The following is a 102,434-nucleotide window of genomic DNA, read 5'->3' on the forward strand; positions in this document are numbered from 1 at the left end:
AATTTCAACAACTGTCAGCACATGGTCTTTCTCATTTCCTATCTTCTTTCCTCCTACTCCACACTGGATTGTTTAAAACAAATCCTAGACATCATATAATTTTATCTGTAAATTTTTTAGTGTAATACCTATAAAAGACAAGGACACTTTGTACAACATAGCCACAATACCATCATCATAACTAAAAATAAAATTAACAGTAATTCCTTAATATCATTAAATCATTCAGCGTTCACATTTTCCAATTGTCTAGAAAAAATTTTTAATTAGTTTGCTGGAATCAGGATCTAAATATGATTACATTTGGTTGGTCTCTCTCCTATGTCTCTTTTAATATGTAACTTTTCCTTCTTCTTCTTACTATTGATCTATTAAAAAGAAATGTGGTCATTTATCGTGTAGAGTTCCCCACATCCTGGATTTTGCTGATGACATACATGTGGTATCATTTAATGCGTTCCTTTCTCACTTGTATTTCCTCTATACTGGTAGTTTGGTCTACAGCCTTGATCCAATTCAATTTCCATTATTTTGGTAAGAATGCGTCGTATGTGAGACTGCGTATTTCCTATTGCATTGCATTGGGGGCCACATAATATCTGGTTGAATCTCATTTATGACGTTATGATTGATAAGTGAGATCAGATGTTGTCAGCCAGACTGTCTATTCTGAGTTCTCCATCAGCCCTTCACTTACTAGTTTAGCAACCATTGGTGATAATGGCCTAGAATCACTGTTTTAGTACAGGTTGCACGATAGTAATAGTCTAATTCTATCATTCCTTCTACATTTGTTAGTGAAATTCTTCAATAAAGAAGAACACACCTCATTAACCATTTTGTTAACTTGAGGTACAATTTTAAAGGAAAGGCAAGATATATGCTTTATTTTTTTTCCCTCATTTACCAGCTTTCAGAATACGGTAATGAACTGATTCCCTAGATCCTCAGAAATGACCAAAGAGTTCTTTTTTTTGGTCTCATTGTGAACCCATGTGTTTCAGCATATGTGTGTTCTGATCTCCTTTGTCTTTTTGGTGTTCAACTCCCATAATGGAAGCCTTGTACACTGTTGGTGGGAATGTAAATTGATACATCCACTATGGAATAGTATGGAAGTACCTCAAGAAATTAAATAGAACTACCATATGACCCAGCAATTCCACTTCTGGGCGTATATCCAAGGGAAACAAAATCATTACCTTGAAGAGATATCTGTACTCTCCTGTCTATTGTAGCATTATTCACAATAGCCAAGGTATGGAAGCAACATAAGTGTCTGTTGATGGATGAATGGATCAAGAAAATGTGATATAGATATACAATGAAGTATTATTTGGCCTTAAAAAATAGGGAAATCCTGCCATTTGCAACAACATGGATGAAGCTGGAGGGCATTATGCTCAGTGAAATAAGCCAGGAAGAGAAAGACAAATACTGCATGAAATCATTTATATGTGAAATCTAAAAAAAAAAATCAAATATATAGAAACAAAGTAGAATGGTGGTTGCCAGGGGCTGGAGTGTAGGGGAAATAGGGAGAGGTTGGTAATAGGGTACGAACTTTCGATGAATAAGGTCTGAGGATCTAATGTAAAACATGATGACTATAGTTGATAACGTTGTATTATATAATTGAAATTTGCTCAGATAGTAGAACTTATGTGATCTTCCGCTCCCCCCCAAAAAAGAGAAAGTTATTATGTGAGGTGATGGATGTATTAATTAACTTGATGGTAGAAATCTTTTCACGATGTATATGTAGATCAAATCATCATGTTGTACACTTTACATGTCTAACAATTTTGTCAATTACTTCCATAAAGCTGAAAACAAAGCTCATAAAGAATTATCCCAGGTTGTACCAACAAGCATCTCTTCGAGGTGGCTTCTGTGCCCTTTGACATTACCTCAGCACTTCACTAGCTTCATTGCTTTCTGGTGAGTGTGCATATTTTTATGACTACATTAACTTTGTTCACTACAGAACCAAGTAGTATGCTATAATTATATTTCCTTTCTTCTAGTTAACATTTGCCTCATTATTTTAATTATTTAGTTTTAGATTTGCAAATCATCTCAAAGAATAGTAAAATCACTCTTCATATGGTAATATTTCAGTTTGATTTCCAATTTCCCTTCTCTCTGCCTAGTCCCACTGAGGTCTTTCTCCTACAGCCTCTGTCCTCCTACTCCTTTCTGGACTGGTTTCTTTCTGGGATTGCTGCAAGCTGTTCCCTCCTTTCACTGTCATCCTGAGAAATACTCTCACCACTCTTCTGTTTTGAATGTCTTGTTTTAGCTTCCTTGATTTACACTCTTATTTCGATGGAACATATCTTGCAGTAGCTGTCTGAGAATGGGGACATGAAAGACTGAGATGTTTATTTTTGAAAATATCTTTATTTTAATCTCATACTTGGTTAAAAATGTATCTAGATATATAGTTGTAAACTAATAATTTTTTTTCATAATTATAAAGACATTACTTCATTGCATTCTAACCACTAGTGCAGCAGTAAAGAAAAACAATTTCTGATGCATTGTGTATGACTTTTAAAAATCTCTCTTTGGAGCCCTTGGGATCTTTTCTTTATTCCTGATGTATGAGATTTCATGCTGATGTGTTTTGATGTGAGTTTTTTTCATTTGTTGAGCTGGAAACAATATGCCTTTTAATACATAAACTTGTGTCCTTTAGTTCAGGAAATGTTTGTGCATTACTTCTTGATAATTTTCTCCCCTCCATTTTCTCTGCTTTCCTTTGCAAAAGGCCTTTGAGAATTAGATTAATCTTATATTTATTTTTATCCTCACTGGTTTTCCATGTCTTTAAGTTTTTTTTCTTGGAAATATCTTAAACTTAATCTATTAACTCTTCCATTAAAAAATTAACTTTGACAATCAGGTATTTTTAACTTTTAAGATCTCTGCTTTCTGATTGTCCTCTTTGTAGCATCCTGGTTTTGCCTCATGGATGCAATATCTGTCCTTATCTGAGAGAATACTATAAAGCTTTCTCTTTCTTTTTAAAATTCTCTCTCCTTTGTTGTCTCTATTCCTTCAGGTTCATTTTTGTTTGTTTTGGCCTTTGTATTTCTTGTTGGAGCTTTCTTTAAGTATCTGATGATCCTTAGCAATCCATTTATTTATTTTTACATTGTGGTTGTGTTACAATTTTATTAAGGTACTATTGAAATTAAATAAACTGCACATATTTAAAGTAGACAATCTGATTGTTTTTCACATATGTATACAGCCCTGAAACCATCAGCACAACCAAGGTAATAGAAATGTCCATCTTCCAAAAAGTTTCATTTTGCATTGTTGTAATTTCTCCCTTGCTACTCCCCATCTCCCGCTCCCTTACCCCCTCCTCGGGCAACCACCGAAGTGCTTTTTGTTGCTGTAGGTTTGTTTGCATTTTCTAGAATTTTATATAAATGGAATCATATAGAATGCACTCTTTGGTGTTTTTTCATTCAGGATAATGATTTTGTGATTTACCTGCGTTCTAGATCAATAGTTCTTTCCTTTTTATTGCTGGGGAGTAGTTCGTTGTGTGACTATACCAAAATGTGTTTAGCCATTCACCTATTAATGGACTTTTGGGTAGTTTCCACTTTGAGGCTATTACAATTAAACCTGCTACAAATATTATACACAAGTCTTTGGGTTGACAAATGTTGTTCTTCCTTCTTGCTTAAATATGTAGGAGAGCGCTAGGAAGTCCAGTAATTTCTATCAGTGAGATGCTACAAAGCTGACTGGAGGCTCCATGTGTGGACACGGCTTGCCAACTGGTGGGTTTCACTGTAAGGTTAGGGGGTAGGACCTAGGTCATTGACTTGAGAGACTCTCAATTTGTGGTCTTTTTTCTCTTGTGGCTTCAGTCTTTCCAAAGAAAAATTCTCTGATATTTTCCTCAAGGAGTGAACATTCATGGTTGACAGTAAGTCGAGTTTAGAATCAAGAAGGATTAGAATGTAACCAGTTTTTCCTGTTTTTAGTTTGGTGTTTCAGTTCTTCCCTTTGTGGCAATTGGTTTCCACAGATCCAGGATCTATCTGGTTTCACTTGTCCAGATATTAAATTGCTGTTGGAGTAAGGGAAGATGGTTACCCGGATGCTTGGAGGGAAGTACAGGCAGGTTTCTCTTAAAGTTTATATAGGACTATACATGTATAAAAATCCTAAGCTCTAAGTCTTATCAGCCCTTGCTTCTGAATTATCTGGGGTCTAAAACTCCCTAGACTTTTACAGGCACTGTGGAGCAATTCGGCTTCCTTCTTGTTAATGTGCTCTTAGCGTTGTGGAGACTGAAAAGTAAGTCATTACCTCTCCTCAGTCTTTTTTTCTGTCTTCCAAATATGCATGGCTATCTTCAGCCTGTAATTGTTTTTTTTCTCATTCTCTTTGTCCCTCTCTATTCACACACTTTTTATTTCTTTACTGCCATTTTAATATTGCCATGGTTAAGTGAAGTGTAATGTTACATGTTAATTCCTTCGGGAAGTATCCTGTCGCTTTGGTAGGTATTTGGGATTCTGTTCCAACAAGATTTGCTTTTTACTTTCTTTTAAAATTTTTCAATATTGTTCATTTCCTATTCATAGACTTCATACTTTAGAGTTAATTTTTGATTATAAAATTTTAGAAATAAATCAAAAGTTGGAAAATGTGAACTAGTGATAAAGAAAATACAAGATATAAAATTGTCCACATACAAAATATTTGCATATAAAATAGAACACATAGAAATAGTAATAGCTTTTGTGTTGGAGTACTAGGTTGTGGCTGACTTTTCTGTAAGCATTTTTTATGTTGCTACATAGTTTTAAAAATATCTTGTTAATGGATTGCCACACATAGCATGGTTCTAATATTTTCAGAGGGGAAAATTGTGTTTTTACATCTGTGCGACATGGTATCAAATAATAGTTTTTCTATTCTACTCCACCATGAAGAGTTAAGTAGGATTATTTTCTATGCAAAAAGCTACAAATTAGCAACCTGGGTGACTTCTCCAACACACAGTTTCACGTCTTTGTATCACAGAATCACTTTGCAGGAAAACCGTCTAGAACTGCCATTGTTTTCACCACAAATAGTCATTCTTCCCTATCATCCTTTAAAACGTAGCACCAGAATGTTTAAGTCCCTAAAGTGAAAAATGCCTTTCCAACACCCTCTTTACAACTACTCTTGACAGATTCAAAACCTGTGAGTAATATTTTGAAGAGAAAGGAGCCGACCCCCCACCCCGCCCACTGAAGTCCAGGGGAGTGTCAGCAATTCCTTCCCTCTTAGAACTTCATTCTACTTTTATGCTTTTGTGGGGAGTTCAGCATTTAATGGTTTGCATCTTCATATTTTAAGAGTTTCTCAAGAAACAATCCTAACAAAGAACATGTGTTCTTTCTATATTGTTTTAATATTTTGAAAAATGATGCATTTTTAAGGACTTCTAAGATCCCGTTACCTAAAACATGTGGATTAGGTGCTTTTGAAAGGCCTAAGTCCCCCCAATCAAACAAAAAAAGCACACACAAAAATGAATGATAATCTCTGACTTAGAAGAGACTGTAAGGAAAATTTAATTTACTCTCCTTTAATGTTTGAATTATTCTTTGAATATATGTGGAGCATCCACTGGGTACTAAACCCCTAAGTATACTCTAGTTGGGGATTTGGGCAACTAAACAGAAAATTACAACGATGTTTTGATCGTGTTGGAAAAAACTACCACAAACTGACTGATTTAAACAACAGAAATTCATTGACTCCCTGTTCTAGAGTCTGAAAGTCTGAGACAAGATGTCGGCAGGATTGGTTCATTCTGAGGGCTGTTCCATGCCTCTCCCCAGCTTTTGGTGGTTTGCTGGCAATCTTTGGTGTTCCTTGGCTTATAGAAGCATCTGTTCAGTTCTCCAAGAAAAAATCGTCGACCAAGAATCCTGAACCTAGCAAACTATCTAAAATATAAGGGTAAAAGAAAATGTTTCAGACTCCTATCACGGTCCTCATTTCCACGTGGCGTTCTCTCTGTGTGCGTGTCCCTTTGTCCAAATTTCCCCTTTTTATTAAGACACCATATCGTATTAGGGTCCCAAACTCCCTCAGTACTACTTCATCTTAACTAATTAGATCTTCAATGATGCTGTTTGCAAACATGGTTACATTGTGAGGTACTGTTAGAAGTTCAACATATGAATTTTGGGGGATACAATTCAACCCATAACAGTTATTTTTTAGAAATTCTATGATTTTTGTTTGTTTTAAATTCCCTCCTATAACTCAATAGGTTTGTTTTAAAACCTTTCTCAGGGTAGGAGTTTCTTTCATTGTTTTGTGGTTAAACAATGTTTTCTTTATTATTTCCACTTTGACTTTATTAAATTTTTCCTGACCTAATACATGATCAATTTTAGTAAGCGTTCTATAAGCACTTGAAAAAAAGCCATATTTTCTAATTCGGGTACAAAAATTCAATATACATATGTCCATGTCATTAACGTTATTGGAAATGTTATTTAAGCCTTCAAATCTGTTTTTTTTTCCCTTTTCTTCTTGCTATGTTTGGACTGAGAGGAGAATGAAAATCCTATTACTTGAGTGTTTCTACCTATTTACCTTTGCATCTCCTGCATTTTCTGCTTTATGAAATTGCCTCACTCACTGGGTGCATGGAAACGTGTAACACTTATATCTTCACTGTGAATTGTTCCCTTTAGTACCTCTAAAGTACCTTTCTATCTTCTCCAATGCTTTTTGCTCTGAATTCTACCTCGTCGGATATTATGATCATAACTCCTGCTTTTTCTTTCTTTCTCTTTTCTTTTTCGTATCGACTGTGCATGTAATTGCCTATTCTTTTATTTTATTCTTTCTGAATAACTTTGTACTTCGTGTGTCTCTTACACACAGCATAAAGTTGGGATTTGTTTTGTAAGTTATCTGAAAAACTCTTCCTTTTAGTAGGTAAATTAAGCCCATGTATTTCTTGATATAATAGATATGTTTGGGCTTAGTTTTGTCATATTAATAGTAACATTCATTCTATAATGCTTAATATTATGATACTTTGCCCCAAGCATTTTATGTATATTATCTCATTTAATCCTTATACAAATCCTCATTTTTTAATAATGATGGAACCGAGGTACAGAGAGGATAGTAACACACCCAAGGTCACAGAGGGAGTAGTGGTAGAGCTGAGATCCAAATTTAGTCTGGTTCCTGAATGCTTTCTCTTATCTACTACGTTACACAGCCTCTCAATTTTGTGCCTTCCATACTACTTCTGAGTAATTTCCCCAAATCTCTTTTCCAGTTTACTAATTATCTCTTTTACCTGTATCTGATATGCTGTTACCTATTCAATGAGTTTTTAATATCAAAGATTAAGTTGTTTTAGTTCTCAATACTTCTTGGTCAATTTAAAAATAATCCATGTTTTACGTCTTTAATCATCTTGTACGTGGTCAGTTAATACTGTGTATCTGATAATTTCAGCATATGAATTTCCTTGGAAATTTAATTGCTATTTTTGTTTCTGACAACTCTCGGTTGTGATGGCTTGATTTGTGTTCATAAGATCATATGTTCTTGAACTCAGTCTGTGGGAATCCTAACAACCCATATTGGGGATATTCCCTTAGAGAGGACATGGTTGTGTCTGTCACTATCCAGAATTTACCAACATCTGAGATCACTTTCTATGGAGGGTCCAGGGTATTAGAGGAGACCCACATTAGCTCCCCGATCTTGAGACAGATACAAAGCTTAGGACTTCAAGATCTCAGGACTTCTATCAGTATTTGTTCTATTTGTTCCCAGGGCAACTCTCTTTCATGTACTGCTTCCTCATGGCTCACTGCTCAGATTTCAGTTCATTGCCTTCCCCCTCACATTTTGAGGTTTCCTTTCCTTCTTGTGAGCTTAGCCATGCCTTAATAAATATGTTCATCTTAATTTATCCAGGGTCTAGCTGTCTTTTAGTGGGAGTACAACTTCATTCTACAGCAGCAGAACTGTGTGTTCATATTCTAAAGACTTCTGAGCTATAGAGCCAAATTCCCCTCTAGAAAGGTTGTGCTAATCTGCACTCCTTTTGAAGTGTATTAGTCTATCTGTTTATCCTTAAATTTGCCAACATAGAATATTATTTAGAAATAAATACCCTTGAGTCATATGATAAAGGAAAGTAGCATCTTTCTGTTAACTTGAATTTTTTTTGATTACTAGTGAAGTTTAAAATTTTAAAGTGTGTTTTTAAGCAATTTATTTTTTAGTTATCTGGAAATATGGATTTGGATATCAGGATTGGTCTGACCTAGAGATGTGGATAATTTTAGACATGGGTTATATAATCCAAAAAGAGCATGGACAACAAGAATAAAGACAAACTATATCTTGGGAGACATCAAAATTTACGAGTCATATGCAGGAATAGGAGCCAGCCAAAAAGATGAAAGTGCTCAAACATGACTTACCGTGAGACAAAAGTAATGTCAGAAGTTGAGTTCAGGGAAAGTTCCAAGAAGGAAAGCTTGGTATGAATGTCACATGATACAGATAAATCACACAGGATGAAGACTAAAAAATTGAAATTGGAAGTCAGCAAGTAAAAGTTTACTGATGACTATAGGTGGGATGCTTTCAGTACGTGGTAAGGACAGCAGTAAATATAATGGGATAGTGTAACAGTTCTGAAATGTTACTGATAGAGATCAACGGATTTTATATTGAGAATCAAGGATACTTTTAAGACTATGATGGGAAAAATGGGCATTTTTTTTCTTGAAAATGTGCACTTGAACATACATTCTAAATTTTTAGCACAATATCGAGACATTCATGTTTCCTTTGACAACCTTCTTTTTTATGGATTCACCTACTGTAGCCTCATTGAAGAGGTTTGATCATACAGGGAAGGAGAAAGACAGACCAATAGCTTCAGGAGAGGTTAGGGTTAGGTTAAGATAATGGGAAAAATACCTGGCACTTACTAACATGTTCTATAAACGTTGATTTTCCAGCAGAAGAGGAGAGTTTGGTGAGACAGGAGAGAGAAAAGATTGTTGTTGGCATAATGTCCCCAAAGAACTGGGAGGCAATGCGATCCTGAGTGTAGTGGAGAGGTCAGTTTTCTAGGAAGGAGGTAAGTGGAGATTAGAAATGTATGTTTATTCAGAATCTGCTTTGTGTCAGGCATTGTGTTAGAAAATTTTTGTACAATATCTCACTCAATCTTCAAACAACCTTGTGAAGTAGGAAATGTTGACTTTTACAGATGAGCATTTGAATGTTTCAAGAGTATATAACTTTTCAAATTCATGTTAGAAAGTGACAAGGAGAAGAGTCTAACCTCCATATGTCACACACCAAAGCTGCCACATGACTGGAACAGCTATGCAGAAGTTAAGGAATTAATTCTTTTAACTAAGGTTAGAGTTTGAGGGGAGGTAAATTTGGGACATCTGAGTCTCTATTTTCATTGTCAAATGGCAGAAAATGATCAATGGAGCATGGCCTTCTCCTCTCTACTGACTTGTCAGTAATGTCCCTTCGTTACCTGAAGAGGCAGCACACAGATTTGCAGCCACACACTTGGCCCCGTGCCCTGCCCTCCTCTAGGTCTGACAGCATGGGAAGCTGAGATTGGACCAATCCTCTGGGAAGAGCCAAATTGTCCACAGGAGATTTTCAAATATGAGCTAAGTGAAAAGAGAGAACAAAAAGAACATAATCAAGTCCATCAGAGCAATCACATCTTATCTCCTACCAAAGCAAGCAAGCTTTGATTTTACTGTTGGTTTTTTCTCCTGAGCACCATCCAGAAAGTACTGAAAGAGCCCGTGAACTTTCCGTGTTGTAAAAGCCTTAGGACTAACCCTTTTTCCCTCGACACAATATTTCTCTTCATCTTGGTTCAGAAGATCTTTAGCTCTTTGAAATATTATTTATATTTTTTTGTTTTGTTTTATATTTAGGAACCCTTTAGAATAATATTACTTCCTGTTGTTTATATATGAGTTTTATTGCAGTTTGATCTAATGATAAGTAACTTCCAACCTAAGTAGATACGTGATAAAATTAACTGGCTCCAAATAGTTATTTCTTATAGTTATGAGTACTGTGATTGGATCTAATTAGATAGATGAATTTGAAGTGATAATGTGTATAGTCAAAAGGACTCTGATTAGGATCTGATTATTTAAACAGATCTTATAACGATTTAAGAGGAATACCCTGTGATTATGTTGTAGCCCCGCTCAGAGAAGTTACATGTAATTAAAGTTGAAATCTAGCTATTTTACATCCATCCTTAAAAAGTTTAATAGCTTATGCCAAAAATTCCTTTAAAGATTAGTGGTTTTACTTTAAGTGTAAATTGATTGGTTGACAAAATTGCCAAGCTCACTGAGATATTTTTGCCTACATCCCCCCATACTCCTCCACCCCGACGGAAAAGGTTAACCAACCAAAGAACCAACCAAACATGTTAGAGCAACAGGGAAAGAGTACTTTTATTTTAATACATTTTAGCATAAATGGATTGAAAATATTTATTGCATTATGCTTTTGGCTGTGGGTAGAAGAGTCAACGCTTACGTATTCTGAACAAATATTCTGAGTTTCAGAGGCCCATAGCAACAAAATTCTCTCTATAAATAACAGATGACAGGCAAAAAGGAGTGTTTATATGTGGCAGCCTTGAAGGACTCATTGATGATGACTTGTGTTTTTGGACACACCCACACTCACCCATAGTAGCATCCTTAATAGGAAGATCCTATTGTTCAATCCTAAATGTTCAATTTAGAGATTCTCTCAGTCCGATGACCTTATTGAAATCAGGCGAAGGCAGAGAAATAGAGTAATGATCCAGTTACTGGGAAAATAGAACAGGATTAATTGGATTTTACTAACTATGGAGTTGGAGTCAATAGACTAAAGCCCCTTAGGGCTTTTAATTGCTTGAATCTGTTAAAATTTTCTCTACTTGCTACCATCCGCCCCTCCTGGTCTTTCTTCTCTTTGCATTTCCAAAGGTAAGTTCAGTTCGAAAGATGTAGGTCTTGACTGAGGTACTTGGTGAGGTGAAATTCTAACCTGTTAATTTGTGAAATGAAACAGCAGACCTTCCTCTTTTAAGGTTATCTTTAAATGCAAAGGGAGGAAAGAGCAGGCGGTGGATGGTAGTAATTAGACAAATTCTAAGAGGCTTCAGCCATTAAAAGCCCCAAGGGATTTTAGTCTTCTAGCTCCATATGTGACAACGTGGATGAACCTGGGGGCCATCACGCTATGTGAAATAAGCCAGTCACAGAATGACAAATACCACATGATTTCACTTATGCAAGGTACAAAAATAGTTAAACTTATAGAAACAGGATAGAATGGTGGTTGCCAGGGACTGGGAGGAGGGAGAAATGAAGAGCTGCTGATCCACGGGTATAAAGTTCCAGTTATACAAGATGAGTAAGTCCCAGAGATCTGCTGCACAACATTGTGCTTATTATAGTTAACAATACTGCATTGTGTACTTAGAAATTTAAGAGGGTAGATCTCATGTTAAGTGTTCTTACGAAAAAAAAAAAAAGAGAAGAAATAAAAGTAAAATGTGCAGTGCTAAAAGCAAGACAAAACAAAACAAAACACCCCAGCAGACCTTTCAAAGTAGTGAGAGTTAAGAGGCTGACGCAATGGGAGGTCTAACATTTTCCATAAGAATAGGGGTATCGGGAGGCATCTTGAATCCTCTCAATCTGTCCTTCAGAGTTTGTCCCAAGATTTTGTTTAGATCGCTAACTGTCAAGCCTTCTTTGAAACCCAGGAGAAAACCTTCTAAGGCCAGTTTCAAATCAGTACAAACGAAGACCCCAAGGCCCAGGGGATGTTGATGGGTTTACATGGCGTGCGTCTGACCTCAGGTATTTGGGGGCATGGTAAAGCTTTGTGTTGGTGCACTTCGTAGACTCCCGTGATCACTCGTTCCTTCCCAAGCTTTTACAATTTTGCTAGTAATGTTTATAAGTATTGTAACATATTTTCAAAAAAATGCTAGATACCACATGTGTGATGCTCATGGAGATCATTTGAACTCTCCTGAGTGGGATTTTTCTTTAGCAGGTTTGACGTTGGCCCAGGAATATGTTGCAGGTGGTCCACAGACCACACTTTGAGAAATTGAACTAATCAAACAAGACAACTTGCTCTTTGTTCCCGATACACCTTGAACTTTGTGACCTCCAGGTTTGTGCCTCTCATGTTATGGAACACATTTGCCATGTCATGCAGTTGTTGATGTGTCTTATCTGTTGGCATCTAAACTGCTTGAAAGTGAGGGCTACTACTTGCCAACTTCTCATTTACCCAATGCCTCTTAGCAGAGTGCCTCATACACATTTAGGCACCTTGTTCTTACAGTGTGATGGTTAAGAGCTATGGCTTCGGAGGCTGACAAATTTGGGTTGGAATCCAGCTTGTGTGACCTTGGGCAAATTAATCTCTCAAAATCTCTTTTATAACACTGGATAACAACAGTTATCTTGTACAATTATGCAATAATTAAATGACAACGCGTATAAAACATCTTACACAGTGTCTGGAACATCATAAGGTAGCAATTTTATGAGGAAAAATTTTCAATTACCCTGTATATGCTCATTAAAGAAACATAGAAAATATAGGTAAGCAAAAATATTGAAATAAAAACCAAGCTAATCTCATCCCCTAGAGAAAATAAAACATAACATTTTGATGAATATCCTCCCAACATTGATTTTTAATCTACATATATGTCTGCATATAGATTTAAAGTGACATCATACAATTCAGACCATTTTTGTAACATGCCTTTTGTTGTTTAAGAACATGCTATGAATACTTTTTCATGCCAATAATAACCTTGTAATTTTAAACACCACATTTTATCCTATTTCATATGTATAAAATAAACAATCCCCTATTGTTGCACATTCTGCTTTTCTCTGTAGTGTTTTTTTTTTTTTTGTATTTTACTGAAACAAAGCTGTGGTGAATATTCCTTTGTACATTATTCTGTATATAATTAATTTTTGCTTAAGTCAATCTTTTTAGAAGTGAAGTTGTCAGGTCAAGGACTTTACATTTTTGAAGATTTGATACCTACTGCTAAATTGTCATTGTAATGTTGTATCATTTATGCTTTCATCATCAATGAATGAAAGATCTTTGCCAATGTTGAGTGTTATAATAGAGAAACCTGTGATGACTTGAAATAGTAACTCATTTGCGTTTTAAAATTCACTCTCAATTCAGCAAAGACTAATGGGCGTCTTTTCTGTTCCAGGCACTGAATTGGGTCATGGTGGGAAGGGGAAGATGACTCAGAAGTGAGCAAGACAGATTGGGTTCCTGCTTTGATGGAGCTTGAAGTCTAGCAGGCTTAAGGTGTGAATGATATGACGTCACTTTAGATCGACATTAAACACATGGCAATTAAAGGTGTGATAACATAGGACATATCTAAAGCAGTTTTAATTTAGGCCAGGGTGTTAGATCAGATCTGAAGTGACACTTACAAATGAGCAGCAGTTAGCGGAGCTAGGAAGGGAAGGCGGTGTAGGACAGCATGGAAGTAAGAGCTTTCCAGACTGGCCAATGCTTGAGGAACTGAAAAAATATACCATGGCTGTGCATGGACTACAGCGGGATGATTGAAGACGATATGTGAGAGTTAGCTGGGGGACAGATCACATAAGGCCTTGGAAGGCATGTTAAGATTGAGGACTTTATTTTAAAGATAGGATTTTTCCTGTTGTAAGAGATAATTCTAATCGTACTTTGGGAATGGATTACCAGAAAACAAGGCGTCACATGGGGAGACAGGGTGGAAAGCAGCAGTGTGGAACAGGGTGGCTTGAGGAAGGTGTTATTCAGAACTCTTTGGTCACAAGTAACCAAACCAGCTTTATGCAAAAGGGAGAATTTGTTGACTCGTAACCAAAAGATTAAAAGTAAAAGTTTTATCCGGGCCTTAGGGACAACGGAAACCCAAAACTTCTTCCATGTGGCTAAAAACAAGGCCAGAGGTAGCTCTTATAATGTAAATCTTACTATTTCAGCATCCAGAAAGGGGCAGACTCATATTTTTAATGAGTTAAAAAAACTAATAGAGGAGCTGGCCCAGTGGTATAGTGGTTAAGTTCGCACACTGGGCTTTGGTGGCCCAGGCTTCACTGGTTCAGATCCCTGGCGGGGACATACACAGTGCTCATCAAACCATTCGGTGGCAGTATCCTATATACAAAATAGAGGAAGGTCGGCACAGATGTTAGCTCAGGGACAATCTTCCTCACACACGCACACAAATAAATAAAATTTATTAATTAAAAAATACTAAGTGGGCTCTTAATAACAGAAAGAAGTGGAAAGGGTGCCAGAAATTCAAAACAATGAATGTCCATTACAGAGTAGGGACAAGTGAATGGATTCAGCAGAAATGGAGTCAAATCAATAGGACTCAGCAATTCATTGCGTATGGGAAATGAGAGGGAGAATGGAATCTAGGATGACTCCAAAATTGCTGGTTCAGATAGTTTTGTACAGATGTTTGAAATGTTTACAAAATATCCAAGTCGACACATTCAGAGGACAACCGGATAAAAGAGTCTGATGTTTGGGTCTTTATAGATGATGATGGGGACAATAGGAATAGGTAAGACTCTACAGGGATAGCATGGAGAAGGGAAGAGCAATAACAGAGCCTTGAAAATTGCCAGCATTTAGGGAGTGGGCAGAAGAAGAGCATCTGAAGAGACGAAGGAGGAGCAGATAAAGAGGAAGGAAATCCATGGAAGATAGTATGATTATTAATATAAATGGACAAATTGAATTGATATTAAACTCAAGTGATAAAAATGTCTTCTGGCTTTGGTCTCTTGTGGTTGATAAATGACTCAAAGTACAGTAAGGGTAGGAGTGAGGGATGATACAGAATGTCGTGTCACGAAGCCAAGGGGAGAGAATATTTTTTTTAAAAAAGGAATGGGGAGTGCTCCTCAGTGTCCAATATTGTTAAGAGGTGAAGAAAAAGAAGACTAAAAGGTAGACATCGAAGGAGGCCAGCTCAGTGGCTTAGCGGTTAAGTTCGTGCCCTCCTCTTTGGTGGCCCAGGGTTTGCTGGTTTGGATCCTGGGCATGGACCTATGCACCACTTATCAAGCCATGCTGTGGCAGGCGTCCTACATATAAAACATAGGAAGATGGGCACAGTTGTTAGCTCAGGGCCAATCTTCCTCAGGAAAAGAGGAGGATTGGCAATGGATGTTAGCTCAGGGCTAATCTTCGTCACTGAAAGAAAAAAAAAGTAGACATTAAATCTAGCAACACTGAGTTCACTGGAGACCCTGATGAAGGATTTTAGTGCAGTAGTTTGGCTGGAAGCCAAAGTGGTTGAGAAATGAAATGAACAAATAAAGATAGTGATTACAGAAGATTTGTTGAAAAACTTCTTAGAAGTTTACCTTTTGAAAAATACAGTAATTAACTTCTATTTATTCTTTTGTGAATGTCTTTCTATTTTTTGTCTGTGTTTCTATTGATGGCATATCTTTCTTATTGATAGGAAAGTGCTATTTATATAAGGCTATGCATAGATGGTTCAGGTGTTCACAGATTCTTATTTGCTATTAATAACCTTAATTTTTTTCTTTATTGCTGTTCTAAATTTTAACTTCTCAATGTAGGTATTTTGCATCTAGTTTTATGTTTAGAAAGCCCTTTTCCTTCATCATAGCATATAAATAGTCACAAAAATTTTCTTCTAGAACTTTTTTTGAATTTTGTTTGGGTTATGGAATAAAGTGGGAATTTACTTTTTTTCTTATGGTAATCAACTATCTCAAAGGAAAGTAATAATAATAAATAATTTAGTTGAAGTGATAATAAAAATAAAGGGACAAAAGACTCATGTGGCTTGATCATTCGTGGCTTGACACAAAACTCAATGAGCATTGGGCCTGAGGATGGGGGACAATACACGTAAATACCTGTTTATTCTGACAGTCTGAAGACATGCTACAGTAAAGTGAGACCAGTCATTCATTTAGTCATATTTGATTTGGTTGAGATCTCTTGTATCCACATTATTGTACTACCTAATGGTATGTATGCCATACACATTTGAAACTCAACACCAAGTAGGAATCGCGAGTGTAAAAATAAGGTAAAACCATAGTCCTGGGCCACAGGGAAACTTAAATATTGTTGAGACATATGCACGTGAAGCAATAAATGTGCCTGATCAGCTAAGATACATGCTAATTGTGAAGTACAGACAATTGTTTGCAAGTGGAGTTAGAAAAGCTGATGAAATGGTCTGAGTCTACCCCTTCATTCCAATGCCCAGGGCACTCTTTGTGCCCTGTAAGTACCAAAAGAAATTGTGTTTGGCCAGGTAGATCAACTTAGGCTAATTTACGTACCATTGACAATGAAGTTTTAAGCAAGTTTTCTTTAAAGTTGTTTCACTTTCAACAATCAGTTTCTTTGCAATTCAAGTTTCCGAAAGAATGACAACTCCTCTGTATCTTGACACTCTTCATCTTTCAAAATGATAGTCTTGACAGATGTGCTATAAAAGTCGCTTTCTTCCTGTGGTTTGAAATAAGTCTGAACTTAGGATCATTCATGTTACTAAGAGCTTCCCACAAGGAAGGAAAGGAAACGTTGTAGTTTATGTAGGTGGATTTACATCGGCAATTACTGCAAAATACAATGAACCTACTATTAATGACACAATGGCGTGTGTATGGCTTGCTAGCTCATTTGGTTTCCAGATAAAGTGCGTTGGAAAACATGGAGGGTTCTTTCATAGTGCAGGAGAGCAGATAGCCTTGGTAATATCTTTGCAAATTCAGGATATACAGTATTTGATGATGTTGGAGTTTGGGTCTCACAACTGGCCAAATTCCAGTCAAAGGGAGGTTGCTTCGGAATCTATAACTAGGTATTTATCACAGCTGGGAAGGTGGCTATGCCTTATGGCTTTTGCTGAAGCAAGGATAGAAGAGAGCCATTGTTCCACATATGTTTTCTTTTGGGGATCGTATCTTCTTAATATAAAATTACAGAATTACAGAGTTGGCAGTTATGGCTTGATTTGACTGTATATGCTACCTGTGCAAATTCTTTTCAACACGACAATCCATCCTCAGTCTACATCCTGTGCTCAGCAAAAATGTATCTGTATTTGACTGCTTTTCAATACCTACAACTCTCTCATCACAATTCTATGGAAGGAGGTGAATTCTTCAAAGATCAAGGCACTGAAAGCCATTTGTGGAATAGCCTATTTCTAAATTTCCTAGTTTACCAAAAATATTGTTTTAAGTATTAATCTGCATTAATCTATTAAATGGTTCCGTATATGGTTTCCCATAACCATAGTTTCTTAGCTATATTAAGGGAATATGAATATTTTCTTCTTGACTACTTTTAAGAACCTGCTGAAGAACACTGTGTGAATATATTCTTCATAAATGAATTCTTCCTAATTGTATTTTTCATGAATATATTTTTCACAAATAAGAATATATTCAATGAATTTATTCATCTTTATTATGCTTATAATATTCCCTTATTAGAATTTGTTCTTAATATATTTATATTCTAGAATATATTAAAACGAGTTTATTAGAAAATAGTCGTAAAAAGGCCAAATAAGCCTAGGACTCAGCTTTGACAAGTTGAATCTTCCTTAAAATGTATTTAATGAGAATATATGTATATTTAAAAACAATATTCCTTATAAAACAGTTCAATAAATTTGGAAATTTGGTAAATTTGGCAAGTCTGTTGTTTGGTAAATTGACATCACAGGAGACCTCAGGTTTACTTCTATTAGTTCATTTACTTAAAAAAGCATCATTTGTGATTGTCTTTCAAGACTTGGAATGGAGACATATATTTTAGTTCTATACCTTTCATCCAGTCTTGTGTGGTTGGCTCTATAATGATACAGCAAAAGCTAACTTAAAATTAATTACAATTCTTAACATGATGCTTATTAATCCATTCTCACAAATGATAATGATTCTGAACTTTTCGGGAACAGCTATTTACCTAAAATGAATGAGCAGAGTTGTTATTGTCCATGCCCAAAGGAAAAAAAATGCTGTGGTCCTGCCTGCAGATAAAACTATAACTTGTTTTTGGTTCTAAAACTTTAGAATAGTCTAGACTATTCTCAGTCTCTAGGCTGCTACGTCTACATCATACGCATTGATCTACAGACCTACAAGCCTTAGTTTTCCTATTGCAAGGAGAAAGTGGATTCCATCTGAATATGCCACCTTCAAACACAGTTGGCCTTGATTTTCTGAGATTTAGGTGAAGAAGGAACTGAATTTGGACCATGAAAAGTCAGTCTTAGGAAATCCTGCCACTGTACTTAACAAAACCAAACACAGAACAAAAGCGGATTCAAACCAAAACAAAGCTTCAAATAATGGAAGACTGAAAATTAACCTGCTTCTTTGAATGTGTTGCCACGGCTTTTAGGTTTTTTGTGATAATGAGAAGTGCCACTTACCCACTGTCTCCTATGGAATGATTACTTTGTGTTTATATGAATATGGATTAGGAAAATTGTTCTGCACATGTGAACTAGGGATTTTGAAGAAAGAAATTCTATTTTCACTACTGATTTTACCAAGAAAAAACAGAAGCAGTATCTCAGTGAGTTATTAAAGAAATAAGAGCTAGTGTTTACATACATCCGAATTCGGTGTATAGAAAGACTCACTCTAAATCTAAAATCTCGAACCGCTGCTTTTCCTTTAAAAAAGAAAATCTTATTTGTATATAACTTGATGAGTCAAATGTATTATTAATTTTTCATAGGGTAGGACTTTAATTAATATGTTCATTTCCTCTTATCTTCCTCTTACGCATATAATTTTCTGCTACATTCATTCAGATAAGTTAAAGCCTAATATAAAGGGTCTTAAAAAGTCTTCCAAACCAAATATATTTGCTTCTTTGGCTTCTTGTGTGCTAAAATTCCTGACATGTGAGCCAGTGCTTTTAACTAAAAAGCTCTAACAAAGGACCCTATTAAAATATGTATTTCTGCCTGGGAGGAGCACATTAAATTCAAAATTAAAAGGCAGTAATATATTAGTACGAATTTGTTAACTAGATTAGCTTCGTTGAAACTAGAAAATAATGGAACCAGGGCATGGAACACTGTAGAAAGTGAGTTAGGTGGAGCATGATAATTTAGGCCTCTGGGTGGCCAAGTATGGGCTACACTGAGAGTTTGTGGCATGGTGGATAAGGAGAAGGGGTATTCTTTGGATTATGTCTTCTCTCAGGCTTCTTATAATGCCAAATGTTATGGCTCTCATTCTAGAGGTTCTGAAAGGTAGCACATATAACTGTTTAACCTCTAATATCAATGCTACATGCAAATGGTCACTCAATAAATGAGATTTATCTAATTTTTGAAGATACACAAATTCACTTATGAAGGTGCCAGATTTCACTGCTCAGCATTAATTTTTATCAGATTTAAAGGACATTATCCAGCAGATGAAAGGAAAGAAGTTTGACCCAGATTCTTCTTTTGAGTTTTCTTCAGCCAATACTCACACCTTATATGTAAGAACTGGTATGTATGTAGACAGAGTAAGTGGCCACTTAATGGATGTGATCTGAAAGGTACTGCAAAATTTTGTGCGATTCTGTCCTATGTCCCTGCCACTGAAAATATCGCTGTCAAATCTTCTCTCTTGCATGAGATAACGAAGCTGAAGCCTTCCTCCTGTGTTTTACAAACATGTGCATTTTTTCTGGGAAGGAGGGACAGGATAAGTTATCCCTGAATCAGAATGATGTCTTAGGTTAGCTGGTGTTACATTGGAAATTAGCAAAACGAGGCCTTCGAGGGGCATGTCTGAAGAGTTAGGAGAAAGGGAGAAGAGAAAAGGGGGCTGAAAATATATTTTCATAGAAGTTTGTCTTTGATTTAGCCTTATAGATTAAGGAGAGAAAAATAAACGACAAGGACAATTTCACTCAAGATGACAGTGTCTATCATGCAGGTGTGGATGCACCTGTGTGCTAATCAGTGTATGTAGGTGTGTTAGCCTAATTGGTGGCGAGTGGGGCAACTTTATAGGCTATCAGCTATGTCTATTGACCAAGTATTTCACTATGCATAAGGCAATCTGATAGTGGCTGATAGAATATTAGGCAATCTACACATGTTTATGGAGGCTCTTTGACATATGAGAATACATTTTAACAGGAACTCTTCAATATCTTATTATGAAGGAGTGTAGGAAATTTTAACCTTTTGAGAGTAATATTTTGGAATTAATTTACTTAAAATCCCATTGGACAGGTAGCCAATGGGAGGGCCTATGTTGGTAGGGCCATTGATATTGTAAACAAAAAGTTCGTCAGTAAGTTACATCTAATAGCTATTCTGCTAACCAAGAAACTTTTGCCATTGTATGATGAATTTGAAAACAGACATATTTCCACAAGTTCAGAATTATGACCTGGTAAGTAATGAAAGTAAAATGTTATCTAGTTGCATAAGCCAGTGATTGATGAATCATAATTAATGACCTTTTGCAAAAAACTTAAGAAAAATGAAGTCTTTGAGCTACAGTCAACGTCCATCACATTTCTTTCTTTAAGTTGTATTAATCAAAGCCCTTTGTGTAACATAACTAATTTGCGAGCAACTCAGATGATTGGATAAACTCAAAAGGATCGCAATTTATATTTTAAGACATGTACCTATCTTAAATGATAATATCATTAAGCTTTAACTAATTTGACATAATACTTTGCCTACTCAGGATATTGATGTCAATTCTGTGCAGTCCCAGGTAAATGTAAAATTGGCAATTATCTATTAACTTAAGATGCAGAGGTCTAGTTTGAATATTTCAGAAGTATTTTTTAATTTTAATTTTTATTCGGCTTTCTCTGTAGTTAAACAGTAGTTTATCTGTGTGTGTATATTTAAATTTCTTTTTTTTTAAATTGAGGTAACATTGGTTTATAACAGTGTATGAATTTCAAGTATACATCATTATATTTCGATCTTCCTCCCTCCATTGTAACCACCATAGATTGTAGTAACCATAGATTGTAACCACCAATCTAATCTCTGTATCTATGTGTTTGTCATTGTTTTTATCTTCTATTTATGAATGAGATCATATGGTACTTGACTTTCTCCCTCTGACTTATTTCGCTGAGCATAATACCGTCAAGTTCCATCCATGTTGTCACAAATGGCAAGATTTTATCTTTGCTTAATGCTGAGTAGTATTCCATTGTGTATATATACCACATCTTCTTTCTCCATTCATCCCTTGATGAATACAGGTTGTTTCCAAGTTTTGGCTATCGTGAATAATGGTGCAATGAACATAGGGGTGCATATATCTTCATGCGTTTGTGTTTTCCTGTTTTTTGGATAAATATCCAGCAGTGGAATAGCTGGATCATATGGTATTTCTATTCTTAACTTTTTGAGGAATCTCCATACTGTTTTCCATAGCAGCTGCACCAGTTTACATTCCCACCAGCAGTGTATGAGAGTTCCCTTTTCTCCACAACCTCTCTAATACTTGTTATTTCTTGTCTTCTTAATTGTAGTCATTCTGATGGGTGTGAGGTGATATCTCATTGTAGTTTTGATTTGCATTTCCCTAATAATTAGTGATGGTGAATATCTTTTCATGTGCCTGTTGGCCATCTGTATATCTTCTTTTGAGAAATGTCTTTTCAGATCTTTTGCCCACTTTTAACTGGGTTGTTTGTTTCTTTATCATTGAGCTGTACGAGTTCTTTATATATTTTGGATATTAACCCCTTATCTGATATATGGTTTGCAAATATCTTTTCCTAATTGTTGTGTTGTCTTTTCGTTTTGCTGATGCTTTTCTTTGCTGTGCAGAAGCTTTTTAGTTTGATGTAGTCCCATTTGTTTATTTTCTCTTCTGTTTCCCTTTCCTGGTGAGACAGTATTCGAAAAGATTCTGCTCAGACCAATGTTGAAGAGCATAGTGCCAATATTTTCTTCTAGAAGTTTTATAGTTTCAGGTCTTACATTTATGTATTTAATCCATTTTGAGTTAATTTTTACGTATGATGTAAGATAATGGTCTACTTTCATTCTTTTGCATGTGGCTGTCCAGTTTTCCTAACACCATTTATTGAAGAGACTTTCCTTTCTCCATTGTGTATTCTTGGCTCTTTTGTTGGAAATTAGCTGTCCATAGATGTGTGGGTTTATTTCTAGGCTCTCAGTTCTGTTCCATTGATGTATTTATCTGTTTTTTTTGTTAGTACCATGCTGTTTTAATTACTATAGCTTTGTAGTATATATTGTAGTATATTTTGAAATCAGGGAGTGTGATACCTCCAGCTTTGTTCTTTTTTCTCAGGATTCCTTTGGCTGTTCAGAGTCTTTTAATGTTCTATGTAAATTTAAGAATTCTTTATTCTATTTCTGTGAAAAATAGTGTTGGAACTTTGATAGAGATTGCATTGAATCTGTAGGTTGCTTTAGGAAGTATGGACATTTTAGCTATTTTAATTCTTCCATTCCAAGAGAATGGAATATTTTTCTATTTGAATCTTCTTCAATTTCTTTCAACAATGTTTTATAGTTTTCAGGGTACAGGTCTTTTACCTTTTTGGCTAAATTTATTCTTAGGTATTTTATTCTTTTTGTTGTGATTATAAATGGGATTGTATTCTTAATTTTTCTTTCTGCTACTTCATTGTTAGTGTATAGAAACACAACTAATTTTGTATGTTGATTTTGTTTCCTGCAACTTTACTGTGTTCATTTATTCTTTCTTTTTTTTTTTTTTAAAGATTGGCACCTGAGCTAACAACTGTTACCAATCTTTTTTTTTTCTGCTTTATTTCCCCAAACCCCCCCAAACTTGGTTGTATATCTTAGTTGCAGGTCTTTCTAGTTGTGGGATGTGGGACGCTGCCTCAACGTGACCTGACGAGCAGAGCCATGTCCAGAACCCTGGGCCGCTGCAGTGGAGCCCGTGAACTTAACCACTCGGCCACAGAGCTGGCCCCTCATTTATTATTTTTAATATTTTTTTGTGGATTCTTTAGGGTTTTCTATATATAAAATCATGTCATCTGCAAATAGTGACCATTTTACTTCTTCCTTTCAAATTTGGATCCCTTTTATTTCTTTTTCTTGCCTAATTGCTTGGTTAGGACTTCCAATACCGTGTTAAATAAGAGCGGCAAAAGTGAGCATCCTTCTCTGGTTCCTATCCTTAAAGGGGTAGCTTTCAAGTTTTCATCATTGAATATGATATTGGCTATGGGTTTGTTATACATGGACTTTATTATGTTGAAGTACTTTCCTTCTATACCCATTTTATCCAGAGGTTTTTTTTTTTTATCATAAATGGATGCTGTATCTTTTTGAATGCTTTCTCCACATCTATTGAGATGATCATGTGATTTTTATTCTTCATTTTGTTAATGTGGTGTATCACACTGATTGATTTGTAGATGTTAAACCATCCCTGCATTGCTGGAATAAATCCCACTTGATCATGGTGTATGATCTTTCTAATGTACTGTTGTATTTGATATGCTAGTATTTGTTGAGGATTTGTGCATCTATGTTCATCAGTGATATTGGCCTGTTATTTTCTTTTATTATGTTATCTTTGTCTGGTTTTGGTATCAGGGTAATGTTGGCCTCACAGAGTGAGTTAGGAAGTTTCCCTTCCTCTTTGGTTTTTTGGAAGAGTTTGAGAAGGATAGGTAGTAAGTCTTCCTTGAATGTTTGGTAGAATTCATCAGAGAAGCTGTCTGGTTCTGGACTTTTGTTTCTGGTCCTGGATTTTTTGTTTTTGATTACTGTTTTAATTTCCTTACTGGTGATTGATCAATTCAAATTCTCTGCTTCTTCTTGATTCAGTTCTGGAAGGTTGCATGATTCTAAGAATTTATCTATTTCTTCTAGATTATCCAATTTGTTGGTGTATAGACTTTTGTAGTATTGTCTTATAATCCTTTGTATTTCTGAAGTGTCCATTGTAATTTCTCCTCTTTCGTTTCTGATTTTATATATTTGAGCCTTCTTTCTTTTTTTCTTGGTGAGTTCAGCTAAAAGTTTGTCAATTTTATTTATCTTTTAAAAGAACCAACTCTTAGTTTCATTGACGTTTTTCTATTTTTTTTAGTCTCTATTTTATTTATTTTTGTTCTGATTTTTTAATTTCCTTCCTTCAATTGATTTTTGGCTTGTTGGTTCTTTTTCTGGTTCCTTTAGGTGCACTGTTAGATTGTTTATTTGAGATTTTTCATGTTCCTTTTGGTAGGCCTGCTTAGTATCGTTTTTGCTATATCCCATAAACTTTGGCATGTCATAGTTTCATTTACATTTGTCTCCAGGTATTTTTTTATTTCTTTGCAGAACCAATACTTGGTCAGTAGTATTTTGTTTAATCTCCACATATTTATGGCTTTTCCATTTTTCTTCTTGCAGTCAAGTTTTAGTTTCATACTGCTGTGGTCAGATAAGATGCTTGGTATTATTTCAATCTTCTTAAATTTATTGAGACTTGTTTTGTGGCCTAATATGTGATCTATCCTGGAGAATGTTCCATATGCATTCGAAAAGAATGTGTATTCTAAGGTTTTTGGATGGAATGTTAACCTCTTATGATGGTTATCCATTACCCTCTTGCCATGGAAATAGATAATTTTAGTACTTTTGTCTTTTGACCTTCATATTAGCTTCATAGGTAGTTGATCTGCTACCTGTACTGTTTATTTGCATTTACCAGTGATTTTTTTCCCTTGATAATTTTCTTATTCCTATTTGTGGTCTTTTCTTTTCCATTTAAATAAGTCCCTTTAACATTTCTTGTATGGCCAGTTTATTGGTGATATACTCCTTTAGTTTTTGCTTGTCTGGAAAACTCTTTATCTCACTTTCCATTCTGAATGATAACCTTGCCAGGTAGAGTATTCTTGAGGGTAGGTTTTTTTCCTTTCAAGACTTTGAATATATTGTGCCGCTCCTTTCTAGCCTGTAAGATTTCTGCTGAGAAGTCAGCTTATAGCCTTATGGGGTTTCCCTTGTATGTAACCTGTTGCCTTTCTCTTACAGCTTTTAGGATTCTCTCTGGATATTTAATTCTTGACATTTTTAATATGACGTTTCTTGGTGTGAGCCTCTTTGGGTTCATCTTGTTTGGTGCTCTCTGTGCTTTTTGTACCTGTGTGTCTGTTTCCTTCCTTAGGTTAGGAAAATTTTCAGGTTATTTCTTCAAATAGATTTTCTGCCCCTTTGTCTCTCTTCTCCTTCTGGGACACCTACAATATGGATGTTAGCATACTTGACATTGTCCCAGAGGTCCCTTAGACTGTCCTTGTTCTTTTAAAATCCTTTTTCTTCTTTCTGGTCAGCTTGGGTGATTTTCAGTGAGCATCCTTATGATTATTAGTTTGTACTTTTTATCAAGTAGATTGTTTATCTTTTTTTCATTTAGTTCTTTTTCTGAGGATTTGTCCTGTTCCCTTATTTGGGACAGAGTCCATTATTGTCTCTTTTTGCCTATTTCTCTCTGCTTAAATCTATGTATTAGGTAGATCAGCTACATCTCCTGATCTTGGTGATGTGGCTTATGTAAGCAATGCACTTCCTTCTTATCACTAGTTCCAAATATTCCAGGAGTGTCACCTGTGTGGGCTACATGTGCCTTTCTGTTTTGGTGGGGTTGCTCTTGCTGCAGGTTCAGAGGTAGGCTAGGCTATCCCCCTTGTCAGCTGGATGTAACACTCAGCTGCATGCAGCTGCTATGGTCACTTTAGTCACTTTGTTGGGCAGGAGGAGTCCTAGCACAATTGGCTGCAAGGTCTAATAGCACACACCTGCTGCTGTTTTGCTGCTAAGTGAGTTAGGCTCCCAGCATGGCTGGTTGTTAGGCTCAGAGGCTCACAATTGCTGTAGGCCTTAGTCCTGCAAGGCTATTGTCAGCTCTCTCAGGAGTGCAGCTGGGTAGGGCTGGCTCCCAGTGTGGCAGCACATAATCGTTTCAGGTTTTGGAAGGTGAGGCAGATCCCCTATGTAGCCGTTTGAGAAGGCCAGTGGCACAAATCAGCTGCAGCCAACAAGCCCCGCCACCCACAGACTACACACCTGGTCAATGCAGTCCTGCCCTGTGTGCACGCCCCTCTTCACTGAAGCTGCAGACATCCCACACATCCCACCTACATTGTCCTACAAGTTCCCTGTGGGCTTCCTGGTGGGTGGAGCCAGTCCCTAGGGCAGGCTGCCTGCCCCAGCTGAGCTGGATTGAATCAGTGCTCTAGTGGGTGGGGCAAACCTCTCTGCTGGCCAGGGGAAGACCTCCAATGGTGTCTGCCAGCGTCGGTGTTAGCACACCTGTACTAGGTCACCATAATGGCTGCCACCAGCTTCTCAGTCCCTGGGGAGGTGGGCCCAGTCACCTCCCGCCTCTCTGAGATGTGCTCAGAGCTTATCAAGTGAATCTCCTTTGCCAAAGAATGATGCACATTTCTTTCTGGTTATTTGTGTTGGTTTCCAGAATGGGTGAATTTGTGTATGGGTCCGTTAAGAGCAGGCTTTTCTTTCTCTTATGTTCAATAGCCTTTCTGGAGATAGTCCACATTGGTTTTAATAGCCAGCAAAGCCAGGTATTAGGACATTCCCCATTGGTTTCAGTTTCCCCATCTGGAAAATAATGTAATCATCCAACTCATCCCTGTATTTTTGCACACAAAGGAAACATCAGGTTAGAAACATCAGGAGAGGAGAGGGTGAGAAAAAGACCAAAAGGAGAAGGAATTGTTAATCATTTAGTCTCACTCATTACCAATTGCCCACCTTAAGGTTCTGACCCCGTCTCTTGTGCCCACGTGAAAATTCAGACCTTCTTAAAGGACCCCTGCTTATTTCATGCTAGACCTTTGCTCTTTTACTCTCTTCTCCTCTCACTCTGCCTAAACTCTACTTTTCAAGTTCAGCTTGAGTGCTGTCTAATTCACAAAACCTTCTCTGATTTCCCTAAGTTGGAAGTAAACTTTTTCTCCCTTAATAATAGTAATCAATATTTATTGGGTACTTTCTATGCTCCAGGCATGATGTTGACATCTTTGCACATATTAACTAATTTGATTCTCACAGCAAACCCCTGAGGTAGGTACTCTTATTGAGTAAAACTTTTTAATAAGGAAACTGGGGTTGGATAATATTCCCAAGGCCACATAGCTAGAAAGTTGTACCCCAGAATTGGAATCAAGGCAATCTGGCTTCAGAACCTACAGTCTTATCCCTTAGTCCATGCAGTGGTATGACATTAGCTCTGAATTACAGCTACTGCTGTAGATGTTTGTTAGGCCCCAGTCCTCACATAGACAGAAACTATGTCATCTAAATGTACCTATCCTCCAAGCATCTAGAAGACTGCTCAGTATATATTAGGTATATAATACATATTTATCGAGCAAATACACATAGAAGAAGGGTGGGAAGAAGTATGCAATCAAATAAAAGAGAAAGAACTGTTTCCCTTACCAAATAAAGATGATAACATTGAGATGACATGAGACAAATGACAAATTGGACTAGCATGGTGGCAAAGGAGATGAGAAAAACTGAATTGATTCAAGGATTACTTAGGAGAAAGAGCAGACAGGATTAAACAAACAAGACTACTCATTAAAGCTTTTTAACAATGTCTCCTCTCCTTGGTGGTAGATCTCTAAGCTAAGGAATGTGCTTGATATTTTTATCCACCTTATTTGCGTTGGAATGAGTGTCGCAAAGACAAAATAAGATGAGGAGAAAGCTCCCTAGTACCAGATATAGGAGATGATTCATAGTTTATTCTTTACCTTTCATTATATTTTCTGATTTCTGGCTTTGTTGAAGGAAGAATCAGATCACCGAAGATTCAGATGCAGATAAAATAAAACATAGAAATTAGTTCGTTTCATAACTCGACTTGACGTGTTTTCATCAGCCCCAAGGAAACATGATTTTCTCCTGACCAGAAGAAACGTGTTGGACAATTTTTCTTAGACAAATTTCTGTTTATTACCGTCTGACATATTCATATTGGTTGGACTTTGGTATGCTCAAGAAAGAAAAGAGTTAGCTAACAGTGCTTTTTTACATGTTATTCAAGCAGGTTGTTTTTATATAATTTCCACAATCAATTTTCCTATGTATTAATGTCATAATTAAGGCATTCTACGGCAGCTTATTTAATTTCTGCATCCCAAACTCCAAGAAAATGTGTCATTAACAGTGACCTGTAGGGATATTTTGAACTTAGAATATTTGCTTAGCAATGCATGATTTTAAAGTGATAATTACTTGATTAATTAATTAATTAATAGAAAGGATATTATTGTTCATTCATGTATTCAAAGAGCATTTATTATTTATTAATAGGACAATACTTTTCAAGGTGCTTTAGAGCTTTTCCTATAGCACACATAGAAAAATAGCTATTTGTGTCTCATACCAGGGTAAAGAAAAGTGGTTGCTCTCACCTGGAGGTGACCGATCTAGGGTCTTTGGCTGCTCCAGGCCCAGACTGGTTGTCTTTCGGTTGGGCTAATAGTATCTCACTGCACCTATAACTCTTTCACTAAATAAGTGACACATAATTTGGGAAGCTCTGTTGTAGAGAAGAGCAGTGAGTAAAATATTATATCTTCCCTCAAAGTGATTATAATCTGGTTGGAGATACAGATGTCAATGTATTTATAAGGCAGAGACTGCACCTCCTGAAGCTCTGCTAATGGGAGGATTGTCTGCCATCTCTGTCTTTCAGGCCACCCCTGAGTGGGGCTATAGTGCAGCAGCAATTCATTTTTAGCTTGCGTCCACATATTGAGCTCACTCCTCTGTAAACCAAGCTCATTCTTCTTCTAACTTCCCTGTCAGCTGACAGTAAGGAGCTTTGTTGGCGCTGTAGATATGATCTGAAAAAGAGATGCAGATGCAACACTGGTGGATGATGTGGAGTCTGGTCTACCTGCTCATGCAGCTTACTTGTGCCCTCTGAAACTGCTTGTGTCTGATCCTGAATATATCACTTATATCTTATGACGGATTTCTCAGCACCTACTTCATCTCTGACTTGGTGAGTCTGACAGAACTCTGCTTATCGCGGGGAGCTCTGGCCACATGGTCCCTTGTTGTGCCCTACACAGTCATTCCATCATTTCCAGGGCATGATAGCTACACATAGCATGGCTTTGCTTTAGAAACCTAGGCGGTCTCTATGTGATTCTCATACCGAGGCTTGCCATAACCTTCACACATTGTCTTTTCCCATCACAGCTATCTCGGTTAATGTTTACTGTTTTTCCTCCCATATAAATATGAACAACTCTGATTCTTCTTTTGATAAAGATAGAAAAGAATACATTTTACAGATCAAAGGTTACATAGCATACATGCATAACATGCACCTGAGACCATGTTAATCTTCCCTAGAAAAGATACCACATGTTGCACAGCAATTGCAAATTGCTACTGGTTACTGGTGGTTACTGCTAGAATAATCTACTGTCATCCTCTAGGATTTGTCTATTTATTGCAGGGGCCAGAGTGGTGTGTTAAATGGGTGATAGGAAAGGAATCCTGCATTTTTTGGCCTTTTATGGCAGCATTAATCTCTACCGTTCTCAGTAGATCACTATGATGGTTCCTGCCCCACAAGCTAAGAAAAAAGCATGGGATTTCTACCATCTATCAAGAATGTCCATTTTAGTTATTGAGGACCATAAAAAAAGATAATGAGTATGTCTGTGGGCCAGTGGACCCACTGTAAGCTAGGCTTCGAGTAGGATTCCATTTATTATCTGTCCATATATGGCCCTACACGAATAACAGGAAGTTTGCAATGCTATTGTGGTCTCTAGGTATCAATGTCAACTCAGACCTTGTGTACACAAGTCCTTGAAAGGTTTGGGTATATACCCTTTCCTCAGTGTATGATTACCCTAGTAAATGGTCAGACAGCTCTTTGAGGAAGGACTGGGGGAAACCATATATACTTGTCAAGATGTCCTGTGCCCTTCCTCTTGGGGACCTGGACTCTCCTCCAGTCAATGGTTTCCAACCTAAAAAATGGCTCAGATTGGGAAACTGAACAAGATATTGCAACATTTTATTAGGGATGGCTGCTCTCAGCCTCCCCATAATCCATCCTTGATTTCTTTTGATTGTGTAGGTTGGTGACCCTTCTATCTTTGACCTAGGGCTGTCATGGTCTATTAACCATCCTCATACCTTTCTGCAGTTCAGATCCCACCCTGATGCTCGTTACAGTAATTGTACCCACTTTGCTTATGATATTTAAATGCTACCAGCTGGCCTCTATTTTTTTGTGATCTTATCATCCCCTTGCCTCTCAGAGAGCCCTGTTCTACTATAACATCTCTTAGTGTTATCCCCGGCCTACAGAGGGCAGCCATCCCTGAGTTTCTCAACAATGCCTACCAATGAATTCATGTTGCTTTGGCAAATGGCATTTCCTCTGGACTCTCCTCTGAAACACAGACTACTGGTGGGGTTTTTGGCCTTATGTGATATATCTATTCTATCGTGCTCACTTCTTTGATCTTTCTGATCCCTTCTCCTACCATCTCCCATGGAAGTTCTGGAATTTCTTTTTCACTTAGTGTGAGCCATCACTTTTCTAAGCTTCCAAGAGACATTCTAGAAGCATGCTGTCTTAACCCTTGCCAAATGTTAAACCTTCAATAAACTTTATATGTTAGGGGTGTGTCAGGAAAGGGGAGGGGAAAACAGATATAAATTGTGTTAAAATTTGGCCATAGGAATTTTTAAAAAATGGCAGAAGAACCCACAATCTTACCAAATACTATTATAGAATGTCTCAGAAATTTTTAAGGACAATACATTTGAAACCTTTTTTGCTTAGCCTGGGTAAATTTCATATCCTGTGCATCAACTATTCCAACCTTGACATTGCCTTTCTGAGTACTCTTCCATTTCAGTTACTCTCACTTCCACTCTCAAATCAACAACCCACATATCTGATTGTTCTGTGGCCTTGTCACCTCAAAAGAATTACTCCTCATATGTTGTCTTCCACCAGAAAATGCATCTGAATATTTTTTTTCCTCTAACAATAATGTTTTATTTGGCTCTCTCCATAACCTTTTCAATTAATCAGCTTTTCATCTGTATCAGATTACTCATAACATGACCCTCCCTATGGTTTTAGTCTGTCAGTTTCTTCATTCTTCCTTTCCTTCTGTATTCAAACTTGCCTTCATGGTCCATAATTTGAATTCTCTACTTACTGGCCTCATAGATTCCTTTACTCCATTCACCCATTGCTAAATCTAAATTGCTAATTCCTAATTCTAGGAAAACATATACATCTATATATCGTCCTCCTTTTCTCTTTCTGTTGAATGTTTCTGGCATAAATCACACGATATTGATGATCTTCTTTACAAATTCATGTGATCTAAGCTGCGTCAATTTAGCAATCAATGCTATTCACCAATCCTTTACTCACTTCCATTTAAGTTCTTATTTTGAGCTCCGTGGTGACTATTTTTAACTTCTTTCCTTCTACTGGGGTCTTCCAGCATGTCCCTGACCAATTTGCTTTCTGCTGACAAACTTGCCCTTCTTAATGAGAATGTGGTAGTCATTGCACACATATTCTCTTAACTTCCTCTTACCTCAACATTTCTTCACATTTTGATTAACTTTGCTCTTTTTAATGGAGCCCACATATCCTTCCTCATACAAAGAATATTAACATGAACATGTAAAGACTTGTACAAATGTGTGTAGCCAACCTCACTAATAAGTGAGAAAGAGTTAAGCTGCAGAACCATCAATTGCTGTCTCTGGGGAGAGTGTTTAATAGTGGTAGGGAGAATTATAACAGAGTCTCTGTTTCTGCTGAATGGAGGGAGAGTTTGTCTTGGACCCAATCTAGAAGCTAACCTAGAAAAGCAAATAGGAAAATATAAAAAATTACAAAACAAAACAAATACAAAAAAGAAAAAAAGGAAACAAAACAACAACAACAAGTACAATAAAGACTGTGTCAATGCTTCAGCTTAGTAGAGAACACAGAGGCAATTGACCGGAGGACAAAGAGTGCCCAGAACAAATAGCCTTGAGCAAGTCACAAGGCAACTGAAAATAGAGACGCTGCCATCCCTGGATAATAATTAAAAAGGTGACAAGCTCTTTTAGAAGTTTACTTTAAATCATTGAATTAAGAAAAGTCATGAATTTATTGACAAATTCATCCAAAGATAATAAGACAATGTATTTAAGTTTGGGAGTCAAAAATATTGTGGAAACATAAAATCCCCTTCATATAAGAACTCCAGATAAAAAGTTATCTGAAGTTGATAACAGAGAGGAAAAATTGTTTTTCAACAGAAAAAAAGGATTATTTCAATACAGATCAGTGTCAGTCATAGTGGAAGATCGTGTTGGATTGGAGTTGGAGGTGTGAGTACAAATCTGTTTTTAATATCTAGACATTTACCTGTATCTGTATTTTCTATTTATATTTGTTGATACACACATGTGTTTCCTGGGTGTACATATTTATATATCTCTATCTCTATTTCTATCTCTATCTTAGTTTCTAAATATAATTTTCCACTAAAGGAACCAGGGTTTCTTGGAGAAGGGGTTAATTTGAGAGCTGTGCCAGGAAAAGTGAAAAATGAGCATGTGATATCTTCAAGAGCCAGAAAGTAAGGAAGTGCCCAAGCAATGGTGGGGACATATCAAAAGGTAATAGGAACCAGTTTGAAAGGGTTTCTGCTGGGCATGGGGGCATATCAGAAAGATGTAGGAACCAGCTTGAAGGGGCTTCTATTGGAAAATTTAAACATGAATACAAGTAATGAAGGCAATAGATTATAAGCCATTGAATAAAATAAAAATCCATGTGTCCATACTGACATAAATGAATACATAAATATATAGAGATAAATGGAAGCTCGCTCTTTATTTCTTTCTTTCTTTTTATTGAGGGAGATTAGCCCTGAGCTAACTGCTGCCAATCCTCCTCTTTTTGCTGAGGAAGACTGACCCTGAGCTAACATCCATGCCCATCTTCCTCTGCTTTATATGTGGGACGCCTACCACAGCATGGCTTGCCAAGTAGTATCATGTCCTCACCCAGGATCCAAACCAGCGAACCTGGGCCACCGAAGTGGAACATGCGCACTTAACTGCTGCACCACTGGGCCGGCTTCTGGAAGCTCTTTCTTATAGTAGAAAGCCAACTAATAAATACAACACAAATAATGGGGTTAGAAAATCATCAATGGATGCTAAAACTAAAGAATTAAAATCTGATGAGAACCAGGATATTTATATAGTCTCACAGTATCTCCACAAAAATTATTTATTAATTACAAAGTGAAAATAACTATATTGAAAAAACTGGCAGATATACTTTAACCATGTAACACTACCAATATTGGAACAAACGGACATCACGTGTCTCAAGAGATCACGCAGTGAGGAGAACATAACATCATTTCAGTGGTATTCCTGCACAAAATGTGTAACCAAAACCTAACCATGAAGAAACACCAGGTAAACTCATATTGAGGGATATTTTACAAAACTACTTACACTCTTAAAAAATTTCCAGGCCAAGAAATGCAAGACCAAAAAAAAAAAAAAAAGCTGAGTAACCTAAAAAAAAATAAAGAGAAATGAAAACTAAATGTAATGTATGGTGCTGAACTGCGTCCTGAACCATTAAAAAAAATAAAAGATACAAAAGACATTATTAGGACAATTGACACAATTTGAAGATAGACCATGATTTAGATAATAATATTGAATCAATGTTGAATTGTCAGACTTTGATGATTGTATTTTGATTATATAATTTGCTTTTAGGAAATAGACACAGAAATGTTTAGCAATTAAGGACCACAGTATATCAAACTTATTCAAGCAATTCTGAGGGGAAAAGAGTACATATATACAAAGAAAATGAGAGAGAGAGAATGAGAAAGCAAATGATGCAAAATGTAACCAATTGGTGAATCTGAATAAAGACCATATGGAAATTCCATATAATTCTCGCAACTTTTCTCTATGCTTGAACTTATACCGCAATAGAAGTTACTAGAACAATACGGATGCCTAAAGGAGCAGATCAAATAAATGAATGCTTTATGAAAGCTCTCCTTTAACAAGATTCATTTCTGGTTGGGAATGTTATATAAAATGAATAGGTAGAAAGATAGATAAGCAAGAAGGAGACAACTGAGGTATGCTCTGGCCGAGAATCATGGACTTCAGTGAGTACTTTGGTTTTTAGTCAAAATGATGTGTGTAAGTGCTTTACAACGTGTTTCGTGTGCATATGGACTGTTTGCCATTTCCGTGTTTGCCAAATGAGAACTTGACTGGACCAGTGTTTGCCAATCTCTTTTGACTTACAATTCTCTTTCACAGTAATGCATAATCTTTTGAAAATGTTTATAAATTAAAAAAAGTTTATTTCAAAATAGATGATGTTACCTAAAATGTTTTATTTTAGATCAATGTGTTTGTAGACAGTTATAAACTTTATTTAATTATGATATTTGGTAATATTAAGTATGAAGGCAAATCTTTAGTCATGTATATCACTCTATTTAACATGTGATGTGCACTCCTTATTTTAAATTAATGTTGTGAGAAAAAGCATGACATGTCAAGAAAGAAATTCAAAGGTGGCATTTCATTGTATGTGGCTCTGGGGAGTCATCTATTAAAACGTAGTCTGGTGTTTAACTACTGTACTTGTTAAGGCATTAAGAAAAAGAAGATATCACAAAGTTTGGAATTTTCACACAAAAATTTTTATAAGTTTTAAAAAATTACTAAACTTAGTTTTGTAATGTTTGAGTTTTCTTTGAAATTGAGGAAATAAGAGAATGGATTTTCTCTCATTACTTGCAGATGTTTCTCTGAGTATGAAAAAGCCCATCTAGATACAATTCTTCACTCTATTATTCCTTTTCAAAAATTAGTTTTGGAACATGTAACCACAAAATGAAGTACTAGGTAAAAATTTTGAATAGATGCATAAAACTTACTGATCAGATGAAGGCAATCTTGAGGAAAATTTGTAACATTTTTTTTTTATGCTCCCCTTAGGTTATATTCTAACATCAGTGCTCTTCATGCTTCCTGTCTTTAACCAATGGTCCATTAGAGGTATAAATAAAACAGCATATGACCACGAATAAAGATAATTTAAAATTGTCTGAGTGAAACTACCATGCTGACTAACGGTACTCAGTTGAGTGGTAAACTGAAGGCCATGCACTCACTCCTCTGATAAACCCTAGTCCCTGAGCATCTCACCTGATATTTATTCAGAGCTCTGAACTCTTCCCTTCATATAACTTAAACAATTGTTTTATTTCTTAATCCCACAGTGGACATTGGAATTGATACCATTATGCAGCCAGTTGGGGAGCTCTAAGCAGTGACTCTGGAGGCCTTCCACCTCTAACATTCAGTGGCTCTGATCAGGAAGTTATGGATGCCTCAGGCCAATTTGTTAATTAAAACCTGAATAATCAAAGAGAAGGGAGAGGAAGAGGAGACTGTCAAAGATTCCTAATGAGAGTAAAATAATTAGCAAAACAAACAACAAAAAAACAGAAGTAGTTAAGAACACATTGTTAACATGGATTAGAAGCGTGCTACATTCTTGTTATATTTTTAAAGAATCAATTCCAATGATGTTTTTGTTCTTTTTCCCCCCTTTTTTAATTGGAAAAAAATATAATGATCCCTGTGGAAAACAGCATAGAAATTTCCAGAGGAAAAACAAAACAAAATCAACCATAATCCCATCCAGAGATAATCACTTCTAAGATTCTGATTTAGGTACTTCAGTATTTTATCTAGGTGAGCACAATAGTGAATAGACTCACACACACACACACACACACACATCCCACACTAGTGGAGAGGCAGCTTAGGGTGGCAGTGAATAGTCTGTAGGGCCACTCTGCCTGTGTCTGAATCCTGGCTCTACCACTTACAAGCTGTGTGGCCTTGCAAAGTTACTTGACCTCTCTGTGCTTTCATTCCCACATCATTATAAGTTGGGATAACCTTATTTATGCTGTGGGTTTTATGAGAATTTAATTGACATCTATAAAGCTCCTAGAATAGTTCCTGGAATACAGAAAGTAGTATATAATATTTATATTTTTTACAACTATCTTCAATTGTATATGGTTTTACAAAAAAATGGCATCACATTGTATACATTATATTAGAGCTTGTGTTTTCCGATCTGGTGATTGCCCTTTAGGTTCTTCTTCATACTTTTCTTGTATGTTGGGGTCTTTGAGAGTGTTCAATAAATAGATGTCAATAAATACCAGCTTCCCCCTTCCCCATCCTAACTGTGAATCAATTGAAAAATAAGACAGAGAGGTATGACGTCCAGAGCCCAAAATATCACCTTTAGCACTAAACAGGCTGATATGAGGGAGTGTGACTTATTTCCTTTGGTGAGCAGACTTTTAGTCAACCTCCAAATAGACAGACTTCCCCATGTGGTCACTGGATCATGTCAGCCTTCGCCACATGGAGTGAGTGAGGGTATGGAGAGGGGAAAAACATGCTATGCTAATGGAATTCCATCTACATAGAAGGAAATAAGAATGAGAAATAATAATAATATTATTCTTTTCCCTATTTCTCCTTCACCATGGAAAGGTTTTACTTTTGACTTTAATGTACTGTTTTTAACATGGTTGTTGAAGTATTCTAACAAGGACTTAGTGGTAATTAAAACTGTATCTCGGATCTCTTTAGACATTTTCTCCATGTGTAACTTGAATAAGAAAAATGGAGACACCTGGCTGTGTAAAGATTTGGTGACTATGGCTGTGTTCACATCATGCAAAAGTAGTTGCTTAATGAATTTGAGTCAGTTAAAATCCATCGAGTTGATGATGAAATCACATATCTTATTTGGCATCACGTAGAAATTGCAGTGTCTACGTATGTAATGTCTGGAGCTTGGGAATTATGCAACTAGTTAAATCTCCTGAATCTTCTATTACTGAGAATAGAAAGAGCCCTAACCACTGAAAGCGTATTATCCAATAATATAAATAGCTATCCTTTAGCGAATGTTGATTGTGTGCTGGCATCATATTACACACTTACCTTGTTTAATTCTACTGCAATGATTATCATTCATTTTTCTGGCCTCATATCCATTCCCTCCCATCCTCTGATCCTCACAGTATCCCAAGGGACTGACTTCCAAAAATTAAATTTCCCAGGATCCCTGGCATCTGATTTCCTGTTAGATTGTGTCAATGGGAAGTAGTGCTGTGAGTCTGGGGTTGAGGGAGGGGAAAAGGGAGGGCATTTCTCCCCTCCCCACTTTAAGCGGTGCCTCTGGCAGTGCCTGTGTGTCCTTAGGGCTCAAGCTTCTGCAGCTCAGCCCATTTCCCTTTCTGATACAGCCTTAGAAGTGAGAGTGACTTCCCACTGGTATAAACCTCTGAGTTGCCCACCATCCCCACTTTGACTTTTGAACTCTTCTGATACCTTTGTAACTAGTTTCCCATATTAAATTCCTGTATTGAACTACCTGTCCTGGGCTCTCTTTTCCTGTCTGGACCTTGCCTGATACAAAGATAGAGACTGTCTTCATTGTATAGGTAGATTAACTGACTTGTACAAAATCACACAGCTAGTTTAAAAACACGCTTTCAAACTAATTGTGCCTCATTTCAAAGCCCAAGTACTTAAACTACTATGCTGTACCCAAATGATGCTCCGAATGAATAGCCACACAAATAGTTTTCATTAATTGCCTCTTCCTGTTATTTAGCTCAAATTGTCTGCATTATGGCACTAACTAGCTATTGTTAACATTTAATTGTCTATCTCTCCCAATAGCTTCTGAGACTTCTCGAGAGTAAGCACATATGTTACTCATCTTTGTATCCCCAGCTCCAACTACTGTGCTTGGAATGTAGTAGAGTCTTAATAAATATTTGTGGAATGATTGAATAATAATTACTGCCATTGACAGAATAACTGTTTTATTCCAGCAACCATGCTTGGGGTCTAACGTAAATTTTATAACTCAGTCTTCATAACGATCTTGCAAGGTAGGCATAAATATTCCAACATCATAGATTAAAAAAGGCTCAAAGAGTTCAAACAACTCACAATTAAACAACTAAACTAGGATTGGGTCCAGGCTAACTGGGCTTCAAGGTCTGACGTTTTGACTATATCTAACTGCCTCCCTACATCCATTAATGTGAATGAACAAATCCATAAATAAGTGGGTTGGGGAAAAATCCAAACATTTTATTGGATTTTCAGTTATTTCGGAAGCTTTATAAACAGATAAAGTTTTATCTTTATGAGAAAAAGGAGCAGCTCAGTATTTAGTTGCCATAATTAACTAAAGGAACATGTTTTTGTATCCAAAACTATGTCTGAGCAAGCAAAAGGAAGAGAAGAATTGGGATAATAATCTGAAGAAATGAAACAGTTTATGTTGCAAGTGTGGAAAACGTTGGCTACTCCCCTAACTATCTAATCATTCTCTAGAACGACTCGGTATGGGACGTCACACCAATGATATTCACAACCAGTTCTCCTACAGACTTAAAAGTCAGGTTTCAGCTTTACTTTTCCATGTCTTGGTCTACATCCAGAGTTAATCAGTACGTTATCCAGAGTAACAAGTAGGTATTTTTATTGCTAGATTGCTGATGAAGGTTTTTGCTGCCATTTCTGTGCATTCCTTTCTTTGGTTTGCATGGTGAAATCATATGCATGGGTAATAGTCCATGGCCCAGTCAAGTTTCTTCCCCGGTTTTGCCTAGAGTGATGCATTCCTCGTACCTCCTCTGAATGTAAGAAGCAAATAATACCTATATTTGTAAGGCTGATTTGCAGAATCCCTGATCTTATTTTTTGCTTTCTGATGACAATGAACTAATAGAAGTAAAATAATTTGGGAGGCGTCAGACAAAAAGTCGTTGTTAATTCTACATGTTCTTCATCAGTCCTTGCTTGGTTTGGTATTGGTTGAAATTATTTCAGCTGGATATGGCTCAAGTGGCTGTTCTCTTCTTGCAGAGCTAGGGGCCGTTTGAAGATTCTAGAAATAAACAGTTTTCATAAAATTTTTGCTGGCGTGACTCCCTCTTTTTTTCCCAGGGAAAAGATATCCTTCTAAGTCTTCTTCACGTATGTACTACTAGTTTTGTCACGATAAAGCAAAGCCTTTATTTCATTAATTCAGGAGTATAGTATATTGTAAAATTAAATGGATGCATTTTCCAAAATGATTTATAGTAATAAAAAATCTATGTCTGTGTACATAACACTGGGGAAAGAGCGCAAACCAGACTACTTATTTGTTTTGTAATAAATTGTATTGTCTTGTGACTGAGATATGTCATTAAAGACTGGCAACCAAGGGGTGTCAAAAACCCCAGGGCGTGACTGTCCAATGGATATAGAGTTTCGGTTGTGCAAGATGAAAAACTTGTAGAGATCCGCTAACTGAAAATGTTTACATAGTTAACAATTCTGTAATGTACTTTTACCACAATTTTAAAAAACAAAACCAAAAACCAGAGTTATGACCAGCAAACGTGGAAGAAACACAGTTATATTTGTGTGACAAAGCATACTGAAGAATTACCTGTTCCCATTTGAACGCCGAGAAGAAAGAGTTAGGGAAATAAGGTGATTCTCCACTCAGTAATACTTCAGCAAGTCCTTTTCATTAGCAGTGATGACCGAAGGGGATTTGTCAGTGACGCCGTGGTCCCAGGAGCAGAAGTCACGGTGTAAACAACAACGTGCTAACAAAAGGCTACTGTTCACATGACTGGCACTTGCCCCGTTCTAGGATCTGAATAAACAACGCATGAATTCCCTGATTTGGGGTCAAAGTGCTCAGCAGTGATTGTGATATTAACTATTGGATTTCATGAATTTTGTTAAATAAACAGAATAGGTTTTATTCACTCATTTATTTATTTTCCTCCATCGAAAATTTTAAAGTGTGTCTGAAAAGCTAAAATGTTTTCACTGTGTAAGTTGGCCAACGAGAGGAAGTTTAGTGTTAATTGAATCATATTTAATTCTTTCCAAGTGCTTAGCTTCAAACACTACCTCTTACAATTGTTTATAAAACTTCTCTCAAGACAGTGAACACATTTGCAAACAAATCTTTAAGGTATGTTGATAAAACCTGCTCAAGATGGTTATATAGTGTCACAATGCATAGAAGGAACTGCAGACTTTCCCTATGTGGTGATTTTCTGTGTCGCTAATTGGACTTTCTATGTCCCATTGCTACATAGGGAAAATAGGCATTTAGAATAGCCGCTGAAAAGAGTGAAGATAACTTTGACCTGGAAGAGGACTAAGTTCTCTCCCTCTCATTGTTTGATTGGGTGGGTGTATTGGGCTCAGATATTGGTATGGAGGGATAGAGGAAAAAAGATAAGGCAGCGAGATTAAGTTCTAAATCATGAGAAAGACGGAATGAGGGCAGTTGAAAGGTTAATGATAAAAGCAGATGTGTTAAAGATGAGAACCAAAGAATAGCAGTTCCCATTTTTTAAAAAATTATCCTATTCTATTGGTTTTTCCAAAGCTAGCATCATGTGCTTGCACTATAGTTAAGGTGACTTGGTATTTTATGTGGGGGAGTTCCGTATGAGTTCGTTTGTACGGCCATTCGAATTGTCGAGAGTGTCTCTAACAATTTTCATCCATGACCTATCAATTTCACCCCTTACATACCAAACAATTTGTATTTGATCGTACACTGTCTCATTCTATTTCAATGAGTTTTATTTAAAAGTTTTACCTTTCCCTTGGGATCTGGGTCCAAATACCTTCCTCAGAGCCTTATTCTTCTCTAACTAGTTTATATCGTCTAGAGGACAGCTGGTCTGCCTTGCTCACTGCTGAAATCCTGTGCTTAGCACAATGACTGGCACACAACAGACTTAGGATAAGAATTTGTTGTATCCGTGAGAGAATGAGTAAAGAGAGCTAAGCTCATACATAATTGTTTAGTGGTTACTGCCTTAATCTGTGTAGGGTAGTGAGATTCAGCAGATTTATAGAGATACAGCAGTGAAGTTTTTAAAAATTAGTGCCATTCAGAATCACCTGTTAAATAAATTTTGTTCAGAGAATTTTAATAAATTAACACTGGGGACACTGTTAAGATATCATTCTGGCAACTTGAAGTAGATTTACTAGAATAAATATTGTCAGAGTAAAACACTTTGGTTTTGGTCCAAAATGTTACCGTCGTTTCAAGACGCAAAATAGACAAAATATTTGACAAGGGGTAAGTAGAACTTAACAGAGTTCAAATCACCTTTTTGTTTTACATATAAAAATGTGTGCCTATGTATTATACATGCATGTAGATACACATTTATTTATTTTATTGCATATGTAGACATAGAGATCTCCACTTACACGTGTGATCATCTTCTAAACCTCACATCTTAACTTGCAATGGTAGGATTGTTTTCCAGATCATAGAATTATTTGTTATTTCTACTTAGTCTATTTCCATGATTAAAATTCCACGTCTCCCCAGGTTTCTGTGAATCAGCAGTGCCCCAGAAAGTGTTTCCCTTCCTGAGACTCTGGGGAAGTCTTGGAACGCGAAGAACTTGGAGAGGGAGCCTGGCCAAACAGAGATTTTCGAGCCTTGGTAGGCTTGCTGAAGCAGATTTTTAGCACAAACACAAATCAAAGTCTGTGTGTTCTTAAAAGCAGCATTTTCATGTAAGTTCAAGGAGCTCACTTTGGTTCTATTTGTTTTGGCTGAAGAAATGAAAAGCTTTGTTTTAACCACGTGACTATTATTTTGCAAAGGGCACCAAAACAAATTATTCTCATATCTTTAATCTCACTAAAGAGTAACTACAGTTATTTGATGTAACTTTTTCAATGGAAAATTAACAACTAAATCGCCTCTGTCATTATTTTCTACATCTGAATCAAAAGCTTCCCAGGTATTTTTTTTTAATACAATGGATTCTGATTAACTTCTTCAGATTCAGTATTTTCTTCAAAAGAATGACGGCTTATGATTTTGTCAACAATTTAATAGATTTTTGTTTTCTTAAAAGGATAGAACTAAGAAATATCAAGATTTAAAACATAAATACCTTGGAACGCTCAGGAGAGCAACATGGGAGACACTGAGGAAAGAACTGAGACTCATAAAATAAGATGTCTTTCCAAGTTGAAGGTATGGAATTTTTGTGTGTGGATATATGTGTATGTACCATATTTTTTTTAACTTAAATCTTGCAAAGTTGCTCCTATCTTTATGAAGTGATCTAATGTTAACGTCATACTAGCTGATATATTGATAATTTCTTGCTTTAATGAAGTTGGTTTGTAACTTACGGGTGTGCCTAGATAGGGTGATTGATTCAGACAATTTGGTCAGAAATGGTTTTGAGAGACTGCAGTGGAAGACAGGATCTTAAAAATTTTCGGGCACACGTTAAGTTACAACAGGATTTATTTTCCCTGGATCAAAGGCTCACCCTTCTGGGGCTTCTAGGTCAGAGGAGTATGGGGGTCTCTTCTGGAAAATGGTTCACTGGACAGAAGTGCTTTGTGAATCTGCAAGCAATGGTTGCTTCCCAATGACCCAGTAAAACTAATGTTTACTTCAAGATTTGGCAACACACCAATCATTCTCTATAAGAAAAATGCCCATTTTGTTAGCTGTTTCTGGTATTCTTGACTATTTCAGAGCCAATGCTTGTTGCATAGCTTCAAAGCAATTTTGGCTTAAAACAAACATCAATTTACTTTAAACCAAAGGCTTTGGATATTTCTTGATTTTACAGCTGGTGCCTGCAAATGATTTCCAAACTAAGACATTGCCACCAATTTTCTCTGTATTGAAAGTTTGTTTTCTCTTAACACATATGTAGGGAAAATCTACCCTTGTACACTAAAGTGGAGAATTATGATATAAATCTAGAAAACTATCGTTCCTAAAATGCCATGTTAATGATAAAAAAAATTCCCCTTACGTTATCCCTCAATTCTTGTGTCCTCCTAAAACTGAGTGGTTAAACATAAGGATTGAGGCCTAGGCTTCCTGGGTTCATATCTGAGTTCAGCTGCTTATTTGCTGTGTGACCTTGGACAAGTTGCTTAATCATTTTGTGCTTCAGTTTTCTCACCTGAAAATGGTAATAACAATACTTCTGCACCATGGGATTGTTTTTCTTTTTCACAAATGCTTGGAACAATGACTGGAACATGGTAAACGTTCAATAAATATTAGCTATTATTATTAATAGCACTTGTGGATAAAAGTCAAGTCAGGTGTTAATTTAGAAACGATTGATCTTAAATTTAATTTTTGATTACTTTGGAGTTGGGCAAGATGAGATACGGATGTGAACATTATGGCAAAATATTGCGAGCACAAGTTTATCATGTAAAAGTGAGAGACAATTACTTAATAATTGGTTAGAGTTTTTCGCTTCTCTGAACTTAGAAATATGCTTGTTAAGCAAAATTCTTTAGAAGGCATCAAAGGATTGCCCTCAATGAATTTGTTTCAAACTCTGGGGCATTATTGTTAAAAGGCTGTAGAACTAGCTTTATAAATATAGGGGTTATTTTGCACCAGCCATGGGTCAGAATAGCTACTGGTTGTTTTCACTCTGTGAATAGAATCAAACAGTTCAGGCAACCCATCTAGGTGTTTTAGGAAAAGAACATTGGGGTCATGATTTATCTAGTTTCCTTTCTTAAAATGTTAAATAAAATAAAGTATTCTCCCAAATGTCATTTGTACTTTACTTGGTAGATCTTGCTTTTAAATATGAAGCCTGAATTTTAAAACCATTTGGAAATTATCAGCTCTCAATAATGTGCTCTGCAAAGATTTATAGTGTGAAGAAAGAGTTTCTATAAATGGTATTTACGATAAAAGGATGAATAGCTGGAGATGTAGCTATACTATCTTGTCAGACATATAACAGTTTTGACTCATATGGAACTTGATATGTATATTTCCCAGGTCTTTTTCACATAAATTTCTATTCAGATGTTCCCAAACTAATTGGTACAGCTAACTCTTGGCTTAGGTGTATTTAATCTTATTACATTCCATCTTACATTCAGCTTACTTTTAGCTCTGACCACTTCTTCAAGATGTTTTTGAATACTTATTCTGTCATTAATTTAGTAAACTTGTCTTGGGTGTCTATTATTTGTCAGGCACTTACTAGACACCAAAGATACAAAGGTAAATAATATACGGCTCCTATCTTTGAATTGCTCACAGTTTAGTGAGGGGAGAGGTTATAGGCATCCAAACACATAAATAAAGTGCACTAAGGGCTGTAATAAAGGCAGGCATATAGCAGTGTAGGAAGATAAGATGTGAGTGGTCAAGGCTACCTAGGGAGCAGAGAGCAGAGGAAGCCTCCACAATACAAATGATGGGAGAGTTGAGTTTTAAAAATTGAGTATATATTTAGCAGATACACAAAAGAAAGAAAAGTATCACAAACAGAAGACCATCCTGTAAAAGGCACTGCGATGGGAAATGGCATGGTGAATTAGAGGAACTATGAGTAGAACGTTCCGTCTAGAGACAAGCAGCAGGAGCTGATACTGAGATATAGACAAGGTTTTGTTGGCCATCTGAAAAACAGGAGGTTTTGTTTATGGGAAGCCACTAAAATATTTTAACAAGTAGAATCGTATGCCGACTATGCATTTTATTAATTCATTGGACAAAAATTTACTAAGCTCCAAATTAGTGGTGGTGCAGGTGGAAGGGAGGTTGGAGGTGGCCAAGGCTAGCAGAGACTAAAAAATGATTGCAATTGTCTCAGCTAAACTGTGCATACATTTGAAAGATTTCACCGTGAGTGATAATTAAAGCCATGGGAATAAGTGAGATTTCCTAGGGAGAGCATGTATAGCAAAAAGAGGAAAGGGTACAAGACTGAAGGGGTTGGCCAAAGAAAAGATTGAATAGAAAGAGTCTAGCAGATAGGCACAGATATATATATGCATGGAGGGAGGGAATTTCAGAGATATTAGGTAAACGGAGGACTGAGAAGAATCTATTGAATGCGGAAATCAGGAAGTTGTTTATGACTTTTTATGGAGTAGCTTCAAGAGAGGTCAGAGTGTAATAGATTGAAGGGTGAATGGAAGGTTAAATAGTGTAGGCAATGAATCTAGGCTATTCTTCCAAACAGCTTGATAGTAGCTGGAGCTACCACCAGTGATGAGCGAAGATATTTGTTTTTAAAAGACAGAAATACTTTGAATATATTTATAAGTTAGTGAGGAGAGATGCAGTAAAGAGCACGAGGTTAAAAACAGAGGAGTGGGGGCAATAATTGATGAATCAGGATCTCACAAGTGGGAAGAATGGATTCAAGAGTGTGGGTGGAAGGATTTTATTGTACAGGAGAAGGGACAGCCATCCTTCTAAGACAGGAGGGAAATTCGAGGGAGGGATAGAGGTGAGCTTGAAGATGAAGTTGCTGAGATCATTTGCTGGTCAAGAAGAACACGTGGCTGGGCTGGAAACAGAGGAAAGACAAGGTTTGAATCATCTTGAAGGGAATGTACAGGTGCAATATAAACTGTGGGGTTGGTTCAAAGTTGGGAGTGTGGAACGTGGAGGGATGAGGATTTTAGTGGTTTGAGTGTGCTGGCTAGAGAGTGGATCAAATGGTCTCCCAGGATAGAAGCGTCATCAGGAAAATCTAAGCTAAGTCGGGCCAAGGGAAAAGCCCTATGGCATAGGATTGGAGACCACCATTCAGGCTGATATAAATCTATTTATCTATAATTCGTTGATTTTGAAGCAGCAATTAATCTACTTAACTATAACATTACTCAGTATGTAATGTTCCTTTTTCAAATCTCTTACTAAAATCTGTTTTCTTCTTTCTGATTTAATAAAACTATAAAAATTTTAACTTTTCACATTTTTAGTAAAACCATACTAGCTTCTGCTGATCACAATAGTTCTATTTGTTAAGTTGTCCTTGATTTTCATCATGGATTGTATCAACCTGACTGCTCTCTGGAACTCTATCAATACATAGGAAATGTGATTCAATATGTGGAAATTTATTGTATTCATATTTGTTTATCATAGCAAGTACTTATTCAGTTTAGAAACATTTCATAATGGTTTGTAATTAAAATATTGCTTTAAATAAGTTAAGTGGCTGTGAGTAGCAATCTAATGTTGTATAATTTGCCTATTACTTTGTATAAAAGAAACCTTGAGCAAATTTGCTACAGAAATAATGTCTTTGGGTAATGCTACATTCTTTTTTTCATTAACATATATGTATTCTTTTGCATTACAGATAGCATCGTAGTGCTGAAGTACTGTTTAAATCATTTACTGTCTTATTTAGAATGACAATTAGTTTCTACGTACGCACAAAATGCACATATAAAATAATGAGGCTACAGTTACCTACACAATTCAATATTAGTAATCAATTAGTCCCACTTTGAGTTTTCAAAGAGAGAGCATGGCATGAAAGGCCAGAACAGACCACATTAAGACCACATCACAAATTGAAGGGTTATTTAAGTTGGAAACAATCGGTCTTGCGATAGAAGATATTTTGTCAACAGGTGGCAAATATATGATTCAAAAATAAATTTTTCATGTGTTTTCTTATACTCTTTTCTCCCTAGATGTTTCTGTTGGCAATAACATGTGCATATGTAGCCAAAACACTATCTGGATCTTATATGAATTCCATGCTCACACAAATAGAGAGACAATTCAACATCCCAACATCTCTGGTTGGATTTATTAATGGGAGCTTTGAGATTGGTAATGAACTATTTTTGCATTACTTCCTTTATATTTTATTTTATCTGTGGAATTAGAATTTTATTTTTATTTACTGCTTTAGGTCATTTAATCTGACTGAATAATATGTTTTCTAAAGTGAGTTGAATAGCTTAACTAACTTTGGAATATGCTTAGAAACAGTTCATTTAAATATTACCCCTGAACAACACTTAAATATTGCCACATATCCCACCACTGGACTTTTTATTCTTATAGGTTTTTGGTTATCTAGCGTGCGTAGCAGAATATTTAGTGTTTATACTTAGTCTATCATTTGATAACCCTTAAGGACTCTATCTTCATACTTAGAAGAAATCACGGAAAAATAAAGGAATCTGTTTCCCAAGGGAAAAAACAAATATTTTTCTTCTCCTGTTGTTTCTGGGAGGTTGAGAATTCTCCTTCCTCTGTGCGGAGGGAAGAAGAAACTGCTTTCACATCTCCCTGAATTTATTTCAGAAACCACTTCTAGGGAGGAATAAAGTCTCTTCTTAGGCTCTGGTTTTTGCGGATGACCGGGAAGATGTGGGGACAGAGAGAAAGATTTCTCCTGTGAACAAAGTTATGTAGAAATATGAATGCCGCTCCTTTATAGTTTTATAATGACTTCTACTTCCTTCGAGGTGAAAGTTGCCTTTGATATATGTAATTGGTATCTGAAAGAAAAATCAGGATTGAGGAGAGGCAAAACTGAAACAGGCGATGCTTGATCCAGTCTGCTAGTGTTCAATTCTCTCAGACCTTGCTTTGTACCGCATGTGTGCTAGATCCTGGTGATGGAGTTAGAAGTCATTCCTTAGATAGTCCTTGTGTAAACTCAGCTCACAGGCTAATGAAGGGAATTGATGCAAAATAATAATTTTAATTGAATGCAGTAAGTTTGGTGACATAGGCATATGCATATGCTCTATAGGAGCACAGACGAGGGTCTCAACCTCACACAGGGTAGATCGGCTCTTGAAAGATGAAAGTTCTTCCAGATGAAGAAACGGGGTTGGATGAGTGTGAAGAGAATTCCAATAGAAGAAGCATAAGTGTGAGACAGCATAGTAGCTTGTGTGGAGAGCAACATTCAGCCCAATATTATTGGCTGGCCAAGCTGAAGGTGGAAATTATTAGGATATAAGCCTAGAGAAATGGGCAGGGGTGAGAAATGGGCCATGGAGAGCCTTACGTGCTTTCTATGGAATTTACCTTTTGTCCTTTAGGTAACAGACAGTCATTAAGGGATTAGCAGGAGTTATCAATATTTCTGTGCCAAGGACTTTTTTGCAATCTGATGCCATATGATTTCAGAATAATATTTTAATTGAATAAAATAAAAACTTTAAGAGTACAAAGGAAGCCAATTACGTTGAAATAAAATTATCAAAATATTAAAAGAACTTGTCATCTCTTAATATGTTTGTACTTTTTATCAATATCCTAAATAACAATATCTACATTAATTTTGAAGGAATGATTAGTGTCAATAATATTTGAGGTATCTGCAACAACTGTAATGTCATATTCAAATATCTGTCACTTCTATTGATGACAAAATCATAGGTACTGCTAATACCGCTGTAGTTTGTGCCTGCTTTCACTGTCAAAGGAAATGCTAATATTTAGTTAAAAGTTAGGGAAAATAAAGTTGCAATTGTTTTTCTCATTCAAGTTCTTGGAACCCCTGATTTCTATCCATGGGCTCCTTTGGGGTTTGTAAACTGAAGATCAAACTATTAAAAGCAAAGTTCAGATTTGCTTTTTTGAAGGGCCATGCTGTGGCTGTGTTGGGGATAAATTTGAAGGTGGTCAATCAGTCTGGGGCAGAGAGGATCCACGGAGGCTGATGCAAAAGCAAGGGAGGGCTATCTGAGCCTGAGCCAGGATCCGACTGGAATATGAGAATAGAGAGAGAAGACCTAAGGAAAGAGGACCCAATTCATATTAGGACTAGAGAGAAGGTGACCTAAGACATATTTAGGAGTTAAATCCCAGAGACCTGAGCGAGAGTTTAGATGTGGTGGGTGAGGAAAGCAGGAATCCCCAGGTTTACATCTTGGGCAGTGGAGTGGATAACGGTGCTGAGACAGAGAATAGAGGAAGAGGAACAAGATTATGGTGGTGGCTATGGGACAATGGTGAGTTCTGTGTAGGCACATATTGTCTGTGGTAATACCAGTGAAACCTTTGGGTAGCGATGTCCACGTTGCAGTCATATGAGTCTGAAGCATTGCGAAACTATCAGGGATGGAGCTATTGATTAAGTAAGTAAAAAGGTGGTTCTTAAAACTTGAGAACAGATGAAGCTACTCAGGGAGAGGATATAGGGTTATAAGTACAATGGACAAAGAATGGATCCCTGAGGGACACCAATGTTTAAGGCACAGGTAGAGAAAAAGGAGCCCATAACAGTGTTAAGAGAAGGAATAGTCAGAGAAGTAAGAGGGGAAACAGGACAGAATGGTCTTATAGATGCCAAGGGAAGAGAAATTTCCAAAAGAGAACATTTGCTAGCAGCATGAAAAGAATTAGAAATGTCCAGTCAGATAAGGATGGAAAACTATTCCCTGTGTTTTATAATATGGAGATAATTGATGATCTTTGCCATGGCACTTTTAGCTGAAGAGTAGATTTAGAAACTAGAAAGCAGTGAGAGAGCAGTGACTTCAGGCGAGAATGGGAGAAGAGTGGAATCTCTGAATACAGATCAATGTTCTGGGAAGTTTGGAGAGAAGCTAGAAAACATCTGTAACTGAAATGCAGTAGAGAGGGAGGAGCTTAAAATATTATGAGAGAGGTTTTAATTATTGGACTAAGTTTCTGGAAAGAATGGAAGTTCCCAGGTGGTCTGTTTGATCTTGGATGGTCAGATGGGCACCAAACACTGAAACTGAAGGAAGATGGTAAGGCCAAAGGGTGGGAACTCAGATACCTTCGTGTTTGATTGCTCCGCATTTCTTGACAAGTAGAAAATATTAACTATGGAAAGTGAGTGTTGAAAGGTGGTGTGAGCAGAATGATGAAGATCTGAAATAGTTGTTGAGGGGAAAAAGAGAGGTAATTTACAGACGCTGATAAAAGTATCGCTTTGATTACTTTTCCTCAGTAATTTTACAAGCAGTGTTCTCAAGTGTTCTCAAAACACTTGACAAGAACTTAACTGTCTTTTTCCATCCCCTCTCATCATAATTATTTTACTGACAGAGCAAGGAATTTGAAAGATGAACTCACCCTAATGTAAGGAGGGAAATCTCCTTCCTGCTCCTTTCAAAAATAGATATGGATTTCAAACAGTGGCCTTATAGAGACACTACCTTCAACATGGATGGCTTTGATGATGGGGATTTTAGAAACCTAGGGAGGCCAATGTGGCTGCCATGGCTATAGAGGTGGGACACTCTCCATATAAAATAATATAGGGGCTGACTTCTCTTCTGCTTACAAAGCAGACTAGAGAGAAACAGAGATGGAAGGAGAAATCTTCAAAATATACATCACCACTTAGAAAATTATTAACTCCTTGAGGAAGAGTTTTTAAAATTTTTATAATCCTCAAGCTCATCATAGTGACTTTCCCTATACATAGTAAGATTAGGGTAAATATTGATTATTGAATTAAAAATGTATGATTTGAGAACTTACATGTTTGGCTCTTCCAATCCTTTGCTCCATAGTCTTCAAGGGTCTGTCCATCAGAATGGGGCCTCCTCAATTATTGTCTAAATCCTAAAGCTTTATCCTAAGACATGGGAATACACTTTTTCCTGAGTTATTTACTCCTCAAATACAGATTTACTTCTAAGACCGTGGCGGAGAAACAGGGATCCACTACTTTTTGTTTCTAAAGAAAGAAGTAGAAGTGAAAATAGACCTATAGCTTGGCTACATTGACCAATATAAAGTTATATTTGAATCATGAGTTACAAAACATATATCTATCTGGAGTTGACTTTGCTTCCCTTTTCAAACATAGGAAAGCCTATCATACTCTGTGGAGCAGGCATGGGGGGAGAGGCCAGAGATGATGCACAGGCTGACACCCACTTTTACATTCCATTTTCTAAAGCCAGATAATCACAAATAGAGCCATTAACATTTCCTAGAACCATTCTTCAGTCCCTTTCGCTGGCTTCTCTTTCTCCGCCCTCTTTAAAATGTTAGTGTTCCACCGACATCTGTTTACGTGTCTGTGGACATTGTGGAATAAAGCCCTCTTTCAGGGCAGGGATTGTGTCTTATTCATTTGTTATTTCATGCATCCCTAGCACCAATCCTAGTATTTGAGATATTTATTATACAATAAATGCTAAATAGTAAATGATTGGGTGAGGCTGTTAATTAAGACTTTGTTCATACTTATTGAACTATTCACATTTCATCTCAATTTTTTCCTAGGAAATCTTTTGTTGATTGTATTTGTGAGTTATTTTGGAACCAAACTGCATAGACCTATAATGATTGGTGTTGGATGTGTGGTTATGAGCCTAGGGTGTTTCTTACAATCACTACCTCATTTCTTCATGGACCGGTAAGTATTCCAGTCTCTGAAGACCTGTCAGGTTCAACTTACAGCTTTAGGAAATAAAGAATGGAATTTCCTTTCTCAGAACAATGCTTTCTAAAAGCACAGAGCACTGTAATGGGAACTGCAAGGTGCAGATTCTGTCTCATCTGTCTGTTTTGTGCTCCTGGCTGCCTGCTTCCACTTACACAGCCACATTTTGTCAATTTATGAAATAGAGATTTGAGACAGCTCTTTCATGGAGTTGAGTCTGATGATAAGATTCTTAGGCTCTGGCAAATCTGGGATTACTCCTTTCTTGGGACTATTTAGATGCTTCTAATTACAGTTGAGTTTCTGTTTAATTGTAGGTCACCAAGAGACTCAATCTGAAGATTGATTTTTATTTTAATTTTTACCAAAATAATATGTGTACAAAGTTGTAAAGCTAAAATTATATTGAAAGTCTTATGTTGAAAAAAGAATTGTCCCGTTACTTCAACATTGGCCATATTACTGCTTTCTAGAGACAACCACTCCCAAGTCTTTTAGCTCTTTCTTCTGCTGTTTGCTTCCGTATTTATAAGTAAATGTTTATCCTTTCAGTTTTTGCTACCTTAGTGTTGTGTAATATCTATTGACTTCCTACTATAAGCTCATGTTCACTATTTTCATGTGTATCACTATGGAAATATTTTTTACATTTCAACTAAAACATGCTGTTATCTTTCCTTTCTTATATCACTTTTTATTTTCCCTGGATTTAATAATTGCCTCATTTTTTATTTTGATTTGTTTTCTTTTCATTTCTCACTAGCCATAAGGAAACTCTCTACTGGTATGGGAATGTCTTCTCAATATACTCATACATATCAGAGAGTTTCATTTTTGTCTTGAAGATACCTCTCCTGTAACCACCAATTTTTCATGTGCAATCTGAACCAGGAACTCTCTAGGCTTTCTGAGTGACTACTTCCTTGAAATTGGTCTTCAACATTATCTTGAGAATCTGCTTTGCCTTTTTCTTCCATTCAATTCCTTATTTCCTGGGTATCATATCTTCTGCTTTCCTTTTTCACTCTCACTCCTTTTTATGGAAAATGTAACCTGATAGGTTTCTGAGAAAGTGTGTAAGCGAATTAAAAATTTTAAGATCTTGAACATCTGAAAATATGCGTATTCTATTCCCACACTTAGTTGATAGTTTGGCTGGTATAACATTCTAGGTTGGAAATATTTTCCCTAGGGATTTCGAAGACATCAGTCCAATGTTTTCTACCTTCAAAGGTTACTATTGAGAATCCTATGCATTCTAATCCCTGTGTCTAACTTCTTTTCTCTGGGAGCTATTGAGATTTTCTTTTAAGTTCCAGAGGCTAAATTCGTAATTGTCTACTATAGATCCTTTTCGTCCATTGTGTTCAATGTCTTCAATCTGGACATTTGTAAAAGTTACTTGTATTGTTTCTTGATAATATCAGCCCCTACTCCTCAATTTTCTGTTTTTAGAAAATTCAGTTCTTCTTCTAGTTCTTGAATATGGTTACATCCAAATTAAGCTTATATTTTTCTCATCATTTTTCCTGCCATTTTCTCTCTTCTTGTCTTTTTGTTACTTTTGGGGAGTTTTCTTTAACTTTATCTTCCAAAGCTTTGAATGGATTTCGAACTTTTGCTACCATATTTTTAATTTTCAAGGACTCTTTTTTTCTTTGAATGTATCGTTTTAAAGAGCATCTTCTTTCAAGAATGCAATGTCTTTTCCCACATACATTTTCCTCATCTGTCTTCATTGTCTTTCTCTCCTTCAAGTGTACAGTTTTTTATTTGTTTTGTCTTTTTCTTTACCATTATAGGCTTCCCTCATATATCTGGTGGTTCTTGTTATCTATTCATATTTAAGAGAGAAGAATAACAACTACAAGCTAACTGGAAGTTCTGTGTACATATGTAGGACTTGGTTAACGGAGGACTTCACAGCACAGGGACTGGCTGTGTTTTAGATGGCTCAGAACTGCCCATAATCTGTCAGTTATCCTAGGCAGGGATTCTCCAGTCTGTTGCCTGAGAGGTGGAAGCTTGGCTACCAACCAGGTGGGAGAGGAATCTCACTTTTCAGTATGCAGATTTTTTTTTAACTTAATACTCCTGGTTTTTAGTATGGCCTCCATATCCTCAATGTACCTGGTCTGACTCTCTAGAGTCAAAAGACCATTTTCAGTTAAAATGGCAGATGATGTCTATCAGGGTCTAACTGATCCACATACATGCTTTAAACCAATCCTCTTGTTTTTGGGATCATGCCCACTCCCACGTTTAGACGTATCTTGTATCTTCCCTGAGATTTCCCAAGGGGAGTGTGGCACACGTTTGGTTGCTCCCCTGTAGGCACTTACTTAGGGCCACTCTTCTCATATCAACTAATTCAATGACCATTCAGTTATCTGCTTTCCCATTTTCAAAATCTTATTAAACTCTTTCTTCTTGTCAAATCTTCCATTCTCTTTATCCTTGTGGCATTATACCTTTTCATTTTCCATTTTAAAATCAATTTACTGCCATTTTGTTGATGTTTTGGGGATGAATGGACTTTGAATGAGTTATTAGGTTTTAATAGATAACAAATGAGCAAGATATAGTGTCTTCTCAGGGATTTCTGAAGGAATCAGAAGTTTCCAGGCAAAGAGTTTTTACTGTCCTTTTATTTCCTATCCTGTCCAAGACAGCATCAAATAATATTCAGCTATTATTTACATTTCTTTCCACCCTCTGCCAAAGGTATTATTTCTTTGCCCAAAGCTGGCATGTCTCATTGGATCACGGGTATGGAGACAGAAGCCTTTATCCACAGTTCACAGTCAAACTCTACGGGCATGACTGGGCAATTGTTCTAATGGGAAGTTATTTTGACCCTTTTCGTTATGTTCCATAGCATAGAAATTAGGACTATTGTTGACATCCAAGCATAATACTCTTTAGCTTATTTGGAACTCAGAAGGGCAAATTTTCTTTGGCTTTCTCTTATCTAATAGAAACATAGAAGCCAATCCAGCATAATTTCTAACAAAGAGAGACTTAGCGGGACATATTTCCCTCCATTGTTGATGCGTGGTAATTTGTTTTCTGAGAAAGGGCATGTGGATCTTGTGGCAATTTGCCTAAGGCGAATGGTCACAGTCTATTAACTCTTTTGTTCTAATGAGAAGAGAAAAAGTCATTACATTGTGCTCTCACAGTGTTTGAGATTCTCCTAAGGTCTCTCATTATGATGGACGAATGTTTTGTTTTTCTTAGGGATTAACGAGCACATGAAGTAATTAGTGTTTGGCTTCCCAGAAAGCGATGGCATATTTCTTATGAGCAAACCTCAGAGAATCCAAAGTTGGAAGCTGGTTTTGTGGTGGTGTTTTTTCCCCCAAAGCCTTTATCTTCTTAATTATACTTTGTAGAGTCTATTATTTATCTTAGTTTTTGTTCCTCATCCCACAGTAATTGTTTCCAGGAAATGATCACCTAAAAACCACAGAAGGTTGATGTTAGGTAATCTAAGAGGAAGATTATCCACATGCAGATAACTGAAAGCTAGCTGTCAACAGATTGTATGTTTACAGCGAGTGGCAAGTTCTTTTTGGTGATATTATGATGATCAGATAGCAAAGATGAAAAGTAAACTACTTTGCTGGATGTGGATGTTGTGTCTTAAATGAAGCAGGAGTAATCTGCACAATGCTCACATTGTCCTCTTTGGCTCCTTAACACGAACATGTTTTCCCTGTGTTCATACAGATATGAATATGAATCTACAGTTTCAGTTTCAGGCAATTTGTCCTCAAACAGTTTCTTGTGTATGGAAAATGGAACCCAGATTTTCAGACCAACAGAGGATCCATCAGGTTGTCTACTTCATTTTATTGCTTTCTGTTCAGTGAATTTGTAACTGAACACTTTCTGAGTTATTGGGTTTGGTTAAGAAAGTAAGGCAAATGAGCAAAATATATTTTCTTTTTTCAGGGATTTTGGAAATCACGAGGGAGACTAGGAATGTCTGATAACACAGAATATATTATATTTATATATAATATATATATTTGAATATACTTATTAAGACTGCCTTGTCTATTGTTTAAAATGGTTATTTAAAAATAAATCAAAGACATCCATTCAAGGACTACTGTAGAGTTAATTCTGTGGAGCAAACATTTTAGAACAATAGATTTACACTGATAATTTGGTCTATATAACATGTAAATAGGAAATAGACATAGAAACAAAGTTCAAAGGATTTAAGTTTTATCGCTAATCTTCTATAGAAGAGAAAGCAGGCAAGTATGCGATAGTTCTGATTTACTCTATTCTCTTTCTACTGAACTAGGAACTTATCCTTCTGCCCCACTTCTCCTTCTTTACCAGAGACATTACTTTACAGTCCAACACAGTAGTGGTGCTTCTTCGAGCTTCCTGTAGTCCCAGAAAAACAACATACCAGTCTCTACCCCTTCCTATGCTAAGGCATCTATACAATCTTCTGGTGATACTTAGTCTGGAGGTGACCCTGTTGACTTACCTCAGACTAGAACTCTCTATGATGGGGACATTTTTATGCTGGATTCATATCAGTGGAAGTTACAGTGGTTCTCAAGGCTAGGAATTTTTACTGCCAGCACGGAATCAGAAGGAACCAAAATAGTTTCAGGGAGTGTAAGAATAGCTGTTTCAGAAACTCTAAGCCAAGGGAACCCCCTGGGGAAACAATGAAAAACAGTGACATAACAGTGGCCTGTGTTCTTTCCTTGGGCTGGCTTTTGCCAAAGACTAACTCTGATCCTATTTCCTACTTTTTTTCTTTTTTAAAAAAGTGTGCTTTGTAGTAGATAAATCAAAACGTCCCAAGTCTGGTGTAGTTCCAGGAGAGTGTATTGATTCTTTGATCACCTGATATTTTTAGTTTTGCCATAGCATGGGCCTAGAGTTTGCCTACGATCTCCAGAGACAAATCCTTGTGCCCACTGTGGGAAAAATATACGAATCCCCAGAAATGGAAACTGATCCTTTTGGACTGGGAATGACTGAGAGATAGACTTCATAAAAAATTTCCAGACCCAGCTGTGCTCAGGACCCTCACATCTGTGGGTGGCACCTGGCCAGCTTGTAGGAGATGAGAATAAGTTGTCACTCACTTTCCTGAAAAAGTGACCCTGCAGAGCGTGCTCATGGCTTGACTGCTATTTTGGCTTAGAACAAAAATGGAAAAACAGTAGACATAAGTCTTCAGAGATTTACCTATCTTCCTCCCTTTCAATCCTCTTTGGACTAGTTTTTGTTATTCTACTAAGCAGCTGCTGCTCCAAGATGGGGATGGATTTCTTTATTAAAACTTCTTCGGTGGTTACAGTATACAGTAGGCATTATAGAGAAAATGTGATTACTACCCAGTGAAATATTTTTAGTGTCCATAAGTAATTAGAGCTGTAGAGAATTCAAAATTCAGTGAGACTCTTATTTAAATCTTATAAATATAGTATACATGCTCGGGAGAGATATTTGTGAGTTTTTTCTTTCCCCAAAGTTAGTATAGAAATGGGGTAGCACTCATAGCAGCTAACTGGGCTCAGTAGTTGCAGGAAACTAGCTCTCTGGAGGGAAAATAAAAAGCCCTGGTTTTTAGTGTTTGCCAATTTCTGTTGTGTAACTATTTCCATCAAACTACCAATATGTTGTCACTAAACACTGAATTGGGAACAGAGGTGTATACTCATCTCTCCCAACCCAGTAGAAACTGGCTCCAGCATACCACTTATACTTGGCCATACATAAGCTCTCTGTCAGAAAATGCAAGAGGGATGGCCCAATGATTCCTTGCCAGCATAGTAATATAAATGGTTGACAAGGTGCCATGGTCACATAAGAACTGTAAAATGCTTACCAAAAACTTACAATTTAAGTATCGCCAATACTTCACTATCAAAACACTAATGCAATGCCTTTTTTTCTTTTAATGCAGAATGTGTGAAGGAAGTTAAATCATTGATGTGGGTGTATGTACTAGTAGGAAATATCATACGTGGAATTGGTGAAACTCCCATCATGCCTTTGGGTATTTCCTACATAGAAGATTTTGCCAAATCTGAAAACTCTCCTTTATATATTGGTGAGTTTGAAAATCTGCCTTAGCCTCTTTTCAGAAAAGTAAATTCTTTGAGGGTGGATATTAGTTATTTATTTTGACTCTCAGTGATTTCCAGAATGATAAGCAGAGTGCCTTGGCACTGTTGGCCATCAGTAAAAGTTTGTTGAATGGAGAAATTACATGCTAACTCCAAACAAACCCTTTGCCAAATCTGCTTTTTACTATTAAAAATATCCTAATCTAGTTTTCCTGGAGTTCTCTTTGCCTTCTCCATTTCCTTAGCACCACTCTATATCCAGTCTGTTAAGAGATTTACCAAAGGTTTCTCTAAAATTTCCCCTACATTCAAAACCTTTCTTACTATTTTCATTACTTCTATTTTTGTTCAGGTCTCTATTACTTCATCTGCAGGTTATTACAACTTCTTTTTTGGTCAGTTTATCTCTAGTATTTTCTCTTATCAATTTCTTATAAACATATGTGCAGTATAATTTTTCTCAAACATTGTTTTAATTATGTCTTCTCTACCAAGTTCATGAAACATACTGGCTCTTTATTTATTAACTCTGATTTCTCCATTTATTACGCATAGCTTACAATCAGTTTATCCTTTTAGTTTCCTATATAGTTTCTCTTCACCACAATCTCTCTATACTAGTCAGGCTTTTTCATATTTTTCACAAGTATTCATCTTCATATTTTTGATTATCTTCCTTGAAATTTCCTTTTGTAAAATCCATCAATGTCACCTCCCACAATATCCAACTTAAGATCCACCTTCTTATGTTGTCATCCAGTCTCCGAAATACTCTTAATTTATTATGCATAACTTACATTCCTTAGTTATTCCATCTGTGGGTTACAAAATCATAGCTTTGAGTATAGGAACACTTTGCTATTAAATAGACATATCTTTTAAAAACCAGAGTAGTTCAAAGAAGGTGAGAGGAGATAGGAACAAAATTACACATAATCAAGATAGATTAAAATATTTAGGATAATCATTACTCCCAGTAATTTTTGGCACTTTTTGATGACTCTCTGATTTTGCAAACATCTTTCACAGTGTTTTTCTATTCAGTCCTTTCAAATTCCTTAACATACTTCTTTTGAAGAATACAAATGCTCACCTGCAATAAATTAACAAACACCTTGTTATAATATGTATTTCTTTATTCAACAAATACTAGGGTGTATAATATATATAAATTACTATGATAATCTCTCTATATATTAAGATAAATATGACATGGTTCATATAAGATTTAGTGTATAAACAACTACATAGCTATAAATCGGTGAAATTTGAAAAATATTGTATGTATAATTAAATTTGAAAAAATGAAATAAATAAATATGTGTGTGTATACTTACATAAGCATAAATCAATTAGCTATGCATCAAGGAAACAGTTCCACGTATGGCTCTGGAGTTTAGGGGAGAACATAAAAGCTAGATACAAAGTTTGAGAATCATTTATACAGAGACAATAAATGAAACCAAGAGGGCGAAATGAGGTTGCCATGGGAGACCATATATATAGTGAGAGGTCCTAGAAGAAAATACTAGGGAACACTTCAACTTCGTGAGTAGAGTAGGAGGAAGAAAAATCAAAGAAGGAGTAGTCATAGGGGAAAAAGTGAGACAATGAATGTATAGTTTTATGAAAGTCTTAGGAGGAAAATGTTAAAAGTAAGTCGGACAGCAATGTCAAGTAACATGGACAGTTAGGAGGACGGAGACCAGAAAAGGACACTGGACAAGTAACCAAGAGATCACTGGTGCTACCTGAGAGTGTTTTGATTAGAATGTGAAAAGATTTGAGTAGAGTGTGTGGTAAGGAAGTAGAAGCAGAGAGTGGTGAAAGGAAAGAAAGCACAGGGTGTTTGAGATATCGGAGAAATCAGTGGATGGGAGAGATTGAACAAACACAAGAGAGGGAGTGTGTGGTTGAGCAAGACCTCAGAGAAGATCTGCAGGGATTAGTGTCAAGAAGTCAGGTAGGTGGGTCAGCCTATAGAACTGTGAAGAAGGCAGAGACAATGGGTGAAGACATATTTTGAAGTCAAGAAGAAGAAAGTTGAAGAAGCTCATGTCTGGATTTTCAGTGAACATAGAGAGCTCAGCATAGATTCTGAATTGTAGACAAGTCATGAGATAACTGCTGATGAAGTTCCAGAAGAGTAGGAAGTCAAGTGAGGACAAGGGGGACTGATGGAAATGGAAGATAAGAATGTGGAGGATAAGAAAAGAGATCATGATAAAAGTGAAGAGAAGCATCATTAATAGGGAGGACATAGCCAGAGGAAGTTTCAAACTGAATATTTGGGAGCAAAGTTTTTCTGAAGAATGTGCCATAAGAAGTTTATCATAACATGGATTGCTTTAAAGTTCCTCTAAAAATGTGACTATGGAAACCATCAAAAGAATCTTGCTCTATATTGTGACTTTGTCAATAGCATGATACTAGCTTATGCTGCTACAGCTAATCTTTACCTGAGTCCTCAGCATGAAAGGGAACTTGGAGGCCTAGAGAAAGTGGCTTTAAATTATCAGGGTCCTTTTTAAATATTTACAGAAACAACCTTTCTACTTATATGTATACAAGCTTAATTGTCTCACAAATTGAATATCTAAAGCAAAAATAATCCAATTTTCAGACTCTATATAGAATTAGAACTCTATGTGGGTACAGAGCTCTACTATAACTTTATATTTTCCTTTATTTTTAGGGTTTATAGAAACAGGAGCTATCATTGGTCCTCTGATTGGACTTTTGTTAGCATCATTTTGTGCAAACGTTTATGTCGACACTGGATCTGTGAACACAGGTAATTCAATAACATCTATTTAGACAGTGTCTAGAGGACACAGAGCATCTTCAGGGATGTTATCGTAGTTAATCGTTGACCTATTTGACCCCCAGTTAGATAGATTATCTCCACTTTCACTGAGCAAACGGAAGCGGAGGAGTTTAAATAGTTTCTCAAATATTTCAAATCAGTGAGCAGGAGAGCAAGCTAAAATGCTGATCTTCAGACTCAAAAGCCAGTGCTCTTTCTACTACACTACAACCATATTTCTTGTTTTTAAAAGATTTAAGCACATAGGTTTGAATTTCTTTTCTTTTTTTTTTTTTAAAGATCGGCCCTGAGCTAACATCTGTTGCCAATCTTTTTTTTTTGTTATTTTCTTCTTCTCCCCAAAGCCCCCCAGCACATAGTTGTATGTTCTAGTTGTAGGTCCTTGTAATTCTGCTGTGTGAGATGCCATCTCAGCATGGCTTGATGAGTAGGGCTAGGTCTATGCCCAGGATCCGAACCCACAAACCCCAAGCTGCCAAGGTGGAGCATGCAAACTTAGCCACTGGGCCACGGGGCTGGCCCCTGAATTTCTTTTAATTGAGCAATCATTTGTGGATAATGAAATAGACCTTGTAGTTCTTTAATGAATACCTATTTATAAATTCCTTACATGATAAGACAGATAGTCAAACTAATTTATTGCTAGACAATATTGTAACACCACATATTGTCAGACAAGTTTTATGAATATCTGAATTATATGAAATTCTATACTTTGATAAAACCTGAGAACTACAATTTTAATAATTTTCTATAGTTCATACAGGAGATAATACCTTAAGCTAATAAAGAATGCGTGTGTTTCTTTACAGAGGACCTGACCATAACTCCCACTGATACGCGTTGGGTTGGTGCATGGTGGTTTGGCTTTCTGGTTTGTGCAGGAGTGAATCTGCTCACTGCCATCCCTTTTTTCTTTTTGCCCAAAACGCCTCCAAAGGAAGGACTAACAAATGATGCTGAGATCGTTAAAAACGACCAAGAAGAGAAACAAAAAGAAGTCAAGAAGGAAAAGGATGGAATCACTAAGGGCAAGTATAAACACTTTAAATACTATATAATGTACTTTTTCTTTTATGTAGATGTGTCTGTATTTCAGTCTAACACTATAACATGCTAGGCTGTGTTAAGACACTTTGTCACTGACAGTCAGCAGTTAAGAATGTCTCGCTAGTCTGATTCCTCCTATGCTTCCACTTGGAAATAAGTAGTATAATTTGGAAGCTGACTTAGGTCAGCATTTATATAAAATTTTATGTCAATCTGGGCACTCAATATTTAGTTATTTATTTTACTTGGTCCCATTTGCCTTAAAAAATCTATTTTACAGGCAACATAGGCCTAATTTTCAAAAAAGAAAGAAATTCAAACTAAGAACAAAAGGAGGAAAAGATATACATGAATCGAAATAAGTATATAGTTCTGAAATCAAGAACGTTAGCTTAGTTCTGAGCCTCCTGGAATTTAAGGCAGAAAAAAAACCCAAACATGGTAGGGCATATAATTCTCTATATTTGATGTAGGGAAGAATAACAAATCTTAAAGAGAAACTGTTCCCCAAGTAACAAATTGTAAAAGAAAGAAAAAATTATCATATGATGTATGATACAGGTAATATTGACCACATAGTTGTTTTTCAGTAAATGCAGGAGCATATTTCATGTAACCGGGTTTTTTGTATAGATTCTCAAAGCATAATTTACAGGCATTTCTGTGGGAAACCAAGCTAAGATAGTCTAAGTAGTATTCAAGAACATGGATTCTCACATTTGGCCACATATTGCAATCATGTAGGAAATTTTTTAAATTACTGAAGTTTAGAAATTCTGTAGATTTGCCTAGATGTCTGATTTAATTAGTATGAAGAGTGGCCTGGGACTTGGAATTCTTAAAGAACGTTTATTTAGAAGGTGGGTAGGGGCTCAGTTTCCTTAACTGTAAAATGTGGATAACAACAGTGCTTAGTATTATAGAGTTGTCGTGTAAGGGTAAAAGGAGTTCTGGCATATATTATTATTATTACTGCTATTACTATTAGCATTATTACTGTTGACCCTACTTCTCCTACCATCAGCCATAAATTATAGTACCAATTTGCACAAAATTATTATTAACCATTTTGAATTCACTTAAACTGCAGATGAACTTAATTTAACACCTCTCGGATCATTCGGAGCCAATTCAGAATCTTGCAAATTCTCAGAGTCGTCATGGTTATATTAACAGCTCTTCTCAAAGGGCTGATATGGACTGATAGAGGATTTTAACATAGAATATTGTTAGTGTCTGCAAGATCAATATTCAAAACTAGAAAAGAGCTTAACTTAGTATAAGACATATAGAAAAGAAATTGGAACCACTGAGACTCATCTATTAGGACAGGGATGTCAATAAACGTGGGTGACTTACAAAGCTCCAAAGAGCTCTGAACACAACTTTTTACCCTGCCATGTGCTTTATTCATAAACATGAATTCTTCAATGAGAATTCATTTCTTTGCATTAAACCATGCTGAAATAGGAAAAGGAAAAGGAAACCGTAAGTGAGAATTTGACCCCAAATAAAGGCAGTGTGAATCTAGAACGTTTGCTAGAGATGGGCCACAGATTTGGCTCTGAGCTTTGTCAGTCCACACAAACAGGGAAAAGGCTTGGTTAAATCATTTACATGGTCTCTAGTATATACCAAATAAATCAGCATCTCAGGAACTGAGACCTGGGGATTGGTATTTTTAAAAGACCCTCAGGTGGTCTCAATGTGCATCCTCTTGTGAACCTTTGGCAGAAACACCAAAACTGTTGTTCTAAAGAAACAGAAAAATACCTGGTACTTGAGAAAATCTATATCTCATGAATTCCCACATATATCTTCATTTTAAATGTTCAGGAATGATAATATCAATATTTGAGTGTGAACTTCTTTATCACGTTGATTTTCTTCCAGACTTTAGAGAACAGAACAAGTATCTTTCATGCTAGATGATCTCTAGAGAAGATAAGATATTAAGAGCAGGATGAAAAGGAAATGGTGTGAACACAGACAATATTTTGGTCACGTTATATATAGCTTTTCCTTAAGACACAATAGTAATTTACTGAAGGCAAAACTATTGTGTTCTGACCCCTACCTAGTCAACTGCATCACTAGAGAGCAGAAGCTGCTAAAACAATGATATAACTCTAGCTTTCAAGAGGTAAAAGAATTAACAAACATATGTGCATTATAAAACAGAAAAGCATAATTTGGAGGGGAGGTTGATATTTCAGAAAAAGTTAATCATAAAATGCAAAGCTGAGATAATTTGATATTGTTTCGTTCTTTTTCTTTTTTCAGATTTTTTACCCTTCTTGAAAAGTCTTTTATGCAACCCAGTTTACATGCTGTTCATACTAATAAGTGTGATCCAGTTCAATGCATTTGTTAATATGATCTCCTTCATGCCGAAATATCTGGAACAACAATATGGAAAATCATCTTCGGATGCAATCTTTTTAATTGGTATGTTTGTTCTTTGCCGATTAGCAGCTCACTTTTTCCCATGAAATGGTGAACAGTGTAACAATGGGTCCAGGAAACTCCTAAATTGAAATCTGTTAGAATATTTTTGTCTCATTTCCCCTTTCTGCTCTCCAGTGAAATCAAGAAAAGGTAAGGAAGGGAGGAAGCCAGGCAGTCCTGGCTTTCTTCTCCTTTTTGCTCTCTTTAGTCAGAACGTAAATTCAAAATACTTGTGGGAATCTTGGGGAATGCACAGATTAGATACAATTTTCATATAGGCAATCCATTAATGTAAAAAGGGAGACAGGGTTACCTCGCTAGGAGTCCACATTTTACTACCGGATTTTACTTTTGGCTCCAATTCATGAATTCCATGTTCATTCTAACTTAGTTCCCTGGTCCTCCTGGTGGTTCGAGGCGTCTCTGCAGCCCATACATTCTGATTTTCCTGTGACCACACTAACCCCTACCCTGATCTTTTTACTGTTTTGAAAAGTGAATTTCCAGGCTACCTGCATCCCCATCACGTAGAGTGTTAAAATTCAGGTACCTGGGGCTCACCTCAGACATACTAAATCAGACTCTTTCGTATGGGGCACTGGAATGGATTTTTAACAAGCTGTGCCAAGAATGTAATTCCATGAGCAGACCCTGGCATTGTGAGAATGCAGTCTAGGGCTGTCTTTTCCTTTTTCTTCTTTTCTCCTTTCTTGGGGGGTGCCTTGGGGGAGGGAGAGTGCTGGTCAGTAGCAGCAAGACATAAAATTAAATACCCTTGACAATCACAGGCTCAGCAAAATGACCCTCTAAATTACCTTGAGATGGGTCAAATTTTTAACAACCAGAGTAGGAATAAAGACCTGCAAAATCATATAAATCACAAATCATATACATAATCCCACTCCAAAGAATGGGAAGCAAAAATTACTGGTCAACTTTGACTTGTCACTCCTCCCTGGATCCTAAGAAAAGGGATATAAATGTGACCTTTGCCTATATGAAATTTACAATCTACTGTAATTACTTAAATAGATAATAATGATAACAGGCTTCCAAAATATACTTCGATGTTGTGGGGCATTTTAAAATCTCTCTGTGTGTAGTATGTAACTAAGTGGGGACAAAATTAAATCAACTTTCTTCATTGTGAGTTGGACCTCAATGGTTTCTTATGTAATACATATTAGATAAAAAAGATATCATATTTTTTCCTTCACTAAATCACTTTGTAAATACTATTTTACTTGCATTTGCAGGTATTTATAACTTACCTCCAATATGCATTGGATATATAGTTGGTGGTTTAATTATGAAGAAATTCAAGATTACTGTCAAACAAGCTGCCCACATAGGATGCTGGTTTTCTTTAATTGAGTATCTTCTCTATTACTTGTGTTTTCTCATGATCTGTGATAACTCTCCAGTTGCTGGCATAACCACCTCTTATGAAGGGTATGTTGTTTTCTAATGGATGTTATACTCTTTCAACAGTTAATAACATATGTTCTCCAATGATTATCCATGACCAGATCATTTTCTAATTGGAATTAATGGCAGTAATCTGTAGTCTTTCTTCATCTTTCCTCCATCTGTCAATCATAACCCAATCCATGCAGGTTCTGGGCTTATTAAAGAGGTTGGGAACATCTCAGAAGGTTAGTGAGTTTATGAAGGTGTGTGTGTGAGTGTTTGGCTTTGTGATATCCTAGTAGATATTAAAGAGGATATCAAAGGAACTACCTATAGTTTTAGGTTGTATTAGGATATGTTATCCATATATTTTATCCTCTCATAAATGAGTAAAATTAAGAGTTGACTATACAGTCTCAGTCATCTTTATATGTTTCCACAATGGGCTTAAATTTAGCCTAACTGAATCCTAAGACATGGCATATTAATTCGTATGTAAATTCATATATTTCATTTGTCTAATCATGTCTTATCATTTAATAGTTTTCGATTTGTATTTTGAGGTTATCTGGGTTTGTAGGCAGGCTTTACATAGTGATGTGAATTTTTAAAATTCATTTGGAGGACATATTTAGATAAGGGAGTAATCCGTTAAAATGAAATGAAGGGCATCCTAACACGTTTCCTTTAACATTTTCAAGGAATATAAGATTTGAATAATTTTAAATATAAAATCATAAAGTAATTTTGTATATTAACTGATTTGTCTTGCAAGTTCCATTTAAAATAGGTATTATTATTTCCATTTTACAGATGAAGAAATTAAGATTCAGAGGGATTAAATGACAAAGGTAGTTCATGGCAAACTTCTTCAATTTCATTAATATAGGAACATAGAATTTAAAACTGGAAAAATCTTAAAGATTATTTCCATTTCCAATTATTCCAATTCCTAGAGCAAGTGTGTAAAAAGGCAATTTATAATCTAGTCATGGAGTTAGGACTTTAATTCAGTCTCTAGACCCCCATGCTAGTGTTCTTTCAATCACCTTACACAGAGCACAAGAAAATCCTCTGTTGCTAGACACTTTTTAAAAACCTTTTCTTCCCAGCTTTATTGAGATATAATTGACATAAGACATTGTGTAAGTTTAAGGTGTACAGCCTAATGATTTGATACACTTTATATTTTGAAATGATACACGTCTATGACCTCACATATTTACAATTTTTTTTGTGTGGTAACTTTTAAGATCTACTCTCTTAGCAACTTAAAATATACAGTCTTGTTAACTATAGTCACTATGATGCACGTTAGAGCCCCAGAACTTATTCGTCTTGTAACTGGAAGTTTGTACCCTTTGACCACCTTCACCCATTCCTCCCCACCCCCACCTCCCCAGCAACCGCCAATCTATTGTCTGTTTCTGAGTGCTGGTTTTTAGATTCCACAAACAAGTGAGATTATATAGTATTTGTCTTTCCCTTTATGGCTTATTTCATTCAGTGTAATGCCCTCAAGTTTCATCCATGTTGTCGCAAATAGTAGGATTTCCTTTTTTCTATGGCTGAGTAATATTGCATTGTACATATATATATATATATATATATATATGTCTCCATGTCTTGACTGTTGTGAATAATGCTGCAATAAAGTCGGAGGTGCAAATATCTCTTTCAGGTAGTGATGTCATTTCCTCCAAATATATACCCACAAGTGTGATTGCTGGATCATATGGTGTTCTACTTTCAGTTTTTGAGGAGCCTCCATACTGTTTTCCATAGTGGCTGCACCAATTTACATTCCCATCAACAGTGTACAAGAGTTGCTGCAAACTCACCAGCACTAGCCTTTTTGATAAGAACCACCCCCGACACACTTTTTCTTGTTCTTAGCTCTTTACTACGTTGCCTCATTTAATCTTTACAGAAATAGTGCTAGAATTATTTCCATTTTTTTTTTAAGGAAGATTGGCCATGAGGTAACATCCATTGCCAATCTTCCTCTTTTTGCTTGAGGAAGATTGTTTCCAAGCTAACGTCTGTGCCAATCTTCCTCTATTTTATGTGGGATGCCACCACAGTGTGGCTTGACAAGCAGTGCTAGGTCTGCACCCGGGATCCGAACCCATGAACCCCAGGCCACTGAAGCGGAGAGCGCAAACTTAACAACTATGCCACTGGGCCGGCCCCATCTCCATTTTATAGAAGAGGAAACTAAGGTTCAGGGAGTAACAGTGCATGAGCAAGAGATGTCAAATTTTAATTTGGCAACTAGACTCCAGGGTCAGAGCTGTTAACCATTTTAAAACTGCTTGTCATTTCCACTGGACAAAGGTTTTGCCTTTGTTCACGATCATTAATGATGTTTTCCCCCCTCTCTTTTTTTTCCAGTTTTATTGAGGCATAATCAACTAATGAAATTGTAAGATTTTAAAGTCTGTGTTATGATGACTTGATATATGTATACATTGTGAAAGGATTTCTCCCATCTAGTTAATTAACACATCCATCACCTCACATATTTACCTGTTTGGTTTTTTTTGGTGGAAACATTTAGGTTCTACTCTCTTAGCGAGTTTCAATAATACTATAAACTGTTATCAACTATAGTCACCATTTTATACGTTACACCCTCAGGCCTTGCTCTTCTTATAACTGAAGATTTGTACTCTTTTACCAACCTCTCCTTATTTCCGCCACTTCCGGGTCCTGGCAACCACTTTTTTACCCTGTTTCCACAAGCTTGACTTTTTATTTAGATTTCACATATAAGTTATACCATGCAGTATTTGTACTTGTCTGGCGCCTTATTTCATTTAGCATAATGCCCTCATTTAGCATATTGTCACAAATGGCAGGATTTCCTTCTCTCTCGAGGCTGAATTGTATTCCATATTGCAGAATATATATCATATCTTCTTTATCCATTCATCCATTCATGGACACTTATGTTGTTTCTATGTCTTGGCTATTGTGAACAATGCTGCAATGAAGATGGGGGTGCAGATAGCTCTTCGATAGCTTGTTTTCATTTACTTTGGATATATATTCAGAAGTGGGATTGCTGGATCATGTGATAGTTCTATGTTCAATTTCTTGAGGAGCCTCCATACTGTTTTCCTTAGTGGCTGCACCAATTCGCATTCCCCTCCACAGTGCACAAGGGTGACCTTTTCTCCTCATTCTTGCCAGCATTTATCTCTTGCTTTTTGATAATAGATATCCTAACGGGTGTAAGATGAGATCTCATTGTGGTTTTGATTTACATTTCCCTGATGATTAGTGATGTTGAACATCTTTTCATTTACCTGTTGGCCATTTGTATGTCTTCCTTGGAAAAATGTTTATTCAGTTCCTCGGCCCATTTTTAAATCAGATTATTTGTTTTTTTTGCTCTTGAGTTGTATGAGTTCTTTATATATTTTAGATATTCACCAACCCCTTATCAGATATATAGTTTAGAAATATCTTCTCCCATTCAGTAGGTTGCCTTTTCATTGTGTTGACTGTTTCCCTGGGTGTAGAGAAACTTTTAAGTTTGATATAGTCCCACTTGTTTGTCTTTGTTTTGGTTACTTGTACTTTTATTGTCAAATCCTAAAAATCATCACCAACACCAACATCATGGATCTCACTTGCTATGTTTTCTTCTAGGAGTTTTATGGTTTCAGGTCTTAAATCTAAATCTTAATCCATTTGAGTTGATTTTTGTGTATGGTGTAAGATAGGGATCCAATTTTGTTCTTTGCATGTGACTGTCCAGTTTTCCCATCATTATTTATGAAGAGACTATCCTAACCCCACTGCATATTCTTGGCTTTTTTGTTGTAAATTAATGGACCATATATGCATGGGTTTATTTCTGGGCTCTCTATTTTCTTCTGTCCATCTATGTGACCGTTTCTGTGCCAATACCATGCTGTTTTACTATAGCTTGTAATACAGTTTGAAATCAGGAAGTGTGATGTCTACAGCTTTATTCTTCTTTCTCAAGGTTGCTTTGACTACCTGACTATTCAGGATCTTTTGTGGCTGCGAGATGGGCTCTATGGCTGCCCAGATTCTCTGGCCAGGCCTCCTGGATGGACGGGACTGGAGGCTAAGCTCCTCAGTTGGGCAGGGCTGCAAATTTACTTCTCTGCTCTGCTGAGGCAGTAGAACAGGCTCCACGGCCAGTATGTGTTGAGTGGGGACCCAAATCTGGCAGAATTGCCAACCCAGCTACTTGACCAGACAAGGCCACTTGACCACTTGGCTCTGCAGAGCGTCAGAGCCACTAGCTGATCTCTACTTGGGCCCTGCTGCAAGAATGCAGTCTCCCAAGATCCGAGTGCTAGTTTCTCTAGCCCCACCTCCCTTCTCCTTCTCTATCTGATACCCACTGGAGGAGCCCTGCAGATTCTCCCTGTGATCACCATGTGGCTAGATCTAATGGGCCTCCTGGGAAGCATCCCACAATGCTGGGGGAGCTGGATGCCCACCTTGGGCTTTCTTTTTCCACTGGAGAAACCATAGGCCCAGGGGGTGCCTCTTGGTGGGTGCTACGCTGACCTGGGAGAGGGGTAATTTGGTCAGAGTGTACCTGCTCCTCTTACACTTCTAATGTGGTCCTTCTTGAACTCCACGGTCCAGGGGAGTGCTTCAGCCTCACCCCTAGGTTCTGGGATTCTTACAGTGGTGACTTGTCTATGGATAGCTGGTAACTGGTCTTCTTGTGAGGGGACTGAAGTCAGAAACAACGTATGTCACCATTTTGATCAGCACTGGACACTTTTTATACTAGAAGAATGTATTTGTTTACTCAGTTAGTTATGTTTCTGGAGCTAAATGTATTGTCTACGATATAAATTGAGCTTACAGATTTTGATCTCCAAGTGAACCTTTGAGATTGTTTTTATAAAATATGATCTCTCTTGTTACTTTCCACCATATGGATCAACCACAGGGATTAGGCCATCTTTATTTTTGAGTTCTAATAATACCTGGAAAAATGCCTCCCATGTGGCAGCCCCTCGATTAATGTTTGTTTATTGGCTATTTGTTTATCTGAAATAAATCATTGAAAAAGTGGTTACGTGACCACCAAAGCAGGTATCTTTTATGCCAAGCTATCGTACCCAGGCCACACATGGATGGTTGGAAGATTTCTGTTTTTATTTTGGGGAGCAGAGGAAATATAGTTGCAAGTTGAGGTGAAAAGAAGAAAAAGAAAATGCGCTATTAGTCTTTCATTGTCCATGGCATTATTTTAAACCATTTCAGAACGCATCAAGATTTATACGTGGAAAATATCCTTACTGGCTGCAACATGGATTGCAACTGTCCAACTAAAATATGGGACCCTGTGTGTGGAGAAAATGGTTTGTCGTATATGTCGGCTTGTCTTGCTGGCTGTGAGACGTCTGTTGGAACAGGAATAGACATGGTAACACATCCTCTTCTTCTTTTTTACGGAAATTATGTGTTATGCACCTTATTGGCACTTTCTAACTATGAACTGGGCCTACATTTGATAAAAGTAAAATTAAAGATTTTCCTCAAAATCAAATTATCTTTTTTGTGGAAAAAATAAGTTACTTTCTATATGCTCACTTGATTTACCCTTTATTTCCTAGATTTTATTTCTTAAACCTTCACAGTGTCTGAGCACTGATCTTTAATTTCATAACAGTTGACATTATTACTTTGATAATTTGTTTTACAAATACTCTGGACTGAAATATTTTTATCACTGAGATAAAGTTCGCAGTTTGGGTCTCAATTATTCAGCTAATTGCATTGCTGGGTTTTTTTTCCTTTTTTTCCTGTGTATTGGTATGTACATGCTTTCGTGCTTTTCACTTTCTGACAACTTTTTAAGAAGATGGAATTATGCATGTTTTCTTGCCTAAAAAAGTCACAACACATAACGTCGATTGGTGATCAAAGTAAAATATAAATTTTGATTCTTCTTAAAACCTGGAACAAATAAGAATTCAAAAAGGGTTAGCTTTGCTCTATTCTTGAAATAAACTATATTTTTTTAAACAAAGCTTTATTTGTAAATATCTAAATATTTCAACTGAGCATTCTGAAACAAATTTTGTTTGTCATACTTAGTGTTGTGGCAAATCAGCGTATGTTTTAAGAAAGCATAACTGTAGGCTGGCTGAGCTATTGCAAATTTATGCCATACAGTTAAAAAGAAATGCCATTTTTCTGAAGCCATTCTTCTGAGTTTTATTTTGTGCTATAATCCTGGGAGACAGCCTAAAGGAGGTGAGAACAAAGTGAATAAACAGTCTCCATCTTAATCTAATTGGCTATGTAGAAAATATTTGAGATCTGTGTTAAAATTTGCCTTCCTTAAATAGGGTAATATATATATTTTTTGGCAGGTGTTCCAAAATTGTAGCTGCATTGGGACATCAGGAAATTCATCTGCAGTTCTTGGGCTGTGTGACAAAGGACATGACTGTTCCCTGATGCTTCAATACTTTTTAATCCTATCCATGACCAGTAGTTTCATTTATTCTTTATCCGCCATACCTGGATATATGGTTCTCCTGAGGTATGAGAATTATTTTCTGTAGATTTGTCTGTTAGATTCTCTATTAGATTCTTTTCTGGTCATTTATTAAGGGAGCTTTTTCTAAGAAAGCCACTTGGAGTCCATAGTATCTAAGAATTCATGCTCTAATATATTATTTAAGAGTTTCACTTTAGGCATTGTTGAGTTTTACAAAATTTTAAAGTTAGCAATATCAATGTTCATCTGTTGGCATTTCCCTCTGCATCTGTCCTTCCTTATTTCTTAGAGTTAAATTAGTGAACCGCTCATTGTTTAACACAAGAAGAGACACGTTTATATTTTGGGGTAAACCATGTGAAATAGTCATTCTGATAGGTAGAGTGACTGCCCAGCAGTCATTTCCTATGGTCCGACCTAGCCAACAGCAGAGTGTAAACCTGTCAGAAGCCCCAGTTGCACCAATTATTCTCTACAGGGCATCAGGCAGGTCATTTGGTCTTTCTGAGTTCCGTTTTTCTTTAAGAAAACATGGCCATAATATGGGGCCGGCTGGGTGGCTTAGTGGATAAGTTTGCATGCTCTGCTTCGGCAGCTCGGGGTTCCCAGTTTCAGATGCCGGGCACAGACCCAACACTGCTCAAAAAACCGTGCTCTGGAGGCATCTCACATAAAAGAGAAGAAGATTGGCACAGATGTTAGCTCAGGGCCAGTATTCCTCACACACACACACACACACAAAATGTGGAAATTATGAAATACATTTAAAAAATGGGCATAAGAATAAAGGCTCGACTCTCTTACACAAATTTGTGAGACATAAATGATGAAGGGCTTTCTAAAGCTAGGAAACTTCAGAACTAGAATTCAAAGTTAGGTATATCACACATGTGTCTTTCAATTACAGCATTCTTCATGCCCGGTAAACAATCTTATATGTCTAATAAACACAGTTTGCATTTTTTTTCTTTTCTTTGACTTTTATTGGAACTCAGAAGCAGAGTTAAGTTAATCATAATTCTTGGTTCATAGTACAATACCATCATATGTTGGGGTAAGGTTTCTCTCTTGTTTTACTTCATTTTTACTTTTTTTCATTCCATTTCCCACTTCCTATCACCATGGGCACTCACATTAATGTGATATATATATGTTCTCATACATGTGTTTTCCTTTGTAAAATATTAAGAGTTTTCTGTGTGTGTATGTGTTTTTATATTCACACAGATGATGTTCTGCTATAAGTCTTGTTTTGGTTCATGAGGCACATGCATACATAAATCCACCAAGTACTGCTAGTATTTTTGAGTTATACCATCACTGCATGGGAATTCCTACCTCCTTATAGTCTCACTAACACTTGGAATTATCTAACTTTCTGACTTTGACTATTCCAATGGGTGTAAAATGTTAGCTCAATTATTTTTTTTCCCTGAGGAAGATTAGCCCTGAGCTAACATCTGTGCCAATCTTCCTCCATTTTATTTATACATGGGTTGCCACCACAGAATGGCTGATGAGAGGTGTAGGTCCATGCCTGGGATCCAAACCTGTGAACCTGGGCCACCGAAGTGGAGCATGCCAAACTTAACCACTACGCCACAGGACCGGCCCCTCAATGATGTTTTCATATGTGATTTCCTGGTTCAGTGAGTCTAAGCATCTCTGAAAACATTTTTTCTAGCTCTCTGGGCTTCTGCTTCACAATGGTTATTCATTTTCTTTGCCCATTTTCCATTATATTTCCTATGTTTTTCTTGGTGACTGATAACTACTGTCTAAATTATAGACATTAATGTAATATTGTTAACATGATGCAATTATCTTCTCCCAGGCTCTCAGTTTTCTTTTAATTTTTCCACAGTATCTTGTATGAAATTAAATCCTAAATTTTGTTGCACTGAAACATAATGTTCTCGCCTTAGGGTTCATGTCTTGAGGGGTGACATTTAAAAAGTGTTTCTGCATTTCTGACTTATAAAATTATTCCCCTAAATTTTATCCTACTAGCTTTACAGCTTTACCTTTTACATATAGGTCTTTAAACCATTGCAAGTCTATCTTTACATGTGGTGCAAGAGAGATGGACGTTCAGTGTTATTTTTCTTCATATAATAGTTTTCCCAACATCGTAGCATAAATAAGAGGTCCTTTCTTTGATTTGTGCTGCCACCTTTATCACATCTCAGGCTTTTAATATAACATGCGTTTAATTATGTTGAAATATAATATTTTCAATCTTATTCTGTTCCACAGTTTTATTTGTCTGTTCTTATACTGGTGCCATAATGATTTTATTACTTTGACATTGCATGTGTTAATATGTCACATGGTAATTCTTCCTCATCCACCCACCACTGTCACCTCTACTCCTCCTTTATTCTTTTCTTCCAAAATTGATTTAGCTCTTGATGCGTGAATCTTTACACTCACATATGAATTTTGGTTGAGTTTATGTAGATTCTATAGATTAATTGGAGAAAATCTGACATCAAATATTTGTAAACATGGGATATCTTTCCATTTATTTAAATTTTTTATAAATACTATATACACACACACACACACATATGCATACATACAAAGTGGCACCATTTACAATTACAAATATATAAGTATCCAGATCCATCCATCCATCCATAGATATGCATATTTATGATTGTAAGTGGTACTATTCTCTCTTGTATTTTCTAGTTGGTTATTGTTGGTTAGAGGAATGCTGTTGACTTTTTAAAGTTTACTTTTTAATCCAGCAACTTTTCTTATTTGTTTTAGCAATTTGCTGATTTTATTAGGTTTTCTCTGTAGAAATACATGCAAATATGGAGAGTTTTATCTCTTCACTTCCAAATCTTAGGCTTTTAAAATTTTTTATAACACCAACTTGGACCTCCAAAACTGTATTAAACTGGAGCGGTCATAGTGAGTTTTTTTTTCTTTTTTAATCTTAGTGGAAACCATGTAACATTTTTTCATTAAGTATGATGCTTGCTGTAGTTGTTTAATATATAGTTTTCATCTAGTTTCTGAGTTTTTAATAATAAAATAGATATTAAACATTATTAAATATATTTTTATGCATCTATGAAAACATAAATACATAATTTTTCTACTCAGTACTTTAGTGTAGTGAAATAAAGTGATAGATTTTTTATGTTGAACTGTTTGCATATCTGAGAAAAACCATACTTAATGACAATATATTTTTGGATATAATTTGATTTGTTTAAATAATACTTTATTGAAAATTGTTATTTCTATATTGATATGTAAAATAGACCTATTATTTTCTATTCTTTTCTGTTTTGGAATCATTCTAGGCCCACAAAATGAATTGGTAAATTTTCTATTTTTTAATTTCTAGAATTACTTGCATTAAATATCTGTTGAAACTTTTATAAATTCACCTGTAAAACTCTTCGTACTTTGTGCTTATTTGGACAGTGATATTTTATTTCCACTTATTTAGTATTAGTGTCTATGCACGTTTTCTATTTCTGTCTTCACCTGTTTTGTGCTTGCTGGTTTACAAGTATTTATAATATTCCTTTGTCATTCTGATATTCTTTGATGTATCTGAAAGATTTTCCATTTTTTTCTGTTTTGTTTATTTACACCTTCTTTATTTTTTCTTGATCATTGTTGCCAAAGGCTTGTCTGCTTTCTTTTTCTTTTTCAAAAACTCAGTTTTTGGTTTCATTTGTCTTTATTTAATGTATTTCTCCTCTTTTTAAAATTTTTTTGCTTTTGGACTTGCTCTGTTGTTCTTTATCCAACTATTTGAGCTTAAAACTTAGATCATCTGTTCATTTTGATTAATGCATATCAAACCATACATTTACTTCCAAGTATTGCTTTAGCTAGCCCTCAACTAGTATTTTCCGTGAAGTTTATTTCTAACTATTATGCAATTTCTTTTAACATTTGCCTACCAAAGCAAAATTTATTTAGTAGTGCGTTATATAATTTTCATATCTATGAGATCTTTCTATAAATATCCTTTTATTATTATTATTTCATTTTTTTGAGGAAGATTAGCCCTGAGCTAACATCTGCCAGCAATCCTCCTCTTTTTGCTGAGGAAGACTGGCCTTGAGCCAACATCTGTGCCAATCTTCTATTTAATGTGGGACGCCCACCACAGCATGGCTCAACAAGCGGCTCACAGGTCCACACCCGGGACTCGAACTGGTGAACCCCAGGCCACCAAAGCAGAGCGCGTGAACTTAACCACTGTTCCACCAGGATGGTCCCTATTGTTATTTCATTTTTATGTTCAGAGAACATAATCTAAAAGATATGGGGTTTTGGGAGAAATATCGAGGCTTTCTCATGGGCCTAGTGCATGGTCAATTTTTGAGTGTTCTGTGTGTTTCTGAAAAGAATGTTTAACTTCTGTGTTTTGGATATGTAGTTCCCATATCTCTTGGACTGAAGTAAATCAGTATCTAAATTTTATATAAATTTATACTGATCTTTTTGTCTGCTAAATCCTTCAGTTTTTCAGAGATGGGTGTTAAAATCTCTAGAAATTACTGATGTATTGCTCCATGTAATGTTGTCAGTTTTTTAATTTATGTATTTGGAGGCTATATTGTAGAATGCAAATGTGCCTTGGATCATTATACTTCTATTTTTAGCAGCACTTAGTTTTCTTCTTTATCTCTTAGTCATTTCTTTCAGAGAATTCTATTTTCTTTCTCACTACAATTGTAATTCTAGCTTTCTTTTCATTCATTGTTATATCTTTTTCCTTCCCTTTATTTTCAATCTTCAGTCTTTCATTTCACTTCATAGATAATTTGCTAGGTCTGATTTTATAATCTGAGATTGATGCATTTAACCCATTTATATTTATTGTAATTATCATGACAAGCCTCTTTTTGCCATTTAATTTCATATGTTTTATTTATTTAACTTTATTTTTGCTTCCTTTTTATATTTTTATTTTTCATTGTATATATTGGATTTTCTTATGCTATTTTGAAAATTTTCTTTTTCAAGTGGTTAACCTGATTATTGAAATTCTTATGTACATTTATGTTTTGCTAACCAATTTCAAAACTTTCCAGTAATAATATCCATTCCCTAATAAGACAAGTACTTAATTATGCTCTCAGCTCTCTGCACGTCTTTACTCTCTTCCTCCATCTCTTGCCAAGATCATATTGTAGAGTTTAAGACCAGGTTTTTATGGATATTCTTATGCTTTTCTCTATTTTTGTGAAATCTCCATGGATCTCCTACCATGATGGTAGAGGGACACAACATCTCTGTTACTTTGCTACTTTTAAAGAACTATTTGAATTTCCCTCTATTTGAACTATTTGAATTTTAAAGAACTATATGAATTTTCCCATAATTTGCATTCTAATTTTTCTTTCCAATTCCTGGATTCTAGAAATTCATGTTATTATCAATGCCAATTAGTGATTGAGTTTGGGTAACAGTTTAAACTGTTTACAATTTCTTAGCTATTAGGATTTCATGCCTCTGTGAGATCATAAAGTGATATATTAGAGATAGAAAAGAAAGAAAAATTCCTCAGTAAAATTTCAATGCTCTATTTTCTGTATTAAGTGGAAACTAGGGGACCAAGAGAGTTATGCTAGGTCTCCTGGCTTTGCTTACTTCCTTCTGAGTAAAATCGTTAACGCTGTCTATGTGCCAGATAGATAAGGTCCAGATCGACTGTGTCTCAGTCTATGAAGTTGTAGAGGTATTTGAATCCACTAAATACTTGTGCCAAGAAGGTGATATTTTTGCTAAAAATGTATTGTATCCTTTTGTGAAGTAAGCTGATTTTGTTTTCTCAGCTTTGAGTTAATCGGGGAAGGAGGGGGAACACAGAGGAACTCTCAAAGTGAATTCTTTGAGGAGGTAGCCATGCTGATACTGAAGTGACTGAGACACAAAAAAGGCCATTGGGGAAGTGTGGTCTTCATTTATACTTATAGGAATGTTGGACAACAGTGAAAAAGTGGGGGAATTTTTGCAGAGAATGGAGGAATCTGTCTGACTCTTGAAATAATACCAAGTCACTTAAAATATGTTTGCTTTGAGGTATTTTTGTCACTTTCCTTTGAAAAATTTTATCTTTGGTCTCTTTCCTCCTTACATTTCCTTAGTAAATTCTTAGCTTTTCTGTATTTTGTTAATATAAATAATTTAAATACAGCTAGAGTTTCATTGTTCTAGTTTTAAGCTAAATGTTTGACTATTATAACCAAGAATTACTATTTCAATAAGGGGATACTAGGGTAGAAGTTTATTGATGTGAAGCATTTTCTTCTTTGATAACTTTCTGATAGAAATGAATGAGAAAAAGTGATGTATAAAATACCAATGACCAGAAGTAGGGCTCCTATGAAGGCTACAAACGGGATAATTAGTCTGTGAATAACCAAGACTTGAGGATGCAAGAAAATTTTCTAATGCTCAGTGTGTTACTAGCACATAAACAGTCCTTTTAAGAAACTATGGTAGTTTCAAAATCTGTATTTTTACTTTATTTATGAATTTGTTTTTTAGGTGTATCAAGCCTGAAGAGAAGTCTCTTGGTGTAGGATTACATACATTTTGCACAAGAGTATTTGGTAAAAAGTTATTTTTCCCAGCATCATATCAGACTATTATCAAATTCTAAGTAAATGAAACCACTCTTTCAGAGTGACAGTCTAGCAAATATTCCTTCTGCTTGTAAACAGCACTTTGCAATTAGTTTGAGAATGAAGTACAAGAAGAGATGGAGAACTTCCCTCTTTTACTTGAAAAAGACCCATCTCACCTTAATTCTACTTTTCGTCTATTATAAGATTTGAAAAGGAAATGAACGGGAAATGCTTTGTTAAAATAAAATGTACATGTGATTGGCCCAAAACATTGCTGAAAAAATATAATCATTAGTTCAATGTTTTTTCCTAGCAATAATTTTTGGGTTGCATTTATCCATCAGATTAGTTAGCCTCTATAATCTAGAAACTTTACAGTAAAACTAACTTCTGGTTTCTAAAAATAAAATTTAAAGCATTAGATTTATATTTTGTGAAACTTTATTTTTTCTACTAACAGAGAAAATTGAAATGTTTCCAAACAAAACCATGTTCTTAATTCTTACCTTGTTGATGGATTTTTTCCTTTCCTTTTCATTGTAGCTGGGATTCCTGCACCTATATATTTTGGAGCTTTAGTGGACTCCACATGTTTACATTGGGGAACTTTGAAATGTGGTGAGTCAGGGGCATGCAGGATATATGATTCCACCAACTTCAGGTAAAGATAATAATGTTTTAAAAAATTGCTTTCTAAGTGTAGTCTGTGCAAAAAAATGGCACCATTTCTGTCTAACAATTTCTTTGTCAAGTGACTAGATTAGTTTTGGCTTTGTTTCCGAAAGAGATACTAATACTGTATCTCCATTCACTATTTATATACTAGAATTTTATTTCCTCAATATTTTCAAACTACTTAATAAATATAAGCATAGAGACTTCCTTAACCCAGCTTTGCAAAATGTTGTTAAATTGATTGCCATCAGTACATTGAAAGTAATAGCTATACATAAGCTACCTATCTAAATTGCATTACTCTCTAAAGTATCTCCCTTTTTTCCTGCATCATCTCAGCATCTTACTAGACTGAATTCTTACTTCCTTTCACCATCCACCTCCGATCTTCAAAATTATATTTGTTCTCCCACATTAAATGTCACTGACACAATATTCTTCATGTCTCTTAAAGGCTTACTTTTTCTTAATATAGATCTGACTTTGAACAAAACTCATTTGGTAATCATAACCTGTTTTTGAACAAAACTTGTCCATTTTTCTATCTTCATGCTCTTTTTCATTGGGAGACCTGAATTTTGTTTAAATTTGTATTAACTTGTCATGGGGCAATAAGAAAACTCTTTCATTTACTAAAGAACAATTTAATATTGCAGGGGCTGGCCCGGTGGCATAGTGGTTATGTTTGCATGCTCCACTTTGTTGGCCTAGGGTTCATGGGTTTGGATCCTGGGCGTGGACCTACACACCACTCATCAAGCCATGCTGTGGTGGTGTCCTTCATAAAAACTAGAGGAAGATTGGCACAGATGTTAGCTCAAGGACAATCTCCCTCAAGCAAAAACGGAAGATTGGCAATGGATGTTAGCTTGGGCCAATCTTCTTCACCAAAAAAACAAAAACAAACCCAATTTAGCATTGTTTAAAACATTCTAAAGTCTTATCTTGATTATTAAAAAGATATATATCCAGAACTTTGAACAGAGCAGACAACATAAGAGTTATGTTTTCATCAGCTCCTCTTTCCCCTAAAGTTTCACAGGGGCAATGTGAAGGTAGGACCAGGAACATATGTATGTGCAGTGGATTTGCATCACAGTTGAACAATCCTGAGGACCACTAGTGTAGGTTGGCCTCATCCTGCTGCTTGAATTCCTGCTGATAATAGCCTTAATTAAATACTAGTCCAGGCAAAATAATTATATTTGGTACCATCCTCTGTCAGTAAGATTAATTAGAGTGGTTGATGAAGTGTACTCATGAGAAAATTCACTAGAAGCTAATATAGTGTAGAAACAAGAGGTTGATATTGTTGGTAGACAATTCTCCATGGGTTCCTTGAACTTCTACATATCTTGTTAGCAGAACCCTCTTTTCTGGACTATCTTTTCAAAGGACTGTTTGAATAGTAAATGACCTTGGAAGATCTAGATGATGTTTCCCTCTGGTGCAGAGTTTGCTGTCCAGGATGATATCCCTCTGGGGTAAAGGTTGGCAAACTTGCTTGCAATCCATTTAAAAGACTGAGATTTCCTAAACTCAAGATTTCTTAGCTGTGACCTAAACACACTGTGTGCACAACAGCTACCTGGGTCTTCCTCTGTGTCACCCCTTTGGGACTTGATGGTTAAGGAAAACCAACCTGAACATGAAGCTTGTGCTGATTGCTGTACTGTGAGTAAAAAAACTCATTTATCTCTGACCCAGGAGTCTTGTATCTTCTATCAGCATCCATTCAACTATGACAGACTAATCTGTTAGCTTAAAATCCAGGTAAAATCTAGGACCCTTTTACCGTTCTTGAGAATGAAAATACTGATTAACTTTAAATTTTGCCAAAAATGTAAGGATGGTTACTTACATTTATTCTAATCTAATAGAAAGGGAGAAAAGAATTATGGAAAATTCAGTGGAAGTAAGAAATAGGAAAATAACAGCACACAAAATAAGTTGAAAAAATAAGCCTAAATATATCAAGTTTCACAATAAATGTAAACCAATTAAACTTACCTCTTAAAAGACAGTGACTTTCATATTGGAGCTTTCAAAATTTCAGCTACGTGTTGTTTACAAGAGACAAACTAAAAAATATAATGCAAAGAAAGGTCGAAGATAAAGGTCAGAAAAGATATACCAGGCAGGTATTAAATCAAGCTTCTGTGGTTATATTAATGATTGTAAGACAGGCTAGAATTTAAAGAGAAAAGGATTAAGAGTTAAAGAAGGATATTACTTATTAATAAAAGAAACACTTTACCAAGAATATATAACAATCATGAACCCATATAAATTTATCAACATAACCTAAAATATATATAACAAAAATTCACAAAATTATGAGAAGTCTACAGAGTGGAAAATTTCAGCACACTTCCCTAACAAATATAAAATACAGACAAAAGAATTAGTGAGGATACAGAAAATTTGAACCACCAAATTGTAAAAGAGTTATCTAATAGATGTATAGCAATTTTTTTTAACACAACCAACAGAATATATATTCTTCTCCAGCCTATAATAAACATTTATAACAATTGGCCAGGCTGTATGCCACAAAGAAAGCTTTAAAAAATGCAAAGTGTTAATACCATATAACCTATTTCATGTCCACAATGTAATGGAATTAGGAATCTATGATAAAATATTGCCCCAGCCACACATGTTTGGAATTACCCATGGATCAAAGAATAAATTATAATAAAAATAATTAAGTAACTAGAACCTGGTGTTAATGAAAGCACTGAGTAGGAAAACTTATGAGACGAAGCCAAACCAGTACTCAAAGGAATATTTAGAACTTTAAATGTATACATGTTTTTTTAAAAGACTGAAAATTTACAAACTGAGAATTTAGAAAAAGAACAACATAGTGACTTCAAATAAAGTAGAACAATCTGATGAATGATTCAATAAGTTACATATTGATTGATTTTCTATCTCAAACAGGAACAATAGATATGGTCCATTTTTAAAATTCCAAAAGGCCATTTCTAGTTTCAAAGACAATATGAACATCATCCTGGACATCCAGTTTTCCTGAACTAGGAATTGAACAAAACCAATGGAGAAACAAAGCTGAATTCAAAGGCTGAATGCAAAGGCTTTAAGCCTAGAAACGGGCAGTGGTTTCTGGGATATCAGCTTCCAAAGGGAAAATACAGTACTCATAGGTTCAGATTCAATGCTTTAGTCTTAATGTGGAGTAGAACACCCTTAGACTGGGTTGAGTAGTGTCTCTCAAAATTTCATGTCCACCTATAACCTCAGAATAGTTCTTTATTTTGGAATAGGATCTTTGCAAATGGAATTGGTTAAATTAAGCTAAAATGAGGTCATCCTGGATTAGAATGGGCCCCAAATCCAATCATTGGTGTCCTTATAAGAAGAGGCAAGGAGACCTAGAAGACACAGACATGCAGGGAGAAAGCCATGTGGTGATAGAAAGAGAGATCGCAGTGACGCATCTGCAAACCAAGGAATGCTAAGGATTGCTGAAAATTACCAGCAGCTAGGAAGAATTGAGGAGGGATTCTTTCCTGGAGCCTTCAGAGGAAGAGTGGCCCTGCCAACACCTTGATGTCAGATTTCTAGGCTCCAGGACTGTGAGAGAATGTATTTCTTTTGTGTTAAGCCTTCAAATTTGTGGTGGATTGTAGGAAACTAATACAAATCTCATTGTAAAAGAGATTTAAAAAATGTTTTGCACATCATTGCTGTGTTAGTAAGGAGGGAATAAGACACAGACATATCCAGGAACTAGACCAAGTGATCTGCCCCCTCTGTGACTATTCCCAGTGTCACTATGAAAAATCACCCTTGTAAGATAAGAACTAGATCTGGCCAAAGGGCCTGGGGGAACAGGGAAAAGTGAGGCAAAATTATTAGATCTAGAGGAACAAATATACAGAGCAAGAGAAGAAAACCAAAACAACTAACAACAAAACAAGACACTCTGCAAACTAAAACTTAACAGCACATGAACAAATCCAATGGTAAAAAAAGATAAGCACATAAATTACCAATTGAGCTATGACTTCATTTCAAATTAAACTTAATTTAATGTAAGAATCTAACAAGACTTTACAATAAGTATGCTTAATTAGTCAATAGGATTAAAAACAGTAAATGGATGACATGATATCTATTAAAAATGAACAAGAAATTATGAAAAAAATTCAGAAATAAGAATATCAAAAAGAACTCTTGGAAATATTAGAGATTAAATGTATAGCATTGAGATAATAAAAGGATCCTAAATATGTAATAAATTTCAAGTCAACATAGTTCAAAAGAGAGTTGGTGAACTGGAAGAAAGTACAGAACAATTTATCTAGAATGTAAATCAATGATCTGAACTGATTAAACAGAAATGAACTGGGTCAGCCCTGGTTGCCTAGTGGTTAAGTTCTGCATGCTCAGCCTCAGCAGCCTGGTTTCAGACCTACGCCACTTTTCTGTCAGTGTTCGTACTGTGGCAGCATCTCACATACAAAAAGAGGAAGACAGGCAGTGGATCAGGGCTAATTTTCCACAGCAAAAAAAAAAAAAAAAGAAAAGAAAAGAAAAGAAATGAACTACCTAAGTAATACTGAAGACCAAGTAACAAAACATATAACTCAAAATTTCTAGAAAAGAGAATGGAGGAAATGACAGAGATAAATTAAAGAATTAATGCCTCAGAATTTCCTCAAACTTAAGACAGACATGAATTTTCAGATCAAAAGTGTGTTTCAAATGCCTCCTAGAATAAATACGAATACATATATCAGAATAAAATGAAAAACCTTCAAGGTAAAGAAAAAAACGTTAGTTACCCACAGAAATAAACGGGTGGCTTACACAGGAATGACAATTAGGTCAACAGTAGATAGGTCATCGGCAACACTGGATCCTAATATCTGTATAATCCTTGTTGCTTTGGGTTTGGGTTGAAACAAAAACACAGACCATAGAGCAAGAAATGGAAAATGTGACTACATATAAAACAAATAGGGAGCATGAGGAGCTCTCATTCATTGCTGGTAATGAATAAAGACTATTGAAGAGCACTTTTGGACAATATCTGCTAAGTTGCATACTCCAATACCCTTAGACATGTTTTAGAGAAACTCTTGCTCACATGTAAAAGGAGGTTTGTTGCAATATTGTTAATATTAGAAAAAATTTGAACAGCACAAGTGTCCAATAAGAAACTGGATTAGTAAGCTGTGGTGTGTTCACACATTGGAATGTGGTGCAATATTTAAAAATCAGTGAAATAGAACTGCATGTATAAACACAGTCTTAAAATGGTGGGCTAATACAGAAATTTTCAGAATAAAACATAGTATTATACCAATTATTTAAAATGTAAAAACATATAGTTGTATATATTGTGAAGGTATTCATACACACTTTCTAAAATTTCAAAAATAAACTACAAATAGAAGTCATAAAATTCAACATAGCGTTAGATCTGGGACGGGTTGGAAGGTAATAGGATCACAATGGTGCGCATAGGACTTAGATGTTTAGTGTCTTCTTCTAAATTGGTCTGAAACAAAAATGGCAAATTTTAATCATTTAAAAAACTTAGATGGGGAGTACAAACATGTTTGTTAAAATTTTTTTTCCTGTATTCTTGAAATGTTTCATAATAAGAGACAATTTTAGAAGTAGGAAGATGAAACTAAAAAGCAGAAACTAATAAATACACTATAAATTATAAAGGTAATCAAAAAAATAAAAAGCTGTGTTTTTGAGAAGATTAAAATATAATAATAACAATATAGTCAAGCACTGCATAGCAATGTTTCAGTCAATGATCGACCACTTAGAGGATGATGGTCCCATAATATTAGTGCCAAAAAGCCTGGGTGTCTAGTGGGCCACGCCATCTAGGTTTGTTTAAGTACACTCTATGATGTTTGCACAATAAGGAAATTGCCTAAAGACGCAGTTCTCAGGATGCATCCCCGTCGTTAAGCGATGCATGACTGTAATCTGGAAAAGCCAGTCAAGAAAGGAGGCACTTATAAACACTATTAAGAATGAAAAAGGGAACACAGTACAGATACTTAGGGATTCTAGATATAACAATTTGGAAACATTAAACAGTTTTCTGGACAAATATATATTACCAAATTTTAATACATAGAAAACATGAATTTTTTAAACCATTTAAAAATATGTATCAGTCAAAAATTCTCATCTTCCAAAGGCACGAAGTCCGGATGATTTTAAAGTGAGTTTTACAAACCTTTAATGAACTGACGATTCCTGTATTATACAAATTATTCCAAGAAATGGAACAAGAGGGAAAATGTCCCAATTCATTTTACAAAGCTAGTACAATCTTGATATTCGCATTAGACAAGTTCAATACAAGGGAAAAAGTATAGGCTGATTTCACTTATAAATGTACAGGCAAAAATTCTAAATAAAAATTAACAAATTGAATTCAATAATGTATAAAAACTTAAGATTTATTTTAGGCATGCAAATTTGGTGCAATGTCAGAACAATCTATTAATGTAATACACCCTGTTAACACAATAAAGGGGGAAAAATCTTGGATATTTTGCTAACTATATGCAGGAAAATGATTTGGTGATATTTTATGCAGGTATAACTAAAGCTTTGAACAAACTCAGAAGAGAAGAGAAGAGAAGGACTTGTTTAACTTGATTAATGTCATCTAAAAACCCACAAGAATAAATATCATAGTTAAAGACGGTTATTTGGAAGCCTTTGTATTAAATACTGGGATAAAACTGCTATCACTGTCAGCATTAAACTTAAGTTCCAGGTTCTCTTCAATGTAAAAATAACATAAAAATAGTCACAAAAGATTAGAAAAGAAGGAAACAAATTTGGGTTTTCTGAATGAAAAAATTCCAAGAAAACATTGTAACGAATTTTAGAATTAATAAGTGAGTTCAGCAAAGTTGCTTATATAAGATCAACAGGTGAAACAATTAGCTGTTGTTCTTATGGGAATAAAATATTAATAATTAAAGATATGCAAAACTAATTTGTACCCACCACGCTGTCTATGTAAGATTTAATATATTTTAACATTTTTTTTGCTAGGTATATTTACCTTGGATTGCCAGCAGCGCTAAGAGGCTCAAGCTATATTCCAGCCTTTTTGATCTTGGCTATTTTGAGGAAGCGTCGCCTACCTGGGGAAGAAGCCTCTTCAGGAACTGTGCTTGTAGAGGCGAAGGTTACGGGGAAGGAAAATGAGTGCAAAGATAGGCACCAAAATTCCAAAGTTTCAAATAATGATGAATGGAAAACTAAACTGTAAGGCTCTATTTTCTCATGCTTCTCAGAGTTGGAGAACACACTACAACTTGTCTTTAAAATCAATAGAGGTACTACAGGTAACTTTTTTCATGTCTTTAAGAACCTCAAACAGTTTTTTTTACTCAAGATAAAAAAAAGTTTCACTGATGGTATTTCTGAGGCATCAATGATCTCAATGTCCCTTGAGATCTGCCTCAGAGGGACATTATAACAACTCTCAAACCAGGATATTAAAGACAGCTTTATTTTTACGGGAAAACAGCCATTTCTCTTTTAACTCACGCTAAATAAGGGTATATTTCCCACATCTCCTTTTCCAAATGATTCCAAAACTTTTCTATGATGAAAATCTATTTAATTCCATTGAATTTCTGCTTTGATATTGGGGTTATTTAGAGACAAAATTCTCATCCTGCTTATGTGAACATTTAAGTATTTTATTCAAATTTATCACTTCCAGGTGAAAGAAGCCTACGTGTTCTATTCTATTTAGGAATTGTTATTTAACTCTTCCTATTCATTCCAGACATGACTGTTTCAAAATAGATTGCTCATTGATATGCCATCACTTGCTCTCAGTTCTTTCCCTGCTTTATTACTCATGTCATATATTTGCTCATTTTGTTCAGAGTACTGACAAACTTAATTAGGTTATTAAAAATCATGTAGAAAAGATCGTTGGAATTTTTTTTCAGCAATTCAAACCTGGCGACTAAGCTCTCTCTTAAAAACAAGTGTCCGGCCCGGTGGCATGGTGGTTAGGTTTGCGCACTCTACTTTGGCAGCCCGAGGCTCCTGGGCATGGACCTACACACTGCTCATCAAGCCACATTGTGATGGCATTCCACATATAAAATAGAGGAAGACTGGCACAAATGTTAGCTCAGGGCCAATCATCCTCACCAAAAATAAATAAATAAATAAATAAATAAGTAAAAACAAGTGTCTGAGTCAAAGAATGAAAGGATAATATTAAAAAAAATTGGTCCTTAGAGGCTGTTTTTAATATTTATGCCTTCCGTGGTGTCCCAAGTTAGAAGACAAGCACTAATTTTCCATAAATCATCTCAAAGGGTGAAGCTTTTAAAAAGTAGCTTCCATTATGAAACTGAAGTTAATAAAATTCAGGATGCACATTTAAAACTAAATCTACTCATTTGTTATTTTGTAGCTTATGTATGCAATAAAAGAATGAAAGGGTTTTAGAGGTACAAGAGGCCTTACAGATAATATGGAATTTGTGGTTTAAGAGAGTAGGATGAACAGCCATGTTTATCTACTCCTTATTCTCTCTCTTTATTCTCTCCACTGAAATGACAGTCAATACCTAAAAAAAATTACATAAATCCCTAACGATGAGGACAATGCAAGAAGGGAGGATGGGAGAAGTGAGTGTCAATATACTACAGTTATTTATATGTAACATAAATGCAATGGGAATGTCTACAGGGTAGTACATAGTGGAATAAGCTGTAATCGAGAATGCGCTTAGAAGGAGTCTGGAATGTAGGTTGGAGTCTCTGAGTTGCAAGTTCAATGACTACAAGTTGGTGGCTGGATGAAAATAGGCAAGGTAACTGAAGGACTGTCTACAGATCTTTTGCCGACAAACATGATCTCCTGATGATAGGATGGGTCATATGAAAAGAAAGCAACTGAGGTCAGGAAGACTGGGTAGAACAGGTTTGAGGAGAAGGATTAAGAATTAAGTTTTGGACTCATGAATTTTGAGACTTCATTTCTGGATACACTAAAAATAACCATGCTCAAGACAGGACTAGTGTTGAAACACAAGAGAGGAGCTAACATTGTTGGAAATGATGAGTGTAACTCAGGGTAGGTATGACTGCAGTAGTGAGCTACAGTTGAGTGTTAGGGTCTGATGACGTGAAATTTGGAGCTGCTTCATTTGAGGAGGAGGAAGTAGGGAGAACGGTGTGAAAGCTAAAAGAAGGAGTGAGGTCTTACTCTATATCCGGACAGTTGTGAGAAAAAGTCAACAGCTACCACATAAGAAGATTTTGGGGAAGCATCTCCTCAGGAGAAACCCAGATTTTGGGTAGAGTGCAGCGGTGAAGAGAACACTCGTTTATGCGTTTGAGAATACAGAGGGAAAAGGTGATAATGGACTGTGAGTTCTAGAGGACAAAGTGAAAGTGGGCAGATTTCAGGAATTTGAGTCTGAAAGAAAAAGTAAATAATAGGAGGTGTGTGGAAATTAGACTTATGGTGATTAGAAAAAGGAGAATGAAAGATAGCTTGAAATTCTAGGGCATTTTAGGTGACTGACATAAGGAGATTAGCCCTGATGGATTTCAGGGCAGATGGTGTTGGTGAGACTGTGAGTGTCAACAATAGGAGGGGTCATGACTGGGCTCCCTCAGGACCCCTTGTCGTGGAGGCAAACCGGAGAAACAGAATCTTACTTGAGTACCTGAAGTTCCTGCTTGAATTCTGTTGATGGATTTAAGATGATCAGAGAAAGCTGAGTGTCACTCTGTGCACAACTGACCCACTTGAGTTCCCTCCATGGAGCGTAGCAGGGCCAGAGAGACATAGTTTTGGACCCAGTCCTCTTATTGCCTCCTGGGGTAGTTGATATTTTACTCTTAAGCATAGGCGTCTTTCTTGACACTTCTTGGTGAAGGAAAGAAGATCAGAGAAAGCGGGCGTTGGAGTGCTTTGTGATCCATGACCTCTGTTGTTGGAGTCCATGTGGCCTGGGGAGGTCAGTTCTTATTCTGGGAACTTCTGCTCCCTCATGACAGGGTACAGGTAATAATGGCATAGCAGACAGAAGTGAAGGAGAGAAACAGGAAAAACACAGGCAGTGGGAAGTCTAGGGTCACTAATTTTCTATTCAATATTGTAGGGAGTCTAAGTTAATGGAAATAGAAATAGTGATTTAACATTTTTTTGGTAATTCTAATTATAACCAATCTTTACAGGAACAAAAAATAAGAACTTAAGAAAACACAAACACTGCGAGAAGATATATAAGAGGAAGCAGAGGGAATAATCATTCTTCATATTTTATGGCACGGAGTTAAAATACATGTTAAACTTGATAAATTAAGATAAAATTGGCATACATATGTTATTAGAACTGTTTACAAATGTTGCTTCAGCAGCAGTGGGCCATCCTGAGGAACAGCAAAGAACAATACATTTGTCCTTCATTTTAGTTCCTTTGGCACTGACTTTTTTCTCCCTCTGCACATAAAACATGATTAACAAAATAGTATTTCATAAAGAACAACACATTCGCCAAAACGATAATAATAGTAAATTAAATAAGATAATGTATTTTACAGAAAGGGAAGAAACTGAGTCCTCCAATTATAAGTTGTTGAGACTCTCCAGTGGGTGTTTATTGAACAAGTAATTGTTTTCTCATTTCTATATTTGGTTCTGGAAGATATGCGTGTCAGTGTGTGTACGTGAAGGGGGTGGAACTAAGTTGTAGGCTGTAGAATTCAAGTAAAATTCAAGGTGGTGTCATTTTATTAGAGTGAATAAACATACACAGAAAACAATTATAGAACAACAAATAACAGTACGATGTAATTTCAACCACTATGGATATATGGCGAGTGACTAAGTAAACAGGGTTTTGTGCATAAGCTTCCCATTCAGGTCTTGGTGGGAAATGATGACTCCAGATTGATGAAGGAAAAGAAAAAAATCCAGTGCTGACTGAGGGAATAACAGAAACAAATGTAAGAATGCTTCCTTTACCGCCAGCCACAGTTACAGCGATTAGTTTTTTTTAATTGAAATATAATTGACGTATAATATCCTATTAGTTTCAGGTGTACATAATAGTGACTCAATATTTAGATACATTGTGAAATGATCACCACGATAAGTCTAGTTACCATCTGTCATCATACAATGTTATTACAATATTATTGACTATATTCCCTATTCTGTACATTACATCCCCATGATTTGCTTATTTTAGGACTGGAAGTTTGTACTTTAATCCTCTTCACCAATTTTGCTCACCCAACCCCCCCACCCCTCTCTCCTCTGGTAACCACTAGTTTGTTTTCTGTTTATGTTCTGTTTTGTTTGTTTTGTTTTTTGGATTTCACATATAACTGAAGTCATACAGTTTTTGTCTTTCTCTGTCTGACTTATTTCACTTAGCATAATACCTTCTAGGTTCATCCATGTTGTAGCAAATGCCATACTTTTTTATGTTGAGTAACATTCCATTGTGTATATATATACCACATCTTCTGTATTCACTTATCTATCAATGGGCACTTAGGTTGTTTCCATATCTTAGCTATTGTAAATAATGCTGCAGTGAACATAGGGGTGCATATATCTCTTCAAATTAGTGTTTTCATTTTATTCTGATGAATGCCCAGAGGTGGAATTGCTGGATCGTATGGTAGTTTTATTTTTAATTTTTTGAGGAACCTCCATATTGTTTTCCATGGTGGCTGCACCTATTTACATTCCCACCAATGGTGTGTGACAGTGCCCTTTTCTCTATACCCTTGTCAACACTTATTTTTTGTCACGATTACAGTTTTGATCAATGAGATATTGGCAGAAGCTTGCTAACTGGGAAACTTTTTAAAAGACAAAGCTTTCTGAGAAGACATTTTTGCCCTTTTTCCTTCTTCCTTCCTGAACTGTGGATATTAGGCCTCAAGGAGCACAGCCATGTTGCAACCAAGAGGCAACAAGCCTCAGGATGAAAGACAACACGTGAAGGCTGGTGGAGCAGGAAGACAGCTGGAGTCTGGCTACGTGATATGGTGCTGAACACATGTGCTAGCAAGGACAGGGCTAAGCTCTGTGGGGTTTTAAGCTTATAAAATTTGAGAAAAGTGCCTATATAAGAAAAAATGCAAAATTATGAATACAAAATGAAGTTAAAAAGTGAATATTTACTTAGAATGAGAAAAAAATCACAAAAAATTCCATGTAATATGCTTTATGACACAATCATAATTTAGAAAACCTACTGCAAAAATTATAGTTAAATGGGCAATATGAAACGTGAAAAGCTTTCCTAGTCATGTTGGGAGCGAGAACATAATGCCTGCTGTCACCATTTCTATTTAACACTAGACTGCAGATCCTAGCCAGGGAAACGGCAGAAGAAAAAGAATTAAAATCTGTAAGGATAAAAAAAGAAATAATAAATAATAAAAATGCCTATGACTTGTTGTATATGCAGAAAATCCAAAAGTTACTGCAGATAAATTGTCAAAATTCGTAAGTGAATTTTATAAAGTTCACTGGATATGAGAGCAATACACAAAACCAGATGTCGATTTTGATATATCACTAGCAATTAGGAAATGACATTAGTAAAGCATACTATGTAGTATAACATTAGAAAAACCTCACACTGAAATCCTAGGAATAAATCTCATAACAGGTGCCTGAGACCTTTACCCCGCAACTACAAAAGAATATTCAGAGAAATTAAGACCTATATCATCATGTTCATTGATTGAAAGATTTAATATTGTAAGGATGTTGGTTCTCCCAAAGCTTATCTATAGGTTCAGTGAAATCTCAAACAAAGTCCCAGTACCTTTTCCAATGTGGAAATTGACAAGATTGTTTTGACCTTCACATGGAACTGTAATGGGCCAAAAATAACCAAAGCAATCTTGAAGAAGAATACAGTTGGAGAAGCCCACTGCCAGATAGTAAGGCCTATAAAGCTAAAGTATTTATGGCAGTGTGCTGTTGGCGACCAATCTCCTGTCCCTGGTTCCACCCAATCGCCCATTGCTGGTGTCACACTCTCCCTTACAGATGCCCTCTTTACTCCATTCAGATTCCAACACTATTTACTGGGCTGTTCTCCTACCTGGAAACCCTTCTCATCCTACTCAGGTTCCAATCCTTCACATCAGACCTCCCCCTACTTCCCCTCACATGGATATCTTCCTCACTCTATTCAGGTTTTGACATCCATGCTAGGATGCCCCATGTGTGATGTCCTCCTTACCCCTGTAATGGTTAGCATTGTATGTTAACTTGGCTAGGCCACAGTACCCAGATATTTGGTCAAACATTACTCTACATGTTTCTGTGAGGGTATTTTTTAGACAAGATAAACATTTAAATCAGTAGACTTTGAGTAAAGCAGATTATCTCTCATAGCGTGGGTGGGCCTCAACCAATCAGTTGAAGACCACAATAGACAAAGACTGATCTCCTCTGAGGAAGAGGAAATTCTGCCAGCAAACTGAGTCTGGGCTGGAACTGCAACATCAACTCTTCCCTGGGTCTCCAGGCTGCTTGCCTACTATAGATAGATAGATAGATAGATAGATAGATAGATCTCTACATAACTATATCCTGTTGGCTTTGTTCCCATGGAGAATCCTGACTAATAATATACCCCCAACTTGGATTCTGACACCCATGCTGGACTATCCCTTTTATGGACACTCTCCTAACACTGCTTGGGCTCTTCCATCCCACTCAGGTCCCTGTAGTTCCCCTTAAATAGTGACCCTCTACATTCACCTACCTACATACCTACTTGGCTGGCTCCATCTAATGGCTGAATATTGAATTATTCAGATGGAGAAAAGAAGGGTAAGACAAGGAAAGGGAAAGAACGGAGAAGGGAAGGGAGGGGAGATGGGGAAAAACACAGTTGGATATTTGATACATTTTAGAAAGTGAATACTATATTGGATGATATATATCTAGCAAGTAGATGTGTATTGCCAGTTATGTTTCGCAGTAAGCTCACTTATTTCTGGGTTAGATTAATAAATGGCATCACACTACCTTGCGACCTTGAAACTGAAGTTGATTTCATATTATCTACTCCTCTAGGATGAAAAGAAATAAAGAGTTTATTTTATCAACTGTATGTTTAACATGTTTTTCAGTTTATTCAGCCACATCGGAGGCAAAGGAAATCTTGGAAGTGATTTTAAAATTTATGACTCACATGTCTAATTTTTAAATTTATTACTCAAGGGATTTGTGGATCCAACAAACAACTATCTGAGTAGATTATTTTTATGTTTCTAAACAATACACTTTTCTTTTAATCTTTCTCAATGGTATAGCCTAATTAATATATATTAATCTTTTAATTATGTTTTATTATATATATAGAGAGAGAGGGAGAGAGACACAACTCATATAGGATACAAATCATAGAAATGGCCCAAGGACTGCTCAGAGCTCTATTATAAACAAGTGCGACTGACGTAAAGCTTGGTAGATGATAAAACCAAAGCATGAAACCTTTTTGCAATTTGCCCTAAGAAAAATTTGAGAAAATATTATTAAAAAGTAAAATAAAAAGACAATCACAAGACTATTCTAGCCTTCAGATGTCTATAGTTCCTGTTGAAGTAAATTTCCAAATAAAATAATGGTTTAATTTATCCTGATGACACGTCAACCTTGCGACATTCAAAAGCCATCCTTCACCAATATTGTTTTTGATAATTAAATGACTGCAATAGGAGTTACCTGAGACAGAGGGAGAGAAATGCATTCTTCCCATCAGTAAGATATACTGTGCTAAGTTTCTTAGAGTGGCTAATATGGGGGAAAATATATTTAAGTGGCTTCAATATGAGTGGAAAACCTCATTCTTGTCATAATTCTGCATGTTTCCTTAAGACCTGTGAGAAAAATCACTTGCAGACTTAGTGTAGTTTAGGGGAGAAAGACAAATCCTCTACCCTTTGGGTCTTTCTGGCTGGGCTACAAATTAAATTGACATGAGACAGAATAACAGGAGAAAATCAAACAAGCTTTATAACATGTATACACGAGAGACACTCAGGAAAACTGAGCAGCTAGCTAAAATGGCGGAGGCTGTCATCTTAAACACCATCTTCAGCTAAAGACAAAGGAGGATGTTGAGGGAGGGAGTCAGTTATGGGAGATTAAAGAAAAGCACAATAAATAAGAGTAAGATTATTATGCAGATTTAAGTCCTTGCCTTCTGTACTGATGAGAGTTTTTAGAGATAAAGTCATCCCCCCTTCTTCCTGGCACAGAGAGGGAGATACTTTTACAGATGGATATTTCCCTTATAAATGTAAATGTCGCTTACAAAGGGCAAATTCTACTTTTTACTTGGTTTTCAGAACTTTTCTCATGTCTGCAGTTTTTAAAAGTAACCAGTCCAAAATAATCCTTATGCCAAAGAGACACGTTTTGGGGTGGCCAATTCTGATCCCCCACAGTGGTATCCACCTAGTAATTTCTAACAAGTTTGCCACATTGGAAATGTTCTTGTAGTCATTCAAAATATCACATGTATTTGCAAGATTACACTTTTTCTTCCACCTTCATTCTTAACGGTATTGTTTGTTATTTTCTTTTTCAGTTGTTTAGAGACCTGGTACTAATGAGAAGATCATATTAAAACATGGAAGGTATTTCCAGGAGAATATCAGTAGAATTCTTTATGCGTAGATACTAGGGATAAATCTTCAGGTTAAAAATCTGGAGTTAACAAAACTATACCTACTATCCTTTAAAAGCTTCCAGTCTTTAAAAAAAAATAAACTGAGAAGATAGAAGAAAAACTCAATAAAACAAAATAAAGCTCTTCTTGCCTGATGACTTAGGCTTATGGAATGAGTTGCTTTAGGAAAGATTTATTTCAGAACGATAGGTATGCTGAGGATTGTTTACCAAATAGACAATTTACTAGTGTCAATGCAAATAATCCATAGCCGGTCTATAAATCAAGATTGGGGTGAGTTTATTATGAGCCAGATATGAGGACCATATAGCCCGGGAGAGTTCATTCACAAAGGAATGGAGCACTGCAAAGAAGTGAGGGTATACAGAGTGGTTATATACCGTCAAAGAGCATGTGTCACATATCATTGGAATGTCTGTTTTACAACAGTCATGAGATTGCCTCACAGGCACAGTGATTCACTTGGCAATTGATGAACACAGCAGGTAGCAGGTCTGTGGTCTGGATCTGGGTGGTAACAAGGTGAACGCAGCAGGCCAGCAGTCAATTCCTTGCCTAGGGAGAGATGTTTATGCTTAGGGAAATGCTAATGTGGAGGAAGTTACGTCTTTATCTTAAAGGGCATTGTTCTTTGGGACATAGAAAACACTTAAAGTAGTTATACAATGCACAAGGCTGAATTAGTTTTACACCAAATGACTTCTTCATATACTCCAATATATGCTATTGCTTGTCATTTATTGATCACTAGTTATTGGAGAATCTCTTGACTAGAATTAGGCAAAGACAAGGTAGGGAGTTACTCTCAAATAATTCAAATTGGTTTAAAAAATTCATAAAGTTAATCGAAACTCATTTTCCTTTACATCAAAGTAATAAAAGTGAGATTTCTGGTTTTAGCTCAGACACGCAAAGAGCAGGAAAGAGTGTCACACCCACACCCTCACAATAATAAAAAGCTGGATAAAATGTAAATTATAACTTTTCTCGAACCCATCAATGAGCTGAAATGATTGGACAAACAGCTAACTGGAAAGCTGGAGAGAGATAGGCTCCCATAGGGAGAAACAGAATTTGAACATTTCCATATTTTGGGCAGAAGCCACCCAACGTCACATAAGTCAGTAAAATGATTCAGATAGAAAATTTGTATTTGAGTTGCTAAAGACCGAGTGTGGACTGGCCTGAGAAAGTGAAGCCCCTGAAGGCAGCAGACAGGAGGGGGTTTATATCTCTTGCAGCTGACTCCTCCAGGAACCCACCAGGCGATCTCAGGGAAGATTAGAGAGAATCTTGAGAGCGCACACTGAGCTGGCCGGGATTGAAGAACAGCAGCTACTGTGCAAATTCTGCTCGGACCAGTCCGCCCTTTCTCACCTAAGGAGCAAAAGCCTTTCTCTCCAGTGAGAAGAGCCACAAAAACTGTAGCCTGAGGGCACGATGAAAACTCCTGCAGCTGGGAAGGGAAGCAAGGAAAAAAAGCTCCACTCCTGGGGGGGACCAGGTCACCCCCAAGACCCAGGTTCACAGGGCCTGCCTAAGGTCCCCTCTTCCATCGCTTCCGCTACAACCGTAACAATCATCTAGTCAAAGCAAGAGTGGAATACTGTTGGCAGAGCTGTCAAGGGACCGATTATTTCTGGATAACAGTTCAAAGGAAGAACCGAATCCACGTACGGTGTACGATGCGGGGACGGTGAGCGGAAGAGTCGAAAGAAAGATTTCTTGGGCTCTCAAGGTCTGGCAGTGGTGCTCTTTTATTTAGAGAATAGTACGGAATAGCATGGGGACAGGACCCATGGGCAGTGAAGAGCTGCTGCCGCTGCCCTGAGTTGAGGGTTAGGGCTAAATTTATAAGGCATGGGTACGTGACTTATTTTTACTGGAAAAAGAAAAGATAGCGTAAAAAGTCATTAAATGATTTCAGTGCAGATGGGGTCTGGTTATTGTGCGGTCATATAACTTTCGATACGAATCTGGTCATATAGATTAGCAGGTAGGTGAGGATGCCCTGGGCTTCTCTCCCTGGGGCAGCCCTAATTCATATCATAAAAATCCACCGGCTCATATAGTTTGGCATGTAGGCCAGGTCACCTTGGGCTTCTCTACCTGGGGCAGCCTTAAACCACATCAGTGTAGACCTTAAATATAAAGTTTCTCTGGAGGAATTTAAAGCCCTTGGCAGACAGAGGGTAACCATAGCAACAACAAACTTCAAATCCAGCCCTACTCCTCATGCAAACCCCACGCTACAGGCCCAGCTGAAGGAAAGACATGCTCATCTCCAAGTATAAAAAGTATTTACCTCAATATCACTCTCCTATACTACAGTAACCACAGGTCCATTTAGAGCCAGTTCAAACAGACCCCATCTCTCATCAACAGAGTGGTTAAGAAATTGTCTTTCAGAAAATTTGCAAATTCACATAGCCAGAGCATGCACAAACGAAGAAATCTTGGGGCCAGCTCCGTGGCTGAGTGGTTAAGTTCGTGCGCTCCGCTGTAGCGGCCCAGGATTCGGATCTTGGGCGCAGACATGGCACAGCTCGTCAGGCCACGTTAAGGCGGCGTCCCACATCCCACAACTAGAAGGACCTGCAACTAAGATATACAACTGTGTAGGGCGGAGGGCGGAGGGAGGAGGGCGGAGGGCGGGGGGCGGGGGGGGGGGGGGGGGTGGGGGAGATAAAGCAGGAAAAAAGAAGAAAGAAAAAAGAAAAGAAAGAAAAAGATTGGCAACAGTTGTTAGCCCAGGTGCCAATACTTAAAAAAAAAAAAGGAAGATTGGCAACAGTTGTTAGCCTAGGTGCCCATTTTTTTTTTTTAAAAAAGAAGTCTTGACCTGAAGTGACTGCAGAACCAAAGATTCTCCCCACCACAGAACCAAAGGACCAGGACATGACCGGAACTTAAAAGTTGGACTCTTATCAGAAGCGAGCAATCCATCACTCAGGAAGATCTGGTGCTACGATTCCTTCCCTACTTCATCATAAATGTTTAGAACCTCACCATAAATGCTTGTATAAATGCTTGAAGCCTGCCAATCAAAACCTGTCCCACCAGCATTTCTGAGTGCCAGCTTGTTTTCCCTAACCTCTTAAATTTTGCCCCAAATCCTAAATGAGAGAGACAGGTTTGAGGGCACCCCCCCCCTGTTCCCTGCAGGTCAATCTCATAGAAGAACGCTGAATTATTTTACCAAAGGCTGATTCCATGATTACTCGTCGCGTTTCTGCACATCGGGGAAGAGAACCTCAATTTTGTGCAGTTACACTACATTTATGGTCTTCAACAAAAAGTTATAAGAAATAAAAAGGCAGTAAAAAACACGGTCTGAATAGACAAAGCAATCACCAGGATCGAATTCAGATAGGAAACAGATTATTAGAATTATTAACCAAATGAAGACTTTTTAAAATAAATGTGACTCAAAGGAATATTTTTATAGAAGGCTTAAACGCATAAAATCGTTATTGGTGAGATCAGTTCTAAACAAAATGGTGCACAGACAAAAGACGTTTTGGTGTTTATAATCTGCTTTTCTGTAACCTTTTCTCTTGCTCTCTGAATATCCTCATATTCTCCACTTCCACTCCTATCAAAAATCTATTTCTTAAAAATGATTAGAATCTCATTCACACTGTTAAGTGCCTGATAATGTATGATCTCCTGCAGTTTAAATGAAGACAAGGTCTTAATTCAAAAGGATAAGTTTCTGATGATGGAACTTGGGGCAACATCAAGTTTAAGGCGATTAATTGGGAGTGAGAGGAGTATCTGTGGGTTAGTGGTTGAAACACTCTATGGTGTTGCCGAAATCACACTTCTTGGGTAGTCATCTGCTCATCAGGTTGGTTTTGGTTCCCAGGTGGTAAGTGTAATCTTTTTAGCAAAGGTAGAATGCACACAAGAGGAAAGTGACCATGGTCACTGTCAAATTTGTTATGATTAATTCTCAATAATTTTGTATGGGTAAGATCTCCAGAAATACAAATGTTGAAATTGAAACAAAGAGATTAGCATAGTCCCTATGAATGAGAGATATGAACATTTTTTATTCTATTACAGCATTTATTATAGTGTATATTATCATATGCTTACATGCTTATTTCTGTCCCTCATTTGTGGGTCCCAAAGGGCAAAGATTCTATTTCATAAATGTTTTTATGTCCTGTGTTTAGCACACAGATGGCAGTCAAAAGACAAATTTTCCACATTTTACAATTAATTTTTTTTAAATATTAAAGAAAATTGTCAATACATCTGAAACCATCACTCCTTATCCAATGACCTTAATGCAACCATTTTATTTTTGCATGTTGTTTTCAGTTCTGATTTACATCATTCATATTTTACATAACTAGCATTTTTGGACTTCATTTATCCATTTGCTGATTCATGTATTAAAAAATAATTGATAAAGCACCTGCTATGTGTCAGGCACCAAGGTAAATGCTGGGAATAAAAACAGGCAGGTAAAATGAGTTCAGTTCCTACCTTCCTAGAGTTATGATGAGTGGGGAAGACAGACAGTCATCAAATAATCATAAAAAATGTACAATTACCATTTTGAGAAGGCCTCTACTGCTACAAGTTTATTGGAAGATTTGTAACCAGTGAAGTCAGAGATATTGACGGAATGGTGATTGAGCTTAGATCTGAACGCTGAGAAGCAGATAATTAAGCGGAAAAAAAAGAGCATTTCAGGAGGAAGAAACACCACTCTCCAAGGCCCCATTGCATGAAAGTGGATTCGAGCACCAAGGCAGGAGGCAGATAGGCAACATCAGGCTGTGCGCTCAAGTGTTTCTGAAGAGCAATAAGGCATCCTTCCTCTAAATCTTCCACTAATGCTTCTTTTCGATATCTGATTTCTTTCTCAAAAATATCAGATTTCCTAGGTTGGTGCTTTAATTTGTCCTCGAAATCATCTACCTTCTTTCACAATTTGTTTCTTTATCTTCCTTCTGCATTTTCATAATTTTCCAAATGTAACTTCACCATTGATTTGTTTTTTTCACTGTCTTCTTTTAACCTCATCCAATGTATATTTTAATTACATTCCTGCATTATTTTACTTCCTTGAAAACTCTCCTTATCTTATTCATAACTCTGTTGAATTTTCCCCCTTTTTTCCCTAATATTTGTATTCCTGTTTAATAAATGCCATTGAGCTAAGGATTAATGTTTATTCTGGATTCTTGGATTCTGAAGTACCTCAAATAATCTGAGGTATGTGTTTTAATGTTCCTTTCCTTCACTGTACATATCCCATCTATAAATATAAATTTATTCTTTTAATTTATATCATTTTATAATTTTATGACATTTTATAATTTAATTTTGTTAACTGTCTTCTTCCCATTTAAAGTTAAGCTCTATGAGATAGTGTCCTTCTTTGTTTTTGTTTACTATTATATTTCATTTTGCCAGACAGATATTTGACACTCAATAATTGGTGAATAAATAAATATTTGAGATGTTGCTTTTACTTTCTTTGCAATTTTTTAGAAAGAAACTCAATAATTTTTTCTCTTTATTTTTTACTCAAGCAAGATCCCATCAGACTTCCTACATGGTAACTTAGCATGTAGGTGCTAGAAATTTTCCAAATTTCTGCTTGTGTGATTGATGAGTCTTTTTTCAGGTCTACAGCTTGAGAACAAGTTAATATATGTAACTTCCAGACCAGTTCCCAGATTCTAGCAGGAACTCAGGAATAGCTTCAGGAATTCTAGCTGTACTCAGGAATAGCTTCTCCTGTCATGTGGCTTATTTTTCCATATCTCTTTATCAAGGGCTCTATATGGATTTTTTTTTTTAAGGAGATGTCAGGCTACATTACAAATGTTTTGAATCAGAATCTCTGGGGTGGGTACATGATTGGTTTCTTAAAAAAAAAAAAATGTTTTACAGGTGATTCTGACCCCCTCCAAAATTTCTTTTAACCTACTCTGAATAAAAACTACAATTTTTAGCATACACTGTAATAAAGCCACTGTCACTAACCAATGCAATATTTATATATTTGTTCTCATTCACTTTCCTTCTGGTCCTACTTGTGGGATTGTGAAGGATGTCTCTTTGCACCAGAAACAAACAAACACACAAAAAACCATGCAGTTGAGAGACAGCTGGCAAATTATCTGGTACAGACTCCACTTTTTCCAGAGAGCAGAGAGATGGAATGAAGACACATCTTTCAAATAGACTTTGCTTTCTCAAGTTAATGTCAATTTTTCTTTTCTTTTCCTTTTTTTTTTTTTTTGCAAGGGAAGATTCACCCTAAGCTAAAATCTGTTGCCAGTCTTCCTCCTTTATCCCCCCAAAGTCCCAGTACATAGTTGAGAATAGTTGTAAGTTCTTCTGGTTCTTCTATGTGAGCCGCCACCACAGCATGACTTCTAACAGACAAGTGGTGTGGTTCCACACCCAGAAACTGAACCTGGGCCACCAAACTTTAACCTCTAGGCCATCAGGGCTGGATTAATATCAATTTTTCTTAATCCATTTCCATGGGCCCAAAAGAAAGTTAACACATTCTGTAATATGTTGTCTTATGATCTTGCAAATTTTTTATTATCTCTACTCTTCAGCAGTATTTTAAATGTGAGGTTGGAAGAAGATGCATCAGGGGTTGCTAGCAAACACAATTTCACATTAGAAATTAATATGGTATGTGAAATATTTGACAATATATGAATGACAAATGTCATGATAGCATAAATCCTCTGTCATACTAGACATAAACTTGAGTAACATGGTTCAAATTGGTTTTAAAAAAAGGTATTATGCTTTTCTCTTTACTTGGGCTTTTAATTTTTCTCCTCCTTTTTCACCTCTACCTATTTTCTGGTCACTGGCTTTATTGAGTTCCAATGACCTGAGCAAATACTTTTTCTTCTATTACGTACTAACCATACCTCTCACTTTAAATTTGCATGAATCACATATTCTAATCTTTTTTCCCCATGAATCCTATTTTTATTTTTTTATTGAGTTCATAATAGTTTACATCATTGTGAAATTTCAGTTGTACATTATTTCTTGTCTGTCACCACAAAAGTGCTCCCCTTCACCTCCTGCGCCCACTCCCCACCCCCCCTTCCCCTGGTAACCACTGAACTGTTTTCTTTGTCCACGTGTTTGTTTATATTCCACATATGAGTGAAATCATATGGCATTTGTCTTTCTCAACCTGGCTTATTTCACTTAGCATAATATCCTCCAGGTCCAAACATGTTGTTGAAAATGGGATGCTGTGTCTTTTTTGTGGCTGAGTAGTATTCCACTGTGTATATATACCACATCTTCTTTATCCAATCATCGGATGATGGGCACTTGCATTGTTTCCATCTCTTGGCTATTGTGAATAGTGCTGCAGTGAATATAGGTGTACATATGTTACTTTGGATTGTTGATTTCAAGTTGTTTGGGTAGATACCCAGTAGTAGGATAGCTGGGTCATGTGGTATTTCTATTTTCAGTGTTTTGAGAAATCCCCATA

At 36.3% G+C, this 102,434-nt stretch overlaps 1 protein-coding gene across 1 annotated transcript; it reads left to right on the forward strand.

Moving 5' to 3' along the window:
• Positions 1-1,815: 1,815 nt before the first annotated feature.
• On the forward strand, positions 1,816-87,132 carry SLCO1A2 (solute carrier organic anion transporter family member 1A2). The gene is made up of 20 exons (XM_046677689.1): positions 1,816-1,941; positions 9,042-9,163; positions 11,843-11,939; positions 12,136-12,261; positions 13,340-13,440; positions 41,715-41,905; positions 42,253-42,374; positions 46,844-46,985; positions 51,387-51,519; positions 55,279-55,385; positions 57,494-57,640; positions 60,352-60,450; positions 61,296-61,514; positions 63,817-63,981; positions 65,238-65,433; positions 70,657-70,819; positions 71,772-71,944; positions 78,434-78,498; positions 79,057-79,174; positions 86,260-87,132. The coding sequence occupies exons 7-20, from the start codon at positions 42,315-42,317 to the stop codon at positions 86,477-86,479; spliced, it is 2,007 nt and encodes a 668-aa protein (XP_046533645.1). The 5' UTR covers positions 1,816-1,941; positions 9,042-9,163; positions 11,843-11,939; positions 12,136-12,261; positions 13,340-13,440; positions 41,715-41,905; positions 42,253-42,314; the 3' UTR covers positions 86,480-87,132.
• The last annotated feature ends 15,302 nt before the right edge of the window (positions 87,133-102,434 follow it).

This window comes from Equus quagga, chromosome 1, assembly GCF_021613505.1.
Source record: "Equus quagga isolate Etosha38 chromosome 1, UCLA_HA_Equagga_1.0, whole genome shotgun sequence".
Lineage (NCBI taxonomy): Eukaryota > Metazoa > Chordata > Mammalia > Perissodactyla > Equidae > Equus > Equus quagga.

What these genes read in the sequence shown, in the direction of transcription:
- SLCO1A2 (XM_046677689.1), top strand. Translation starts at nt 42,315, where the DNA reads ATGGGAGACACTGAGGAAAGAACTGAGACTCATAAAATAAGATGTCTT. An exon ending in ATAACCACCTCTTATGAAGG is followed by an intron (nt 65,434 to 70,656) that starts GTATGTTGTTTT and finishes AAACCATTTCAG; the next exon opens with AACGCATCAAGATTTATACG. An exon ending in ATTTTGCACAAGAGTATTTG is followed by an intron (nt 78,499 to 79,056) that starts GTAAAAAGTTAT and finishes TTTTCATTGTAG; the next exon opens with CTGGGATTCCTGCACCTATA.